This window comes from Mustela nivalis (assembly GCF_964662115.1).
Source record: "Mustela nivalis genome assembly, chromosome: 13".
Taxonomy (NCBI): Eukaryota; Metazoa; Chordata; class Mammalia; order Carnivora; family Mustelidae; genus Mustela; species Mustela nivalis.
The window spans coordinates 62,179,882-62,321,598 of NC_139032.1; the positions used below are offsets into that span (position 1 = coordinate 62,179,882).

General features: G+C 49.3%; 2 protein-coding genes, 2 long non-coding RNA genes and 1 pseudogene across 6 annotated transcripts in view; 2 read left to right on the top strand and 3 right to left on the bottom strand.

Moving 5' to 3' along the window:
* Positions 1-449: 449 nt before the first annotated feature.
* On the bottom strand, positions 450-1,450 carry LOC309845981. The gene is made up of 2 exons (XR_014301658.1): positions 1,229-1,450; positions 450-678 (listed from the first exon to the last, which is right to left on the bottom strand). It is a non-coding gene; the product is annotated as an uncharacterized lncRNA (long non-coding RNA).
* Positions 845-102,657, top strand: COL15A1 (collagen type XV alpha 1 chain). Its single transcript, XM_082694514.1, has 41 exons — positions 845-1,160; positions 1,256-1,341; positions 37,296-37,843; positions 39,005-39,079; positions 40,621-40,701; positions 45,410-45,557; positions 49,625-49,770; positions 51,529-51,684; positions 52,849-52,992; positions 54,403-54,552; positions 55,038-55,181; positions 58,977-59,036; positions 60,197-60,289; positions 61,330-61,455; positions 62,015-62,077; positions 68,178-68,213; positions 68,613-68,753; positions 68,950-69,018; positions 69,801-69,836; positions 69,946-70,029; positions 71,307-71,372; positions 73,273-73,308; positions 75,127-75,189; positions 77,646-77,714; positions 77,824-77,859; positions 80,484-80,537; positions 80,639-80,698; positions 82,006-82,074; positions 82,188-82,229; positions 84,842-84,887; positions 86,939-87,019; positions 87,630-87,679; positions 87,782-87,883; positions 88,783-88,927; positions 92,012-92,076; positions 93,717-93,845; positions 93,995-94,054; positions 94,788-94,841; positions 98,504-98,689; positions 100,296-100,411; positions 101,568-102,657. Exons 1-41 carry the CDS (start codon positions 1,150-1,152, stop codon positions 101,779-101,781), a joined length of 4,140 nt encoding a protein of 1,379 aa, XP_082550640.1. The 5' UTR covers positions 845-1,149; the 3' UTR covers positions 101,782-102,657.
* Positions 65,079-67,528, bottom strand: LOC309847225 (annotated as a pseudogene). The gene is made up of 2 exons: positions 67,479-67,528; positions 65,079-66,001 (listed from the first exon to the last, which is right to left on the bottom strand). The product of its transcript is annotated as an uncharacterized misc_RNA (transcript).
* A 6,526-nt stretch (positions 102,658-109,183) lies between the features above and the next one.
* LOC309845932 lies at positions 109,184-111,094 on the bottom strand. Its single transcript, XR_014301610.1, has 2 exons — positions 110,740-111,094; positions 109,184-109,827 (listed from the first exon to the last, which is right to left on the bottom strand). It is a non-coding gene; the product is annotated as an uncharacterized lncRNA (long non-coding RNA).
* A 21,213-nt stretch (positions 111,095-132,307) lies between these two features.
* Positions 132,308-141,717, top strand: part of TGFBR1 (transforming growth factor beta receptor 1) — a 56,430-nt gene continuing 47,020 nt past the window's right edge. The window contains exon 1 of one of the 2 annotated variants that reach the window (XM_082696763.1): positions 132,308-132,607. In XM_082696763.1, the coding sequence (XP_082552889.1) occupies positions 132,523-132,607 (85 nt within the window). In that variant the 5' untranslated portion in view covers positions 132,308-132,522. The remainder of the gene's footprint in view (positions 132,608-141,717) is intronic. The other variant, XM_082696762.1, reaches the window with a different exon arrangement.

The following is a 141,717-nucleotide window of genomic DNA, read 5'->3' on the forward strand; positions in this document are numbered from 1 at the left end:
CTATTTGGTGCTTCAAGAAGAGAGACCCCTGGGGCTTGCAAGGCTTCAGAACTATGCAGGTCTCCACGGACCTCCATGATGCCTCCTTGTACCCCCAAATCTTGCTCTACTGTGCTCACTGGTAATCATAATAAAAAGCCACCATTTGAGGGTTTAGCCAGTGCCAGACCCTGTGCTAAGCTCTGTTCACCTGGGGCAGTCGCACACACCAGGGATAGATTTTGGAGGTTGAGCCTGGTTCCCCTGTCCCACATCATCACAGTGCCTGGAGTGGTCTCACCTGAGACCCTGCTCCTTCATTCACCCAATGTTTATTGGTATTTCCTACCACCAGGTACTGCTTTAACCAGATAACAAATAGAAATTCTCGCTGTCCTGAAACTTACATTCCCTGGCAGGGGGGTGGAGGGGACAGGCAAGCTGTAGAGAAGAAAACCTTGGAAATTGTCAACATTTAAATTTTTTATTAGGATCATCTTTGCTGCATGAGTTTGTATGTAGCACCGAACCCCTAGAAGCGGGGCCATTTCTGTGGGGTTCATGGGTCAGGCGTTCAGGGCCGGCACAGCTGTCAGAACTCGGTCCCGCTGTGTGATATTGGTTGGACGTTCGCTCCATCTCTCTCAGCCTCAGTTTCTTCGTCTGTCATTGAAGAAAATCACAATGACTCCAGCCTCCCTGGGCGGTGGAGAGAATTCCATTGGCCCATGAAAGGAGAGCGCGTCGCCTGCGGGGCAGCCCCTGCTGGGACAGACGTTAGAGCGGAAGGGAGGCAGAGCCCCGCGTACCCAGAGGAGCGCGGCTGTGGGGCTTTTCTCGAAGGTTACATAAGGCCGTCCCCGTGGCGGCCACGGCCGGGAGCGCGCGTCCGTCGAAGTGGGGAGAGGGGCGTGGGGACGGCGGCGGCGGCGGCGGGGACCCCCGGGGCGTGAGTGCGGCGCCGCTGGCCGAGGTGGGCGCGGCACGGCGCGCGGGGGAGCGCAGGGCGCGGCGGAGTCGGGTTTCAGAGCGCGGGTGACTCAGGGGAGCAACGAGGCTGCCCGCCGCCGCCGCTGCCCAGCGCCGCCTTTGTTCGCCGCAGGAAGGGCGAGCGGCGGCCAGCGCGCAGCCGGGCGCACGGTGCCTTCGGGGGCTCGGCAGGCCTGCGAGATGGCGCCAAGGTAAGACTCGCTTCCCCGCGCCCCGGTCCCTCGGCCCCTCGGCCCCTCGGCCCTCCCACCCGCCTCACCTTCTCGTCCCCCGCCACCTCTTGCAGGAGGAACGCGCGCTGCTGGCGCCTGCTCTTGCTGCTTTCGATCTCCGCGCTTCTCCCCGCTGTCTCCCGGACCCGCTCCGCGACAGGTAAGCGACCCGGCCCGAGGGTGGCACCGTCTGCCTCCGCGCCCTCCGGGGAAGTTGGTTTTGGCGGCGGGCGTGCCTGCGGTGCGCTCTTCATTCCTGGACATAAAAGGGAGTCCTCGCCGCGCGGTGCGCACTGGCGGCCCCGCAGCTTCCCCGGGCGGTGCAGAGGATGCGAGGGGCGAGCGGGAGTCCCTCACCCGCAGGGCGGGTGGCGAGCCGTCCGGCCACTGTGGAGCTAATCGCGGCCCCCCGGATCGTAAGCACAGAGGGACATTGGAAGCACAGTGACAGCGCCAGCGGCTCCGCGGGGACAGTTAGCTCCAGCTCACTCAGCGCCCGCGTGCTGGTCGTGCGTGCTGGCTGGTTCATTGTAAGGGCAGGTCTGGTGCCCTCTCTGGACACAGGTGCGGGAGCGTGACCACCAGCAGGGACACCTGGCACCTTTGCCGCGCAACAAATAACGGGACCAAATTACCTCGATGTTTAACTTAGTCTTGAATTACCTAAGGGAGTCCCCCATCCGTCTCAGGCAGTGGTGCCATGGGTGATGAGAAGAGCTGGGGGTGGAGGTTCGGTTCCCCGAACCTCAGTTTCCCCACCAGAACCCAGAGGCGGGTGGATGACTGGTAGGGTCTGAGTTAAAAGATTTTTTTTGGGGGGGTGCCTGGGTGGCTCAGTGGGTTAAGCCTCTGCCTTTAGCTCAGGTCATGATCCCAGGGTCCTGGGATCGAGCCCCACAGCGGGCTCTCTGCTCAGCAGGGAGCCTGCTCCCCCCCACCCCCTCCTCTCTGCCTACTTGTGATGTGATGTGTGTGCGTGCGTGTGTGTGTGTGTCAGACAAATAAAATCTTTTTTAAAAAAATGTAATACAACAAATAAATAAATAAATAAATAAAATTGATTTTGGTTAAAGTGTGTTTTCAGGCTGTCTGGGCTTGAATTGTGGCTGAGTTAGGTGACCCAGCTCAGGACAATGAATTTCACGTCTCTGTGCCTCCGTTTACAGTAAAGGGCAATAATTAGACCACCTGTCCTCCTAGGGATGCTGCAAAGATTAAAAGAGGTATTAGAAATAATGTGCTTTCCATACTGTGACCCATACTAGGCACAAAGTAAGTGATAGAACTTTTTTGATCCTTGAAACAGTTGTGTGAGCAAGCAATGAAGTCTGAGAGAGGCTTAGAAGTGGCCTGTCCCAAAGGCGGGATTTGTCCCAAAAAGCCCTGGGCTCCGTTCTCCTTGCTGTGTTGTTGCGGAACTATGTTGGCCCAGCGGGAGCCTCCCACCCCTTTTGAATTTAGAAAATCAGTACTTAGCCTCAAGAGAAGAAATGTGTGAGAAGGGGAATCAACCTCCTTCCCTTTGCAGGAAACGGACTATGGAGGGAGGCCTGGGTTAACTCTTTGTGTGCCAGAGGAAGCCTCAGACAGCCTAGACCATTGTCTCCTTGGGAGCAAGACCTAAATTCAAAGACCACTTTTTCCTGCCCGAGCCTCCAGCCTGGCATTTCTTGCAGATCAAAGGGCAGCTGGAGCACGGCTTTGGCTTCTCAGCACCATGGCCCATGTCGAAACATTGCAATTTTCACGTGCTAGAGGATACTGCTGGCTCAGCGGCAGAGGGCAGCTTTATGTTGCGTGGTCTTTGTGAATTTTGCTATAACCCCCACTTCCAAAAAGGAAGGAGATTCTAGGAAAAGAGATTTTGGTGTTTTTATTTCTTCTCCTGTGTTTGGAGGCTGGACTCCTTGATGCCAAGTCTGTTGTTAGAAACAACACAGAGGAAGTCCTGTTCCCATCCATAACGTAAAAAGGAAGTGCCAGGAAACCCTCAGGAGCCAAAAAGGTCAACGAAAGGGCCATGTGCAACTGATGGGTACTAGGTGTCCCTCGGAGCCTCTGCAGAGACTCTTCCCAGACACATGAAATATCCTCCTGCAAACCAGATTTTGCATGCACTTTAATCAGGCCAACACTTAAAACAAACCGCTTTATACTTTCAGGCAGAGGTGTGAGCAGGTCTGAGTTACCTTCATCCAGTCCTCAGAATCACTGCAGAAGGCAGGGACCAGGACTGTTATTATCTTTGTGCTTTAATAAGGAAACCAAGGCCCAAAGTCTCAAGGCTTCCTAGCTCCTGAGGGTTTCCTGGCCTGCCCTGTTTAAAGGGACGCTTGTCAATGGGACCCTGTCCCCCACACCAATCCTTGTGCCCCAAACACATCGTAGCCGAGCCAATAAAGTTACAGTGCCATTGGGATACCTCTCTTTTAGCAGATAGGGAAGTGGTTTGGGGGACAGGGGCAGTGGTTCCATAGGTAATTTGTTCCTGCTAATAAAATCCTGATAGATGCAACTTACTTAGATTTCTTTAAACTGTTTTACCATGAGATTTAACACCCATGCAGGAAAGTGCTCACAGAAAAGATAGCCCAATGATTTATCATAGATCACAAATCCATATAACCCAGGTCAGGAAATAGTATAGGGGGCGCCTGTGTGGCTCAGTGGGTTAAAGCCTCTCCCTTCAGCTCAGGTCATGATCCCAGGGTCCTGGGATTGAGCCCTGAGTCCCACATTGGGCTCTCTGCTCAGCAGGGAGCCTTCTTCCCCACCACCCTTGCCCACCTCTCTGCCTACTTATGATTTCTGTCAAATAAATAAATAAATTCTTAAAAAAAAAAAAAGGGAAAGAAACAAGATAGCCCTAGAAGTTCTCTTGCACCCCTTGGATGTGATTATTCCCTCCCTGCCCTCGAGGTCACCATCACCTTGACTTTTATGGTGATTGCTTCCTTACTTTTTAGAAATAACTGTAGTACCTAAGCATGTATCCCCAAAGTCTGCAGTTCCATTTGACTTGAGTTTGAACTTTATACATGGTATTTTTCACTGAATATTAAGTTTTGAGATTCATTTACGCTGTTGTATGTGGCTGTAGTGAATTCATCTTTGTCGCTGTATCATTTCCCACTGGATTAATATGCTGTACATTATCTGTTCATTTTTCTCCAACAGGCTTTGGGGCATTTTCATGTTGGCAGATAGAGCGATGTGTTTCTGAACATTCTCGTACATGTGTCTTGGTGCACAGGGGCACATATACCTGTTGGTTCTGTGTCTAGGGACCAAGTGCTGGGTAATGGAGTGTGCCGCTGAGGCCGAACAGACAATGCCAGCTCCGAGGTACACGGTCGCCAGCCTGGTGTAAGAGCTCCCACTTTTTCAAATCCCTAACAGCACTTGGTCTTGTCGCTGGGCTGAATTTTGGCCCTTCTAATAAGTACATTGTAGAATCTTACTGTAGTGCTCGCTTCAGCAGCACATATACTAGAATCTTACTGTAGTCTTCTCTTCTTCCTCAAGATTTTATGTATTTATTTGACAGAGAGAGAGAGAGACAGTGAGAGAGGGAACACAAGCAGGGGGAGTGGGAGAGGGAGAAACAGGCTTCCTACTGAGCAGGGAGGCCAATGCAGGGCTCAGTCCTAGGACCCTGGGATCATGACCTGAGCCAAAGGCAGGTGCTTAATGACTGAGCCGCCCAGGGACCCCTAGAATCTTACTGTAGTCTTAATTTATGTTTTCCTGATTATCAAGTTGATTGCCTTTCCATGTATTTTTTTTTTAAAGATTTTATTTATTTATTTGACAGAGAGATCACAAGTCGGCAGAGAGTCAGGCAGAGAGAGAGAGAGAGAGAAGCAGGCTCCCGCTGAGCAAAGAGCCCGATGCGGGGCTCGATCCCAGGACACTGAGATCATGACCTGAGCCGAAGGCAGCGGCCCAATCCACTGAGCCACCCAGGCGCCCCTCCATGTATTTTTTTTTTTTTTTTTTGATCTCTGGTTATCTTCTCTGACTTTTTTTACTAAGGTGAAATTCACATAACATGAAACTAGCCACTTTCGTGTGTACAGTTTGGTGGCAGTCTGTACATTCATATTGTGGTACAGCTTTTTCCTGTCTAGTTGCAAAATGTTTTCATCACTCCAAAGAGTGAAAAGTCTAATTTCTATTAAGTGGTCCCTGGCCATTTTCCCTAGGCTCACCCCACCAGTGCTAAGCAACCACTGATTTGCTTTGTGTCTCTATGGATATGCCCATTCTATTTCATATAAATGGCATCAAATAACTTGGGTCTTTTGTGTCTGGCTTCTTTCACATAACATGATATCATTGAGAGATATCCATGTGTAGCGTGTGTCGGGACTTCATTGCTTTTTATGGCTGCGTAATATTCCACTGAATGGATATACCACTTTCATTTATCCATTCTTCCTTCAATGGGGACATTTGTGTTGTCTCCTCCTTTTAGCTATCATGGATAGTGCTGTTAGAAACATTTGTGTACAAGAATTTGAGTACTTGTTTTAATTATTTTGGGTATATACCTAGTAGAACTGCTGGGTGATGTGGTCATTCCATGCTCGGGTTTTGTAAAGATTCCCAGATCTTTCCACAGTGGCTGCACCATTCCATAGTTCTCCCAGCAGCATACGAGGCTCTGATTTTTCCACATCTTTGCCAACACTTATTTTTTTTCCATTTTTTAATTACGGTTATCTTAGTGGGTGTGAAGTGGCCCCTTCTTGTTGTTTTGATTTGCGTTTCTGTAATGACTAGTGATGCCGAGCATCTTCTCACAGGCTTGTTGGCCATCTGCAGATCTTGGAGGCAAATCTGAATGCTAATCAGAGCCAGTTTGGGATTTTCCTCTAACCACCTCACTCTCACTCATGGCCATCTGATGTGCTTTCTTGAAGGAGAGAGGAGTGGGGAAGGGTCCCACCTGAGATGTCCTGTCCTTGGCCTCCTGCCTCCCCGGGGTCATGGCCTGTAGTGAGCTACTGTTGCTTACACACCACTGGAAGTTGTGATGAAGATAAATGATGGTAGTGTTTTAATTACTGGCTAAACTTTTCGGGTTTATAGAAAGTGGGGAATGCCCCTGGGGGCCTCCTGTGCCGCCTGTGTATTTTTATGACAGACCTCAGATTGAGAACTGGCCGCAGAGCCACTCATAGCTTCCCATGTCATCTTTGGGTTTTATAGTCTCTTTGACTTAGCACAAGATGTGACTTCCTCTCTTTATCTAGAGACTGCCTTGCCCTCTGTTTCTCTCGAAGGCCTAATGCTACTTACCAGTTTACATGGTACCCTGGTAGAGGCATCTTGTCAGATAAGCTTTCTCATCGTGGAAATTCCCCACGACCTTCATCTGTCTCTCCTGGTGCCCTCCACTGGTCCCCCCTGCCCCCGCCAGTGTCAATATGTTTGTCTCCCTTTTCCGTGGGAGCCCTTTGATGGTGTGGGTCATGCCTCCTTTGTCCAGAGTTGGCCACTTGGTCTTCAGCTGTTTTGTCATTATTATGAACAGTGTTGCTGGGACCATCTTCTCATGAATGGCCTTTGTTTTCCTTTTGGATTTTTTTTTTTTTTTTTTTTTTGACTAGATTATCCTAAACAGAAGTGCCCATCAACGAACAGAAGTGGTTGGATAGTTCTTCTGTATTTAGATGGATCGGTCTTAGATACAAATTCAGTCATTCTCCTTTTAACTTTAATTGCTCTCACTGGGTTCTTACAGTACCTCAGAGGGGGTCATGTTCTTTGCTGTAGAGGGCCCTTTGTGGCCTCCCGGTCTCTCCAGTCACACAGAGCCCCTACTGAGTTGGGCTCACACCAAACCACTTCTAGCTGGTGGAATAAGATATGCAATGATTCATCTTTGTGTCTCTGCCCAGGCTGGTTGCTCTTTGAGACTACCTTTCACCTCGTGCTCCTGACAGCCCACCATTCATCCTTTACCCATTCTCTTTGGGAAGCCCTCCTCCACCAAGCAGGTTGGGTGTCGTTCCTCTGGGCTGGCACTATTAACACTATTAACCCATTCCTCAGTCACAGGGCTTCTCAGATGGACGGTGACCACTGATGAAATCACTGATGAAGTCTGCCTTCCCTACTGCACAGGAATCTCCAAGAGGCAGGGACTGGGCCTTTCCAGCTCTGAATCCTAAAACCTAGCCCAGGGTCTGGAATGAGGGTATATTATTGGGACTTTTAGTGTTTTTTCCTTTGGTAACTTTAATAACTAGTTATAAATTTATGCTAATGTCATTTTGCTCTTTATCTTTTTTTCATTATATGTAATTGCATAACAATTTGCTGTCTAGCTTATCCCCATTCATCGTATTCTTATGGCCTCCATTTTGTCAGAAGTTGTACATTTATCTTTTCTTTGCTTGCTAAATATTGAGTTTATTTTCAAGGTTTCTTTGAATGTCTACAGCTTGATCTGCTTAAAATGGACTGTAAATTAGGTTAATCGCATAGATTTTGGAGTGTGTAATCTGAAGTCAGTTTTTTTCCAAAGTGGTACCCAGGATTCCCCAAAATACTAATTAAAATGTGAGTGATTTACCCATCATTGTGTTGCTTCTGGTTGCCATGTGATTTTTTTTTTTTCTTAAATGATAGAATTTTTTTCTCAAATCTCTACTGTTGATCCCTTCTTGTGTGTATGTGTGTGCATGTTTTTAAAATCTCACTTGGTCTTGATAATTACTGCATTATAATATGTTTTAAAATCTGGTAAGGGAAGTCACCCCTGTCTCATTTATTAAGCCATACACTTTTTTAGTGCAGACTGGTGTATCACAGAATTTTCTCATGATATGATGTAGTAGTGGGAATGTAGAAGTGGTGATGGGTGGGTAAGGGTTATGAAAAGGGAGGAAGTCTTACAATAAGATTCAGCCGAAGACATTAATGTGCAATAAGGAGAATGGATGAGCAAATAAGGTTTCAAAGCCAGAGCAGCAGATCATGGGGCCTGAGATACTACTGTTGGCACAGAGCCCAGGGGAGCAGAGATGCATCAGAGATGTTGGGAGGAGCGGGTTTGCTGACTGACCACCTTCTTCTGCCCCACCCCAATTCAAGAGAGAGAAAGTCTAGGGTTAGAGCAGAACCTGGAAGAAGATCCAGACCAATTATTGGGAAAGCTTTAATGAGGGAGATATGAGAATGGGGTTATTTAATGAGTGCATCCCACCTGTTATCCCCATCAGAACTCAACTCAGCCCAACCTAATCTAATACAACCCAACCCAACCCAACCCAACCCAGCCTGACCCAACCCAGCCGACCCAACCCAACCCAACCCTACCCAACCCAAACGAAACCAATTTTATCCAATCCAATTCACTTTGCACTTGTTGCATGACATGGATGACTTGAAGGATTAGACAGGGAAGAAAACTCTTCTAGGGATCTTGGTATCTCCCTCAAATGAGCAGAACACCTGACTTCAGATATTAGGAGAGCCTCTTCCTGGGCTTGAGGGAGCTTGGCTAGAGTCTGATTTGCAGGGGGCAACTTTGCCCTAAACGTCTCCAGGAGTCACCCTTCCATCACTGAAGACTTGCATGAGGCTCAGCTTTAAATCCCCTCTACCGCCAGGAGGGCTTTTTCAACGAGTCTTTCTACAAAGTGAACATCTGTTGAAGTCTTTGAAAAACTGCCATGTTCTGTGTTCATGCTACTATATAGATATATTTGTATCTATATCTATATAATATTTATATGTATAACATTTATATGTAATTATATTTATAGATATATATACAGATATATATTTATAGATATATAGATTTCTCTCTTCTCCCCATATTTCCTAACTGCCTGATCTCACAGAGGCCCTCTGGGATGTGTGATTGGTGTCAAAGAAGATGCACTGGTCCGAGTGATCATATCCTAGAGCGCCTCAGAGCTCAGTAGTAGAGACCAGTGGGCAGCAGCTGACTTAACTGCTAGGGAGCCTATCCTGTGTGTCCTAATGCAGGTGCAGGCGAGCCTCTGCCTTACCAGAGTAGGGATGTCCATTTCCACCAGCAGATGGGGTGGCAGGGAGAGGGAAACGGGTTTTGAAAGCTTTATTTTTTCAATTACACTAAAATATTGATAGTCAAAGTAATAGTCAGTGTAAAGATCTGGAGGATGGAGGAGTTTACAAAGGCCACATATTGTCTCATGACTCAGAGATAAATGCTGCCAACATTTAGTGGACAATTTTTCAAAGTTATTTGCCTTAATGTGCGTATATGTTATAAAGAGAATAGCTCATTCTGTACATTGTGTTTCATTGCTTGGCATTTTTTCCCCTTAATAATCATCTAAACCCTTCCTCTGGAGCATTAAATATTGTCTCTAACATCCTTTGTAATTGAAATGGTATTTCATTGTATGTACGTCCCATAATTACACTAGACCCCTTTTATGCCTTTAGACGGTTTCTGGTTGTTCGCTACTGTAAAAACTATCGTGATGACCCCATTCTTGTAGTTCTGTATTTGACCCTTTCCACAGTTATTCCCTAGCACAAATTCCTGAAGCAAATTGTTGGCTCTAGTGCATGCCCATTTTTAAAGCTTCTGTTGCATTCTTTGGAAAGGCAGTAGTGATTTCTCCTTCTCCCCACAGCAGCACACAAGAGGAGCTCAGCTGGTCTTTATCCGCTGCTGCTACTTCTCTAATCCAAAGGGAGATGGGCGTCTGGGTGGCTCAGTCCATTAAGCCTCTGCCTTCAGCTTAGGTCTCAATCTCAGGGTCCTAGGATCGAGCCCTGTGTGTTAGGCTCCCTGCTCAGCAGGGAGTCTGCCTCTCCTTCTCTGCCCTCTTCCTCTGTCTTCCCCTACCCCCACCCTGTGCTCTCTCTCTCTCTCTCTCTCTCGCTCTCTCTGTCTCAAATAAGTAAATAAAATCTTAAACAAAACAAAACAAAGGAGAAAAGTGACAGCAGGGGGAGGGACAGTGCTGCATGACTGCATGTCTGCCGCATATTTCCCTTAGTTGAATGGGGTCGGCACTCCTTCCTCCTTCCTCCCTTCCTGCTTTGTTCATTCATTTTGCACATGTCCCGTAAGGGCTGGACGAGAAGAGGGTCTTTCTGGAAATTGGAATTCCAGGAATCAGGTCGTTAGGACCTTGGTGGTTCTCAACCTTGGCTGTACCTTAGAATCACGTGGAGATTCAGAACGAACACGATGCCCAGCCTTCCCCCCTTCCAGGATGCTAGACCCATCCAGGGTGAGTTCGAGCCACTGGCAGGTTTTAAAAGCTCCTGGTGTGATTCTGGGGTGCAGCCAGGATTGAGAACAACTGGGGCAGCCCAAAGGCCTCTTTTCTGACGTGGCGATCCCGAGTCCCAGAGAAGAAAGTACCAGCCTGTGGTTGCAACACAGAGGAGGGGCGCGGCTGGCACTGGATCCCAGAGAGAGCTTCAGGGGGCATAGTTCAGGCAGATGAGCTCTGGGAGCCTGGGTCTTGGGTTCAGATCTCAGCTCTGCCGCTTCGCACTGAGTGACCTCTCTCTGCCTTACCTTCCTTAGCTATACATTGGGCTAAGAATTCCTACTCAGAAGAGTAAGGAGGTAAGCATCGGGCCTGTAATTGTTGATCCGTTCAGTACCTCCTTCCTTCCCTGTTCCCACATCACAGCGGGTTCCCCGAAGGCAGGAAACCTATTTTATTTATCCATGTTTCCTCAGCATCTGACATGGCACCAAACGGACACAATGAGCACTTGACTCCATTAATGAATGAATCATTCAAAGCCTGAGACTGTGGAGATCTGAGTGAAAACCCAGCATTATGAACCCTTGACCTTAGCAAAATCTGTGTGTGTCCGCTGCCCTGTTGGGAGACCACCCGCAGCCATCTGCTGTGACAGAGGGAGCGGGGACCAGAGTAGGAGCTGTGGCAGGGACCCGGATAGAACAGATAGGTCAGGATAGAGTACGTGTCACCAGAAGAAAATGAAGGTAGGCTTTTCGGGTGCTGGGAAGTTATAACGATTCTAGACTAGAAGTCCAAAGAGCCTAAACGCTGGCGGACAAACTGAACTTCAATTCATGCCATTTCTACAGCATCACACCCAGAACTCCATTGGGCCCTCTAAGTGCTTCTCCCCTCTCAGCCCTACATCTTAGCAATAGGCTTCTTCCATCTTTATTTTCAGCACATAGGTCTGTCTCCCGCTACCCTTCGGTGTATCCTCCAGCTGTGGTCCACAGGAATCTTCTAGCTTCTCGCGGCTCAGATGTGGTCCCAGGACCAGCCGCAGCAGCAGCAGCAGCAGCATCTCCGGTCCCAGCCACAGACCCAGTAAATCAGAATGTGCATTGTAACAGGCTCCCTGACGATGTGTGTGCACGTTAGAGCTTGAGCAATGCTGTAACACCAACTCTAATCCTGTCACCCCGGCTTCAAACCCTTTGTCATGGGGCGCCTGGGTGGCTCAGTGGGTTAAGCCTCTGCCTTCAGCTCAGGTCATGATCCCAGGATCCTGGAATCGAGTTCCACATCGGGCTCTCTGCTCGGCAGGGAGCCTGCTTCTTCCTCTCTCTCTTTCTGCCTGCCTCTCTGCCTACTTGTGATCTCTGTCTGTCAAATAAATAAATAAAATCTTAAAAAAATAAAAAAGTTAAAAAAAAAAAAAACCAAACCCTCTGTCATCTTCCCATGCTAACCACCCATGGGAGGTGGTCATGGCCCTCCAAAGATGTCCATGTCTTAATCTCCAGAGCCAGTGAATATGTTTGGTTGCATGGTGTAGGAGAAGTAAGGTTGTAGATGGAATTCGGGTTGTTGATTAGCTGACCTTAAAAGAAGTTCCTGGAAAAAAGAGGGTCCTGGAAGATGCTCGTGGGCCCAGCATAATCACAAGAGTCCTTAAGTGTAGAATCAGGGGCAGGAGAGGAGGTCAGTAAGATGCAACATGGGAAGAACTTGACCGGCCTTCTGTGCTGATGCTGATGATGCCGGAAGGGACCATGAGCCAAGGAACACAGGTGGCCTCTAGAAGCTGAAAAGGCAGAAATGGATTTTCCCCTCAAGCTTCTGGAAGAGAGCCCAGTCTGTTGATATCTTACTTTTTTTTTTTTTTTAAGATTTTTATTCATGTGTCAGAGAGAGAGTGTGTGCACACAAGCAGAGGGAGTGGGAGACAGAGGGAGAGGGAGAGGGAGAAGCAGGCTCCCCGCTGAGCAGAGAGCCCGGTGTGGGACTCGATCCCAGGATCCTGGGATCATGACCTGAGCTGAAGGCAGATGCTTAACCAACTGAGCCACCCAGTTGTCCTGAGACCTTACTTTTTATCCAGGTAAGACCTGGGTTGGGCTTCTGACCTAAAGAACTGTAAGATTATAAAATTTTATTTTTCTTTTTTGATATAAGTCACTAAATTTGTGGTGAGTGGTTACAGCAGCTCTAGACAACAATGACAACACTACCTAGCATGGCATTTGAGACCCCTGACATCCCACCAAAGTGCTGTTCTGGCCTTGTGTCCCAGAATATCCCTCCTCACAGCCTGAGCTCCAACTGCATATTGAAAACTGGGGGAGAGCCACCTCGAGCATCTAAACTGGGGACATTTTACATACCCCAGCCCCTAGCACCCTGCCTGGCCCCTGGTAGGTACTCAGGCAATGCTTCTGAAATGAACAACCCGGTAGAAACCTGGTACATTCAGGTGACCAGCAGCCATGGAAGGGCTCCCCTATCTTCAGGAGGCACAGATGGCAATGATGGGGGGAGGTGTGGTAGACACCTGCCCAGAGGCTCAGCTTTGATGTTCCCCTGTTCTTCCTTTGTCCACGTCTTAATCTCCAGAGCCAGTGAATATGTTTGGTTGCATGGTGTAGGAGAAGTAAGGTTGTATGGATCTCTGCTTCTTTGGGGGCCTCAGTTTCCCATCTGAGAAGTGAAGGGATTGGGCAAGGTGAACCCTAAAAGCACTGTTAGCAGGAACATTCTAGCATGCCCGAGTTCAGTCTGCCCAGACACTGTGGCACTCGGGGGGCAGTGACTGAACTCTTAGCTCTTAGCCCTGTCCATCCAGTTGCCAGGCAGATGCCTCACTGCACCCCTGTCCACAAGGCAGGATAGAAAACTGTCCTCGACAACCGTGCATTTGGCACAAAACAGAGACCACAGCTGCCCTCTCCCCCGTCTAGTTAAAATGCCAAATTACTCAGTCTCCCACGGAAAGAAGAAAAAAAGGGGGTGGGTGGGTAGAAACTCTTTCTCATTGCGCAGTTTTTCCATGTGACACATTTTCTAATTTTACTTCAGGTTTAACTGTCTAGAGTAGATGGCTCCGTTTCAGGGTCTCCCCCCGCTTCTTTTAGAATGTAAACTTCCAGTTGAAGAAATGGAATGTTTTTGCTTGTTTCATATTTGCAAGTGCGGGCTGATACCAAATTATAGCTGAATGTCTTCATTTTCTCCGCCGGGGAAATTCTCTGAAATGCCCAGCACTAGCCTAGCCGTCCAGTTCCTCGATGCTGGGCCTGGCTGTGGGAGCTTGACTAAGTCACTGCCACTATGGGACTCAGATGCTGGTGTTAGAGCAAGGCAAGACAAGGCAGCCCTTTGGAGACAGCTCCCCATGGAGACTGCGTGGCTGGACTGGAAGGAGCGGTTGGTGGGCCCCGTTTCTAAGAGTCGTTCTGTTTGGGACTCCTTCGGAACGGTGTGCGCCTGACTTTATGTCCGCTGCTGGCTCTGGCTCTGCATTGTGGCCCCAGTGCTCGGAGGGGCTGAGAAATTGTTAGTACGTGGAAAGAGCACTGCTGCTTTGTTGAAAAGAAATGGGTCTTACCCTTGCAATGTCTGTTGCATCCAATGTCCAGCTTCTGTTCCTCTGCCCACCCACCACCCCAGCGTCAATGCTGTGTCGTGTCCTTCCAATAGACTGTAGTAGCAGTTCCCTTGATGGCGGGACCTCTGTGTCTCTGTTCCCAAACATGCTCTGCAGCTCGTGGAAACACAGGTCCCATCACATCACGCCTTCTCTTAGAACACTTCTATGCTTTCCATTACACCTTAAATTCCACTCTCTGTGGGCCAGAGCTCAAGGCTGCTTGTCGCCTCCCATCCCTCCTTCAGGCCCTGGCTCTAGCCACGCCAAACTGCTTGCTGGGCTCTGACACTGTTCCCTTCACCTGGCCTTCGCTCGTGCGTGCCTCCCTGCAGGCTTGGATACTCTCCCTGCCCTACTGAAATCTTCGTTTGCCTTTCTTCCTCTATAGACTTACTATTCAAACTGGTCCCTGTACCAGCCCATGGGCATCAGCTGGGAGCTTGCTAGAAATGCAGAGTCCCAGGTCAGCATCACCCACGCCCCTTGGGGATGCGGATGTTCGTGCATGACCTTTGTAGCATGGGTGGTTAAGGATCTGAGCTGTGGGGGCTCACAGAACTGGTTCAGTTCCAGGCTCTGCACGTACTGGCTGGTGATTTCGGGTGGCTTACTAATCCTTTTCTATCTCAGTTTCCTCATTTGTAGAATGGGAGATAATAATCGTGCCCATCTCAGAGTTCTTGTGATAAGGCCATGGGCTCACGTCCCCATAGCTCTTAGCACAATGATTTTACCTGCTTCAGTCTATCAGGCTCAGAATTCCTCTGCAGGTCCATCTCGCCAAGGATGAGGAGGACTGGAACAAGGTCATTCAGCTTTGGAATCATTGACCTTCTAGTTGGGGGGAACATAAAAAGCCATACTCTGTTGTGGAAAAAGTGAAATACAGCTAAAGGAGGACTTTGAGGGGCAGGTAGGTGGGGGGGATAGAATTAATCCCAAAGTTTCTGACCTCAGTAGACTTTGCCATCCTGCCCGTCATACCTGGTAGGTCTGTCTTTCTTTAGAGAAAGAAAGAGAGGGGGAGGGTCAGAGAGAGAGAGAGAGAGAGAGAATCCCAAGCAGGTTCCAAGCCCAGCACAGAGCCCAACTCAGGGCTCCATCCCACAAACTTGAGATCATGACCTGAGCCCAAAACAAGAGTTGAACACTTAACCGATGGAGCCACACAGGTGCCTCAGGCTTTTCGTTCATTCACTTGTTCACTCATGGTTACCAAATAAATATTCATTAACTGCCTGCTTGGTACAAGGCAGTGTGGTATGTCTGGGCAGCAAATAATGAACAAGAGAGACATGGTTCCCTCCCTTGAAGGAGTCTACAATCTATGGGGGACATAGACACTAAATAAATAAATAGTTTTTAAAAAAAGAACCTTAAATAATTGTATGTGGTGAGCAAATGTTAGGAAGAGGTACAGGGAGTTCTGAAAGCACAGCCCTGTCCATTTTGATCTGCACTGGGGGGGTCAGAAAAGTCTCCAAGAGGAGTGACATTGAAGGTGAGATGTGAGGAGTGAATCGATTTGGCCAGGAAAGGGGATGGGTCTAGGGGGTTGGAAGAGAAATGGAATTTTCCAGATCAAGGGAGTAGAATAAAGAGAGGGTGGAAACAACAGCGTGTAGGTGTGGGAGGGGAGGCTGCGGGGAGTCTCAGGTCAAAAACAGAACCTCCATCCAGGAGCTGCTTTCCCAAGCCTGGCCCTGGGTAAGCATCCTGGCTTCTTTCTGTCCCATGGGTCCCTTGCAGTGCTCATAGCCCAGAATCCATGGGCTGGGGGCCTCCAGGTCCTTCCTCCCGCCCTGCTTGTGCCTCTACTTGTGAAGAGTGAATTGCTTCAGGGAGAAAGAACAGGGTCTCCGCCTCTGTGTTGCTCAGGAGAAGTGCATTGGAGAGGTAGCAGCAAAATTTTGGTACAAATTTGGTAGTACCAAAAATGGTAGGGGAACAGGGCTCAGTGAGAGCCACCCAGGCCACAGGCCACCCTGTGACCCCTGCATCACCAAGAGGCCATGAATGTCACAGGGGGAAAAGATTCTAAGACTCACACTCTGCAGTGAGACTGTAATTGGTCTTGGCTTTGAAAAGCTTCTTCTTGTCTATGAAACGAAGGGGTTAGACCAGCTCTCAGGCCCATCCAGATCTGAAACTCTTATTTTGACTTTTGTCTCTCTCTGGATCTCAGTATTCAGAAGGTGTGTCCATAAACACAAGGCAGAAATCTCTTGCCAGGGAACAGAAGCAGGATCCTGGGGCTCATAACTCTGGCGGGAAGTTTTTAGATGGGTTTACACAGGAGAACAACTTCTTTAGAAATGGTGGGGTAGGGATGATGCTTTACCTCCTCCCGTCCGGGCCGGCCCTTTGGAGACCTCACCTTGGCTGTGCTCCCGGCTCCTGGCTGGGTGACCGTGGCACACAGAGTCACGTGGTTTATTTCCCGCATCCATGTTCCTCAGAAGCTGGTAACTTGGCTGGGGGTGGGGAGTTCAGTGATGACTGGGGAACAATTAAGAACAGTTTATACTAAAAGGAACAGCACACATATATTACAGAGCAGGATGCAAAAGTTGAGTGCTTTTAGAGTTAAAGCAGGAGGCTTTCGTTAAGTCTCTGAGCTCTCGGGGTTCTTCATCTAGACCCAGATCCTCAGGCACAGGGTCCCCTCTCCCTGATGGTAGGATGCATAAGTGGAGATGATGTTATATATAGATTTGAGGTCCCCAACTTGTAGGAGAGGTTCAGAATCATGGCAATGGATGCCAGAACCCACTCTTGTATAAACATTTTCTCCAGCTGCAGATACCTAATGCGCTTGTGTGTGGAAGGGATTCAGTCTTTGTTGTTGTTGACAAGATGGAGATCATTGCTTTCTATAGCTCTTGTACTAGAACCGTCCATGCCCTACGGGGAGGAACTTGTCTGTCACTGCTGGATCCCCAGCACCTCTAACAGGCAGACAGCAGGTGCTCTGCAAAGGCTGGTTGAGTGAGTAGATGTGTGTGTGTGTGTGTTCATGGCTACAAGAAGCTTTCCCCTCTCAATCTGCATTTACCTTTCCAGGAATGAGCGTGTGGGGCTGCATTAGCATGGCGAGGTTGAGTGGAATGTGAGAAATGCTGCCCATGTGTGTGCAGGCAGAGCACTGGCCAGTCCCACTCAAGTTCAGGGTTTCTAAGAACTGACCTTTGGAGGCAACCTCCTCCCCATGTGGTCCGTGCCACGGTGGCTCCTGTGGGAGAAGGCACAGAACCATTGTTTGTGCACCTTGGAGAGCTGGGGTCCTAGGGCACCCTTTGCAAAGGGCCTGGAGGTCCCCCAAACACTTTGCCTCCATCAAAACCCCCTGGGAACCTTGGGGACCCTGAACATGTGGGGCTTTCAGGATCATCTGTTCTAGTTCTAAATTATAGACAAAAAGATGGGAGCCACATAGCTGAGCTACAAGAAGCCTGGATCTGGGTCTTCTGATGTCCAGGTGGGGGCATTGCCCCCCCCAGAACTCCCCCAGCGCCGCGTGACTGTAAATGCATGGTTGGTCTGTCCCACCCCTGGAGACGTGGGAGGAGAGCCAAGGGCAGGCATTCACAGACGCTGAGGTCCCTTTTGTGTATGGCAGCCTGTGGTTAGAACTGAGCTTTGGAAACATCATTTGGACTTCAAATCCCAGTTCTTTCTTTTCGGAGCGATGTGTCTCAGGCAGATCACTCAGAAGGAGGGATGGTTTCCTCTCCTGGATGTGGGACTGGGGTGGGCAGAGGTCCCACCTCCGCGGCTCTGTGAGGCATTCAGCAAGTGATGCTAGGGGAGTGCTTGGAGAGAGCCAGAAGCAACAGGCCTTCCGTGGATGGATGGGAGGTTTCCCTACACCAGAAACCTCACGCTGCTGCACCAGCGGCATCGCTGGCCTCATCCTTGCATATTCTGACCAGGGTGGCTGCCGGGCATCAGTGTTCAAAAGCCCGCAGTGGTGGTACTGCCAGGGATGCTCCGTCCTAGACCACACAGACCATGAAGACCGGCGCCTCTCCAAGACTAGCAGTGCCAGGCACGTAGTGGTTGGTGCTTGATACTATTTGTGAGTGAGTGAATGGGTGGGCGGATGAATGAGTGAACGAACAGAGGGAGGGTGTGGTTGGCACCTGACGTTGCCCTACGCCACCCCCCAGAGAGCTGGCTCTGGCCATGTGTGTGCCCACATAAGGAAACTCATGCTCAGAAATGTCAGAGGGCTGGCCCAAGGTCGCCGGTTGGTAAGTGGTGGAGCAAAGACTTGCACACAGGTCTGTCTGGCGCTGAATCCCCCATCCTTTCTCCTGCACCCGCGGGGTGACGCTGGCCCTCCTGGGATTCCTTCGATGTCACCCTCAGTTTCAGGGTTCCAGGTAGGGGCATTTCCAGGGTAGTCATCGTGGAAGTTCTGCCCGCCCCCTCCCACCCCCCGCTCTGGTCACCACCCCGCTCTCCCTCCGGCGAACATGTGGGGACTGTTGAGCTGTACTTTCATCTAGATTAAACAAGAGTCAGCCTGTTGCAAAATATGACTTTAGGGTCACCATCTGTTCCAGCTGTTTACTGAGACTCAAATCCCACTGCAGAGCCCAACAGGCTCCAGAGTCCATCAGGGAGCCAGTCTCTGTGCCATTGAGCAGGCCAGTCTGTAGGAAGAAGCAGTGTGTTTGGTGACCGCTATCAGCAGGTGACTTAGGGGTTTTTTCCCCACCTGCCCATCAGCACCCAAGTCATTGCATGTGTGGACCACAGGCCCCCACCACAGGTACGAGGGCATTCATGCCCACATTGGGCCCCTACTGTGTGCCGAGCCCCGGCTGAGGCGCTTTCCCACACCGCACCTTCTCTAGGGTTTCGGGGGATCTGGAGACTAGATGGCCATGGGAACATGCCATCTTGGGTGACTCACATCATCAGTCTGGGCCCTGGTTTTCCCGTCCTGGGGACATGGGACTGGTGTTTCCCCAAGGTCCTCCCCAGCTCTGAAGGCCTCCATTGGGCTTGCTCTGCGTGGGTGAGATTTCACGGGCCTGCCGAAGCCGTGAGCTCACTCTGCCTGGCGGCTTCTCCGCCCTGGCTCAGTTCACACCAGTTCCTCTGCTGGGACGCCCCGGGCTGCTCCCACGGCAGCTTGGTTTGCCCGAGGCAGAGCTACATGCCAAGTGCCCTCCCTGAGAGGCTGCAGGAAAGTATGTCTCCGGCTGTTGCCAGCCTGCCGCCTTCGCTCCGCATTCCAGTTCCCCAGTTCCACCCTCTCCTTGGCAGGGGAAGGAAGGGGACCCGGCTGCCAGGGGCAGCCACTCGGGGTGAGGTGGGGATGCCTCCTAAAATGGTCAGCAGTGGCTTTCCTCAGAAGCCTGCTGAGTCTCCCCGTGGCCTGTTGGATACACTTCGGTCTCCTTGGCTCTCAAGACTTTCTGCGATCTGGTTCCTGTCTCCTATGTGCAAAAGTGGTGCGACTAGAAAGAGCTGGGGAGGGCCTCAGGTGACCCTCTGCGAGTGCCAGCCACCTGCTCACCACCCCTGGGGCTTTCATCTGCAAAATGAGATAGCGGCAGTCCCCACCTGGCCAAATTGTCCTGGGATTAATGAGCTACTGCATACTCAATTCAACACTTCTACGTCTGTATTTCCCCGGATTTGTAATTCTCTCCTTGCTGCTCTAATGCAGGAGGTTATCTAAGGGGCCTGGGTGCCATTCCCCCAGAACCATGCACATAGCCCTCATTTTCCTTATGGTGGGGTCACCTGTGCTCTGCTCACTCTACGACGTTCACCTGTGCAAAGGCTTCCAATTCAGGCCACCAGGAGCGGGGCCCTGCATTGATGTTTTGTCCCCTCTACTAAGATGAGAGCTACTTGGGGACCAGACACTGCATCCTCTCCATCTCCCAGAGTCTACCCCAGAGCCAGGTTTGGGCCAGGTCAGCCATGGGACGTTGGTTGTAGGCAAGGCCGGAACCCTTGACGGGGACCAGGTTAGAGTAAAGGAAAGATCCCTCCGGGATCTGTTCTCCCCTTGTGGCTGCATTGGAGCTGGGGTAATGTAAGTGATGGCTGAATCGAGGCAGGTGATAGCAACTCTTTGAGAGATTTGACTGACCAGGTAGTGTCACCCATGCCAAAAAATTCATGAAACACCCGAGGATATCACTTAGAGAGAGACTTAGACAGCTCCAGAATTGTGAAGGCTTCCAAGCTCCTCCCACCACTTGATGCCTCTCCCCCCCGTTGTTTCTTGGGTGAGGGTGGGGGATGCAGCCAGGAGCAGGAATCTTTCCCTTCTCTCCCTAGGACCTGGAGGGCTGGCCTGTCCCATCCTCTCCCACTTGTCCAGGGGCCCCAGCTCATGTCTGATACCCAGACAACTTCCCCAGGGCCTTCAGCCAAACTTCAGGACTCTAACCCTATGCCAGGGAGAAGGGCAGTTGCTCACATCTTCCTCGTTTCAGGGAGGGGGGACATGGGGGCGGCTGGAATCTAGTCTGAAGTCTGAGAGGCCAGTGTGTTTAAGGGAGGCACTCCCAACTCAGTGGGTGAGAGCCAAGGGCTGGAATTTTGCAGAAGATTGGTCATTCAAAGCCGTCTTGCTTAAGGGTCAGCCAAAAAGGATGGAAGACTGCAGCCCTCACAAAAGTTAACATCAAGCCTTTGTAATATTGTAATAATAATATTCTATTATATCTCGATAGCGGGGATCCGATGAGAGCTGGGCTATTAGGTGCAAATTGAGCTAATGGTGCTGGTGGGATTACAGTGACAACAGTTGACATTCATTAGAATTCTTGTGACTGATGACAATAAATAGGAACTATTAGGGCAGGTCTTCAGTCACTCTTGTCCAGAATCTACCGAGCTCGTTCATTCACTCACATGTGCGTTATTTGTCCGTCCATCCATCTGTCCATCCACCCATGCTCAGTTTTCACTTACCCCAGGCGAGGTCCCACGCTAGAGGGGTGGGTGAAGTTGGAAGATACAGAAATGAAGCCAGAACATGATGTCTGGACCCTGAAAGGCTCATAAACCAGTGGGAGACACAGGCAAGTAAACAGATAATAACAGAGTAGTGAGAAATTGGAGCTTCCTGGGAAACTCACCCAGGGAGGATTTCTTGGCAAGATGGAGTGACTCATTTGCAGTCATCTAGAACAAGTGGGCCCTGAGGCCCAGCTTCCCAGTGTGGCTGAAGTGGACTTCCCTGGATGTCTTCAGGACCCCTAAGCCAAGTGTAGGGCAAGGGCAAGCTGGAGGAGGCAAGGGAAGTAGCTATGGCCATCCCCTCTGGAAGGCTTGGGCTCCTTCTGCTCAAGACAGGCTTTCCTTGGGGAATAGCTCCTTCGGAGGCCATCAGCTTACTCTTGGCTGCAGAACCCTCAGCCGACAAGCTCAGGCCCTTGGGCTGGGGCTCCCAAGCTTCCCTATATCTGCTTATCTCCAGCCTGGGCCCCCTTGGCCACCTCACTACAGGCCCTGAGGCCCTCCTGTTGTCAATCATTGGGATCTAGTCACTCAGGGGACTCAACATTCCATTGTCCTGTCTAGGAAGTCACTAATTTGTAGCTCATCACTGCTGGCTGGATTCCTGCCCAATCCTATGCCTGGGTCCCAGCCGTGCAACAGACTTCTCCATTGCTGGGTATCTGCTCACATCTCCTTCTGCCTGGTTCTCCACCCCTGGCCTCTGTTCTGGCCTTGCGCCACAACCTCAGCCTCCACCAGCACTGTGTATGACAGGTATCACCAACCTGAGGGGGAGTGGTCCCTGGGAAGACTAGTCCAAACACACCTGCTGGCCTTTGCTGCAGAGTTTCTGATTCATTAGGTCTGGAGGAGAGCCTAAGGATTTGTAGCTCTGGGTTCCCAGGTGATGCTGCTGCTGCTGGCCCAGGAACCACACTTTGAGAACCTTTAGGGCCATGGGGGAGCAGATCGGCTGTGGGGCTTGAACCCAGGCTCTCTAGGTTCAGATCTTGTCTCTGTCACTTACCATCTGTGCGAACCCATGCCTCTACACTTCGGTCTCCTCATCTATAGTCCAGGCTACCATGAGCACCGAATGACCCAGTCCAGGTGCCACCTGGCCCACAGTAAGCATTCAGTGAATGTGTTTGTTTCCCTGGCCCGTATACTACAGTTGGGTTGCTTCAAACAACAGAAATTTATTCTTGTAAAGTTCTGGAGGCAAGAAGTCCAAAATCAAAGTGTTGGTAGGGCCACTCCCCATCTGGAGGCCCAAGGGAGGGTCCTTCCTGGCCTCCTCCAGCTTCTGCTGGCTGCTGGCATTCCTTGACTTGTGGCAGCCTCCCTCCAGGCTCTGCCTCCATGGTCACAGTGTCTCCCTTTCGTCTGTCCAACCTTCCCCCGTGTGTCTCTTTTAAGGACACTTGTCATTGGATTTAAGGCACACCTGGATAATCTAGAATGATCTCTTCATCTCAAGATCCTTAAATACATCTGCCAATAAATTTAAATATATCTGCAAAAGACCTTTCTTCCAAATAAGGTCCCATTCACAGGTTTTGGGAACTAGGACGTGGACGAGCGCGTGCAGATATGTCTTTGGAGAGCCATCATTCCACCCACTGCAGTGAACGTGGTCATTATTATTACTATTATTTAGTTGTTTTTTCCAACACCTGCAGTTAGGCCTGACCCCAGCTTCTTGCCCTGGGGTGTGTGGCGTGGGTATTGAGTGGGGTGCTAAGCCAGTTTCCAGGTTCCAGCTCCTCTGTGCTGGCCCATGGTACTCAAGTCGTACCCAGCCCGGGGCAGGGATTCTGCTTCTGAATTGATGCTGGCCGTGTCCATCGGATGGATTCAGAGCTGAGCACTCTCAGCAACCAGTACCTGTTTGGAGCCGTCTGTCCTTATAAATTGTTCCCTGCACCAGAGTAGAAAAAGACAGAGTAGGTTGTGCTTGACAAAACATTTTCCCATTCAGAGCCACCGTGGCCCTCTCTGCAACCTAGGGAAGGAAGCAGTATCGTCCTACCTGCAGGTGAGAAGACTGAGACCCAGAGGAAGGAAAGCTTATGTCATTGATGATAATAGCAATCGCCCCAGCCAATGTGCTCAGCTCAATGTCTGCATTTGCTAGGCCCTCAGCTCAGCATTCTATATCTATTATCTACCTCAGGTCGTTCTCAAAATTCTTTCCTGCAGTAGGTGACATTATTCCTATATTATGGATTCAGAGCCCAAGACTCAGAGAGGGGAAGTGTTTTGTCCAAAGTTGCACAGCTCTTAAATGCAAAGCTGAGATTTGAAGCCAGAGCTATCTTTCTCCCCAACACCGCTCTGCTTGGAACTCCTTCTCGCAGCTCTGAAAATATGTCTGGTCAGCCAAGATAAGAGATGGGCTACCCAGTGGCCAGCGGGACCGGAGTCTCCACCCTCCCGGATCTGCTCAGAAAATGAAGCCCAGGAGAGACTGTCGCTGGCTGGCAGCAAAGCCCTCTTCCTCGTAGCTGGTAGGGAGAGGCTGTGCTGATCCTAAGAGCAATGAGGAGGGGCTGTCAGGGCAATGCGGATAGGAGGCAGATGGGCCCAAGATCCCTGAGGGCTAAAAAGGGGGTGCTCCCTGGAGAGGGGCAGCCTTGGATTAAAGTGACATTCCTGGAAAGGAGGGGGTTGAAGAGACTCAGCTCCTCACATCTGACAGATGAAGGATTAAAGTCGCCAGTTCTGGGACCTGATAGCTGTGTGCCCTTGGGCAAGTGATTTAACTGCTCTGTGCCTCTGTTCCCACATCTCTGTATTGGGAACCATAAGAGTGGGGGTTTTGTGAAGAACTCAGGGGCTGTGTTGGGATACCGGGGTGACTTGGTGAAGTGTCTGAGTCTTGATTTTGGCTCAGATCATGATTTCAGGGTCCTGGGATCGAACCCTACGTCGGCCTCCATGCCCAGTGTGGGGTCTACTTGAGATTCTCTCTCTCCCTCTGTCTTTGCTTCCCCTGCACACACTCACTCTCCCTCTCTCTCAAAGAAATAAAATCTTAAAAACGACAACAACAACAAAAAACAAAGGAACTCAGGGGCTGTGAGTATCACCTCATGCGACTTCAGCAGCCCAGGCCACGCTGGGGCGTCTGAATCAGAATCTGTGGGAGTGAGGCACGGGCCATAGTGTTTTTGGAAATCTCCCCTGTGACTCTGCTCTATAGCGAGAGCTGAGAGCCACCGCCGCGTGGGTGGAGCCCCTGCACCCAGGACACAGTGAGGGCTCAATACACGTGAGCCATCGTTACACACAAATGCACTCATAAGTTCCGGAAACTGGCCTTTGCGGGGCACCTACCTGTGCCAGGCTCTGTGCAGAGCATCACCTGGACGAGTCGGCTGTTCATATTCGTCGATCAACCGTTGCTAGCACCGCTTCTAGGAAAATGAGTCAGTTGGGTTCGATGCTTTGTGAAGACATGCCCCAAACCTGACATTCTGAGAAGGTTTTGCTGACAAGGGGAAAAAGGCAGAAAATATACCCACATGAGAGAAACCGAAACCCTCTGTGTAGGATGTAGGCAAAGATCTCCAAACCCTTCAGGAGGTAGCTGGAGAAGAAAGAGTGGGCTGCCAACTCTCTGTGGGCCCCTTGGCCAGCAGCTTCCCTTGCCGTGCTCCCTTGTGAACATCAGTGACGTCAAAGATTTTTGATGGTGGGCTTTTTTGTTGGTGGGTGGGTTTTTAGCTACTAAACCCCGTCTTCCAATGAAGCCGTGACTGGAACCGAATCCATGAAGCAGGAGTGGAGTCAGAGTTGCTTTGGGGTGAGCGTGCATATGATGGTAGGTGAGTGTGTGTGAATGTATGAGTGTGTGAGCGGACGAGTGCGCCTGTGGCTCCGTGAGTGTGTACAGGGGGCGAGTGTGGGCAAAGGTGCCAGAGTGTGTGTGTGTAGGACTAGAGACGTCTGTGTGTGTGAGGGTGCTTGTGTGTGCACGTGAGCATCCGTGTGGTTGTGTGCGTGTGTGTTAGGGCCCTTGTAGGGCCTTCCCCCCACTTCATCCCCTCCCCTGCACCCCCACCCCACCACTGGCAGCCTCCTCTGTGCACCCCCTCCCCGGAGCTCCACCCCGGCCCTTGGGAATGCCATTTGAAGCCCTCTGGTCCAGATGTCTACACTGACCCCGCCTGGCCTCTGGCTCTTGGTTTCTTGTCTCCATCTGGCGCCGAGCCTGGCAGTGTTCAGGATCTGTGTGTTGCCAGGTGCTTGCTCCTAGCAGGCTGCTGCGTGCTCCCCTCTGTGCCCCTCAGGTGCCCCCAACAGGCCTGGTCCCCTCCATGCTTGTTTTCTGTGAGTTTCCCTCACGGTGCCCTGAGCTGAGCCCTCCAGATCTGCCTGCTGGGACCGATGACTCACTGCAGCTGATGTCATCCTTGGGACCCAAGGCCCTCCTCACACTCAATGAGTCTTTGTTCCCCAAATGGAAAAGGAAGGGCCATGCATCAAGAAGAGTTGACTAGAAAACTCTGCCCAGAGGCTCCCGCCGGCCCACACCTGCCGGCTCTCACGCGCCACCTGGTGCACGTGGCCACTGCGCTGGCTGGGTACCCAGGTTTCTAGAACAAATCCGGGGAATAGCCTCGCTGCAACAAGACATCAGGACCCACCACTGCTTTCTGAGGCCTGCGTAGGGCTCTTGCTCAGGAGCTGACTTCTGCCTGGGCCAAGGGGTTAGAGTATGTGTGTGTGTGTGTGTATGTGTGTGCGTGTGTGTGTGTGTGTGTGTGAGAGAGAGAGAGTCTACAGGAGGTGGTAGTGAGCAGACCCGGGTCACAAAAGGAGGGAGTCCAGGCTAAACTCTTCACTTTCCTTACTTGTTGGGCCTACTTATCTAATGATATTAATTCTTCAATGGCTAAGAGTTGGAGGCTGGCTGGCGAGGATGTGGGAGGGCTGGGCCCAGAGTTGGCCCAGTCCGGTTAGCTAGGACCCACAGTTGGTCCTGAGTTTTCAGACGTGCCAGCCCTCTGCTAGGCACGGCCCCTCATCGTGTCATCCATTCTCACCATGACCCTGTGAGCCAGCTCTGTTGCTGTCCCTCCATACAGCTCAGAGGAGGGAAGTGGCTTTCCCAAGGCCATACATGGGCTAGTGGCCGACTCAGGACTCAAGCCCAGGTCTGCCTGATAGACAAGCCTGGGGTTGGGGGCGGGGGGTAACTCTTACCTGGGCCCGCCCCATGGGGGAGGGCATCACACTTACTCAGGCTAGACCCTGCAAGACACTGGGGTCCCCAGGGCAAGGCAGGAGGGGCAGACCTCTGTCTTTTAGAAAGCTCCCTGGGTGACCGTGATGTGTGGCTAGGACTGGAAACGTCATAACAGGCTGTACCACCCATTCTGATTCGAATCCTGACTTTGATCGTTTATTGATTGTCCTCATGGCCTTAGAGTGGTGATGAACTTCTCCAAGCCTTAGTTTTCTAACCTGTCAAATGGGGATGATAACTTTATCTGCCTCACAGAGAGTCTGTAGAAGATGAAATGATTCATGGGCAGCTCATTGAGCCGTGCCTGTCACGCAGCAAGCCCACGGTGAATCTTAGCTGCTGACATTTTTCTTGCTTGTCTTCATTCATAGGTCATTCTTGCCAGGCTCTGCTGGCACTGGGGACTGAGAGGGATCCCCACAGTCTATGCCCAGAAGCTTATGTGTCGTTGTATCAGAGGGGGAAGGGGATGCATCAGCAGAAGGCAGAGAGATGAGGGTGTTTGGGTGGAGGGATGGGTGGGGACCATGGGGACATAGAGTAGAGGTGTGCAGCTGAACCCGGAGGAGTCCCACAGGCAGCCTGGGAGGGCGTGGCTTGTCATGGGCAGAGGCCCAGCGTCAAGTCTTCAGTGCTGATTCCTGCACTGGGGCTTCCAGTAGGCTGGGGCTCAATTTCATTCTCTTTGAAAGGAGAGAATGATCATGCCTTGCCTCCCCTCCTGGGGTTGCTCAGGTGAGGGGATGCTCTGGTAGCCAGAGAGGGTGCTGGGTGGGGGACAACCTCACCTTCCTGCTGGGTGGGCGCGGCAGACAGGCCACAGTGCCCACACCTGGTCCGTCTCCACCCTCGGCCAGGCACCTTCAAAGCCATCCTTCTCTTGGTTTACGCCAAAGGCCTGAGAGAGCGAGAGAGAGAAAGAGAGGGAGGAGGGCTCACACAGTAACTTCATTGAGCATGAAAATTCCTATGCTATATATGAAAACCGGAAAAGGGAAGGAGGCGTTCTAAGTTTACATGTAGAAAAATGCTCTTCTGTAATTCAGAAAAATGAGGTCTTTGATTGTTGCCAAGCCCAGGTCTCCTTTCTAAGTTGGTCCAGGATTTTTTTCCTCCTGGCAAGAAAATGGTTCTTTTTCTAAGAAATGCATCGGGTGACAGGTTTTTCTAAGAACCTTTTGCATCTTTTTGCTGGGTGCAGATGGATCCCGTGCAGTATGAATTCTGTTGTGTTCCTTTTCCTTGGGAAGGGACTCAGGTGGAGCTGGGAGCCTCTGCGGGCTCCAGACTGGGTGGGGCAATGCTTCCTTATAGGCCGAATTGTGACATTTTCCTGGGCACAGCGCTCCATGCCTCTGGCCAGGCTGTGCTGCCCAAAGATGAGGAAGTCTGTTGGGGAGGGCTGGGTTTGTCCTGCTCCCTGTTGGAGTCATTCCTTCCAGGCCTGAATGCTGTGGGCTGGAGGAACGGACGGTGAAGAGTGGTTAGAGAAACTGGAAAAATAGATGGCAGATGAGAAGGACGCAGGACTGGAGACTTGCAGACCTGGCAGGGGCCTCTGGAAACCATCATCCTGAGGCTCAGAGAAGACAAGGGATTGCTCAAGATCATACATTGAGCTAGTGAGAGTCTGCCTCCCAGGCTGGCCCTTTCCCCCACCCGCTGCTTCTGAGAGGCCATGATGCAAAAAGTCAAGGCTGACTTGTGTGTGGTCCCAGAGTGCGGAGAAGGGCTCAGCCCGGTGGGGTGCAAGCTAAGGGAGATCGCCTCGGTCTATCAGGAGAAAGAGGCCTGAAGACTGAAAACTGTCCAGCAGGGGTCAGGGTTCTCAGGAGAGGGACCTAACTCCCCAACAGTGGACATAGGCACACACAAGCCTTGCACATGGCCTTTTGGTCATTATGTGGTAGAGGAAATTCCTCTTCCAGATGGTGAGCTGTGCTCTTCCCACTTAGAGTCTGTGTCTTGCTGCCCTCCCTGCTTCCTGTCTCTGGGGGGAAGTGAGAGGAAGGGAAGCCATGGGCCAGGAGGTCTGATCTGATAACCCAGAGTCCTCAGGGGCCATGTCCCTATAGGGGTATCCAAAGGGAAGGGAAAGAGCAGTCATGAGAAGATGAAGAATGTCTCTTTCCTAGGCAGGGTGGCCTGAGAAGGAGCAAGAGGCGATACTTGGTTCTCTGAGGCTCCGCAGTTTATGCTGCTGGAGCAAAAGAGGTATTGGGGAACTCCTCTCTCCCCAGAGCCCGAGTGCAGAGGGGCCCTGCTGGGGCTCCCAGGGTAGATACCCCCACTCTACCTGTACTCCCTCAGCCTGTTGGCTCTAGCTCCAGGAACATAGGGTCTTCTGGACCCCTTGAGCCCTGTTTCCAGTGGAATACAGCAACCAGCTTGAAGGAATTCTGGGTTTCATTTAAGCTGATGAAAGTGTCCTATGGGTCTTCACAGCCACAGGTGGGAATGAGAGATGTGGGTGCCACGTTTTGCTTTCCCAGGCAGCCAGAACAAGAAAAGTGAAAAGAATAGGAGGTAGGCATCTAAGTTTTGAGCCTGACTTGGCTGCAGAAACCAGCATGACCTCAAGTCTGCCCTCTGGGGACCCTCCCAGACCTTTGACCCTCCAGACCGTTGGTTGTGTTTTTGCGATCTTCGTCCTCCCAGTTTCTCCAGGCACAGGATATGTCCCTCCCAATTGTATGTAGCCTGGGGAAGCCTTCCTTGGGTTTCACGGAGGCGCAGTTCTGCCTGCGGCCACGAGGGGCCACTGCCTTGCACCGTCCTGGGGTGTCCTCAGCCTCCCTCCTTGTCTGGCTTCTCTGCAGCCCTAGTTGACCTAGAGCCAGAGGAACGCTCCTTAGCTCCTTCCGGCCTTAAATGCTAACAAGCGCGAGCACTGGGCGCAGGTCCCAGATGATCATCTGTGAGATGGAGCTTAGCGAAGCCAAATACAGTTCCCTAGGGGAGGCAAAGCTCCAAAGCCCAGACTAGCCCTAGGCACTGCCTCCTCACCCCACAGATGGAAGGGCTGAACCAGCCCATTACATAGAAGGAGAAACCAAGGTTTGACTGGGGAACAGAGATGCCAGATGTCCTGGAGTCTGTGGCTGCGGAGAGGAGAGGGAAAGGTTCCTATGCTTCACTTCCTCTGGCCAGGTTGCTGTCGCCTCTGTGGAATGAAAACCTGAACCCTGCCCTGTTTGTTTCTTCATCACTAGGAATCTGCCCTGGTTTCCATGGAAACTGGCTTTGGACCCCTGGGAGGAAAGTTGCACCCTGCTGTGACTGTTCAGATTTTCCTCTGCCTGGTCCATCTCTAGAACCATCTGATGCCTCCTCCCTGTGCCCTCGGGAGGGGCCACCCAGAGCTGTGCTCAGGAGCCTGAGCCAAAGACTTGTTCCCTTTCATCAGGCCATGGCACTAAGTGCCTGCTCTGTGCCCAGACCTGATCTGAGTGTTTAGAGGGGGGATTGAAGCCGTGGCTCTGTGTATGGGGTGGGAGGAGAGCTCGGGTGTCTTGGAGTGCCTCTGAGCAAGGGCAGGAAGTGGGAGGGTGGGGCTCTTCTTAGACGGTTCGGCTCTGAGAAGATGGGAATAGAAGGAACAGCTTGAGCAGAGACAGAGATGGGGCTGAGGGGGCAGATGAAGAGATGAAGCAGAAGGTGTCTTCCCTAGAATTTTGACTTGATCCTACAGGCACCAGGGAGCCATGGAATGCTTTAGAGCTTGTAAGTAGCATGAATGGATGACTGCTAACCTAGACACCTAGATCATGAGTTTCTTGAGTGCCTGCATTCTAGATTCAGCATCATATCCCTAGTGGCACACAAGCGGAATGTAGGGACTTTATAAATGTTATCAATTCTTGGATTGAAAAAGTGGGTTGAGAAATCTCCATTGGAGATGAAACTATTGTTATGTATTAAGGAAGTGAGAGAAGAAGACTGAAGTCAGAGTCAGCCCCAGGAGGTATTTGGAAGGCAATGAAGATACCTAGACTATGTTTATATGGTATGGCTCCACGAGTCCATCTCGTCTAACTCCTTGATGTACATGTGGAGAAACTGGGGTCAGGGATGGAGAAAGCTTGCCCAAGGGCACAGATGGAGTCAGTGGCAGAGCTGGGCTCAACTGAGGAGTCCTGCATTCCCTCCCTCACCACACCCCCCTGATCCCTGGCCTCTTTCATGGCCCCATGGCTATGTCCATGCCTGCAGGGCTCCCTGGGCCTGTGGACCTAGCATTGGGGGAATGGGAGGGAGCTTGGATCTCCAGGTGATGGACGAGCATGCAGTGAGGACCTTGTTAGATGTGGAGCCTGAGCCTGATCTCAAGTACCTTCCCTGGGGCCTCAGATTCTGAGCCTGGCACTTCCTGTGTGCTAAGCATTTTAGATAAATAATTTCACTCAAGTTAGACAGCTTCCTCTGAGAATAGATGTTATTATCTGTGGAGAAGTGTGGCCCCTTCCGATGAAGGGCCCCCACGGTTCTTGAGGCCAGAGAGTTCCAGAGTTCCAGGATCAGCCCCCGTCAGACTGCCCCCTCCGATCTAGCCCGCCCCCCACCTCAGGATGGTGGGATGTCTTCCCACCAGCTGTGATCCTCACCCTCCCACTTTCCCCCCAGTGCAGAGCCATCCCAGGACAAGCCTATGGACCAAGTTGCCGGGCCTATTTGTTTTGGCTCCCTGGCTTCTCTCCCCTCCCTGGTGGCCGCCTGAGCAGGTGGCCCTCCTGCAGAAGCCAAGGGGAAATGAGCCAGCAGGCCCAGGCGCAGCCCTGAGCACGGGTCACTCCAGGCCAGGGGTCACTCTCCACCACGCTGTGCCGCCGCGGGATACCGCGTTTGGAGGGAGGTTGGGGTTGCTGAGAGCAGAGCTGGGCTGACCTGGGCTTCCTGCAGATTGCAGCTTGGCTCGCTCTGTGGCCAGCCCAGTGGAAACAAGGCTTGTGGCCAGGCTCCTGCGCACTTGTCTTCCCTCGCACAGCTGGGGCCTCGGCGGCAGGAGGGCAGGGGGGGCTAGGGAGGGTCCTCTTTGCAGACTTTGCTTTTTGCTAAGTTTATACCTTTCAGTCAAGTAGAACACAAGTCACTACCATTTGCTGAGCCTGGGCACTTCCCACCCTTCGTTTCATTGGCTCCCCACACATGAGATGAACCGAATGTCCCCACGTCCCCGCTAAGTCATCCACCCAAAGGCTGCCCACTTGGTAAATGGCGAAGTCTGGATCCCAACCCAGCTCTGCCCAATGCCAAGAATTCTCCTCCGCAGGTGGCTTCCTCTGCCCACTCTCCAGATGGCCAACCCGTCACCAGTGCCCGGAGGGGCTGGGACAGCGGGGCAGAGTCACACCTCCCCTCTGTCCCTCTTTGCCTGCTGCTCAGCTGCTACTTCCTGGCTGTGGCTTTATAGTCACAGAGCTTTATCCCTGGCCATTCATTTTCCTATCTATAAAACCAGGAGGTTGGAGAGATGTGATTTTCTTTTTTTTAAAGCAGGATTCTTTGGGGACTACAGGATTCCCAGAATTGCCACGTGGAAGCCTGGGCTGCACTGGCCATGGCAGCGCTGGCTGAATGAGAGCTTGGCCCATTTACTCCCGTGGAAGGGCACGTTTTTTTCCCAAGCTGGGGCGGCCCTCTTCTTCTCAGGAGGGGGGAGATTGGAACAGGAGGCCGAGCTTCACACTGGATCCGGGAAGAAGAAAGCAGGGCTGTCAGCAGGGTGCTGGTGGTTCTGTTTTGCTTTATCTTTAAACCTGGAGGGGAGAAAAGAAATCCCAGTGGGGTGTCCGTTTCTTTTCTTTTCACTCTTTCTCTCCCCTTTCTTTCCATACAGAGACAGGCCATATCGGAGTGAGGACGAGCAAAGAGAGAGGGTTTTATAATTTCTAAAAGGGAATGGAAGAAGTTAATGTCTTTAAAATATGTAAATGTCTCTTTCACACCATGTATATGGTATAAAAGTTCTAAAAGTACAAAAGAGTATCTAGAGAAAAGAAAGTCTCTTGTCTCAACCCCTTCCCCCACCCCCTCACCGCCACCAGCTCCCTTCCCTGGAGACCATCTCTGGTCCCGGTTTCTGGTTTCTTACGTATCCTTCTAGAGATCTTCTAATATATATTTTAAGATATATCATACATACTTATATCATTTATATATGAAATACATATTAATATATGTATTTCTAGCTCATAGTGATTCTGTTCTACACTTTTTTTTTGGACTGTTTTTACTTAATACATCTTGTTGATTGTTACGTATCAGTACCTAAGGAATTAACTCTTTTTAAAATTATTATTTATTTAAAGCCATTTATTTATTTATTTATTTATTTTACCATTCCCAAAGATGGACAATTAGAAGCATTTTCAACAATGCTGCAGTGAATATTCTCATACATGCTTTAGATTTCACATATGTGACTTTATCTGTTAGAGAATCCGTGGAAGTGTAATTCCTGGATCAAAGAGCCCGTGTACACTTGAAATTTTGATTTATATTGTCAAAGAGCCTCCCACAGACTAGTGCGTGTGGCCCCACCAGCAACCCATGACACAGCGTACTATTTGATGTTCTGATGTGTGCCAGTCTGAGAGGGAAATGGGTGTCTTTTCATTGCCTTAACTTGTATGTCTCTCCTGAGGGAAGTGGAGTATCTTTTCATATATTTAAGAGCCATTTTAATTTTTTTTTTTATAGTGGAAAGAATTTCCCTGTTTTTCTTCCATTTTTCCATGGGGCTGTTGCTTTCCTGTTTTTGTACATAAGGTGACTAGTTTGTCTGTACTAAATGTAGCAAATATTTTTGTCCAGTTTGGGATTCTATTTGACACTAGTTTGGAAATTTTTGTTGCTAGGCAGAACTTGAAGAATTTCGGTGCAGTTAAATTTAACCAGATTTATCAATCTTTTCATGCATGCCTTCTGGGGTTTCTCATACTTAAAATTAATTCCTGTTTTAATGCAAGTTGCAAACTGGAGAGGAAAAGCATTGGATGGAGAATCAGCTCTGAGTTCCTAGCCAGCAGTCTCCTCCCTCTTTTAATCTCACTTTCACCCCTTTGTAAAATGAGGGGGTTGACTTGAGTCCTGCGTTCATTTATTTGTTCGTTCGTTCATTCATTCGTTAGGACTAGGCTGAATACTGGGAACCCAGAGATGAGTGGTGTAGTCCCTGTCCTAGTTTAATGGAGAGAGAGACAAGTGGCCCAGCAGTGACATGCAATGAGCCGAGGGCAATGACGGATGATCCCAGTGTGGGCTGGGAGGGCGTCTAATGCAGCCTCCAGAGGAGAGGAGGGTGGGGGTGCAGGAGGTGAAGCAAATGATTTCACGGGAATCGAGGCCAGGGTTGGGTCTTAAAGGAGATCTTCTGGCAAAGTAACTGGTTGGAATGAGATGGGGTGGGCGACAGAGGGAAGCACACTTGCTGTTTGGTGGGGAGGACCTGCCACAGCGTGGGGCTCTCCCAGACCTGCGTCAGGGCTTGCTGGGGAGCAGGGAGCACAGCTGGGTCTGGACCACCAAGTCTTCTCAAGCCAGGAGGTGGCAGGCATCCCCCAACCCCCATGCTGACTGCAGACCCAGAGCCCTGGGCTAGGCGGCCGGAGACTACTCAGCAGAGCACCGACATGATCAGATTTGCTCTTTTGTTGAAGATGGGTAATTGTTTTTGCTAAAATGTTGTGAAATATTTTCCATGACATGGTTTATAAACAATACTACAATGAATATTTTTACATATTGCTTAGTCTCAGAAATAAACATTATTGCTAGAGTTGAAAAGCCCCACAGACTGCTTCCTTGGTCATCTCCCTACCTCCCCCTGAGTGCTGGTGAGAGTGTGCTGCTGGTGGGCACAGCAGCATCTGAAATGTTCTTACCACCAAAACAGAGGTGATAGTTACTGTGATGTTGATGGAGGTGTTAGCTAAAGCCGGGGGTAATCATATTGCAATACAGCAGTATATCAGATCAACAGGTTGTATATCTTAAACTTATACAATGCTATATATCACTTATGTCCCAATGCAAAAAAAAAAAAAAAAAAAAAAATCAGCACAGGTGCTTCGGAGGCCACTGTAGCAGCATTCAGTGAATTTGCAGATGTCTAGTCCCACAGCATCCAATCATCCCCCCACCCCCACCCCCCACCAGGTAAGCACCAGAAGATGTGGGTAAGAAGTCCACAGTCGTGTTTTGAATAGCGGTGAATACCTCCCTTCCCATCAACAGGAAAGTGAGCCAGTCTGTACGGCTTATGGATGCTGAAGGGGACTGTTGGGATAGTGTAAGATCCAGAGCCAAATGCATCAACAAAGATCAACCTTCAAAATACAGTGTTGGGTGGGGGCTATAAAAGGGTCAGAGGAGTCCACATGGCATACCAAACAGTGCTGCTTGGGTTAGAGACACTAGACACTGGGTTAGAGACATGCGCAGTGGTGGCACAGTCTGTCCCCAGCACGTCTGTGCTCAGGTAGCAAATGGACAAAGGACATGCATGGGAATAGGCATGCCATGGGCTTCAGAGAGGCTGCCTTCGGGGGCATGGCCGGGGAAGAGGACTGGAGAGTGTCTGAGGGCTTCTCCCGGGTCAGTACTGTCTCCAGCAGAGGGGTGGACCCAGATCTGTTCTTCATCAGATTCTTTTGAAATTATTTAAATAATATAGTCTATTTAATTCAGTATTTCCCCAAATTATCATTTTCTTTTATAATCCATATACACATGATTGATGAGATATCTTACATTCTTTTGTCCAAACGAAGTCTTCGAAATCCGGTTCACATGTTACTCTTGCAACCCAGGTCAGTTGGGACGACCCACTGGAGTCACCATCTCTCTCTCCCCCATCCTCCAGGGAAGTTTGAGTTCCTGGGTCACCCAGAATTCAGTTGCATCCTCGTGCTGCTCAAGGGTCATTGGCATGGCATGGCAAGCCGACAAGGTGCAGCTCCCCCCCAAGCCTCTGGGATGGAACCCTTGTCTGAAGAGACTGAGGCAGGGAACCAACCTGAGGTCAGACCAGTCATGGCTTGAAAACTTGTGCCATTTACCGTGTCACCTCAGGGAGTGACTCCATCTTCCCAAGCCCTGGTTCTTCATCTGTAGGATGGGAAAATGGCAGATGACCCCGGGCCTGCAGTGAGGACGAAGGAAAATCACGTATGAAAAACCTGGTTAACTTTATTCTGTATAGGGAGCTCAGGGAACACTGAGGTAGGGTGTCCAGGCCCCCCATCTTGGCCTCCCTCTCCTTGTCAGCACAGTGCAGTTGATGACCCCTGTCCGGCAACCTCTTGGGCTTGTTGAGTAGATGTCATTGAAGGAAAGAGTAGTGGATGGTTATTGTGTCACTGCCGTATTTACCAGGACCACACGGATGGCCTCCTTTAATCAATTTCGTGGGGCCCATATCACAGAAGGACACACAGCCGTGGGGCAGTGAAATGAGTCACCAGCTAATTAGTTGTCTACACAGACGGGCAAGTTGGTAGACTGAAAGGCAGGCTCAGTTTGTCAGATGGGGCTTTACTCACAGTCCTTGAATGGCATGGGTCTTATCTGGACACAAACCCTGCGGTCACTCAGGCTCTCAGGGTCCTCTAGCCTTTGGCTGTAGCCCAGGCAGTCACCAGATGTCTGCTCTGCTCCTTGGTCTCTGAAGAAGTACCCTGCTTGATTCCAACCCTCACTCACTCTAGGCCTCCTCCTTGGGCTGTGTCCTCAGGATCTGGCTTCACTTCTGAGGGCAAGGTGTCCTGTGTGTTCATTGTCCTTTCTGGGGGGGGGGTCCTGTCTGCCAGGGTCCTGGCCACCCGTCCCTAAGACCTGCCTTCCTCTCTCACTGCTGGGACCCTGGCATCTCCTTCGGAATGGGTGCCCATCACTGCAAGTCAGTTCAAAGCCTGCTCCCAGGGCATCAGTGTTGGACAGATTAAGGCTTCCGAGCCTGAGGGCCTTTCCAGACCACCACAGTGGAGCCCTAGGATTTCAGCCAGATAAGAGTTCTGACTCTGGGGTCAGACACTCTGGCTTTGAACCAGAGCAAATTTCTTAACTTTTCCCTGAAGTAGAATGAGGCTAAGGGTACAGAGTTGTTGTGAGGATTAGATGAGCTAAAGTATGTGAAGAGTTTAGAGCTGGGATCTGCACAGAAGAACTCAGGGAATGTCCATCATGATGATGATGTGAATTTCAACTGCCTTAGATCTAGAAACACTTCACCTTGTCCCAGTTTTTCCCCATACCCTGGGGCACTTCAATAGTAGACCTCATTCAAAACAAACAAAACAAACCTACCCAGTTTTACAGAAAGAAATGAGGAACAATCTGTAAATTGATGGGAGAATGTTACATAGTCTGCGAATATTCCAGGACATTGATGGGAGAATGTTCCATAGTCTGCGAATATTCCAGGACATACTTAAAAATGTTTCCCAAACTGCAGGTCAGGACTTCTTAGTGGGTGATGAAATCAATTTAGTGGATTGTTGCCAGCATGCTTTTAAAGATTCTATTCATTTATTTGAGGGGAGTGGACAGAGGGAGAGGGAAGAAATCTCAAGCAGACTCCCCACGGAGCATGGACTCCAACTTGGGACTCGATCTCATGATGTTGAGATCATGACCTGAGCCCAAACCAAGAGTCTGACACTTGACCGACTGAGCCAACCAGGGACCCCTCCAGCATGTTTTTAATAAAATAAAAGAGGCGAAGAACTCCCAAAAGGAAAATATCAGAGTGCCTGATGAGTATTGAAAGTAATAACGTTTTAGGAAACATTGTTTCGGTGTTACAGGTGCATGTTTATCGTAACTTGCGTGTTGGGTTGCAATATAAATGCATTTCTTATGGTGGGTCATTGTTGAAAAAGCTTGAAAACCAGCAATTACGGAACTACAGTGAGGTTTCTGAGGGATCCCCTTTCACTTGGGACTTTCTCTTTCTTCCCCATTTCCAAGTTTAGTAGAATATATATGTGAGCCATGCCCTCTGTTTCGCCCCCCTGCAGAGTTGGCTTCCCAGGGCCACCTGGACCTCACGGAGCTCATCGGTGTCCCGCTGCCCTCATCTGTGTCCTTCGTCACTGGCTACGGTGGCTTCCCAGCCTACAGCTTCGGGCCTGGTGCCAACGTCGGTCGCCCGGCCAGGACCCTCATCCCACCCACCTTCATCAGGGACTTTGCCATCAGTGTCACGGTGAAGCCCAGCAGCGACAATGGCGGCGTGCTCTTTGCCATCACTGATGCCTTCCAGAAGATCATCTACCTGGGCCTGCGGCTCTCAGGCATAGAGGATGGCCGCCAGCGGGTCATCCTCTACTACACGGAGCCAGGCTCCCACGTGTCCCACGAGGCCGCTGCCTTCCCGGTGCCCGTGATGACCCACAGGTGGAACCGCTTTTCCGTGATCGTCCAGGGCGAGGAAGTGGCCCTCCTCATGGACTGCGAGGAACAAGGCCACATCCTCTTCCAGCGGTCTTCCCGGCCGTTGGCTTTTGAGCCCAGTGCGGGAATCTTTGTGGGCAACGCAGGAGCCACAGGGCTGGAGAGATTCACCGTGAGTCCAAGCCCTGCACAGACCGGGGAGGCCCCAGACGCCAACAGAGAACCCAAGCAAACGTTCTTACTGTTTTGTTCTTAAAGCCTCAGAGAGGCATGTGTGTGCGGTGGCAGGAGCGCTAGTCCTGGGACCCCAAACCTAGGTTCCGGTTCTGTTTTCATTTTAGCCTGGTGATGTTAGAGCGTGGATCCTCCAATTCTCTCTGGGTCTTCTTATCTGGGCACGATCATAAGCAAACCTACGCCATGGAGTGGTAGACTCAAGTGGGATGGTCTGAGTAAAAGCTTTTTGTGCATTTTAAGACACGATAAAAAGAGGAAGGTTTATTTATTCAGCAATTTTTTTTGTTGTTGTTACCTTTGGAGAGGAGTGTCATGTACATTTAAGTAATTTCTGTGAAGGTGGAGAAAGCTAGAATGCCAGCAGGAGAGGTAGCTTTTCTCTCTCCATTTGGACAATGTGTTCTGAAAAAAATAAGCAGAAAATTAACTTTCCTGTTTTAAGAATAAGCCATTCTAAAAAAATCTCTAAGTAGTCACGCATCTAGTCAGCACACCTGCTTATTGATTCCTTGGCTGAGTGATACAGGGTGGTACCAGGGGTCAGAGTTTGGGTTTACTTGTAGGACAGTGGGACAGCGGGACAGTAGGACAGCAGGAGACCATCAGGGAGTCTGAAGAAGTGAAAATCCAGTTACAGTTTTTCCACACTCACTTTGGGATTATCATGGACTGTCAGGGGTGGAGAGAGGAGGTGGGGGTGGAGGCCGGGAGGCTGGCTGGCCACTCTTCTTCCCATGAGGCCTGCCCGCCAAGGAGCTTCGACACTTTCTGGAAGAGGGGAGATGGGCATCCCAGGGCTGGGGACCTGGGACCAGGTAGGAGGCTGCTGGGAGTCTGTACCTTGAACACAGTAGCCTTCAGGGGCTTCTCCAGCTAGCAGAGCTCATCTTACATTGGCTCAACCAGGACCCCCGCCCCCAGAGGAGAGTGGGCCAAGAGGTGGCTTGTTCCATTGTCATGGCCCCAAGCAGTGCATTCTCACACCTGTCTTTCACTTGGTGGCCTGGGCTCCGTTGCAAGAACAGTCATGCTTGCCACTCGTGGTCATGCCGTGGACAAACAGATGGTGGCTTCTGACCCTGTGCTCTTCCCCTAGGGCTCCATACAGCAGCTCACCATCCACCCTGACCCCAGGATCCCTGAGGAGCTGTGTGAGTCTGAAGAATCCTCGGTGAGCCCCCATCCTCCCTACCCAGGGAGGGCTGGACGCCCAGGCAATTCCTCTTTCCCAACGTCACCGAGTCTCTAAAATCCCTCAACTTGTCAAGTGCTGCCTCAAGTCCCATTTGGGGCTTTTTGGCTTTATTTTTTTAAAAAAGCTTCAGCCATCTCTTTTGTGGGGAGTGGGGGGTTGGGGGTGGGTTGCCTTTCTTCTAAGGTATTAGGTTCTCCGGTGGCTGTGGCAGTCTGTGGCCTGGTTTCCAGACTTCCTGCCAAGAAAGGGTGTCAGGAGTCTAAAATCGAAGTTAAAACTCTAAGACATGAGTGTAAATTCCTATAAAAATGAGCCTAAATTTAGCCTTTATGCTTGGCAAATGAATCCGTTCCTAAGCTGGGGATGGAGTGGTAGGCAGGGAAAAAGACGGGTCCTTCCGTGGCCCCCTTCCCTTCTGCCTCCCTCCCTTCCCCCAGGATCTACTGAGTCCCTGCTAGGTGACAGTCCTGGGGGATGCCGGAAATAGCGAGATACGCTGGCAGCTGTCTCCGTCCTAAAGCTGCTCACGCACACTTCCGTGCCCAGACGCAGTGACAGAACCGTGGGGTGACCTACGTGGTCCTCAAACCCAAGCTCTCTAGGTTGGGTGGGGGGCACGAAGGTGAAAGAAGAGGGACCAGAGTAGGCAAGGGAGGAGCTGATAACCTGACCAATGACCAGCAAGTATCCTCTGGATGAGAAAGAAAAGGCGTTTCAGGCAGAAGCCTCAGATTGATGCAAAAAGTCAGAAGCGAGCACAGCGTGCCATATTTCTAGAACCTCTGTTTCTCTTTGGGGGGTGCCAACCCCAAAGCAAAGCAGAAGTTGATTTCATTCATTTAGAAAAAAATGCTGCCTTGTGCTCGCTTCGGCAGCACATATACTAGAAAAAAAATGCTGCCCATTTAGTGGGGAAACCCTTCAGAGGTGGAATTTGGCTCTGTAAGAATGTTGGCTCTCCCCGAGGCCATGATCCTGGCCTGACATTCCTGTGAAGCTGGGAGAAGGGAGCCCTTACATATATGCATTCCCTTCTCTCTGCGTTGCTGTTGGTACTGGAAGAGTAGAAGCTGCCCGAGAGTCCAAGAATAGGGTATTCGTTACAAAATGATGGCCTCAGGCTCATCGGCTGACATCAGGCAGCTCATTATGAAGACAAGGTAGCAATGGGAAGACATTCTCCAAATGTCATGGTTCTCCAGTGTAACATTTGTGTGACAGCCATGCAAATGGGAGTCCCTTTGGCAGAGGTTGAAGGGACCTGGACACAATGAAAGGAGGTATATTAGACTGTATATTGACTAGGCTTTTGTCCGTGTGAGCCATAAAATATAGAAGGAACAGCGAAAAGAATAGCGACTATATATGTGCTCGCTCTCAATTCCTCTCTCTGTCCATCTCTTTCTCTCTTTCTCACACGCACACACACAATCACACAAGCATGCATGCACACAGTTTCTCCAAAGGAGTGACCGTCTGTGACTTGCCCTCTGCTGGTATCGTTTGTCTCCACACAGGCGTCAGGAGAGGCCAGCGGGCTTCAGGAGACAGAGGGAGTCGCTGAGATCTTGGAAGCGGTCACCTACACTCAAGCCCCGGTGAGTACTCAAGCCGCACCGTACCTTCTCTGCCAGCTCTTAGGGGCCCAGAGTCAATGGAGCATGCCCAGGCCTGACATCTCTGTTCTCAGATCTGTGGCTTCAATTGCGGGCTTACCTGGGGAGGCCAGGAAAGTCCTGGCCCAGGGTATTTGGCCACAGCCCCAGTGCCCTGGAATGTCCGTATCTCCTGGCCACCATGTGCCATGGCCACAAGAGTACTGTCCAAAGGTAAACGTTGTTCTCTTGGGCCTCCCGGCTCTGTGAGCTGAGGTAGCATACTCAGCTTCTCTGGGCCTCTACGCCTCTTCCATAAAATGCTATTCAGAGTCCCATCTTGAGGACGTGTTAGGAGGGTCAGAGGAAGCAGTGCAGGGTCAGGGCCTGGCGTCAGGCACGAGGGAAGTGGCCCTAAATGGTGGCTGGCATCACATTTGTTCCGGGCTCTGGGCTCTGAGAAAGAAGGCAGGGCCCCCTCTCCTGGGACATGCAGAGCCTTCCCAGGAGCTCCCTTCTGCTCCCATGGGAAAGGCACCGTCCTTGCAGTGACTGGGGCCTCCTCCCTCCCGGGAATGTACTCTGTGGCCCAGATGAGGAAGTGGTTTTGAAAGTACTGAGTCAGACGGTGGGGGCAGTAGGCGCCTATTTTAATGAAAACAGCCAGCAGGGTCTGAGTCATTGAACACAGAAGCCCAGAAATCTCCTTGACCAGGCTGGCACATTCTATAGACTCATCTCTGATAAAAGAAAGCAAGGGAATAAGGCAGAGGCTATAGATTATAGACTTTTGGTGACAGAGGTTTGGGTGGGACAGAATGGAACTGTAGTCCCTTAGTGCAGGGGGTGGTGCATACAGTTCTCCTCTTTCTGTCCCGAGGTATATGGGAGATTGCCCTTTGTACAGATGGGTAGACTGAGGCCCAGACAGGGGATGAGACTGCCCCTTGGGTGTCTGGGCAGAGCTGAGGCTAGAGCATGGGCCCCCTGATGCCCCATCCAGTTCTCAGGCCACAGCCCCGTGCTTCTGGCCCAGGCGGTGTTGTCAAGTTTCATCCCTAGGACTACAGCCGGCCCTAGGGCTGCAAGGGCAGAGGAGGCAAGGGTCCGAGGCGGCCTGCGCGGTGATGGTGATGGTGGCTGCTCTGGGCAAGGTTGTAGCCCTGTGTGCCCCAGCTCTGCCCTCCACCCCACCACTGGTGTGTCCAGGGCACCTGCAGCAGGGCACAGAGCGGTGGTCCCTTGGTCCTTCTAACCAAGGGTTAGAAGGTTGATGCTGTCCCCCAGTGCACCAGGTCACTGCAAGGCTTGAGTTCAGCTCGGGCAAGAATGCCAGTAACACATGGTGGCCTTGCAAGAGGGGCAGGAAAGGGGAGTGAGGTTTGAGAGCATAAGATGATCATGGTGGCAGGAGCGGGTCAGGGAGGACTTTCTGGTGGAGGAGGCATTGACGCTGGGCACTCTGGACAGGGGTGGGAGAAGGGAGGGGATGGAAGAGGACCAGCATTTCTCTGCCTGCTGTGGGCCTTGTGTATATGTGATTTGATTTAATTCTAACAACCACCTTGCACGGGAGCGGAGGGGCCGGGGGAGGTTGGTGGACGGGGAGGTGGAGAGGGAGCAGAGTCAGGTAGCATTGATGTCAGGACCTCAGGCTGCCAGGGCAGGGCAGGTGCACAAGCATGCTGCAACTGAGGGGAGGTAAGAAACATCCCTCCAGGATCCGAAGAAGAGAAAAGTCCACAGAGGGACTCCGTGGCCCCTGCCCGCCTCTCCCCAGGCAACACTTTCCTTCCTAGACTTCCTCACCCCACGGTCCTCAGTGGTGCTGAGATACCGGGGGCGGGGATGAGAGTCCCTGTGGGTGTGGTTCAGCTCCGCCCCTTTCTGGTCCTTGACCAGGAGTCTATCACTTCCCCCACCTCTGCTGAGATGTAACAGACCTCCCCTGCAGCTGCTGCCCCCAGCACCCAGCACATGGCAGCACACACAGCCCTCGGTGTGTGGGGGTGGGTGTCACCCTTGACTGATAAGTGCCCTATCCTCTTGGGGCCCCCTCCTGCCCCCTGCTTCTAGGTTGGCTGGTGACTGGGGGGGTGCTGGGCGTGCCAAACCGCTGTGGTTGCCCTTAGTCCTTAACAGAATTCTCTCTGGATGGTGGGTCCCGGAGCCAACTGGTGTGTTCCTGGGATTAGAGTCCCGTTCCCCCTGGCAAGGGTCCTGCAGAGTGTCCGTTCCCTCCCTTTGCTGTTTGCTGGGGAGTGCTTTTCCATTCATTCCTTAGAGAAGGCCCTGAGGCACAGAGGAGGGAAAACCTTTGTCCCCAGGGCTGCCCAGCCCAGAGGTGGAGAGCTAGGTCTCTAGCTCGGGACTAGGGCTCTGTCAGTGGCGTCACCATCTCCTGGAAGGGCTCCATGGCTCCACTCTGTGGCCACCCCTCCAGGACAGGGAGTTTCCCTCTTCTCTCAGACCTTCCCCTCCCATCTCTGTCTGGCTTCTCTCTTGGAATGAATCTCACTTCCCTGTCCTCACGCCTTCCAGCCTGCCACCCTGCAAGACACAAGCCATGAGCAGCAAACTGAATCATGGGCTGTCTGAGCAGTGAGGGACTTAAAAAGCCAGCCTTCCTCACCTCTTTCCCCATTTAGGGCAGGAGTCCCTGCTACCCCATGCTTCCCCCTAAGTCAGTTTCTCTTGACACCCCTTTCCATTTCTGGAAAGTTCTATCATGCTGAGTTAGAATTAATGCCCTTATGGTTCTGAGTCCTGGCTGTGCATCAGAATTGCGTGTGTGTCTGGGCGGGTGGTGGTGGGGCAGTGGTAGGGGGACACTTGCTTCCCGGCTGCATACCTGGACATTCAGATTCAGGGGGTCTGGAATGAGGTTCAAGGGACTGTACTTATGAAAGCTCTGCCAGTGATTCTGATCCACAGCCAGGACCTCTGCTCTAGCCACACCTAAATGCCCAGTTTTCCCAGGCTCTGTAATTTTTGTAACCCCTTCATCCAGGCCTTGGTCCCGGCCATCCTTCTGCTTGGAGGGCCCTGCCCACACCCCCTACCCTATCTGGCCAATTCCTAACTTCCCCTTCAGGATCCAGTCCCCAGCCCCTTGTCGGAGCCTCCCTCCTGTCCTCAACTCTCCCCTCTGCCCTCACAGGCCACATTCAGCCACACCATGTCTGAGTCTGGGTCTCCCCACAGTCCAACAATGAGAGGGTACACATTCTGTCTTTTTTCTCCATTTCTGTATCCTTGGGGGTCAGCGGAGGACATGGCGCACAGTAGGGCCTCTGGAAATACACATGGAATGAAGAACTATGTTTGCGAATGTGAGAGAGGCTCAGCCAACCTCTGTGCTTTTAACACAAAGTCTTGAGACTCGACAGTCCCATTTGGTAATCGGCCACACCGGTTCCACGTCCAGACGAACCCCTGAAAACCAGCGGACACCTGTTGCACACAGGACCCCTGGTCTGAACCAGGGGCCAGATTCATGCTCTGCCTTGAACAGGGTTTTGTAACAAATGCCTTACAAGTTTGACGAAAGAAGGTTTTGGCAGACAGGCTGGATATACCGACACCCAAAGAAAAGCATTAGTGAGGGGTTATTCTTTCTCAAAAACTTGAAACTCCAGTGACGTGAATAATAGCTACCATATGTGGGTTCATACTATGGGCCTGGCTCTGTCCTGAGCACCTCCACATACTTTCTACCCTGTGAGCAGGCACCATTGTCTCATTTTACAAAGAGGAAGGTTACACGACTTGCCCAACAAAACGTAGCCAGTAAGCAGAGTGCAGAGATTGGACCTAAATTTGATCGTAAGAACTGAACCATTGAATCCCAGGTTATGGTGCCCGTAAGAATCCCCTTTGTTCTAATGGACCAGAGACTTACTCTTTGTATACTAAATTCTGACATAAAGGAACTAATCTTGTTATTAGTCTGGATAGTCAAGTCATGCTGCCATAACAAATCAGCTCTAAAAATCTCAGTGGCTGGGTGGTTTCCTGTTCAGACCACAGGGCCAACGCTGGTCCCTTCCATTCACCACCCGCACCTCCTTGAGCTCAGGAAGAGATGAGACTGTGAACATCCCCAAGCCCTGGGCTTAGGAGCTGCTTCCTGATCCTGGGTCGAGGATCTTTGTGCCCCACCCCCTATCAGGATTTCTGCCGAGATCTTGAAGCCGTGCTGTGTTTCCAACTGTTGGGGGGTGGGTTAAATCTACTTGGTAAAATTCATTAAGACATTGACTGATTTTGGAAAAGCTGCCCAGATCCTGAAGTTTCCTTGGAAGGAACTCACCCCCCTCTTCTATTTCGCAGGTGTGCAGTACACATCTGGCATTGGATTTATATGGTTTTTACTGAGGACACCTGAGTTCCTCTGTTTACTCGTTCATTCCCTCATCTAAGAGATCTCTATTGATCATGTCCTCTGCACTGGCCTTGTGCTTGAACGTCAGCCAAGATGAACCGAGTCTTACTGTAAACAGAACAGAATTTCATGACCCCTAGCATTTACCTTGCTCAGGTCCTGGGAGGTTCAGCAATAGCCTACGTATGTAACAGACAGGTCCAGGCATTTTTTCTGGGTTTGTTCAGCGTGTTATGGACGTTTTATTTCCTCCAGTGAAAATCCCTACTATTTATCCTGCTTTCCTCCCAAGTGAATCCTTTTGGGTCTCCTTTTTCCTCTCTTCAGTCTAAAGAAGCAGAAGTTGAACCCATAAACACACCTCCAACTCCATCGCCTCCTTCTGACGATGCTGAACTTTCTGGTGAGCCTGTACCTAAGGGGACTCCAGAAACCACCAACTTGAGCATCACCGAGCACAGCAGCCTGGAGCAAGGCAAGTCCCCACTGCGCCTTCACTCACGGAGGTCTTCCATGAGGTGACGCCTGTGTGCCCAGCCTGCACAATGTATGCCCCATAGAGTCTCTCATGGAAACTTTCCCTCCGTCCTTCGAGGAGGGAATTAGAACCATTCTCATTTTATAGACAAGATGAGGAAATCAACTCAGAAAAGTTAGGTGACCTAGCTGGGGCTCTTTGGCTTATAAAGGGCAGACCTGCATTTGAACTTGGATACTTGAACATTTTTTTCTTTTAAGAGTTTACTTATTTATTTGAGAGAGAGACTGTGTATGTGTCTGTGTGCTAATGTAGGGGAGGGACAGAGGCGGAGGGAGAAGCAGACTCCCTGCTGAGCAGAGAGCCCCATGCGGGGCTCAATCCCAGGACCCTGAGATCATGACCTGAGCCGAAGGCAGACGCTTAACTGACTGAGCCACCCAAGTGCCCCTGACACTTGAGCTTTTAAACCCCAGACTCTGGAAGGGCTTGAGTTCCAACAGAAAAGCTTGCAGTAATTTGCTGTTAATTAAATACCTGCTTTGTACCAAGTGCTCACATACTTCATCTCCAATCCTGGCGGTCCATGTCCTGGTTGGGATTATTGGCCAGTATTTTATGGGTGGAAAAATGGATGCTTGAAAATGTAAGTGATAAACCCACAGTCATACAGCTACTGAGTGGTGGGACGGACCTTATGCCCAGGCCCGACTCCAGAATCCCCACCCTTCCCAGCTTTGGCCACAAACTCCTGACTCTCAGAGGATAGGATCAGGTCCTCTGAACTCCTGTGGGGTACACAGTGGAAAAAAACTGGTGGCTGGAGAGGGACAGGCAGGCACTCACAGGTCAGCGGCAGGCCGTGGGGGTGCTCTGGCCTCCTGTGTCCCCATCCAGGGCTCTCACCCCTAACTCTTGTTCCCCAGTGTGTGCAGAGGACACTGGTCAAAACCCAACATCTGCTGGGACCCCCAGGCAACAGGGTGACATGTGTCCAAGGCTGAGAGGGGTCTGCACTTCCTGCCCTTTATCAGGGCATATTGGTTTCGGACTGAGATTACCGCCCGCAGCAGAGCACCAACGTGCAGGGCAGAACACACAGACAGAAACCCACTCTGCCCGTGGGAAAGATTGGCTGGGCAAGCTGCCTTTCATGCATGTGTACGGCCTTGATATTGACGATGCAGGAGATGTACGGACCCGGGGACGGACTCGTGCGATACGCCACAAGGAAAGCGGATTTCAGAACTCTGTGTGCTGCAACCCTAACTTTGAGTATATTATTTATATCTATTTATATATAGCCGTGTGTGTGTGTGTGTGTGTGTGTGTGTGAGAGAGAGAGAGAGAGAGAGAGAGTAATAGACAACAAAATGTTCCAAGTCGTTATCTGGGTGGTAGGATTTTGGCAGGCTTTTCTGTCCTTACCTCTGGTTTAACAAGCCTTCTGTAATCCTGTGTATCATTCTTCTTCTCACTTCTGCCATCAGTAAATGCACATTATTTTAATAACTAAATTGGGAAGTCTCTGGGAGAGAGAAGGTATCCAGGACTGAAGAGGAAAAAATTTGTATCATCGTGTAATACCGTCACAGAGTCAGGGTGTTGCCAGGGAAGACTGGGAACAGCAGACAGCTTGGACAGAAGCCCTGCTCAGCCACCTATTTGCTCTCGGGCCTAGGGCACATTGCTTAATATTTCCAAAATTCAGATATTTTCTTTCCTTTTTTTTTTTTTTTTAGATTTTATTTATTTATTTGGAGAGTGAGCGTGAGAGAGCTCAGGGGCAGGGGAGAGGGAGAGGCAGGCTCCCCGCTGAGCAGAGAGCCCAGTGTGGGCTGGATCCCAGGACCCTGGGATCATGACAGCTGAAGGCAGACGCTTAGTGGACTAAGCCACCCAGGCACCCCAAGCTTCAGAGTCTTTACCTGCCCCCTGGGAGTGTTCACGATCCCTGCCTCCCAGGTAGTTTAGAGGGTTGAGTGCAGCCAGGGATGTGCAGGTGGTTTATGGATTGTGGATGCTGTTTTCCTGGGTGGAATTAGGAGCTCTGAGGAGGGGCACGGAGCCGGCAGAGGCTACAGGGCCAGGCTGGAGGCTCTCCTGGACTCGGGGGTGAGTGCCGAGGAGGTGGGAGCCAATGCAGACAGAGACAGGGATCCAGGCACTGGCTCTTCCATTCCCTGGGATCAGCCAGACTCTGTTACTGTCCGACGAGCTTGCTGAATGAAGTGTTCCTGTTCTTCCTGTCGGATTGACAGCCCAGATGGTGAGGAGGAAGGGGCCTGAACCCTGAGCCCTGTCTCCGTCTGGGGAAAGCTACCTAGTAGTTTCAGTCCAAGCTTTCCAGACACCATCTTGGCCCAGGGCACCCTTCCCCCCACGCTCCAATTAACATCCTCCAAGGAGTGGAGACTCAAGAGGTTTGGGGTCTGGCCGGCTGTTTGCACAGCACCCCCTGGTGGCCAGATCTGGGAGGACAAGGGAGAGCGGTGATGCCTGCCGGGATTGGCGGGGTGGGGGATCCTTCAGCACCTTCCTCTGCCCACACTGTTCTCACCGTGGGACCTATGTGCGCACAGCATGCATGGACCTGGCCTGACACGAGGAAAGGCTGACCTGGCTTCAGGGCCCCTTCTAGTCACTTTCTGTGGGGCCCTGTTCCTCCTCAGCAAAATGGGGTTAATCGTAATAAGGTGTTCATGTGTGCATCAGGGCAGCACACACATGCCCTGGGGTTATAGGGAGGAGCCTGGAAACGTGGGATCCCTGTCCTGGCTCTGCTCCTCCAGATGTCAGGTGGTGGGAAGGTCCTTGTGGGTAGGACAGGTGGGCAAGCGGGAGGATTAAATGGGGTACTGCATGGGATATGCTTAGCAGGGGACCCAGCCCATGATAGGTGTACATTCATATTAGTATAATTTCTTTCTCTTTGCTTTAGGATCCCACTTGTTTTAAAATTTTTTTAATTTTCCAATAAAAATTTTAAAAGATTTTATGTATGCGACAGAGACTCAAAGAGAGAGGGAACACAATCAGGGGGAGTGGGAGAGGGAGAAGCAGGCCCCCTGCTGAGCAGGGAGTCCAATGCAAGGCTCGATCCCAGCACCCTGGGATCATAACCTGAGCTGAAGGCAGACACTTAACCAACTGAGCCACCCAGGAGCCCCTCCACTTGTTTTTTAAATTGCAAAGAAATACATGCTACTGGTAACAGTTCAAGCAATGCAGAGTTGTATGAACTCTCCAAAAGAGTAGTTGTGTTACCTGTCCTCTGGAGGAAACCAGTGTTTAGCCTTTTGGGTTAGCCAATGTTGTGTGGATTATCTGCACAACCATATGTTTCCATATATTACATGTATTATTTAATAATCATATTAATTATATAATGATAATTATATATAGATGATGATGATAAAACCTGGATACTCACAGGACGCCTGGGTGGCTTAGTTAGTTAAGCGTCTGCCTTCAGCTCAGGTCATGATCCCAGGGTCCTGGGATCCAGACCTCCCGTCGGGCTCCCTTCGCAGCCGGGAGCCCACTTTCCCCTCTCCCAACCCCCTGCTCATGCTCTCCCTTGCTATCTCTCTCTCTCATAAATAATAAAAAATAAATTCTTAAAAAAAAAAAAACACGTACACTCACATAGTTTTTTTTCCCTTTACACACAGAACCACGCTGACAGTGAACATTTATGAATAGCTAACGAAATTGCTAACTCTATTGAGGGACAGTCCTTAGTGCTTTTTTGTGTGTGTGTTCACTTATTGAATCCTTGTAGCACATAACCTTCTAAACACCCTTGTAAAATAGGAATTATCCTTCCCAATGTATGGATGAGGAACCTGAGGCCCCCGGGTTCCCACCTGCAGGTGGTGCTGGAGCTGATGGAAGCACCGTGTGATACTGCCCTTCAACATCGGTTTTTCTGCAACTTGGTTTTTTTCCCCTCTTAATCCTGTATTATAGACATCTTTTCAAGTTAATAGGTAAAGCGATGCTTCATTCTTTTCCAAGGTTACAAAATACAGTCATCAATTATAGAATGCCTGTTTCCGTAGGGTCTGGTGAGGTCCTGAATGACACGCTGGAGGGAGTTCATACTATGGACAGTGCCCCCGTTACGGACGGTGTCCCCATTACGGATGGTGTCCCTGTTACAGACGTTGGTTCGGGGGGTGGAGCCTTCATTCATGTCACTGAAGAGGTGAGTGAGTGGTAAATTTCATTTGCCAAGTCGGTAGTCAATTTGTTTGCTCGTTGCAGACTTGATGGGAACTTGTACAGGGCATGGTAAAGAATCAAGGGGGTTTTTGCTGAAGATCCTTGTACGGAGGAGAGTAGACCACACACCAGGTCAGGGGGAGGAGATGCAGCACAAGATGGTCCTCACACCTTCCCTGGGGGATGGGTGCCGGGTCTTCCCCACGGTAACCACCTCCCTCCTGCTCATCTATGAAGACACACAGCCTTTTCCTTTGGAGCCCCTTTTAGACAGAACCAGATTGCTTGCACATGTGCGTGTCCACTCCATTGTTGGGTAATTGGCTTTTATACCCGCAAAGCCATTTTTTTTTTAAATGTTAGACACAGTAAAGTACAAAATGAAAGCAAATGTCTTCTTTTCACAACAACCTCTGCCAAAATCCCACAGATTCAGCTCATTCTTTCTGTTCTCAGGGGATGGAACTCAGACACTTCTCATGCTCTCCTGGATGTCACCTGATAATAACCTATTTTCACAGCTTTTTCCAAAGTCTAGTCTAGCATAATATCAAAATTCAGCCCCTTTGTCTCTCAGTTTCCAAGGAGCACATATCCAGCTCACAAATGGTTTGCAGTGGGGAGAAGGGAGGAGAAGGTCCCCGCACACAGATGATTGTCTCCAAAGAAATTCTTTACCTTTTCCTTATAGCCTGAAGGCAGGTGGCCGCTAACCTTGATAGAACTGATTTCCTTTCTTGTGTCTTAGTACATCCCACACAAGTGGTCTGGTCCCTTCTTCTGGCACGGGAAGTGTACTTAATTGTACAATGAATTAATTGTTCTTAATTATACTTTAGCGTAAGGCCTTTGGGACTTCAGCTCAATTTGAAGCAGAGTCTCATTTTAAAAACTGTGACACCACCCTCTCTTTTTTTGTGGGGCGGTGGGGATTAATGCACCGATTCATGTTGTAGGGAAAAAGGTTCTGTGGTCAAATACATTTGGGAAATACTGCACTTTATATCCTCCTTATGATCCTTATAAATCCTGCAGCGAGGAAATCTACCTTGGATCAGCTTCGTGGTTTTAGTATCCAAAAGAGCTACTTTTTGTGAAACAAAACAAAATAAAATGACCCCCACACCCTCCAAATTTAAAAGAAAAAAAAAAACACCTTTGGAAACTGAGATATAACATAGTTTGATGCCACTCGCAGCTAAACTGCTGTGTCCCTTTCATGCATCAGCTTTGTAGCATTTCCCAAGGAAACTGAGTCACAGGGAGAGACGAATCATGGGGGCTCAGTCTGGAGAAGCCTGGGGAGGTCAGAGTTGTTGCCTGCATCTCTCTGAATCTCCATCAGGGGCTAAGGCTTTCAACTTGTTTTTATGGCTCCTGGATGGGCACCTGGGGGAGGTCACAGGGACACAGATGTGTTTAGACGGAAGTGTCTGGAGTTGGAACAGGCTGACCCAGGAGACAGGGATCACCCGGTCACTGGGCATGTGCAAACTGATGCTTGGAATCAAACAGGAGAAACGTTTGCCTTGCAGTCTCTCCTGTCCCTGGGATTCTGGGATTCTGGGACTGTCGTGGTGTGGGGGTGATGTCACAGATAAGAAAGCGCTGTGAGAAAAGGAAGCTACAGAAATACAAGCTGGTGGAGAGGGGTGTGAGCCGTCTGATCCGTCCAGCCACAGGCACACTGGTCAGAACCACGGGCTCAGTGACATGGTCCCTCACGATGCTTTTGTTTCAGAGTGTGCGTGCTGAGGAAGGTTTGGCGGCCACAGCAGCAGTCAGGGAGGCCGAGCTGCCCCCCAGCCCCACTGGGGAAGCAGAGGCCAGCAGTGTGCCCACCGGGGGGCCGGCCCTGTCCTTGTCCACTGAAGACACAGGGGAAGGGGTCACTCTGGTAAGTAGCTCAGAGCTTATGCCATTTCTGGGGGAGGGCGGCCATCTCGGGTAGGGGCAGTCACTGGTCTTCCTTCTCAGTCTGCAGAATGCAGAGTGGGGGTCTTGTGGGATCCAGTCTGAGTGGACACCGATTTGGAGGCTGAGGGCTCTGCTGAGTCAGTCAGCAGCTGTTTGTGGACAGATGTGTTATGCTGGGCACAGGCAAATAGGATAGACCAGTTCCTGGGGACAGAGCTCTAAGAGGTACAATAAGAGAAGCACTGAAAGGGGCCTAGAACCCAGACTTGGGGGTCCTAGAAGCCTTCTTGGAGAAAGGATGCCAAAGGCCAAGATCACGGGGATGCCTGGAAGGAGCCCAGCAGCTGGCAGGCCAGCAGGAACAGAGGCCTGGAGGCATCAACAGGAACATGCAAGGGGCATGTGTGAGCAAGAGGGGCAGGGAATGTGGCCAGAGAGGCCCATGAGACCCGGAGAGCCACGAGTTGGAGCTGGAGTGTGTTCAGAAGTGGCAAGTCACTGAAGGGCTAGTGGCCTCATCAGAGTAGGGCTTAGAAAGTGGAGAAAGGGTAGGAGAAGCAAGCCTGGAGGCTGGGGCCTGGGATCGGAGGCTGTCACGGTCCGGGCAACAGGTGGTATTGGGTTGCTCTTGGTTTGGTCAGTGATGTCATATCCCGCCACGAGTCTCGGTGAGTAAAGGCTTGTAAGGCACCCGTGACGGCTGGTGACTGTGGGGAGGGCAGGGTTAGGCACACGGGAGGTGTCGAAGGAGAGGGAGACGAGCAAGCTGTCAGTGAGGGCAGCCAAGTCCTCTAACAAGAAAGAAGGCTGGGCGTTGCGAGTCCCTGGGTTTTGTCCCAGCACCACGCCTGGGGCATTGGTGAGAGCCCTCCTTCTGGGAGGAGCAGAAGAGAGAAGGCGCGGCACCAAGGGTAACAGCGAGGGACGGAGTGAACCACGTAGGTGGCCTGCTGACCCAGGGCTCATGCCTCGAGTGGTGTGCAAGGCGTGGGTTTCTGTGTGGGTGCCATGTTCAGAGCATTAGCATGAGGTGAGGTCTGGGAGCTGCAGGTGCCTTGAGGGCCAGGAAGTGCCAGCAGGCAGGCACTCACGGGGCCCGGGTGGTCTGCTGCCTCCGGCTCCCTCATGATGTCTTCCTGCTCAGGGTGTAGACGCTGAAGAAGGCTCGGCAGCTACTGCAGCTGGGGAGGCCGGCAGCACCACCGGGGAAGTGGAGGCCAGCAGTGGACCTGCAGGCGGAGTGACCTCGTCCATGCCCATCCAGGACGCCGGGGAAGGGATTACATGGGTAAGGGGTGCGAAGTGCCCCAGCGCTGAGTTCGCAGCTGGGTGGGTCCTGACCTTCTCTGAGGACCCATCTTCATTCTGCTCAGCTCACCTAAAGGAGCCTGAATGGGGCACTTCTCTGAAGGGGAGCTGGCCAAGGCCGGGGTATGCGTGTGCTAGAGTCCAGCTGGCTTGGGGACTTCATGTGCTGACAGCCCCAGCAGGCCGGTGGGGAGCCCGGTTGGGGGGATGTGGAGAGCCAGCGAGTGGGGCAGTCTCAGGGACCCACCACCTCCACCAGTGGTGGGGCAGGAGCCAGGGTGGGGGAGCCTGGATATGTGCAGGACAGGTAATGGTGGGCACAGCCATGGCCGATTTCTGGACACAAGCACAGGCTGGCAGAGGGCAGAGGGGATCAGGGTCAAGGGCAGGGCCAAGTCTCCTCAACCTTCTTCTTAGGCAGCATGGAGATAGTGTTCCCAGCTCGTGAAGGTGGGATGCAAATATCTCAGGACATGTGGCAGGTCTGTCCCTAAAATGTCATTCCAGTGGCAGTCCTGCAAGTTCTTCAGACTCAGACTCAAACCTGGATTCCCTATGTCCACTGTTGTGTCCCCACCTCAAATGATGGGGACCATTGCCTCCTAGTTGGCCAATTAAGAATTCTTTTCCGTCTTCTTTACTCCCCACATCCTGTCAAGCATCAGGTCTTGTTGGTTTTCTATCTAAATCTCCTGGGCACCTGCCTCCTTCTCCCCTTCCCTGGTGCCAGCCTGTGGACTAAGACAGCATGTCCCCAGTCCAGATGACAGCTGAGGCCCCGGGCTCATGTCCTCCATTCTCTCCCCCAGCTCCTCCTGTGGGGGCAGCCCTCTGGTTGGAGCTTCCCATCACCGTTGCTGCAGACCCTGGTCCCCAGCCCCTAACCACAAAGCTTTTCAGTATCTGGCCTGGTCATCCTTGGTGACCACACCTTGGTTCACTGTCTCCCCGGCTGTCAGGGCTCCCACCTGATTGACCTTCCTTCAGTTTCTTGAACATGCCCAGACCTTCTCCTCTCTGCCTTGAACCTCTTCTTCCCTCTGCCCAGCCCTTAATCCTGGCTTAGCCTTCAAAGTGCAGCTCAAATACCACTTTGTCAAGGAAATACCATCCCAGGAGCACCTGGGTGGCTTGTCGGACTTTTAACCAGCCAAAGCACTGGGCAGCGGGGTGCTGTGGAGGTGTCTGGGGGACGAGCGCCCTGACCTGAGAGGTGCACTCCAGCCTGGGGTTCCGGGGCTCTGTGGGCCAAGGTGGGTCTTGCTCGAGCAAAGTTACGGCCACGTGAGTTATCTATCTGGTGGCCTGGCGGCTTCCTGTCCTGCAGCCATACACCTGCTGAAGCAGGGCGGGTAGAAGAAGGGACCTATTCATGCCATCTTTGTTTCAGGGTGCAACCAGGGAGGCAATGTTCACAACGCCGGCAGCTGTGGCGGAAGTGACCCCCAGCACTTCTGAGGAAGAGGAGACTCGCGGGGTCCCCACCGGTGGCCTGGCCCCTCCCACACCCACAGTGGCCCCTGAGCAAGCAGTCGCTTCTGTAAGTGTCTCCTGGCATTTTCTGTCTGGCTCGCAGCAGGGAGAGGGGTCAGCATCCTGGGACAGGAGCTAGTCACTGGCCTTCCCAGCTTTGGGAGAGCCCAGATCAGGGTCGGCGCCCCTGGAGGGAGGCAGGGTGCTTGGAAGGAGCGTGAGAGAGCAGGTCAGGGAATCAGGTTCCCAACCCTGCGACTTCCTAGATTTGTCCAAGAATTTTCTCAGAGTGCTGCCAAGTCGGAAGGGGTCGCTAGGGGTGGGGGTGGGGTGGGCAGAGGAGGTGTGGGAAGAGGAGATGCATGTGTGGGAGGGGAATTTTGAGTCTAGGCTTCTGTGAATGTCGCATGTACTGACGGTTGAAGGTAAGCAAGTGTTGTGAGGTTGGGCAGGCACTGTCGGAATGACAGTCACCCAGACTCACGGGCAGCCTGCCGCGCGCTGCGTCACAGGCCAGGTGAGGTGATGCCTCTTGTTGGTTTTGCTTTTCAGGGTTCTGGTGAAGAGGAGGACCTAGCAGCAGCCGCAACAGGGGAGCCCCTGCCTGGGACTGTGGCAGAAGAGCTGGATGGCAGCCCCCCCGAGGGGCCCCCACTGTCCATACCTACGGTGGCTTCAGAGAGAGGGGTCACTCTGGTGAGTGGCGTAGAGGCACAAAGATTTGGTGTGGCCTGTCTTAGGAGAAAAAGAAAGGCCGGCATCCTGGGAGGGACCTGCCCCTGGCTTGCTTAGAGGAGGGTTTCATTTTGGTTCATGAAGTTCCACATTTGGGCATTTGAGGGGCCTGCGACCTGGGAACACACAAGGAAGCCACAGAACGCAGAGGAAAAAGCAAGAGGTAAAAAGGTAGGGTACCTGGGTTCATGTCCCCAGTTGTCCCCAAGTTCACATGAGAACTTTGTAACAGGCAGAGCGGGCTGAAGACACCAAGACCCTGAGGTCAGGTGAGTCCTATCCCAGATTCGGGGAAGCTTCTCGGACTCAGCAGGGACCCAGAGGTGTGTGGGGGTGACCTCCATGTCCCTTCTCCTACAAGCTTCTGTAATTCTGGGCCTTACCTGCATGACCTCAAGCAAACCTGTTCTTTTCCTAGGCCTCATTCCCTCCTCTTCACGGGAGGGCGGCTGTGAGGCCGAGTCAGAGGATGCAGGTCTGGGAATGTTTGGAAAGCTCTCTACGCATGCCCAGCATTGCCCTCACTTAAGGGCTGTAACTTCGTGCTTTGGAACTAGAGCCCCAGAGCTGATTCCCAGCATGGGCAGCTGTGAATCTGAAGGAAGCTGCTCTTCAGGTGTGAATATTTTTAAGGGACAGTCTGGTGACCAGAGTCACACCCGGTCACCTGCGCTTTCAAAGCCTTGACCCATGTTAACGGCATGTGACCTGTGGGACCCATCACAGCCCTCCAGGACTAACCCCCCTGCGGTGGTCTAGTTAAACCAGCCCCGTTGCTGGCAATGCCCCTGGGCTCACTTACTCATGAGAACCTCTTGGCGAACACATGAAACTACGCAGTGTTGACCCAGAGGCTCCTGTCCTGGGAATCAATGCTAAAGGAGATAGTCTGCTGTGTAAAAAGGCTTGGTTGTAGACACATTTGCTAATCTCCATATTACCCATAATAGAAAAAAGTCAGACACAGTTTAACGAGACAGCCATAGGGAGGTTGATCGAATAAAGTATATTCAAATAACGAAACATTATGCAGCTATTAAAATTACACTTATTAGGAGTATTTAATGGTGGGAGAAATACAACATAACAAATGAACAATGAAATCTGATTATAAGCTCGAGTACATTCTGTGGTCTTCACTATTTAAAAATAAACTCACGCACGAACTCGGGAAGGACACACCCTCCTTGAGTGTTAGCAGTTGTGTCCTCAAAGTGGCAGGACTGGGGAGGCCTGGCAGGTTCCTAATACATTCTAGTGTTTTCACCAGGGGTGTTTATGACTTTTACAGTGGGAATTTGCGAAAGGTCTAAGGAGAGTCCAGGCAGGGGGGACAATGGGGAAAGGGGGAGCCACACCTATTGTAGTTCGCTCTGGCACGTGACTGATGAAGAGAGGTCACCCCTAAGACAGGTCACCGTGCCAGGAATCGGCAGGGAAGGGAAGTGGAAACCTCGGTTCATGAGCAAATGCTTTAAAGGCACAGTAGGGGCAGCGAAGAGTGCACCCACGCCGTCTTTCGGATCCTTGTGAGTCTCAAAGTCACCCAAGGCCGTGGGGGAAAGGGACATCCAAGGCTGGCTCTGCCACAGCTCTGTGACGCATTTCTCATCTCTCTCTCTCTCTCTCTGTTTATGTAACACGGGGTCTCAGCACCTATTTCATGGGTGGTGGTGAGAATCGCATGAGGCAGTACATGGTAGAGCTTACCTAATGCATGGCTGCACCCAGTCAATTACGTATACAGGCCCAGAGAGGGCTGGCAGTTTGCTCAGGGTCACACAGCTCCCAGGAGATGAGTAGGGGTAAAAGCCTTACTGTCTGGACTTTGTCTCTTTGTATTTTGCACTGTCCCCAGCCGTCCATCTTCAGACATGAGCCGGAAGCCTGTCATCAGGGTCCAGGTGGCCCAAATGAGGTCACTCCACTAGTCATTTGGGGAATACTTATCAAGACCCTAGTGTCTGCTGGGTGTGAGGGGCATGGCAGAGGCTAGGTGACCAAACCTCTGTGCAGAGGCTCGCTGCGAGCCCCCAGGCCACACTGAGCTCATGAAAGGGCTCCCATATCAGAGCTGAGCTGCTCTATCATGTCTTTGGGACACGGACCAGGGCTCAATAACATCTTCTTATCTTGGCTCAGAGAGGACACGTGGGAAGGACAGGGCAGGTTGGGCCCCAAGCAGAAAAGGCTGGCACTGTGACCATTCTGGGGAATACATTGGCTCTGGTCAGGTGCCTGGAGCGTGTTATTTGGGGTAAATAGAGTCAGTTCTGATCAAGGAAATAGCAGAAGCAGTAAGAGGACTGAGTCCCAAAGAGACTGAATTGGGAGTCTGGGAGAACCAAAAAAAAAAAAGGTGTTGGGCTCAGGTCTGGCCACCTCTCCTCATTGATCGGTGTCCTTAACCTCTGCAGGCCTCAGTTTCCCCATCTGTAAGGGGAGGGTCCTTCCAATTATGGTGTTCTCCAGCTCGGCTCCCGTCTCTGCCCCTGAGTGTCTTCCTGGGAAAGCCCAGGAGCATGGGGGCTTCAGACACTTGAGTTTGCTTCTTGGGAGTTGTGGGATTTCCAGAGAGGTCTTTGCCACTTCTGTGCTCCAGTTTCTCCATCTGTAAAATGGGGGTGGCGAAGACGACCCCTCGAGGATGTTGTCAGGATGAAATCAGGTGGTGTTGGTGGGAGTGCCTTGTCTGGTGTCTGTCCCCACAGACAGATAACAGACTATTCCAGAAGCAGCAGTGAGGTTGAACTGTCACCGAGGGGCTGTGCCCATGGTAACCGGAGCCAGGGCCCCTGGGAGCCCAGCCTGCTGAGATCCCACCCACGGAGCCTGCTGCCTCTGGGGATCTTTTTGGTCTGCCTGCTGGTCCCGGTCCTCTTGCCTCCCTTCCACCCTCCCCCGGATGGAGGGTGTTCCGGCCCTGTTGGGGTCGGAGGGGCCGCCGGTGGGGATGGAGGGGCGGGAGAACTTGGGGTCTGGGGAGGGTGGTGTCCTCCTTTTAGGCTGGCCTCCTCGGTGGACTTCGGATGCTAGCAGAGTTCCCAGGAGCAGGTCCCACCACACAGGCTCTGTGCAAATGTACTGTTCGTGTTTCCATTCCTTCTGGTGGCTCAGGCCATTGTGTCACCTTTTTTGTCAGAGCAGCCATTTCTCTGCACCCTTTGTGACAGCTGAACGCCCCCTGGGATACTGCATTTTCTTATGTTCTGTTTCCTTTTCCTTTCCAAGTGGGTATTCCTGTCACTCTGAAAGCTTTTCCTGAGTACCCACCAAGGGCCATGTGCCAGGCACTGGGGCCTGGAGGAGATTCGGGTGCCACACCTGCCCTCCAGAAGCCCCCGGTGCCAGGGAGACAGGCCTACAACCCTGTGAACAGGGTGCAGGGCTGGTGGGGGGAGCAGGGTGGCCAGGACTTCAGAGGGAGGCACATGGGCCTGGCTACCTTGTTCTGGCAGCACCTAGACCGGGGTGTGGGGTGGGGGGACCCTAGGTGATGGGATGGGGAGGGTCCCTACTGCCTTCTTCCTTCCATCATTCCCATGCACACTATGCGTGTGATGCAGAGAGGAAGGGCTCCTGGCCCAGGGTGGTTGAGTGTCCCTTGGGCTGGCTTATGAAGAACAAAGCCTTCTCCCTCCCTGCGTAAGCCTCCTCTTAAAGATGAGCGGTTTCTACAGGGAGCTGAGGGGACAGTGTGTGTGTGGAGGGGGTGGGGGGCGGCCAGCACTCCACTGACCATCTTGTTCTCTTTAGGCTGAAGCTGGGGAGGGGCTTCCTGGCCATCCCGAACCTGCCAGGCCGACCGGACCCACGGTGAGACCCCCACCCAGGCTCAGCACACACACAGCGTGCAGGGGCTGGGAAGCCAAGAAATAGGCCCAGCCTAAGGTTCAGGGTGTCTTCCAGTGACACGTGGGGCCTTGACCTCTGTCAGAACCCTCAGTGAGCCCAGGAGCGGAGTCTCTTTACATCCCGTTTATATCCGGTGCTCTGAATGGCCCATATGTCTCTCAACCACATCCTGAACGACTTGTCGCAATGCCCCAGACCTGTTCCTCCCTCAGGATGCCTCCTTTCTGGGAAGTGGTGCTCCACCTTCCTGGATACCAAGACAGAAATCAGGAAGCCTCCTCCAGGGGCCCTCTGCCTCCCACCCCCCATCCAGTCAGTCTCCAAGCCCCGAGTCTAGCTGGTCCCTCAGACGGTGTCAGCAAGCCCCGCAGTCCCCACCTTCCCTCTCCCACACCACTGCTCCCTTCTCAACCCAGCCCGGACCTCCAGCCCAGCTTCTCCTCGGGGCCTTGGAGCGTGTGCACGTTCTGTGATTGAGTTCAGCCTCCCCTGGTTCTTGGGCTCGGGAATTAAGTTCCAGAAAGGGATTTTTAGAAATTCCCTTTTGTTCTTTGGAGGAATTTGATGGCATTCAACAAGTAAGCACCGAGTACCTTCCTGGTACCAGATCTTGTGCCAAGATACTGGACATCCAGCCGTATCTCAGGATGGGCCAACCCTGTAGGGGTCCTAGTCTGGAGGGGCTGACAGACATTCACACAGCTGAGCTTCAAGGCGGGTGGTCCTACCACCAAATCGAGACCTCAGCAGAGGTTGGTGAGGAACACAAGAGTAGGGAGAGATGAATTCCGCCTCCACCTGGAAATGGCGTGGGAGGGCTTCCTGGAAATGGTGACAGTAGAACTAGGCCTTGAAGGATGAGTAGGGGTTTGGAAGGCAGGAAGTGAGGCTGAGAAGATGTGAACGAGCACAGTATGTTCAAGGACGGGCTGCCCGTTGGCTGTGCAGCAGGATGTGGTGGGGGAGGAGGGGAGGGGTAGAAGGGAGCGGGAGGAAAGGCCAGAAGGAAGGTTGGCAGCTGCAGTTACAGGGCTACAGAGTAAGGAAAGACTTCTGGCGACAAGGCTGTCCTGGGGGAGTGGTAGGTGAAACCAAGTGGTGGGAATTTCCTCTCTCTCCAGGTAGGAGCTGAGACCGAGGGCTCTGGCCTGGGCTGGGGCTCGGACGTCGGCTCCGGCTCTGGCGATCTGGTGCGCAGTGAGGAGCTGCTGAGGGTGAGTGTGAAGACGGAACTACCTGGTGTCTGAGATTGCCTTCCCAGTCATCGGGAGGATTATATTTCTCCTCCACGTGTGTCTATGTTTGGCATTTTCCACTTTGATCAGTTTTGTTTCAAGTGAATATGAGCCTTAGTTTCTCTTCAGGACCCCTACTTCACCCCTGCCCCTTTCCCGGGCATCCAGGGCTGTCCCACAGCATATGCCTGTGACCTTCACCTCTTACTTGGCTTTGCCCCTATTCCCTGTACCCACTATAGAGAACCACTGGCCTCTTCTCTAGGTAGTATTTCACACTTGGACTTCCAGACTCTTCTGGAAATCCTTCCTACCCTGAGGCAGCCCCTCCTACCTCTTCAGCCACTCCTTCCTCTTTGGTCTTACCCGCTCAGCCTCCCGCCCAAGGCAGGGTCCCCACTGGTTCCTGGTTCCTGGGCAGCACCTCCCTGCTCCAGCTGCAGCTGGTGGTTTTGTCTTGAGGCCCCCAACCTCACTCAGACCCCCCTGTGCTGATTCCCCACCACTCAGTTGCCTCCCCCACCCCCTGCCCACACCTCAGGGTAGAGCAGGAAGGTTCTGGACTCACTGGGTAAATGGAGTGGGAGCCACATGGCTCTTCCAGGCTGGTGGGATCAGCCAACCCAGCAAGAGGCTAAAGAGTTTTAATAAGGGTTAGCAACAGGAAGTTTTTGACTGCTCTGTCAGGTAATCAGAAAACTAAATTAGAACACCTCTGAAAAGTCTAACTGATTGGACTTTTATTGTACACATATAACTGGGGAGAACACATGATATGAGGGGCTCAGAAAGACCCTGGTTCAAATCCCAGCTCTTCTAATAATTAGCTGTGAGTGTGTGAGCCCAGACCAAGTCACATTATCTCACTGAGCCTCAGTTTCCCCCATCAGCTAAGTGCAAACACCGCTGTCTTCTTGTAGTTTTAGTGCAAGGAACGGGAAGAATGGATGGAACATAAATGCTTGGTATATGTTTATCCCCTCCCCTGCTGTTTCTTAACAGACTTTCTGGGTTTTTAGGGTCCCCCAGGCCCCCCAGGCCCACCTGGCCCACCTGGGATTCCAGGAAAACCAGGAACTGATGTTTTCATGGGACCCCCTGGATCACCTGGAGAGGATGGAGCTGCTGGTGAACCTGGACCCCCGGTGAGCTGCTGGGTCTTCTCCCCCTCTCAGTGGCCATGAGGCTTTCTCTAGCCAGGGAGGCACGTAGAGCCCCCAGACCTCAGCATGAAGGCTCATAACAGAGAGTGAGCAGCTTGCTAATGTTTGTAAGCAAAAAAGGCCTCAGCTGAGTCATTGCTAAGACTCTTAAGAGGCAGAAGCCAAGAAATACACCATCCTACCCCCTCCTTTGCTGCTTTATCTTAGTCATTATAGGAGAGGCAAACTCAGGTGGAATCTTGGAATCCTAGGACATCAGAGTGCTAGGCCTGGAGCACAAGGCCACTAGAGGCCATCTGGTCTGACCCTGCCCTCAGCTCCCCTCCAGAGAGGAAGATGCCATCCAGAGAGTGAAGGACACTCATCCTCGGGGCAAGGTCAGCAGTGACCATGCTGGGGCCAGAGGCCTGTATTCTGCCCTAAACTGACACAAGGCTCCTGGACCCACTGACCTCAGCAGCTCAGTCCTCCTTCTCTAGGAAAGGTTCATTCTTGATTCTTATCAGAGATGCTGTGGCCTGATTGTCATTGTTGTTCCCAGGGCCCCGAGGGACAGCCTGGAGCTGATGGAGCCTCCGGCCTTCCTGGGATGAAGGGAGAGAAGGTAAGGACAGGGTGGGAGGGGTCCAACGTATGGGGGCCACCAGGCCACACTGCCTCTCACTTACCCCTAGGCCTGTCCTTGCCTCTTAGGTGAAGGACCCTTTCTAATCCCCTCTGAATCCTCTCTCTGCTGGATGTCTCCGTCCCAGGGCTCTTGATACCCAAACCTGAGCTCAGCATCTTCCAGCTTCAGTGAATGATGCTGCCTTCTACCCAGTCCCGAGAACGCAAACGCAGAATCTTCTCTAAGTCCTCCTTTATCTCCCTTTCCTGCCCTGCCCCACCATTTCGGGGGCTGGCCCATCTGTCATCCACCTGCCTTGCCTCTCTCCACCCTGATCTGAGGTTCATCTCCCCTCGTCCGCACAGCAGCTTCAGGCTTCTCGCCAGTGTCCCATTCTTCCCACCCACAATCCAGCTTCCCCCCACCTGCCCTACCTGTCCATCCTCCTGCAGTGGCAGGCTCCCTCTGGTCTCTGCTGAGAAGGTGTCAAGCCTTGCTGCTGCCTGAAGGACCAAACGCTGACAGTGCCCAGACCAGCCTTCCCAGCTCCGTCCCCTGCCGCTCCCACACATGGATTCTGGGTCAACCTGCAGCCCTGCTGTGGTGCTCTGGGCCTGCCCTTCCTGGATGGCCCCCTGCCCTTTGCACATGCTTTCTCTCCATCTCAGGTGACTTTCCCTTTCCTCGTTCTCCAAGGGCCGGTTCAGATACATCCTCTGAGAAGCCCTTTCAAACTCCTGATGAGCAGAAAGCAGCTGTCCCTTTTGCACTTCCCATTAGCACAGCATTGATTCTGCCCAGGACCCCTCTGAGCCCGTGTTAGCTTATCTGCAACAAACAGCTCTAGTGCTGTCTATGTGTCCTTCTTTAGAATCTGGCTCAGGCCTCTGTGAGCGTCTGACCAGCAAACGGGCCATTCCCTTCAGTCTCTTCATTCTCTGTAAGCTTGTATTGTCCTCAGTCTGCAAACCCCACATGATGCCGCAGGGGTGGAGGTCCTGCCCTTCCATCGGTCTCCAGCCTCTTTGAGGAGATAAGCCATATCCTGCAAAGGAGAACAATCAAAATGAGGCATACATGCAACTAATGAATGATGGAACTAAAAAAAAAGTAAACCTCCTTGCGGGGATGCAGTTGCGAGTTTCCCTGGGGATCAGAGGAGGGAGGATCCCTCCCAACTGGGATGGGGGGCAAGGCCTTCTGTGGACCCCACTGTATGAAGCTGTGGAAAATGCTAACTCCCCAGACACCGCCATCTTGGCTGAAATGAGTTTCCAGTTTCTATCAGCTCTCAAGGGTGTTTGTTTTAATTGAAACAGTAACTCGATTTCCATGGAAAGCTCATTTCTCAGAAAAAGAAGAAAGAAACTAGTTGTCGAGCTTTATAGGACTCGTTTTTACATGTACCAACTATTTCATAAGAAATTAGATGTTGCAGGAAACATCACAGACCTACACTGTTCCTCCCTGTCCTTCTTTCCAGCTCTCCCCTACCCACCCGCGCACACCCCTCCCATGCTCGTCTGGTATTTAAAAATACCCATAGCCACATCCGCACACACGGACATGGGGCGGGTACTGTCTGCAACGGCCCGAGGCAGCCGGCTCGCCCAGGATCACTGTTGGAGATAAATTACAGTTGTCTCCCCCAAATTTGCATGAGTCCAAATTTGTTGCACCACGTGTAGAAGACACTTTCTGGTCAAGTGAAAGCAGACTCGAGAAGGACTTGGAAATTTAGATCTAGAAAGCTCGGAAGAAACTTTGCAGATGACATTTACCTAAAAAAAATCTCTTAAAGGACAAAAGTAACCCGAGGTCCATAGTAGGGATGTCCAATAACAGAAGGGTGCCTGAGAACATGAGCAGTCTCCGGGTTGTCACACAATGCAGGATCCAGTGACACATCACTTGATCCTTGACTCCCCTGCACGGTATCTGTTCCTCAGCTTGCATACCTCCCGTGACAAGGGCCTCATTTCCTGCCACGCGGTACATGGCCACATAGAAGGGGATCATTCCTCACGCTGCCCAGAAAACAGCCTCTCTTCTCTCTCGCCATGTGTGGAGACCAGTCTGGGCAGTTGTCCAAAGGGCAGGTTTCCCCCAAAGAATAAAGAATTTTCCCCCAAGGAATTATTTGGCTGGCAAAAGAATATTATCCTATATATTCATTATTTTCAAATTGGGATTGTCATCAAAATGTGGATGGTCATTTAGAATTTATGCAATAGATTACTTTATGTTGAGTTCGATGACAGGCGTTCTCAGCTTTTTTTCCCCGAATTAAGAGGAGCTGCAACCCTGAGATCTTTAGCTCATGAAGGAACAGGACAAGAGTAGCCTGCTTTCCCAGCTACAGAATGCTTCTGGAAAGGACGCTTCTGCAATGTGCTAGAGATGGATCTCTGGAACATTCCTTCCTGCTTTGTGGGTGGCACACTGTACCACCTGGATCTTCAGCACACGGGGGTTCGCAATCCCCACTCTTGTCCTCCTTTTACAATCTGAGTCATTCACTGTGTTCTTCAATGTCAAAAGGTGCTGGGACAGCCAGGCAGGAAGGAATTTGTGTTTTGAAGTTTTCTTCAGTGCCCAGAACTGCGAAGGGGCATTGAGCTCCCAGTAATGGGCTTCGAGTGATCCCACTGACCTGCCAAAATGTCGTCGCTGGGCCTCGTATATATAGGAGATTCTGTCTTGCCCATGAGATGAGGGGAAATGCAAGTCAATCATTATCAGCTGCCCTTTCTCTACTGAACCCCACCGGGATTTGAGCAGTTCTCTAAATTTTACACACGGCAGAGCAGGGTGCTCTTGAGAACCTACACGGTGAACCACGCTTAATAAAGGTCCAGTTATGGGTTTGGGGCTGGTAAACAGCTTAGGTCACTTGAACATTTCAGTACTGGCCTGATTTCCCGTTTCATATCTTCTTTGACTGTCAGACGTGTTTGGTACAAAATCAGGATCATAGACCCCCATCAAAGCAAATCGACCATGGTCAGTTCTAATTGTAACAAGTTGAAGTTATCAGTGTAACGAACACCAAGAGCTCAGCTGACAGACATGTATGAGGCAGTAAGTTGTAACATCTCAGATACCACAACAGGAAAAAAAAAAATCAATGTATTTATTAGGTTCTTTGATGTTCTTATACTGTTGAAGTCAAATAAAGTCCTTAGCAAATTTAGTTCCCGTAAGGAGCGGAAGTTTCTAGTGAATTCTGCAGCGTGATTTTGTAGCACTCCTGCACCTCGGTCTTTGGCAGTATTTCCGTTGTGGAACTGGCCTCTCCATACCTCACTGCCACAGCCAACCCCGCAGCTGGGCTGGTTGGAATTCCAGGATCCTCCAGAACCCACTGGACAGTGAAGGACGGCTCTACCCTGTCATTTGGGGAGCAGAGAGTCTTTGCTGACTCTTGTCATTGGGGTTGCCAGTTTCCACTGTATGTGTTCACGTAAATTCCAAGATGAGCTCTTCTGTGCCCCAAGCTGATCCACTCAGGTTCCAAAACGGTGGCCACCGAATCTGTGAGCCAGTGGAATGGGTCCAAGTAGTACCTTTTTGCATGTACAAGCTGGATAAAATCATCTGTTTCTGAGACCAGTTAATCAAGATCCAAAACTTCCAGAACTTCCAGAACTTCCTTTGAAACTGCTACAAGATGGACTCTCAATTTGAAGAGCTGGAAAGGTAACGTGAAAAAGACCGTTTTTCACTCTCCAAACATCATTTTCTTTAACAAGATCAGCTGGGAACACAATAAGGTTTTCGGAGGATGGAGTCCAGGAGTCGAGAGAGGAGCCTCGTTTAATTTCTCTTTCACAATATCCCTGATTGACTGCGATGTGACTTGTGACAAGGTCGGCACTTCCTTCAAGGACAGATGGCGACAGGCCGCAGAGGACGGCTTGGCTGGTCACACCCGAGAAAAGCCGGCCCAGAAACCGCAGCCTCCAGATTAGGAGGAGGAACTGGAATACAATTCTTTTCTGTTTCTGCCCATGGTGAAAAGTCCCATGTAGTTTCTCAGTGGTCAGGTTGGTAGGCAGAGAAGCCTCTGAGCCCGGCCACCACCGCTTCCTTCTCCCGGCAGCCCTTCCCGTCCCGCCACCCACTAATGTCCCCGCTGGAAGGCAGGGGAACTCTACAGCCAGATTCTGTAAGTCTCTTCTCCGTTGCCTCTCTTGTGATTCAGTCGCTGTAGAGCACTTCTTTTTTTTTTTTTTTTTTTAAAGATTTTATTTATTTATTTGACAGAGAGAGATCACAAGTAGGCAGAGACGCAGGCAGAGAGAGAGAGGAGGAAGCAGGCTCCCTGCTGAGCAGAGAGCCGGATGTGGGACTCGATCCCAGGACCCTGAGATCATGACCTGAGCCGAAGGCAGCGGCTTAACCCACTGAGCCACCCAGGCGCCCCTGTAGAGCACTTCTTTCGACGGTTATGTATTTTTATTTTTAAGATCTCGAAGTGATCTGTGCTTATGCCATGATAGGTTGCCCACGTCTCGTGGCTAGAAAGCCCTCCCTTTTCTCCCTGAGAATACGGATTGTATACACTTAGCGTCCCAATTGGCTTGTGTTCTTCCTGCTCCTTCCCTGGGCGTGCATTCCGTCGGCACTGCTGCCTCCCTTACACAGTGTTGTGTTGTCTTCCCTCCGGATGTGTGGTGTTTCTTGCTTGTCTGTTTGCTTTCGGAAATTGGAACCGCTCTTCGGTCTGTTTTCTGCCTCTGTTGGAGAACTGGGCAGCATCTATTTCAGAGACTTGCAGGTTTCGGGGAGAGGATGGGGGCAGTGGGGTGTACCATCAGGCAGGGCCCCTCTGCAGCTGGTCTTATGAGTTTTGGGGTACTCCTGGACCTCCCTGGGTTCCCTTAGCCACTCGAGGCTCGGCCCTATGTCCTGACTCTAGTAAACAACGTTCATTGTTCATGTAGGCGTGAGACCAGGAGGTGAGGGGGAACGGGCACCGCTTGCCAGCATTCCTGCTCCAGAATTTGAACTTATCTGCCCATCAGAGCCACATCCAGCTCCTGGCTTCCGCTGCCTCCGCTCTGCAGGATCCTTTCTCCCCTGTGTTTTCTCTCCACCATTGAAGTCTCTGGCTGCAGCTTCCTGTGTTTTTGCCCTAGCGTTCCTTGCTATTTTCAGTTTCGGTGTCATTTGCCATCTGACTTTTGAGCATATTATTTTGGAACTCTCTGTTCTGTCCTTTCTATGGATTTGATATGAAGGGCCATCCAGCCCAGGGAGAGAGGGATTGGGGAGAATGGCAGAGCCGCAGAAGGCGGGTACATCACAATCAAGTGTCAGGACCTTTTCCTGGCTCCTTCCTTTGTGAATCCTGAGAGGTTCTCCCACTGGGGGGCCCTGTCCACAGTCCCCTGACGTAGGGCCATGTCTCTTGTGGTTGACCGCTCCTGGCCACCAGCCCCCCATTGGTCCTCCCCTCTACTCAGAGCTCATCGCTGGTTCTCATCTATGGAATCTACATCTAAGCCCCCTCTCTCAACCTGTACTGTGGTTCCCATTGGGAATGGACATGCAACCCACTTTAGAGTGATACCCTCCCCCCCCAATCCCATTCCGGGGCCACCCCAACCAGCTTTTGGTCTTTAGATATATCCAGAAGAAAGTCCATCATCATTCCACAAATCTCCAAAAGTCTAGGAAATACATATAAAGTTCTTGAAGCCCCTTTCTTGGCTTCAGGTAGGAGACATATCCCTCTACTTGCATTGTGGGAAGGTGGGAAAAGGGACCAGCCAGTGTACAGATAATTCTCCAAGGGAATTATTCCTCCCCAGTCTCTCCCTGGTTCATCTTTAACTTCTCCTTTTCACTCTTGAGGTAGGCAATGAGCTAACAGTTGAAAAACGAGATTTCTCCAGCTTTCAGTGTAACTTGGCTCGCAAACTGACGCTCGGCTCGGAGACATCAGCCCCTTTTAATATCCTGTTACTTAAGAGTCATTAATTCTGCATTTTTTCTTCTGATTATACCAAATGAGATGTATATTAATTGGTCCCTTTTCTTGTTTTTTGTTTTGTGTGTGTGTGTGTCTTTTGTTTTGTTTTTTCCCCCCCAGGGCGCAAGGGGGCCTAACGGCTCAGTCGGTGAAAAGGTAAAAGAAAAAGAAAAGGAAAATACTTTCTTCTCATTCGTGGCCTTTCTCTGGGTTTGCTCCATTGGGCTGGAGTGCTGAGGGTCTGCGCGTCTGGGAGCAGAGAGAACAGATCCCAGGAAGTGCTTGGGGAAAGCAGAATGGATATCATGTCTGCTCCCCTCCCCCGCCCTCCACCCCAAGGGCCGGATGCACAGAGCGCATCAGTGTGTCTTTACGTAAAATGTCAGTTAAATGTCAGTTAGCAAGACGGAGGTTTCCGTACCTCGAAGCAGTGGCTGTCAGAGAACCCATCAGCCTCATTAAGTACAAAGAATGATTTTCGGACTCAGGTGTGTCTTTTGCTCCTTTCACCGGTGAACCCAGGGCTGCACAATAAACCTGTCGTCTTCCTTACAGGGTGACCCTGGCAACAGAGGCTTACCGGGACCTCCAGGGAAAAATGGACAAGTTGGCTCTCCCGGGGTCATGGGACCCCCAGGGCCTCCTGGACCGCCAGGACCCCCAGGCCCTGGGTGTACAGCGGGACTTGGACTTGAGGTACTTTGCCCCCTTTTTGTGGCTAACGTACAACATGCACTAGGAACTGTGGAGCAAACCAGCTAACAGATGTTGGTCCAATAACAGAGACGGTGGTGACCCTCCACTGAGCCTAGCTTCGGGGCCCAGCTCCCCACCTGGCACCAGTAGCTGCTCGGGAACTGGGTAAGAAATACTCATTCTCTTTCTTTCCCAGGATCCTGAAGGGTCTGGAAGCATCAGGCTGTTACATGAACCTGGACTCTCCGGACCAGTGGCTCCCAGTGTAGGTTGAGTTCGGAAGCCTTCGTCTGGGGGGGGGGGCTGCCATCCGGGCTCTGCTGTTTTCAGTAATTCACCCTCTCTGTGCCTTTGTCTGCCAGCCATGCAATGGGACACTAAGTGCTCTTTATAGCTCGTTTCTTTGAGGAGCGGCACAGACGTTTTGTATAAAACATCATAGGGGAAAACTTGAAAGTCTTCTCTTTGTCCCTTACAATCAAGCATCTCAGCTTCCTTGCCTCCGACCTGCTGCTCCCTTCAGTACTAACACTTTCCTCATCTCAGAACCCTGCGCTCCTGACAGGGGCTCCTTCCGGCTGCCCCTAGCCCCAGGGAGGTATTATCCATCCTCTGCAATGATGCCTGCTCTCAAGAGAACCACCCCTCCCCATCTTTGTCCCATCTGACAAAGATAATGAGTTAAAGACCTCATTATCCTTGTCAGATGGGACCCAGAGCTGAGCATACCAGTCCAGGAGAGAAGCCTCACAGGGGCAGGCGGCATAGCCCCCTCCGCGATTAAATAAGACCCTTCCCTCTCCTGCAGATGCAGAAGGCTCTGGGATTCAGGGTTAAGAGGACACTTGCTCCATGCTGGCGGAGACCTTCTATGGGTGTTCATTCTTTCTGACTCTGGAAGGGGAATTTGCCCATCATCTTTTACCCCCATTATCTGGGGGCAAAATTCATGTGGGTGCTTAGGGAGAGACGGCAAGGCAGGAGGAGAGATGGAGAGGAAGCAAAGTGAAGAGAAGAAAACCCAAGAGTGTCTGTTTGTTTCACCAGGGTCCCAAAGGAGAAAAAGGAGACCAGGGACCCAAGGTGAGGACACAGATCTGAGATGGGGGTGGGGGTTCCCAGCCAGGTTCTAGGAGCGTTATCTCTGTACAATGACTTTTTTTTTTTTTCCCACTATCACTGCTGTATCCAGGGTGAGAGAGGCATGGATGGAGCCAGCATTGTGGGACCCCCTGGACCCAGGGGGCCACCAGGTCGCATCGAAGTCTTGTCCAGTGTAAGTATCATCCAGGTTGGAGAATGACTATTTTGTGCCTTTGCTGAAGGGGAGATAAGGTTGTCCATAGCTTTTGGGGCCTTCAGTGCTGGTGGTTACACAGAGGGCACAGAGCTGGCTTCTGGAATTAGAGTTCCCAGCCACCAGCATACCCCGTGTGTCTGTTCTTACCCCCCAGTACCACCGTTCTCTCACATGGGGCTTCCAGAACACTCCTCTGGTTGGCAGCATTTGCAGTCAAGAGAACGGCTGTAATAGAGCTGTAACAGAGAGGCAGAGGAACCTAAGTGAGGGAGCAAGTACGGAAGATGTTTTGGGTTATGAGAAATTCAGGAAGACTTTCTGGAGGAAGTGTCTTTGAGCAGAGACTTAAGAGCTGAGAGGATCTTCAGGTACGTGTAAAGGACAGGACCTCCAGAATTCCGGTGGCAGGCCCACAGTTCAGAGTATAAATGTGTATCCAAGGCCCAGGGAGCTGATGGCTGTGGACGGGGTGGAGAGAGATGGAAATTTGTAGAGAAGGCTGGGATGTGGTTGGGACCAGAGCAAGGTCCGTTTCATGTTAGGGCCTCACACTGGTGAGAAACTATGGCCCTTTGGAGACACAATGACGTCATACCAGTAGATGACAGAAAGACAAAAATCCCAAATAACTGGAAAAAAGGATGACTAGAGTTTAAAAAGGGGGAGAGAGGGGTATTAAAAATATCCAGCACGGGTAAGGGCATGGTGAAATAATCTCATATGCTGTAGCAACAGTGTGAATTGTATGGCCCTTTAAGACAGCTTTTAGCAATACCTTAAAACTAGAAATGCCCCATATGGTCAGTTCCACATGGAAAGATGGCCATGCTGTGTAGTTAGAGAAAGCAAGTTGAAAAATCATACAGGTAGCCTGATGCCATTTATGTAAAACAGGCCCATGGACACACACCCACACACACCCCGCCAACACTGCAAGCTTACTGTGCGCATATATATATATATGTACATATATATATATATAGCTTAAAAATATAGACACATGTTTAAAATTTTAAAAGAGAGCAGGCATGTACGTATTGTGCAAGTTTAAGGTTAACTGAAAGAAGAAAGTGCTAGGGCAGCTCAGTGCTGTTGTATAAGAAGTGGGGGAGGGGACGGGTGTGTTGGCAGTCAGTTTTGGATGTTATAGTGTCTACCTGTGTTCTGTCACCCTGGGGTGACCTCCGTTAAAGCCTGCCACCAGTGGGATGTGTGCTACCCTCTGTCTCATTGTCTGCTTTCTTTCTTTTCAGTCCTTAACCAACATCACCCACGGATTCATGAATCTCTCAGACGTCCCTGAGCTGGCTGGGCCTCCGGTGCGTATCCACAGCTGCCGCCAGAGTGCGGGTCCTACCCAGAGGCCCCTGCGGAAATGAAGTTGGGTTCGTTTGGAACCCTTTTAGCTCCTGAAGCGTGGAGCTAGAGTGTATCAGGATAGAAGGGAAAAGGAACTTTACATTTCTGAGAAGTTGCCATCACATTAATTTGATTGTCCTGGGAGTTTTGTCCAATGCAGTGGAAGCTTCCAGTCTCATGTACCAGAAGTATGTGTCATGGAAATCAGAGAATCAGAAGTAACAAACCCAGTGACGTCCGTGTGATGGCTTTGGCCTGCTTTTCTTAACACGATCTCATTTCACAGAATGCGAAGAGCCTAGAGAGACCTAACCTTGTGCTCATGGGAAAAGTGGTACACAAGGAGAGAGTGTGACTTGCTTCAGTTCTTCTAGCCCCTGTTAGAGACCAGGAACACTCAGGGAAGCTAGTCCACAGAGTTGGTCTAAGGCATAGCAGGACCTAAGAGGAAGGAAACTCCTTCCTGCAGGCTGTGCCATACATTCCCATCACCCCTCCCAGCATGTGCTGGTGACAGCTGGGGAGAGAGGTCAGCTGAGCCCCTGAGCCTATTCTCTGATAAGACCTCACCAGCCTCTGGGGCAGCTCGTGAGAGGCTAGGGCATGGACCTGCTTTGCCCTCTGTGGAAGCCCACATGGAGACTGAGGCTCATACCTCCACAGTTGGCTTTGGGGGTCATCCCCCAGCAGTCCCCACTGAGGTTGGCCTGGCCCCACCATCCATGTCCAGGGGCCCTCGGTGCCCTCCCCAAGGCTTCTGCAAATATCTGGGAGGTTCCTCTAGAGCCAGTCTCCTGCAGGGTCACCTCTGTTGGTGGGGTCTTCTCCTGTCTCTTCTGCACTACATCCCCTGGGGCTCCCTTCCCTGGATTTCTAGAAAATCACTCAAAACACCCCAGTGATCAACCCCTAAAGCAAACCCACTGTCAAGCCAAAGTCGTCTCACAGAGGCTCTTGGTATTTCCCAAACTATTAGAGGTTTAGGGTATTAGGTGGGTTATTACTAAAGCAATATACAGGCTCAAATGAAATATTTGGCCTCTCCATTCTGAGAGTCCCTGGGCCTTGTCTGCCCCCGCCCCTTCTCCCTCTGCCCACCTCTAGAATCTACCTTCCCTGCCAATCCCTGTGTCCCCCCTGCCCCCACCTTAGCAAATCCAGGTCCTCAGGGGTCCTTTTCAGTCCCAACAAAGGGCCAAGAGTGTCCTCCTCAGAGGACCTTCCCTCCCTGACAGGACTCAAGTCTCAGCCAGCACCCTCGTGCTTCCCCACCCCCCTGTACGCACAGGGCATTGAGAAATGTGTTGCTTTCCAGTTGTCTCTCTCTTTATGTATTGTGTCACACTCACAGACTTTAATGGATATGTGGGTGCCCGGGTCAAGAGACAGAGCCCTGACCAATGTGTAGTGAACCAGACCCTGTTTATTCTTCTCTGAGGGAGAAGAACGCCACCCAAACGCCCCCATTTCCACCCATAAATATCTCAGTATGCTCTCCGGGCCCACTCCTCAGAAATGAGGGGCTTATTCTCAAGAACACAAGTTGAGGTTGATGCTGAGTGATCTCCCAGAGCAGGAGTCAGCGACTTCAAATATAAGGTCCTCCCTGGCGGTAGAGAGGGAGTAGGGCTCCCTCTGGCTCTGTCACTAACTAGCCATGTGACTCTGCATGGTTCCTTCTCCTCCCGGGCCTCGGCATCCTCGTCTAGGAGAGGATCATGGGGTCCTCCACACGGAACATGCTTGGGCCTTTGGGAGGTGCTGGGAGGGGTGGGCCCTGAGGCCCCGCATTCCTGCTGGTCTCCCTCCTGCTGGAAATGCTACTCCTCACCCATCTGCTTGGTTTTTCTTATGTCACAGGGTCCGGAGGGCATACCCGGGCTGCCAGGATTTCCAGTAAGTACCACAGTGGCCCTCCTCCCTCTGTGCTCTGGGGCTGTGTTCATTCTGTTCTTTCCCCGTGGAATGCCACTCTCGTTCTGCATGACCAAGCTCTGGTGCCACCTTGTTCATGTAACCTGTCCTCGTTGGCCCCCACGTGAAGGGATCCTTTCCTCCTCTGAGACCCATAGGCTTTATTTTCAGCTCTTCTGCCCTGAATAACAGTTATTTGTGTCCTTGTCTTTTTTTCCCTCAATTTTACCATGAACAGCTTGTGGAGGTTGGGTCTTATCTCTCTCTTCCACAGTACCAGCGGAAACCAGACCCCGTGGTTGGCTTTCTATGAATGCAAGTGGATGAGTCAAACATTTCAGTCGGTAGATAGATAGATACGGTCGATACAGTTCCAGCAGATCAGTTTCCTAAAGTGAGATGGGGGATGGGGGAAGTGGAATCATAGACCGGAAGTCCAATAGTTCATAGGAAACCCCATTGGGGTTTCCATTGTGGAAGGTGAATATGCATTTCTGTGTAGAAACTGATCAGTTCTGTCTAGAACTTGGAACATGTGCTGAAGCTCAAGGCTCCAGAGTGAAATCTACATGATTTCTCCAAGACACTACAGCTCTGGAACGTCCCATTGCCAGCAGGCCTATACACGGTCTCGGGGAAAATGAAGGGAATTTATCAAAACTGTGACATAAATTGATTCTTCATGGTGGGATGATAAGCAATTTCTTTTTCTGTTTCTTTTTTACTTTTCTGAACTTTTTACGTTTTGTAAAAGGAGCATATCCGAAAATGACACTGAAAATACGTATGAAGTAACCCTTAGACACAGGAGAGAGCGGCAGCCGAGGAGGACACCTCTTTGTTAGGAAAAGAGGCCACACCTCTGAGCCCCGGCGTGGTGGCTTCAAACTGGTGGCATGTTCCAGAATACGTTTTCCTCTAGATGAGTAGTTCTGCGTTCCTGAGGGAGCCTACAGGGCCACTCTAGGGAGGAAAGAGGAGGCCACAAAGGCAGCTTCCAATAAAGCAGCTCTGTTTGACATATTTTATATATTGGGTTTTCATTTAAGTCTTGTTTGAAAAGGGATGGCAGAGAGCTTCATCGCTAAAAAATAGTAATCACAAATATTTGAAAGCCACTGCTCTCATGCATAACTCACCCATTACCCCAGCGGAGAGGACAGGGACTAGTGGAAAGTTTCATGGCAGTAAAGCGTGTGAGCCTTTTTGGGGCAGACATCTGGCTGTGAGTCATCGTCACAGGTATTGAGAGTCTGTTGGAGTTGAGAAGAGGTCAGCTCTGGCTGGGTGTGCAGAACTTAGCTCCTCAAGGGGGTGAACGGGCCTTCCTGCAGGGGGACAGGCGTGGGCGGAGGCCCAGAGGTGAAGGGGAAAGGCTCACCCTGGTGGGGTGACAGGGAGAAGGGGGTGAGGTCTAAGGCTGTCTGGGCTGGGTTTGGGTGTCAGGCTGGGCTGCCTGGATCTCGCCCCATAAGTGGTAGGGAGCCAGAGAAGAAGTAGGAGTCACGGAAGGTGAATGGTGGGTGGAGGCCGGCTACGGGATGGCCTGGAAGGACCCACAGGGCCACCCGAGGCAGCAGGATGAGGCTGTTCCAGTGGCGGCTGTCAGAGGAAGCCTTTGCTCAGTGTTGTCTTCTTTCTGCCAGACCCTGCCAGATCACGGCTTCCTGGCTCATGGGGATTTCTTCCCACCAGCAGAATGACCCTTAATATTCTACTTTTTGAAAAAAAATAATTCCACTTGGCTAAAGTATTTTAATCTTAATAAACCATAAAATAGCCTCTGATGATTCCTTCCAGGGCCCTCGAGGACCAAAAGGGGACACCGGTGTGCCTGGATTTCCAGGACTGAAAGGAGAACAGGTAAGAGGGAGCCGGGTGTTGAGTGACATCACGCTCCAGAATTGGCCAAGTATTTCCCAATGGCTGAAAGTCACTGTTAACTTCTGTAAAATTTCTGAGATATCCTTCACGTACCACAGAAGCTATCCCTTAAAGGATTGTCACCACTATCCAATTCTTGGACATATTCTTTCTTTTTCTTTCTTTATTTCTTTTTAAGATATTATTTATTTATTTGATAGAGATAGAGAGCACAAGTAGACAGAGCAGCACATAGAGGGAGAGGGAGAAGCAGGCTCTCCGCTGAGCAGGGAGCCTGATTCGGGGCTCAAACCCAGGACCCTGGGATCATGACCTGAGCCAAAGGCAGACACTTAACAGACTGAGCCATCCAGGTGCACCCAATTCTTGGACATTTTCATGCCAGGAAGAAACTCTGTGTTTATTAGCCATCAGTCCCCAGCTCTTAACTTTTCTAATCTCCATGGTCCTCCAAGGTATAGGTGGGCCATGGGAGGAGAAATGGATTCTCATCTCGGATTGGGAAAAGATCTCAACACGCCCTTGAGTGTTGTTGTCACAGGTGCTGTGCTTTGTCTAACTCCCTGTTGGGCACCCCTGCATTAGAGTGTGTACTCCCCAAGGGCAGGCCACATGCCAGTTTCTTCTCTATAGTTTCTGTGCTTTGCGTGGGTCCTGATACACAGATGGCAGTCAAGACATTTATTGAATAAAAAATATATAATTAATGAGTACAATGAATGCTGACATTTAGAAATTATAAGCTAGGCATTCTGCATTTGGACGGCAGTCTTGGTCCAAAAGCTTTGGAATAAAAAGCATGTCCTTGGAGCTCCCAGGACAAAGAGTGGACCTTTATACCCTTCCACCTTTGCCTCTTAGAATTAACTCCCCACTTGGTTTTTATAGATAAGGTGGAGAATGACATCCCTACACAGATTGCAAATGACTGGGGACTGGGTCATTAATTCATCTATCCATTTGTGTGCTCATCCGCCGCATTTCTGTTCCCTGGGGTGTGCCAGCCAGTTTCCCATAGTAGGCACTAGGGACACAGAAGTAAGATAGGAGGAACGGACGTGCAACTAGCCGACAGAAAATATGTCCACTGCTGCATCGAAGGTCTGTGCAAAGCCAGTAGGAGCAGCCCTGGAGCCTGCCTTGAGAGTCACAGAGGGTGGTTATTTCTCCAAAAGGAGGGAGCATTAAGCTTCTCTCTTTCTTTCCCCCGCCAACACCCGACCCTGGTCCCCCAACAGAGGCTCTGATGTCTGTTGAACCACAGTCTTGGGGGGAGGGGGAGCAGTGTGCTGGACGAAGGGGGTCTAAGTTTGGCGCCACATGGGGCAATGTCTGGGATGCTTTTCACTGCCTTGGGCCTTTGGCAAGCAGCTGCTCTGGCTTGGGAGGAAGCCTGGTCAAGCAAGAGTGGCTCTTGCCTTACACAGTTTCTAGAGGGATCTACATGCCATGGCCGCCCCTAATCTCCTGCCATCTTGAAAACTGGGAGGGTGCCCAGCCAGCTGCCAGGCCTCACAGCAAACGGGCTTTCTCTCGCTCCGCCTCTAACGCTCTTGTGCTTGTCCTTCTCGCTGCTGCCGTGCTCAGGACTGCCTTCCCTCACCGGCGGAGGGGTAAGAGCTGAACATGAGGTGGGCGCTTAGGGGGACGGAGGGAAGAGGCTGCTCTGCTTGCTTCGGCATCACTGTCCTGGCTGCTTGTGGCCCCGTGGGAGGGAGACTTTAGTGGGGTCCAGCCCAGCCCCTCCCCCCCAGGGGCCAGCGCTGAAGCTTGGAGCCAAAGCCTCAGGGTGGTATCGAGGGTTCCTCCACCAGCTTTTTCTGTGCACCAGTATCTTCTATCCACCAGCCTCCTGGGATAAGGAGACGGCTCTGCTGAGGACAGGATTTGGGGGTGGGATTTGCCACCAGTCTCCCTATCCCCCGAGCTCCCGGCAGCTGAGATAACTTTGCCCGATCAGGTTTGCCCGGGAGCCTGGCACTGGGGACAAAGTTCCACATGGAGACACAAGTCCTCTGTGTTGAGAGAGGCTCCTGGTGTTCTCACCTGTCTCTTTTCCAGTTACAGATGTTTTAACAAGAATAAGAATTGTTAGGAAAGAAAGCCACAAAATAATTGGGAGTCCGAGGTTCTCAGAGGGGTGCTGTGTAGCAAGAGGTTGGGGGGGACCTCGTCAGGCTGGTCCCAGGAGGGTAGGGGATGACAATGCAGATCTGTCAACACTGGGGAGCCCTGGGCAGGGGGAGCTTGCAGGACCCCTGCCTGGTCCTGTGGTGTTTGGAGGCAATAACCCTGAGGAGGCTGCTAGTGGTTCTTTCTCCAGACCCAGGTTATGTTGAAGCGGTGGGGCTGGAGGGGTGGGGCAGGGTGACAGGAATGTGGGGCTCAGGCAGTGAGGAGGAGCCCCATGTCATCAAAGGTTCTCTGAATTGCAGGGCGAGAAGGGAGAGCCAGGTGCCATCCTGACAGGGGACATTCCGCTGGAACGGCTGCAGGGGAAAAAGGTAATTGTGTCACCGACCCTGAAGGCAACCATCTGTGTCAGCATCCCAGGTTTGTTCCCGCCATGGACTGTGGCCCTCTGAATGACAAGTTCATGTCTTCCTGCTTTAGGGTGAACCTGGAGAGCACGGAGCCCCGGGACCAATGGTAAGCCAGTGCGCCCCTCCGCCGGGTCTGGTCTGGGGGCTGAAGGGTTTATCATACATGGGTCCCATTAGACTTAGTTGTCCCCATTGTGAAAATAGAAAGGAGGTGGCCCGATGCGTGTGGATTAGGGTAAGCTAATTGTAAAGCAGTAGAAGTCTCCCCGGTTTAACATGGCAGAGGCGTGTTCCTCACTCCTGCCAAGCCCATGGTGGTGGTTCCTCGGCGGGCCTCTCCCCTTCCCTCCAAGCTGTGACTAGGGGACCCAGGAAGCTTCCATCCTGTGACTCCACCATCTGGTGCTTCAAGACCACACTGGCATCTTCCAACTGGCAGGCTGGGACTAGGGAGAGGAAAGAGGCCATGGAAAGTGATGAACATCACCTCTAGCACATTCTACTGGCCAGAAAGAGCTCAGATGCTTAGGGTGGGATGTGGGGAGGGCGCACTCAGAAATGTGGTCGAGCCACGTGTCCAGGAAGGTGGGGAGGCCAGGATGGTGCTGTGCAGGTACCCCGTGCTCACCAGCATTGCCCTGGGAGCCCCTCCAAGGAATCCCAGAGAGCCTCTCTGCTTTTCGGATTCTAGTTGTGGATCCATGGCTCCTTTGTCATGAGGTCTGGAGCAAGTCCACTTCTCTCTGGGTTTCTGTTTTCCCATCAGTAAGGGAAAGGTAGTGGATTAGTACGAGGTGATATGATAGGGCCCTTCCTGCCTTACTTGCTCTGGGAATCAGTAACCCAGTTGGGCTGCTGAATGGTTTTGGAAACTGCCAGTTCTCTCCAGAAGGAACTACAAGCCTCTCTTGTCATAGTCTCCACCCCCTCCACTAAAGAACAAGAAAATTGAGGTGTAGGGCCCCCCACTGTGGCTCAGACACACCAACACTTCACGCCATCTCATTTCATCCTCAGCACTTGGAAGGGTGACTATCAGAATCCTCATTTTAGAGACCAGGACACTGAAGTCAAAGAGAGTCAGGAGCCTGCCATCTGTCACACAGTTTGTAAATGGTACACTGGGGATCTCGACCAAGCCTGTCAAACTCCATGTTCAGGGTTTTCCCACTGCCTCCAGGAAGCGTTTCTTCAGAAGCCTTTTGGCCTGAAGATTTGCCCCCAGAGTTTCTTCAGTTGAAGCTGGACCTCAGGCTTGGGGATAAAGGACTCAAAGACACATGTCTTCGGTGAATGAATGGGCCATAACCTCCAAGGTGCATCCTTCAAGGCCCTTCTGAGCCCTTTGGTCCTTTAAGTCAGGCAGAATGGATTGCCCTGCAGAGGAGAAACTGTGGGTTAAGGCAGACTGGGGGAGTATTGTGTTCACCACTGGTTAACCACTTATTATCATCTGGTCCCATGGGAAATAGTGGTGGTTAGCAATGGTGGCCAGCAGGCTTCTGGGAATGGCTGCTTTGATGGTTCCTACTGAAGTCTGGTGTGAGCACAGCTTGCCAAGTACAGATTGGAAGGAAGCACCTCCTAATTTGCATAAAGGTCCTAATAGGGCAGCCGTGGCCCTCATGACCTGTACAGCTTACACTTCCTGTACAATTTCCCTCGAGCCATGTTGCTTGTGGCTCATGGATCAGCATATCAGCACCCCTTGGGAGCTTGTTAGAGATGTGAAGCCTTGGGCCTCACCCCAGACCTCCTGGGTCTGCATTTTGACAAGACCTGAGGTGATGCCGGGCACACTGACATTTGAGAAGCTCTGCACTAGAACATACCACCAAGTGGCCTGTGCCCTGTGATTCCTTCTGTTCTTGCTTTTCTTTCATGAGGAGTAATGTGGGCTGGGTCCGTTATGTTCAGAGCGTGTTTCCACTCAGCTTTATTTGCCAGTTTCCAGGGCGTGAACATATATGTTAATGGCAGCAGGAAGAAGGGGCTTAGCTTAAACTAGGCATTCCCTTGGGAGACAGGGCAGACCCACCTACAGAACTAGGGAGGGGCAGACTGGAGGTAGAGCCTGTTCTGGGAAGAGGTCGTATGCATCGTGGATCTCCCAGATGCCAGAAGGCATGAGGGTTCCTGCAGGAGATTGGAACAGGGCTGTGTCTCTAGAAGGATGAAGACATAGAAAGCCAGCGCTGGAATGAATAAGGGTCCACAGGTCAAGGACTCTTCTGGAGAATCGGGGCGCTAGCCCAAGACTCTGGTCCTGAGAGTAGGAGCAAGGCAGAAGCCCAATCCTGGGGCAGGTTCTCAGGCTGGGCGGACATGAGGAATGAGGCAGGATTACATTACTCCAGTTGGAGACATGTCCTGGGACCTAGACCTAGAGCATAGATCCAGCTTCTAAGCTACCTGGGGCTCAAGGCCCTGAGCTCCTGATCTCTTGTTCTTTCCTAAGCTCTAACGGAAAGGGTGGGGTTGGGAGCCTGGGGCGGGGCAGAGCCTACAGGAGCTCCAGGGGAGGTAAGGGGTGGAACAGGTGGTCCCAGAATAGAGCAGAGAGGCTGGGAGAAAGGGGACAGGCAGGTGGCTACTTCATAAGGCTCTTGTCCTCCTTCCTCCCTTCCGTGATTCATCCTCACCCCTGCTCATGAAGGCAGGCCAGTGGCCCCCATCGCCTTGGCTCTTGACTTTCTGTTCTTTCTAATCTGGTAATTGTTTTGCCTCTAGGGGCCCAAAGGACCGCCTGGACACAAAGGAGAGTTTGGCCTTCCCGGACGACCTGTAGGTGTCGGTGTTCCTCCCACTGAACATGAGGGGCAGACGCGTGGGCTGGGCTAGCTGCTGGGGAGTGGGTTAACTAAGGCATGACCTGTGGGTTTCAGGGTCGCCCGGGACTGAATGGCCTCAAGGGCGCCAAAGGAGACAGAGGGATCATGATGCCGGTGAGTGACGTGACCACTGTCCCAGCCTTTCCCCCCACCCCCTGTGGGATAGAGCCCTGAGTTCAGTACCCAAAGGAGGACCGAGAGTGTGCCAGGTCCAGCAAGTGGGGCTTGCAGACAGAATCTTTAGGAGTGTTTTTCTCCTTCCTCCATTGCCTTTCAAAGATCCTTCAACCCCTCCCCATCCTCCAGCTCACCCTCAGGAGGATCCGTGTCCCTGAGAACACCTTAGTGGAACAGAAGCTTCCTTGTTCAGATCCAAGACAGAGATGAGAGAAAGCAATCCAGATGTGGTCAGGAAATCTGGTCTCCAACCCCAGTCTTCTGACCCTGGGGTAATAATCTGTCTTCCCTCCATACCCAGTCCTGGGATTTCGCCCATCTCTAGGGGCTCAGGACGTGTTCGTGAGCTGGTATCGAAGTCACCTTCTTAGGCGGAAGCTCCCAAGAGGGCAGACATGGGGGACAGCAGCAGGCTCCAGGGTCTACAATAAGGAAGTCAATGTTTATTGAGCACCTACTGTGTCCCACACTCTCTGCTAAGTCTCCTTTTGTTGGCGCCACACTGTCTCTCCTTTGAATGTGTGGAAATCAGGAATGTAGTTTTACTAAAGCTTGTGGGGACTGGCTCAAGCTCGTCAAGCCGCTGCCGCTGCTAGGGAAAGCAGGCACTCCTGCCTTCACTTAGGATAATGAGTGTGGCTTCCGAGCAGGCCAGACTCCTCATGCCTGTGGTCAGAACCTCGCCCCTCCTGCTGAGCAGTCCTGCTTCCAATCCACGCTCAAGAAATCTTTGTATGGTGTTAAGGCCGGGCTGACCTGACTTTGAAAATAGCTCTGCTATTGAGGAAGAGTTTTTACATACATTCTCCCCAGTACCGAGTCTGGTGAAGGACCCTCCCCACCCCGCCTGCCCCCCCACCCCATACCAGGGATGTGCTGGTGGAGAGGTGGGGGGTTCTGTTGTTGGCTGAGCCCCGCTCTGGGAGTTAGAACCTGAGTTCCAACTGTGTGGCCTTGAGCAGGTCACTTCCCCTCTCTGGGCCTCTATCTCCATTTGTAAACCAGGGAGACTGTCTGTTCTGCTGCCCACCCCCACCTCCCCCCACCATGGGCTGCTATAAAGATGCCCTGGGAGTCCTGGAGGCAGTCGTGCTCTTTAGAAGTGTCAGGCCTACCTGTGGGAGAGGTGAACTTTAAGAGGACTCTTCTTTTCGCGTCGTGTCCCCAAATCCTGGAGGAAATAACCCACATCACTTGTGCACACAATAACCAGAACTCAGAAAAGACCTTTCTTCTCCCTTCAGGGCCCGCCTGGCTTACCTGGTCCTCCAGGCCCCCCGGGGCCCCCTGGAGCTGTGGTTAACATCAAAGGAGTAAGTTGAGCGGGGCGGTGGAGGGAGACCTTCCGCGGGAATGACCCCGGACTGGCCTAAGCTGGAGTCGGGGGTCCTGATGGCCTCACTTCTGTTGTTCTCATTTTGCACAGGCTGTCTTCCCCATACCAGTCCGGCCACACTGCAAAACGCCGGTAAGTAATGGGGAGTCACTGCCTTACGGGCCAGACTGGGGCATAGAAAGCAACCTAGAGGAGGTGACCAGTCTTTGTCCTGAGCCCTTGCAGTCCAAGGACATCCTCTTCGATATCTCCCATCACCCCGAAGTAACTGGCTGGAAGCTTCTAGAAAACAGACGGTGGCAATGAAACATACTGGGTCTTCTAAAGGTGCATGTGCTGTCAGAGTGTTCCTTGTTTTGGGGTCAGGAAAGCAGTGTCTTGTTACTGTAACCACATCAGCTTCCTGCATGGAACCGCCCAGTAAGAAGGAAGACAAACCCTTTAAAAGTATCGATGGGAAAATATAGCAATTCCAATCAGTGTTCTTTGCATTAGGAGCTGTGGGCTAAGACCTACAACTGAGTTGGGATGTCCCTTCCTAACTGGGGTGCTGCATAGCACACAACCCAGAGAGGCGAGCACTCCCATCCACTTTGTAGCGAGTGAGCAAACTGTGACTCAGACAAGCTCCCTGACTTGTCCAGGTCTGTGGTCCTAACAAGCTGGGGTCGTCCCTCTCGTCCCCTGGCCATCAGGCACCAGGTATAGACACTGTAACTTTCAGGATTCAGGCATGTGCCTGGTCACCCAGCTAGGCAGTGGCACTGTCGCTGAGGACTTCCCTGTTTTGGGAGGGTCCTGTTTCCATGGGGAGGGTCAGGGAGAGAGGGACTGTCCCCATGCACAGGCATTAGTCACAGAACCATGTTTGATCACTTTCTCATTCATTCAACAAGTATTTATTGAGGACTTGCCCAGAGCCGAGTACTCTGCTGGGCCCTGGAGACACAGGGGTGAGCTAGACAGGCGTGGCCTCCCTTCTCAGGAGCTTGCAGATGTCAGTTTACAAAGATTCCTTGCAGTGGGTTCATAATTGATGCTTATTGGGTGTGGTGGTGAGGCTTGGGTCAGAAGCTTTAAAATGACGCAGTCTGGCTGCGTGTTTGCCTGGACATCTGTCTGTGTCAAAACTTTGAGGCACACAAGTCTGCAGCCCAGGGCCTGGGAACTCTGGCTTAGAAGGCCGATGACAGGACCCACTAAGATGACCAAGGGGCCTGCCGCCTCCCAGATCTCCATGAGGACCACAGGAAGCCAAGTCATGTTATGGTGACGGCCTGAAGGGACACCTCCAAGAGACGGCTGCATCCTGCCTCCTTATCATACAGAAGGAGAGCCTGTTTGCTCTAGGGACCCCGTGAGTTTGTGCCCAAAGCCCCTCTCCGCTAACACGGTTGCAGGGGTCAATGGAACAACCATGGGTCAGCACTCGGCAAACTTGGAGATCTTTGTAAATATGCTACTGCTGTCACCACAGCCTGTACTAGAACCTTTTGCCGTAGCCATGGCCCCTGGGGTCATGAGGTCCCTGAAAAGAAACCAGTGATGAGCTCAGAGCATTTTTTGATGAGTTTTTGATTTCACATTGTCTGGCTGGACACCATGGACCTTTCTGGATCAGCTCTCAAAATGGACACTTGGAGGAGAACTGCTCTCTGTCCACAACCATCATGCTATAAGCCCCTTCTGCTTTCAGCCCCTTTCTTTTTTTTTTTTTTTTTTAAGATTTTATTTATTTATTTGACAGAGAGAAATCACAAGTAGGCAGAGAGGCAGGCAGAGAGAGAGAGAGAGAGGAGGAAGCAAGCTCTCTGCTGAGCAGAGAGCCCGATGCGGGACTCGATCCCAGGACCCCGAGATCATGACCTTAGCCAAAGGCAGCGGCTTAACCCACTGAGCCACCCAGGTGCCCCTTTCAGCCCCTTTCTGACACCACAGTGTCTGCCCACGTTGGGAGTGGAGAACCCTATCGGTGTAGCTGCATGGTATCAGCTTCGCACTGCAGCCTTCTTCCCTAGCTCCAAAGTGTTGTTTGTAGGGGTTCCCATCCATGCCCCCTGTTCTTCTCTTGGTGACCTCTGAGCAGCTCGTGACCCTCCATCCAAAAGCAGGAGGATCCCGGTACCAGAGTGGTCACTTTGATTCTACATATCAGCTGGCAAAGGGTGAAGCTGGGTATTAAAAGCAGGGCTGCAGGTAGCTCTATTTTGTAGATGAGAAAATGCAAGAGTCTGGGAATGAACTGCGAAGGAGTGATTATCTAGGATAACTTGGGGGCCGGCCCCTGACTCCAAATATGGAGTCTAAAAGAGCCCTTGAACCAAATGCTAATCCCCCTTATTAATTACCACTCCCATCATCAGCTCCTGTTCGTTATGTCCTTCCTTGATCCTATGCCACAGCAGAGCTCATGGCTGGCTCAGCCTTGTGACCGTGAACATCGCTCACTCAGATGCTTGACCTCTGGCGTGAATCAGTACGAAATCATAAGAAAGGAGGCTAAGGACCCTCATAGTTGGCCACGATTTGTTATCTTGAAGCTTTGTGCCTTCCCTTTGCAGAGTTGTCCAGCCAGTGAGTGTCTCCCAGGCCTCTGGTGCCCACCGCCCCCACCCCCTCCACATTGAAGGCCTGGTTTGGCCTATGCAGTGAGGGCTACTGGGGAGCTGAGCGTTTGGGAGAACCCAAGAAGGGCCTGACTCCATGACAGGGTGCCTTATGACCTTGACTCTCTTCCTCTCCAGGTTGACATCTCACATCCTGGGAATTCAGAACTCATCACCTTTCATGGTACAGTGTCCCTTCTTCACCTTATGGTTCTGTGGGACTTTTCCAGACTCTTGTAGCTCTGTAGAAGGTGGTTTCCACTCCCAGCACTGGACTCATGACTGGGAAGATCTAGCTGCGTGTGGTTGGGAGCAGGGGTCGCGGGGACAGTGCTGTGGGGCTGGGCACCTCTTGTGGTTTTGTCACACATCTGCATGTTCTGTACATCTTGGTGGGACTTCTAGCTAGCGGGAAGTACTCTGTGCATTTGTTAGTTTGTTCGTAAAACATCCACAGAGACCATAACTCATGACAGAACCCCATGCTGTGGGATGGGCTGCGGCAGGGGAATCCTACGCCGTTCCTGCCACCCAGGCCCTTAGACCCCATGCGATGGAACTATTTTAAGAACCATGATAATGCAGTGTGTGAGGAACAAATACAGGGAAGGGCCATGGGAGCTCAGAAGCCCTTTGCTTCTGCGTGTTCTCAGACCAGCAGCAGCAGCACTTCCGGAAAGCACGTTAGAAATGCAGCATCTCTAGCTCCACTGCGGACCTGCTCATCCGAGGCTCCCTTTAAGCTCCTCCTGGAGGTCTGTGCGCAGGAGAGCGTGAGAGGCGCTGGCTCTGGGTGTTTCATTAGTAGATACCCACAGAGGGCATAGGTCAGGAGACAGGAGCCTGCAGGGGAGCAGTCACTCTGCTTCCCTGTCCCCACACCACTTCCCTGCTTGTCCCCCTTTTGATTGGAATCTCTGAACACTTGCTGTTTAAATGGGTAAAGGTCATTTCTCCCCCCAAGACTGACCTCTCTTGTCCATGGCCTGTCAGGCAGCAGTCCCACTGATGATATCTGGCCCCGTGGTTTTTCTGTTGCTTTTGCAAAACCAGACGGCTTTGACCCTCCATGCTCAGGTCCAGTTCAAGGCTCTGCCCCTGCCCCCAGTGCAAGGTGGACATTGGGGAGGCGGCGTGGGCCTGGATTTGCTGTCTCAGATCCCTGGGGGTTCCCTGTCCTCATAGAGCCACTCTGGGAGGCAAGGGGGAGGAAACAGACATTTCTGGACAGGACCTGGTAAGCGTGGGTCCTGCTACTTACTGTGGCTGTCACTTCTGCTCCCTGCGGTGAGCACCCTCATCCGTGGTGGGGAGCTCAGTAGCCCCTTCCTGGGGCTTCACCACTGCATATGATCTCACCATGGGTGGGTGGAGGCGTTCCCACCCTCGCCCTGAGATTGCATCTCCCTGCTGACCCCCGGCCAGGGTGGCGGCATCATGCCTCTGGTACTCACACCCCTTCCCCCATGCTGAGAAGCCTGAGCCCCCAGCCCCATCTCTAGGCTCAAGGGTACTGCTCTGTTTATCTCTCACACCTCTTGGGAACTAGGAATGCAGAGATCTGGTGTCTCCCCCACCCATCAAAGTGGGCACAGGGGATTGCTTCCCTTCCCCAATGCTGAAGTTCCAGAAGGCTCCCTCCCTGTCTCTCCTCCATAGAAAGAGTTGGAGAGACAGGTCGCTTCTCATAAGTCCTAAGAGATGGTGGTGGGGGACACAGCTGGGATCCTTCCAGCTTTGTACATGGAATACTTAGCTCCCTTGGTGTCCTCTGAGGGCACCCCTGAGAGAGTCCTTTCCTCCCCTGCACCACTGTATTGCACAGGCAGAGAGGAGATGGCACTGGAAGCTTGACGGGGTGTTGAGCCTGTGAGGCTTTGTGCATACAGCTGTCCAGGAGAGGGTTACCGGCAGCCTCCGCTGGGCCCCCACCATGCACTACAGCCCCTAAGTTTAGCACTCACTCTGTCCTGCCTTGCGTTATCCTTCATATATCCATCTCCCCAGGCAGACAGAGCTTTGCAAGGTGAGGAATTGTGTCTCATGTATCTACTTCTGCCCTCCCCATCATTTAGCAAAGGATTTCATACCTTCAATAGGCCTTTGTTTATTGAGTGGACTTTGCTAAAGGGGCTCAGTGTGAAAACTTGTCTCAGAAACATTTTATATAGAATGAAGATGATTTTCCATTTTTTTTTTTTAAACAAAACAGAACATATATGTGTTTGATGACAGGTGTTAAAGGAGAAAAAGGATCCTGGGGTCTTCCCGGCTCAAAAGGAGAAAAAGGCGATCAGGGGGCCCAGGGACCACCAGGTATTCCAACTCTTGTTCTGGATCTTGCCTTGGATCTTTGTTCATGAGAAATCCAACCGACTGAGCCAGAAAGTAAGACACATTTTACTACCACACTGACCGCAAGCTCCATGGAGTTCTAGAGAGACCCAGTCATGGGCCACACATACATGTGATGGAACATTGGCAGGAGAGACCAGTTCCAATCATTCATGCTTCCTGTGCAAAACAAGGCCCACAGAGGGCCAGGGACATGCCCAGGATCCCACAGTGTCCGGGTTGTGGGGCCCAGCCTAAGGGCCCAAGTCCAGCGCCTACTCTGTGAGCTAAACCAATGTGAGGTCACCTCCACTAGGGAATAATGATGGTTGCCAACTTGGAGACTTATTTATTTATTTATTTTAAAGATTATTTATTTGAGGGGGGCATGCTAGCAGGGAAAGGAATAGAGAGAGAAGGAAAGCACAGAGTCCAGTGTGAAGCTCGATCTCACAGCCCTGAGATCATAACCTGAGCCGAAATCAAGAACCAGACGCCCAACTGACTGAGCCATCCAGGTGCCCCTTGGAGACTTTTGGTTTTGAATTGCTGAGGTTATACTTGTGAATTTTACACAGCATTTCCTTTTCAGGCCCTCCCGTAGATCCGGCTTACCTGAGACACTTTCTAAACAGCTTGAAGGTGAGTTTTTCTCTACCAGACATTTGGCGGGTGTTTCCGAGTGCTTGGGCTTAGGTCATAGACCGCTTCTTCTTATTCTTACTGAATGTTCTCGGCTTGCAGGGGGAGAATGGAGACCAGGGGATCAAAGGAGAAAAAGGAGACTCTCACAGTGACTTCTCTGTGTCGGGGCCTCCAGGCCTGCCAGGAAGTCCCGGCTTGGTTGTGAGTAGTGACTTCTGCTCGCCATCTGCCTCAGTGAGCCCAGCCTTCCCTGAAGCCCCCCAGAAGGACCAGGCAGTTGGAGAGTCAAGGGTCTGTCACAGCACCACAAGCTGGAGACAGGACTTGGGGATTGGCCTCCCTCCCTTGTATTTCTTTACTGATGGGGAGGTTGGTCAAGATCCATGGAGGAAAGGGAGCAGGCTATGGCCATATGCATTCCAGCAACTTCCAGGTCATTCACCACATTGCCTTGTTCACGTCAATGGTGGAAAATTCACTCAACCCAAGGAGTTACTCATTGTGAACATATCAGATAATGAAGGCGGAAGGGAAGGGGAGGGAGATACTTTAGGAGGGGGGCTCTTTGATTCTTCTGAAATGTCATCAAAGAAGGAAACCCTACATAGGTTCGGTCTTCTTAGGATGCCAAGTTTCTCCAGCTCACAGGAGAGAAATACAGGTTATACCTCCAGTGAGATAATGACCGGATCATGACCCTCAGGAGCCCTAAGCATACTCTGGTTCCAGAGCTCACCATGAGGGTGGACCCCGCAGAGCCAGGAGACCACGGGTCCACTTCCTCCTCTGCTGAGAATTCGCTTGGACACTGAACAAGCCCCATCCTCTCTCTGTGCCTGAGTTTCCCAATCTGTGAAATGCAAATTTGGGGCCCTTCTGACTCCAGGGCTCTGTGGAGTTGGACACGGTGCATAGACATGGACATGGACATGGACATGGAACATGATGACTGGGCTGCTGTCCTCTGGCTCTTCTTTTGCCAGAGCTGTGCCTGGCATGGAGGCTAATTACTGACTTTTAACCAACCTACAGAGACAGCTGGGGCCTCTAGAGAGTGATGCTGCGTTTTCTTTTCTGTTACTGTGCTCTTGCCTTGACAGGGCCAGAAAGGGGAGACTGTCATCGGGCCCCAGGGACCCCCAGGGGCTCCTGGCCTGCCCGGGCCTCCTGGCTTTGGAAGACCTGGACCCCCTGGACCACCAGGACCCCCAGGGCCACCAGGACCCCCAGCGATCCTTGGAGCAGGTTAGTACCGTGCGTCGTGGTCTTTCATGCTTCCCTGCTGTTGTGCTCAGGGTCAGCTGCCCTAGCTGAGTGGCATGTCCGGGCCACACTGAGTGACAGAGAGCTATTTCCTGGACAGGCTTTCCTTTCTTCTCTCTTTTTTTAAACTGGTGTATAATTTATATGGTGTATAATTTATACACCATAACATTTACCCATTCAAAGCGTACAGTTCAGTGGACTTTAATACATTCACAAGGTCGTGTTGCCATATCCTCTCATTCCAGAACGTTTTATCATCCCCAAAAGACACCCTGCACCAATGAGCAGTCATTCTTGCCCTCCTCCCCCCACCCCCCGCCCCGGACCTGGGCACGCGAAAGTGTACTTGCTATTGCTCTGGCTTGGCCTCTCTGGGCCTGTCCTGTCTGAGGGCTCACACCCCACATGGCCTTCTGTGTCTGGCTGTCTCCCCTCCGTGTGATGCCCTCTGGGCTCAACCGTGCTGTAGTGTGCCCTAGCTCCTCCTTCCTCACTCGGGCTGAGTGCCAGTCCGCCGCGTGCACCCGCTACCTCCTGCTGCTGCGCTCCTCGGCTGCTGGACACCGCGTTGTTTCTGCTTCTCGGCTATTGGGAATAATGCTGCTGGGAACATTCGCATACGCATTCTTGGGTGGACATATGTGTTCAAGTCTCCCGGGGGTGTGCTGCTCGGCCTGGCCTTGCCAGGTGCCAGAGACACGTGTTCACTCTGTTTCGCCTTTTGAGGACCTGCTGACCTGCTTTCCAAAGTGGCCACCCTGTTTCTGCAGCCCCTCCAGCAGCGCAGGCCGGCCCCGGTGTCTGCTCACTGCCACCCACCCTTGTTAGTCTTCTACCCGTTTTATTCCAGACAGCGCCCAGCGCCATGAACAGAGAGCTTGCGCTGGTTTTTGTTCGCCTTTCCCTACAGCCTAGAGACATGGAACACCTTATCATGTGTGGGTGGGAACTTCTTGGCTGCTTTGTCAATACCCGGCCCTCAGGGGACTCGAGGACAAGTGTCGATTCAAACCCTCTATAAAACTCTCCCTACCCAGAGGTCTCTCACTCCCTCAAACAACAAACAGGTGAAGTAGAGGAAAATCTCCCTTTCCTGAACGTTCACTAAGCGCCAGCACTCCATTCGTCATTTCATGGAATTCTCACAGAGCCCTTCAAGGAAAGTACTAGCATCTCCATTTCACAGATGAGGAAAGTGAGACCCACAAATGTTTCCAAGGTCACATGGCTAATTAGGGGCACTGATGGGAAGCAGACCTAGATCAGTGTAGCTCCAAAGCCCGTGTTCTGCCTCCCGGCCCATGGTGGAAATTCAGCAGCAGTCAGAGCATGAGTGTGTCACTTTTGTTGTTTGTACCGGCACGAGCCATGTGTGACGAAAGGACCCCTGGGAAGGGAAGTGTCAGGGACATCAGGGAGAACCTTACACAGGAGGTGGCTTTGGGATTGGCTTTTGGGGGGTTTTGGCGGCAGGTGATGGAAATGTAACTCAACCTGGCTTAAGCAGAAGGGAAATTTATTGGATGTGAAGAAGGAGGTGAATCTTTCTTTGTGGGAGGGCCCGGCCTACAGCTTCACCTCAGGCACAGCCTAGAACCGGGGACTCGACCCCTGCAGGGATTCTCTGGCCATCTCCGGTCTCGGCTTCTCTCTGTGTGCTAGCTTCACGTTTCTTCACCACAGACCACATCCCCTGCACGGTGGGAAATATGGTTACTGACAGCTCAGACTTTCCACCGCTCAGCTAGAAATCTTGGCCTTCTTTCTCGGTTTTAGTCTGAAAGGTCCTGGGGTGGAGAAGGCCTAGGGAAGAATTCTGACCAACCTGGCCTGGCCCCGATGCCCAGCTTTGGGCCAGTCACCTGTGGCCAGAAGGTGGGATCACGTGAGAACAGGACGGTGCCTTCTGAATCCAAATGGTGGGGGGTCGTAGGGAAGGAAGATCTCAAGAGAAAGAGGAAGTGAGGATCCTCATCCAAGAAAGAAAGAAGTTGCTGGGCAGATGAAACCAGAGGAGCCAACATAACCTTGGGGGATGCGCAGCAGTGGCGGGAGGAGGGACACTACAGGACGCAGGGAATCTGTTGTTCACAGCCACTCAGGTCTCCTCGCTCCACTGACGAAGGACTGTGTCGCACCTAGGGCACGCCATCCCCGGGTACAAAATGTCCTATCAATTAGCCCACTTAATCTTCGCAGCGACCCTGGAGGGAGAGGGAATGGATATTATTATAAAACTCATTTCATGGATGAAGACACTGAGCCTCAGAGAGGCTAGGAGACTTGTGCAAGGTCACAAATCATCCTAAGGACTTGGCTGAGATCCAAACCCAGGTCCTCCAACCCTCTCTTCACCGGACATTCAGCATCTATGTAATGATTTTCCAGTCCTATGTCAGAACTGCGGACTTCCTTGCCCAGGAGCAATCTCATAGGATAATTTTACTGGGAACTTGCCAAAACATCCTGAACTGCCAAGAGCTTTGCAGATTTGGGGGTGGGAGTGGGGGGCGGGGTTTGGAGAGGTAGAAGGAGAGCACGGGCTCGAGGATTTTTCTAGGGAAGAGGGCTCTGACTCTTCAGACACTGCGAACCTCTGGCGGGATCCTGTGTCGTTTGTGTAAAGCACATCCCTGGTTTCGATCTTTTCTCCGTTCTCACTAGGGGAAGAGGAAAGGCTGGTTTACGTTTCACAGGTGAGGAAGCAGGGGTTCAGGGAGATTGTTGTTTCCTCAAGACATTTTTGGAAACTCCACTCAGACTTGTCCTATATGAACAACAGAAACAATAGGGATGCAGTCACTTGCGAAACTGAGGAAGTCCTAGTGTGGCTTCATGTGGAGTTACTGTCTAGAAGCCCGGCTCTCTCCCAAACCTGTCAGCATGGCGGAGTCCCAGGCTGGGCCCACAGCCCCCCAGCTGCGCTTGCAAGGCTCAGGGCTCCACAGTGCTCTGAATGGGGCTGTGAGGGCTCCCCTCGGTGACCGACCGCCCCCACCGACACCTGAGGTGTTTTGTGGAGAGGGTGCCTTTTTGTAACTTCTCTTTTCTGCTTTGTCTTAGCTGTGGCCCTTCCCGGCCCGCCCGGCCCTCCAGGACAGCCAGGGCTTCCTGGATCCAGAAACCTGGTCAGTATTATTACCACTGCGCATTTCTCCTTCTGCTCTGGCTGGGTTTCCTTAGAATTTCAGCTATGGGGTGTAGGGGCTGGCACACTTTTTAGATAAGAATTAGGTCTCCATGACCATAGAATTGGTACAGTTCCACGTAAAGAGGTTCTTTACGGTGTCTTTAGGTGACTTGCCAGGTAAAAAGAGGAGAGAATACAAAATCATTTATGACTCTGGTTCCACCCTTCTAATCCTTAATTGACTAAACGGTCACAAGAACCAATTCGATTACATCCAACACCAGAAGCATCAGAGTATCAGCAGGCTCAAGGCAGGGCCCCTGCTGGTCAGATTTCCCCTGGGTCCTTGCACCTTCTTGTTCCTTCCCCCGGACATCTCTCGTACATTTGTTCCCCTGCACACCGTGGGCCCAAAGCGTAGCGAGTGCTCAGAGATGATTATCATGCCCAGGAAGAGGGACAAACACCTCGCAAGGATGTCCAGAGTCCTGGGAATGCTCTGAGATCTTGGCTGGATTTTAGCTGAAAAATGTAGCTGTCAAAGGGAAAAAACCACCCAGCAGCTGACAGAATGTTGACATTGGGTGACTTTGGGGCATGTCTAAGCCATTTTGATGCCCAATGTCATGATTTTCAAGACTAGGTGAAAACTAACTTTTTATGCTCTTTCTCACTCAAGATGAAAAAATATAGGCTCTCTTGGCCGATATTTCTCAGAGGTATGATGCCTCTCAGCAGGTTTTGGTCACTTTTGTGGCTGCTCCCAGAGTGGCCAAGATGGACAGCTGATCTTTTCCTAGACGATTTCTAGACGGAGAAATTACAGACCCCCATTGCCTCTCATGTATTTAATATTACAACTTTTTTGTTTAATTTTTTATTTTTATAAAAATAAAATCTAATTTATTTAATTTTTACAATTTTACAATTTATTGTAATTGAAATCTATTTAATTGTACAATCTTTTTTGCCCAACTGGGCAAAAATTTTCCAGACCTAAGTGGAATGGCCCACTGGCTTGCGTTTCTTATTCCAAATGAAAGCAAACTTGAAACTCTTTAAGGACTAGCAGGAGTTGGGGCACCTGGGTGGCTCAGTGGGTTAAAGCCTCTGCCTTCACCTCAGGTCATGATCCCAGGGTCCTGGCATTGAGCCCTGCATCCGGCTCTCTGCTCTGCAGGGAGCCTGCTTCCCCCTCTCTCTCTGCCTGCCTCTCTACCTACTTGTGATCTCTCTCTGTCAAATAAATAAATAAAATCCTAAAAAAAAAAAAAAGGACTAGCAGGAGTTAAACTCATTTAACAACGTCACAGCCACCAAGCCATCATACAGATCCAAGTGGCAAAATGTACCCATGGTTTTGCCGATGCCAAGACCCAAGAAAGATAACCTTCTGTATAGTTTAACTGTCTTTGTGCCCCTAGAATATCATCTTCCTATTTTCCTTTATTCATTACAGTTCCAATTTGTGCTCTGAGCTAATTGGTGTTTTTGTTTCCTCATAAAGAAATGTCCTTTGGCTATTAATGAAGTTACATATGTCTCAAAGGCACAAAGAGCCTTTCACTGCCTGTGAGGGGAATTCTGCCACTACTCTAGTGATAACGGCACTGTTGGGAATGGAAAACTTTCTGACAGGTGACAGCATTTAGCACCATGGATGACATGCTGCAGAAAGCACATCTGGTCATTGAAGGGACCTTCATCTACCTGAGGGACAGCACAGAGTTCTTCATTCGAGTCCGAGATGGTTGGAAGAAATTACAGGTAAATTCTTAAGCTTCCTTTTAACAAGCAGCCTGCAGATACCCTCTAAAAATAATGATCTACCCCCTGGAAATGCCATTTTTCTGTTTTGAAACTAGGCTGACACTCTCCGGTTGATGTTTCATTTTCAACGTATTGTTTTCTTTCAGCTGGGAGAATTGATCCCCATTCCTGCCGACAGCCCGCCACCCCCCGCGCTCTCCAGCAATGTGAGTAGTTGCCCTGCCTTCCTTCTCACGCCTTTGCTCATCAGCATCCACGAAGTCCCCCTCGGTGTCCAGAACCAAGCTTTCCAACCTCTGCCCAGCCAGCTCTGCATGGTTTAGTCCCTGGCGGAAGCCCAGAAATTCCCAAATGCCAACAGAATGCTCTCATGGGAGAGCAGAGCAGGAACCGTACCCAGAGGGTGGAGGCCTGCTATTTCCATGTCGTAGCTAAATCCTCTTGGGCAATGAGGGGTTTCCAACCCCTTTTGGTCTCAGTTTATTCCCCTGTGAAATCGTGGTTGGCATACGTGTTCTAGAAGAGCCCTTTACTTTTTGCACTCTGACTTCTTTGCCTGATAAGACCATCAGGAACTTCCATTGTCCATTTTTTTGGCCCTGCAGCAACCCCCCTGAGGCACGTCTTGCCATCCCCACCTTGCCTTGCGGGGAAACAGAGGCTCTGAGTTGAAGTGAATAAGTTGGTTCTAAGACACGGTCTTCTGCTTCCTCAGTTCTGTGTTCTCTGTAAAAGATTGGAGAATATTCCCTCCCTTCCTGAGGATCCTGTCTTCCTGGTTGGGGAGGGGGGACCCAAGGAGGGGGAGGCATTAAACTCCTAAGAGTGTCCTGGAGACAATAACAGACAATGCAAAGCATCACAGTCGCCCCTTGGTGTGTGCTGAGGATCAGACTGGATGCTTATTCAGGACCATTTGTTTCCTCTTTTATGTGACAGCCACATCCGCCTCCGCTGATGCCGCTCTCAAGTGTCAGTTACGACAGACCTGTTGTAAGTACGGTTCATGCTTTTTCCCCCCTGCAGGTGCTGGGTGTGTGTCCACCAATGTGTACTCCCCCGCCCTGTGCCTGGAGCCCTCCCCCTTCCCCTCAAGATGCATAGAGACTAGCAGGGGGGGCAACCCAAAAACCAGGGAGTTACGATAGTTGGTAAGTCATTGAGGCGAGGCACACACTGGGTGCTGGGGGAACAAGGAACCTCAAAAATTCCTGCCTTCTTTATTAGAGGGAGCCCCTAAACTAAGACCTAAAGGAGAGTTGAGAGCAGGAGAGAGGCAGGGGGGTGGGAGAGAGTGGACATACTCGAGGCAGAGGGGATTTGGAACAGCGGGAGGCAGGGGGAGGTACTGGGCATTCGTGGAACAGCAGGTTTTTTCATCTGGCTGAAGAGGCAGGTTTTAAGGCAGAGAAGGGAGAAGTTTAGTTTGCAGAGGGCAAGGGCCTGTAAGTGAAGCTAAGGGCTTTGACCTATTCCAGAGGGCAATGAAGAGCTACTGAAGGGTCGCAAACAAGAAAAGAGTCTCTAAGATTGGCATTTCAGAGATTACCTTGGTTACGGTGTACACATGGTTCGGAAGGGACAGGCCCAGGAGCCCAAAGACAGTCAGGTGGCTATTGTATTCCTTGAACCAGGATCACAGCGGTGAACACGTAGAAAAATACGATTGGGGAGAAAATAAGAAGGCAGGAGTGACAGATTTGGTCCCTGGTACAGATATGGAGCAGCGGGGATGAGGGCGATCGGGAACGACGCCCGGGTTTCTGCTTGGATCGTCAAGGGTGCTGCTTTTCTTCCGGAGGGTCGTTGTGTTGCCAGAATGACAGTGCTGACCCCTTTTCCTTCATGAGCTTAAGTGAAGGTGTTTAGATCACTGCAGGAACCTCCTGAAACTCAACGGCAGGAAGTACAACTTCCTGGGACTCCTGTGGGACTCCTGCCCCTGCTGTTTGTCCGCGCTGGGACAGGGCGGCTTCTGCAAGGTTCTCTCTTCCTGCCGCCTTTCCACTCCCATCCCAACACGCAGACATAGGTCACATCCACAAGCTCGCATGCCACTTTGGGTTGTCGTGGCACTGACCTTGGTCCCAGCTCCAGGGGGTCTTGCAGCTGGAGAGCCCAGTACACCTGACTCGGTCCAGGGTCTGTGTGGAGAGATCATCTGCAGGGGTCATCTTGGGCTCATTGCCCACTCCCAGCCGAATCGAGTGTAGCCAGGACAATGAGATTGAATGGCCTAAGGCCATGCCTTTTAACGAGGGTTCTGGGATGTTTTCAAAGAACAAGGCCTGGATTCGCAGCAGAAACATGTTTCTTGGGGGTGTTGCCACTCACCAGTCAGGACCCCCTCGGGGGCACAGTGAGTCTGAGCTACCCATAGGATATGTGAATGGAGGCCGCCCAGAAGGAGTCGGATTGGGGGCCTGATCTGGAGGTACTACGGACCTAGGAGACTTCTGCCGAGCTGTGACCTGGGTGAGGAGGGTGGTACGATTCCCAAAAGAGAGTGTGTGCACTGAGCAGGGCTGGAGAGCATAGAGCAAAAGCAGAAAGGAGCCGATGGAAGAATCATGAGAACAAATAGAAGCCATACCCCGAGAGGAGGAAAGAATGCCAAGCAAGGTAGAAGCCAGCAGTGTCAGGAGATGCCAAGAGGTCCATCCGAAGAACAAAACGGTGTCCTCCAAATTTAGAAGCCAGAGATGAGCATATCTGGGTCATGGAGGGGATGCCAATGAGATTCCGAGTGCTTGAGAGGACATAGGAGGTGAGATGAGGAAAGAGAGACGCGTGGGGAAGTCACCCTTCCAAAAGTTCGGCCAGGAAGGGAGAAGTTAGGGCAGCAGCTGAAGGATGTTTTTAAGTAGTATTTTATCCATTCTAAAGTCATGTGTATTTTATAGAAAATCTGGGCAATAAATGAAAATAATGGAGAAGGGAACAGTAAATCCCCAATAACTTTACCAAAACTACAACCACTCCCCAGATCACCCTTTTAACATTTGACTATTGGACTTGTATTGTCTTCATAAAAATGATAGCATGTTCATTATTAAAAATGTCCTGGCTCTTAGATAAATACAGACATGAGAGCACAAAAGCCCCCCGTCTTGCCATTTGGAAACAGCCATCATTCCAGATAGTTCCTTATGCATCTTTGTTTAAAAAAAAAAAAAGGTGGAGATGGATGGGATTAGAGGGATGCTTGCACCTGTGCCCCTTCTTCAGGTATCCCCTGGTGTGGGGACGCTGTCCTCTGGTGACTGCACTTGGGTGTAGCCACAAGAAGCATGCTGGATGGAAGGTTGTGGAACCCTAGGGCCTTGTCCCTCGGGTGCTGGTCCTCAGGTCAGTGGGAAGGAGGAAGACAGAGCCTGTGTGTGAGTCTGGAAGTTCGGTGGCCTGAAAGTGGTCTTGGTGAGCGAGCAGCGGGCTGCAGCTGCCTCCTCATCCTCAGGCTGGTGCTGGGAGGGCTGTGGGGGAAGGCTTGTCTCAGGTAGGGGGCAAAGGGTGTGCTTGACCTGGACCTCTATCCAGCTTGACGATGCAGGCAGAACCAGGGATGGAAAAACAGGAAGAAACTGGGAGGTGTGGCATGCGTGGTCTCTTTTCTTCAAAATGGGGAAGGAAAGGGGTGGCGAAACAGAGAAGAATGTTCCAAGAAGCATAGGGGGGACTGTATGGGATGGTCTAAATGTTGTGGTTCATGGCGGCCAGACCCTTGCTGAGTGGGAGAATGCCAACATGGCGACCCTTGGTGTCGGGCCATGTAGAAGCTTGGTGCTGGGGACGTTCAGCCCGGAGAGGCAGCTCAGGAATGGGGAGAGAAGCGCTGACTACCTCCTGCCTCACCCCACAGGGCTCATTTCGTGTCTTTTGGTTTAAGACCTTGTGAAATATTTTTCTTTTCTGGGGACTTGGGCCAGCCCTCTCCGAGGTGACATCAAAGAGGGAGAGGGTGACTCCTGGACACATGCCACAGAATGTATTCCAGGGGGCACAGCACAAAGGCTGGGAGAGAGGCATGGGTTTGGGGAGAAGAAGTGTGGGAGAAAACAGACTATGGAATGACTTTTATTTTGGCCGCTGCCCAAGGTGGCAGGAATGTGAGGCTTGAGTTACTGTGTGACCCCTAGTTTCTAAAAGGGTCTACCCAGCAGTCTTAGCCAGAAAAGTCCTGACTTTCTCCTTTCAGTGCCTTTCCCTCTGGACCCTCATGATCAGCCCCAACCTACTCGTGGAGTAAAGGAATGGGCAAGGCCAGCCAGCATGGTGGAGTTCTGGGATCCAGTACCAAAGCTGGCTTAAATCCCTCTTGGAAGCTGAACTAGGGCAGACCCAGGAGTCTCCAGCAGATGGCCTGCACCCTGGGTTCAGATCTCTGAAGTGCTTGCTTTTGTTTTGTTTTCTGCTATACGGAGGACATGGTCACCATCTAGAGGGGGTCAGAGAGCTGTAGCCCGCTGCTTGGGCTCCGAGCTCCCTGCCCCAAAGATGGTCAGGCCAGGGCTGGAAAGCCTCCCTCAGGCAGAGGCTGAGGGACACCACCTGTAGCACTTTCCATCCTAGGGAGTCCAGGGTCTTACCAGCAACCTGAGATGGGTATGCGGGTTGGAGTTGGCTTCTAACTTTTAGCTCTCACTTACTTTTCACAGCTGCACTTGGTTGCCCTGAACACGCCGTTTTCTGGGGACTTCCGAGCTGATTTTCAGTGCTTCCAGCAGGCCAGGGCTGCGGGGCTGTTGTCCACCTACCGGGCTTTCCTGTCCTCCCATCTGCAAGACCTCTCCACGGTTGTGAGGAAAGCAGAGAGATACAGCCTTCCAATAGTGAACCTCAGGGTAAGCATAAGTATTCTTCCCAGTGGCTGCTGGAGGCACTGGTTTCACAGAGACCGAGATCGTCAGAGGCATGCTGGTTCCAGACCCTGCCTCTCCCTGACTGGCTGTGTGCCTGGGTGGGTCAGTTGAACCTCTCTGCGCCTTGGCTTCCTGACATATACCATGGTCCTTCCTGCTTAGATTGTATGACTCTCGGAGCAGACAAGTACAAAGTGCTTTCTACCCATCATCTTAATAGACACTTCCAATAAAAAGGAGTTATTCTTTCCTCAAATCATCATATGTGGAAACTGAGGCACAAAGGGAGAGAGGAATTTGCTGAAAATCACTAGAAACCAGAAGTCAGGTCCTTGATGCCCAGTTTGGGATTCCCAGTTCCAGAGAGGAGCTGGTGAGCACTGGTCCCAGAGCAGAGCCCAATTGTCCTGGCCCCTACTTTGGTCCTCTTGGCACATCCAAACTGCCTGAACCTGGCAGGTATTTCTCTGCCCCTTTTTGCTGGCAAGGCGCGGCCTTGTAGGACCCCTGTTCCACCAGGGAAATGGCCGGTTCCTTTAATTCCATGAAGGGACAGCTCTGTTACCGCTCACACGCAGCCTGGACCCTGACCTCTCACTGTATTTCACTTACTCTGAGACCTCCAAGGCCCTGTGACCCGTCGTGCTCCAATTTGGTACCTCCAGATGCCACACCTGGTCCTTTCCTTCTCTTTCCCTGAGGTTCTGTTCTGCCACATTCACCCACTCAGATGACCAGTATTCTTGGAATACAGATAACTGAAGGGCACTAGGCTCCTTCAGGAAAAGGAGTGAGAGGGTCATCTCCATACAGTGCAGTTTGGCACAAGCCCTGGCACAACTCTGAAGTTCAATATATATGTAGAAAATTTTTAAAAAATAAAAATTAGTGAGGCACCTGGGTGGCTCAGTGGATTGGGCCTCTGCCTTTGGCTCAGATCATGGTCTCAGTGTCCTGGGATTGAGCCCCGCATCGGGCTCTCTGCTTGGCGGGGAGCCTGCTTCCCTTCCTCTATCTCTGCCTGCCTCTCTGCCTACTTGTGATCTCTCTCTCTGTGTCAAATAAAAGAAAATAAAATCTTTGAAAAAAAATTAGTAAAGACCTAAAACACAGTTTTGATGGGGGGAGGGAACCTTTATATGCCTATAATAAGAGAGATTACCTCAAGAAATAAACAATAAAAGCAAAAGCGTTCAAGGATGGATTGTAAAATCAAACCACAAACATTTCCTGAGTTCCCAGTCAGTCCAGGTTCTGGGCCTGGGGCTGGTGGCTTTGGCATGGGGTGGCCTCTCAGCTTCAAAGAATGAATAAATAGGGCACCTGGGTGGCACACTTGTTAAGCATCTGCCTTCGGCTCAGGTCATGATCCTAGAGTCCTGGGATCGGGCCCTGCATCGGACTCCCTGCTCTGTGGGAAGTGTGCTTCTCCCTCTCCCACTCTCCCTGCTGTGTTCCCTCTCTTGCTGTCTCTCTCTCTGTCAAATGAATAAATAAAATCTTTTTTTAAAAAATGAATGAATAAATAGCTAGTCCAATAGCAGGCCCATAGCACAGTAACTCCAATGAAGTATTTCTATCTCTACAGGGCCAAGTACTTTTCAACAATTGGGACACAATTTTTTCTGGCCACGGAGGTCAGTTCAATACACATATTCCAATATACTCCTTTGATGGCCGAGATGTGATGACGGATCCTTCCTGGTAAGTTGGGGGTAAGCCCTCAAAGTATACGGAGTGATAGACAGTTTTAGGAGACATTCTAACAATGAGATGCTTTTACCAGCCACCCCTCTGGGCTATTGCTAACACAGAGCCTCAGCCATGCAGCTGAAGGCCATAGAGAGAGCCCTGGTCTTGCAACCGGGAAACCTGAGACCAGTCCCTTAATAAGGGACTTTTCAAGTTTCCTCCACATGATGAGCCTCAGTGGCCTCACTGTGAAATGGACAAGATTATCATATCTATGCCACAGGGTTGCTGTGAGCATAAAATGCTAAGTATGAGAATGTCTAGCATGCTGTAGACACTCAGCAAATGGTAAGGAATGCTGTTCTTCATGATCCTTTAACCCTGTGCTGTGAGCTGTGCTCTAATTCTTTGGAAATGGTGTGTGCTATTAAGATCAAGACAACTTGGTTGGGGTGCCAGGGTGGCTCAGTTGATTGACTCCTGATTTTGGTTCAGGTCTTGATCTCAGGGTCATGAGTTTAAGCCCCTCATTGGGCTCCACACAAGGCATGGAGCCTACTTAAAAAAAAGAAAGAGAGAGATTAGAACAAGTTTGGCAAAGCTTTCCTCAGTGTCTACCCTATGCCAGGCCCAATGCCCACCCAGAAGGCATAGTAATAAACCTTTACAAGGCTCACAGTCTATAGGGGAGGACAGTCACCACATAGCTACAGTTCTAGATGGAACACTGTAATTGTAAAATGGAGTAACAGGTATGATGATGGGAGCACAGAGGAAAGCTTTTTCCTTATAGGGGGCTGACAGTCAAGAATGCTGCCTGTAAGAGAAGGCATTTAGGGGACTTTGAAAGACCAGAAGGAATCCATGGTCTGAAAATGAAAGAGAAGCCACTCCAGACTATGAGACCTTGTGAGCAAAGGTTCAGAGTCACAAAAGAAGAGAGTATGGTCTGAGGACAGGTCCAAGCTGGGTGGGGATAGAATACAGGGTGTTTAGCTAGTTGGAAGGAGTGACGTTCCCCGTGGTGGGGAGAGACTATGATGTGGGGTCAGACCATGAAGAGTTCAAGAGTTGGACTTGATTTGTGACTTAGGCCTATTTGTTCTTCAATGAGGTACGCCACAAAGAAGCAACATCTCGAAAGTAACGTGGCACAATTCCTTTGCAGGCCCCAGAAGGTCATCTGGCACGGCTCCAGCCCCCATGGAGTGCGTCTTGTGGATAACTACTGTGAAGCATGGCGAACGGCTGACATGGCCGTCACGGGACTGGCCTCCCCACTGAGCACGGGGAAGATTCTGGACCAGAAAACATACAGCTGTGCTAATAGGCTCATAGTTCTGTGTATCGAAAACAGTTTCATGACAGATGCCAGGAAGTAATGACCTTCCAATGATTCATAAGGGTTTCCCAGTTTTTCTTATGTGAAGAGTTGACACTGAAATCTAAAAGGTTTAAATGTTGTAAATATTAGTTTATTTTTTATTACACATTCATCACAACAGCAACCAAAGAAAACATACCTCAATACACTCAAAACTGAAGACATAAAGGACTCAGATCAAAAATAAAATCTGATCCATCTATTGGTGCTAGATTTTGCAGGAGGTCCCGTGCGGTGTGGACACGTTCCCACCACGGTTAAGAGCGAGTTGAAAACAAAGGCCCCCTGCATTCTTCAGAAAGGAATTTCTTCCTTTAACCATTGTTGCTGAGTGTAAGATGTCTTTCATGTTTTCTCACAAAGTCAGTGTTTAGACATGTTACCCTTTCTAAGTTATGTGCCGACCGAAGGTCTTATTCTTCACGCATCTGTAATACGTATCCGTCCTTTGCTGTTCGTACAGAGACAGAACTGCTCAAAGGATCCCATTTGTATTTTCTGATATTACCAGACTTTAATGTTTATTTCCTAAACTATTATTGCCATCATGCTTTAGGAGTTTTATATTTTTACACAATCGTATTTTAGTACGGCATCTGTTTATATAACTCTGACTTGCTGGAAAAGTTTAAGCACCAAATGATCTGAAACTACAAAAGAAATTGCGCCTAATGGCTATCTTTCCCTTGGAGGCCCTCCTCCCCACCCCCAGCCCCTGATTGTATGACTTCCTTGGGGCAACACTCGAGAATTTCAACTACCATTGAACCGACAGGTTCATGAAAATGAATTTTCTGAGATGCATATATCTTCGTGCTGTATACTTCGATTTTTTTTTCCATGTAAGTGAACATAAAAACATCTTTTCCAGGCACTTTCTTCTGTTTGACTCTTTGCCCCCCGTTCCTTTATTCTCCACCGCTGATGTGGAAGTGGCCCTGGGCCGAGTTGGGTGACCCTGCCGCTGCCACACAGCCCTCAGGAGATGATCAGAGAGCAGGAGGATTTCCCATCATGCTCCTCCAGGCCTGCCTGTTGTCTCCCCCTTGGTGGGGGCAGCATGGAGTGGGCAGAAGAACCCCAGCCCAGGAAACACGGTGAACTGTGACTGCAGCAACACGTGGCCTTGGGCACGTCTGCTGGGTTCTTTCAAGGAGGTTGGCATAAAAGAGCCCTAATATCAGCCGCCAGTTATTGAACATCAACCTTATTATATGGCCCATTTGCCTTTCTTAATAACCCTGCAAGGTGGATATTTTTAGCTCCACTTTACAAATGGAAAAAAAAAAAAATTTGAGGCTCAGGAAGTCCCTTGTTTCTTGTTCCAGGTGGCCTAGCTGGTGAATGGTGGGGCTGCTTTCAGACTTGGTCTGTGTCAGCTCTTTGCAAGGAATCCCTGCAGGAGGCTGCCTGTCTGCTCTCTCCAGCTCTGAGTCTCTGATGTTCTGGCTCTTGGCTTGACCCTGCAAGAGAAACAGAATCACCAAATCCACCCAAATAGTCCTTGAGGTAGGAAGGAAATTGAGGACAAAAAAAAGCACACAGCTCAGAACCTCCACTTAGGGGCTTCCTAAATGAAAGAGTGATGAAGAATGTCTAATGAGTCACAGAATAAAAGGCAGTTACAGGTTGGAAAGTCCCAGAAGCGGGTTGTTGAGGACTGTCCCACCTACCGAGTGACGGGGGGCTGGGAACTGCCCGGCATGGACGGGAACGGAGAGAGGAGCAGGGCAGGAGGCACCGGAGGTCACGACGTGAAGACGCCATCCATTTTAGTCAGAGCCCACCACGGCCGTGGGTCACAAAGTGGGCAGGGCAAGATGGGCGTTCAGGGAGAGCCAGAGGAGGAGAGACTCCTTCCGCTAACCCCAGGAAGGGAGGGGAGTTTCCTGCCCTGGCTTCTCAGTCCTGCTTGGGCGCTGGACTCAGTATAACCCGCTGGTCCTCCTGGAAGAGGCCCCGAAGCAACCCAAGCCCTTTCAGTCTCTGAGAATGAAGGTCAAAATCCTGGGCATCCAAGACCCTTCCCTGAACAGCAGCTTTCACGTCACTTGCCAAAGGCCACCAGCCTAGTGTCCTCATGGGTCACTTCAGTGAGTCACACAGGCTCCTCTGCCAGGCTGTTGTTCGTGTCCTACCCCATGTCAGGACAGCTGTCACCACCATTTGCGGATAGCCAGTGTAGACTGCTTCTTCCGCAACATTTCCCGGTCCCCTAAACCTGTCTACCTCTTGCCATTCCTCCTCCTCTGAGCACCTGGGGTTCTCGTCGCACCGCTGAAACACAGAAGCTGAAAGGTCTCTAAGCCTTCACTCTAGTCCTGGATGACCTCAGGCCAAGAAGCAGACTGATGCTCTGAGGTACACTAAGGGAAGGAAGTATGCCATGGACAGCTCGTCTTTACAGTGCTGGAGGCCTTTGGGTACTGAATCTGAGTCTGTGTTATAGAGTCACAAGGTCTGAAGCCCACCACGTCCAAGGTCCCCCGTCTAGAAGCAGAACCAGAATGACAGAAGCAGCTGTCGACCTATGCGAGGGGCTGGGCCCCATGAAGAGGCAGACATTGGAGGGCCCAGAGGAGCCGAGAGACGAAGGTATGGGGGATAGTGGAGACAAAGCATGAAGGAGAAGGTCCAGGGTGATACTTTCTGCCAACATGAGCATGACCACGTGCTGGTTTGGAAGGGAAACTGAGGAAACAGGAGGCCGGATCCCAAGAGCCACTCTCACGTGTCCTGCACCTCTGGACTTTGTATGGCGGGTACTAGGGTACTACAGTGTCTGAACCTGTGGAGAGTGCCAGAAGGAGACCGCATGGACTTTAGGGAACTGTCAGCAATCCAGCACAGATGAACACTAGTCAGTAAGGGAGACACAAGCCAAATTCATAAGCCAAAAACACAAAACAGCAAACACACATGAAGGAATGTATTGGTTCTGAAACCAGGAGGAAGGACGGGAAGTACAATAGACTCAAATAATGTGATCACTTACTCTTTTCTGTGTGTGCGTCTGTGTGTGTGTGTGTGTGAGAGAGAGAGAGAAAGACAGAAAGAGAGAGAGAGAGAGGCTGTCTGTCTGGTGTCTTGCTTCTGCTTTTCTCTGTATTTGGTCTTCCTTCCCTCCAGGGAGGAACAAGAGTTCTTCATGTGGTAGGAGTAGTTCACAGACATCCCCAACCTTACATTGCCCCCCATCCCACCCCAGAGGCTGGCCTCAGAGGATAGAGACTTCTTCTCCCTCCTGGGATTCTGTGAATTCCCAGAAAGGACTTGATCCGTCCCACGTGTGTTGTGTGTCTGAAATGGATCAGCAGCTCCACCCAGGATGAACCGTGCAGAAGGAACAGTTCCTTCACCCAAAATGTGAGGGTTACACTGACCAGATAAAGGGGACTCGGGAAGTTGAGAAAACAACAAACTAGCAAATAAAAATTCCAGCACACACAGGGAAGGGCCGAGTGTGGGGGATGTGGCGGGGGTTGAGGTGGGTGAGAGCACACTGGCCTTGAATTCGAGGATGAGGCATTTGAACTTGATCCTGCAATTGGGAGCGCATGTTGGGAAGATTTTAAAAAGGTGAGATATGGGATCAGGAAGGTCTTTGTTGGAGAAAAATCTAGTAGATCTTTTGTTTATTCTTTCAAACATTCGGAAATACTTTGAATGATGAGTTTGCACCCAGGACTAGGTTTGGATTTGGAAGTACAAAGACAGATGATGCTCCCCACTTTTTAAACCCACCAAACGCCTTCTCATACCACCGATTATTGCACACCTCCTGTATATCTCCTTCTCCCTCAAGTCCACAGAGACCTCCCCAGTGGGGGCATGGACATGGGTATAACCTCTGCCTAACCTAGCAGCTGGAGAAGTACTTTTCTGTTTATGCCTTGAGCTCCTGGGTGACTGAGACCCCACTGAGCCCCTCACAGCTCTTTAGTCCCCACTGGCTGACTTTCCCCTTTGTCTCCCACTTTATACTTGGCCTTGCAGGGCAGTCGAGTATAGGCAGGCCTTAGTTTGGGTTTGAATTTGAGCTCTGCCCCCAAAGAGCCTTGGAATCATCCGCAAGTTATGAAACATCGTCCCCTACACTTAACCTTTTCCTGAAGCTGCTTCTTCACCCAGAGAACAGAGATAGCAATGGAAAACCACTCTCTGTTAAGTTGTTGGAAGCTCTAGAAAGGGTTTTCTCACACTGAGTAAGCATCCGTAAGTGCTCGCTGTCTTTGGCCTGATGTTTCTTGGGAAGGAGGAGCTGGGGGTCTGGCCTCGCTCAGTGATGTCTTCTGATCTGCCTGGTTTCAGGCCCAGGGCTTGGGCTCTGATCTGCCTGACATCAGGCCCAGGGCTTGGGCTCCACCTGTAAACCCTAGTACAACTATACCTGTAGTGAAGATCCACTGCCCCAAGCCCCTAAGTGGGTGAGAGGCCCAAGCTTCTGGCTCCCGTCACCCTCTGCTCCTCCTCGTAATCCAACAACTCGTGCTATCATTTGGCTATGCAGGGGCTCCCAGATTCCGCTCTGCCCTGGGACTGGATTCCACCTGATTGACAGGAGCACGTGCTACAGCAACTATGAAATAGTCTGATGAGTCCCCGGCCTGCGCCTGCCCGGCACCCTGAGTTCCAGAAAGTACCCAGAGTGTCCTGTTATCTGATATGTCTGTAGAGGAGATTGTCTGCCTCCCTCCTCCCTCAGACTTGCTCTTTTCCCCCTGGGCCTTCTCTCAGTGAATGGCACTGCGGACCCAGCCAGCAGCCAAGGAGTCATTTATCTCGTCCTCCTCTCATTCATTCAACAAATATGGACGGAATGCTTCCTTAGAAGTAGCAGTAATGACAGCAGCAACAGCAACAATTTAAGAAAAAAAAGTAAAGGTAAATGCTAGGAAGGTCGACAAAGTCTAGATATGTTCACAATGGCTACTTCTAGTCCTCTGAATGCCACCATATTTAACCAGTATCTCAGGGCAACTCTGCTCTGCTGTAGGTGTTGGTCTTTGAGACACAGTGAGGTCTTGACCCCTCTCTTACCTTCTGTGGGACGGCTGCTCGCACCTCCAGGCTGATCTCCTGGCCTCCGGCTTCCCCCTCCAGCTTCTCCTCCACACCAGGAGAGAGAGCTTTCTAAAGAGCCTGCCACACTCTGTCATTTGCGTTCCCCCTTGGATGAGCGTTCATTTGCAAGCAGTTTATGTGGGAGGTGGTCCCGGGACACACCCGACAGGGAAGTGGGGAAGTGAGACAGAGAAGGCAAGGCAGGCTCTAAAGGGGGCATCCGGTCACCACGGTGGATAACGAGATCATGTCTCCTCTCAGGAACTCTGGGAGCCTGTATTCAATGAATAGACCCCCACAGAATTTCCCATCTAAGGGACAAGGGAGCTGTGCTTATGATACACCAGCCATCACTGGAAGGCAGGGGTGCATTAAATTCCAGTACTTCTGAGCAGCTGTGCCCAGGCAGAGTGGGCTCAGGCTGCCAGAGCAAGCCCTTCGGGCAGACTCTGCAAGGACAGGTTGGAGGTCTCTGGGCTGGGCACCGCAAAACCTGCAAAATCAGGGCTCCACCTAATGGGAAGCTGCACGGGTTTTATTCCAAGAACAGCGCCCACCAGGCGGAAACCTCAAGAACTTTTTGGGAGACAGAAACCTGGCATGAGCGGGTATGTGACAAACATGACAAAGGTAACATCTGCCTGGGACTCTGTCTGGCCACTGATTTCCGCAGGACCATGCCAGCAGGGGCTGGAGGCAAATGTGCTCTGGGGGCAGCTAGGAAAGCTCCCACTGACCTGTGTGACTGCTCGCAGCACTCGGAAGACCCATCCCTCCTTTTCAATACAGACTTTCTTATTTACAAATACCGGAGAATGACAAGCATCTGTTAGTCATCCGAGGAGATTAAGTGGCCTCAACATGGAACCAGAAGATCGATCAGAGCCAAAGAAGAAGAATTATACAGAAAGCAGGAGGTAATTTCTAAAACAATTCAAGTGTTTATTTCAGTGAAAAGACAGAGCGCAGAAGAAGCACGGAGTAGAATACTGGGACACCGAGAAACAGTCCTTGGAAATAAAATAATTGTATGCGCCCCCACATCAAATAGAACTACGGCATATACACTATTGAAAACTGACTTAGTGAGTTGTCAGATAAATTCATAAGAATTAACACAATCCCCTCAGAACACAGACAAAAAGATAAACTTATCACATGAAACATAGAGAGGAAGATAGATATAATATTCCATATTTATGTAATAGCAGTGTTAGAATCAGAAAGAATGGATAGAATTTTTTTTTTTTTTTTAGGATTTTTACTTATTTGACAGAGGGAGATACAGCAAGAGAGGAGAACAAGTAGGAGGACTGGGAGAGGGAGAAGCAGGCTTTCCACTGAGGAGGCAGCCTCTTGATCACAGGACCCTGAGATCAGGACCTGAGCCGAAGGCGCTTCATGACTGAGCCACCCAGGCGCCCATTTTTTTTTTTTTAAACTGTCTACACCCAACTGCAATCTCCTATGGGGGACCCAAGCCCAACCACCTTTCTTAGTGTTCACTTCACCCCACCACAAATTCTTCCTTTCTTGCCAGACAGCAGTAGGAGTGTAAGTACCTCCCTTCTGCCCCATTCCCAGCTGGAAACAATGCCAGCCATCCTACCTTTCACAAAAGTCTAAGGGACTTAGACTTAGGGCAGTTTAGAAAATGATAATCAGCTTGGGAACAGCAGGTCTCTCAGGGACCCCCTCTCCATGGCTGACTTCTTGGCGCCTCCCCGGTATTTGGCTTAGGGCGAGGGTTGTTGCTTATTACAAACATTGCTCTCCCCACAAAGCAGAGGATTCTGGCTCTAGCCTACCTTTTTTTTTTTTTTTTTTTTTCCAGTCCCAGTCATCTCATGAAGATTAGAAAGGAGGCCTGGAGGACAGCTGATGGGCACATTCTGACACCTTTCAGTAAACCCCAGCAAGGGAATCTGGTACTCTGGGGTGTGGAGGGGAAGGGGCAGCTCTCTTGAGATGGTGGATGCTTAGAACCTTTTTGTCTTCACCTCTGGGCTTTAGCTGGAATTCCTGGACAATAAAAACCCCACTGAGTATCCTGTTACCTTTGACCATTGGAAAGGGGACAGGCTTGCAAAGATCTGGGGGAAGGGTGTCCCAAGAAAAAGGAACAGTAAAGGTAAGGCCTTGAGATTCAAACTCGGTTGGTATGTATTAGGGGGAGAAAAAAACTGGTAGAGCTGAAGCAGGAGGCAGTGAGGGGGAAGACAGCGCCAGCAGAGGGAGGATAGGAGGAAGCCACAGAGGCTTCTGCCCACTAAGGTAAGGTGTTTGGATTTTATGTGTAGTTGCTCTGAGAAGCGACTGCAGGGTTTTAAGCAGGAGAGGGACACAAACTAGCTTTATTTATGTTTTGGCAGAAGCAAATTATACAACTGAATGCATCATTATGATATTTTCCACTGTCAAAGAACACAAAACCAGCATTGACTCTTCACAGACACCAAGTGAGTCTCACAAACTCGTACTCGCCTCCTGCTAGTAGCATTCATTTTATTACTGACATAGCTACAACTATCTAGATGTTTGCTCTCAGCAGATCTGTTAGGTTTGACAGTGTATGAACTGATATTTTGTTTTGCAAAGACCACTGTGACTTCTGGGTGCTGAATGGACTTGGTGGTGGCGGAGGCAACGTTGGAGGCAAATGGCATGCTCGGAAAACTGTCACAGTGATTTAACCAAGACACCATGTCGTTCTGGGCCCCGGCTAAGCCGAGGACATAGTGAGAAGTGGGCAGATTTGGGCTGGGTTTAGGAGGAGCCTCCTGAAAGGGCTCCATAGTCAGAGAAGGATTCCTGGGATTTGGCCATGGCCAGTTGGCTGGATGGTATCCCCACTTCCTGGTACGGGAATGACTCCCTCAAGTCGTAAATCATGGTTGGTTGGTTGTTTTCTTCCTTGTTGTATCCCCAGGATCTAAGAGATCCAGCAGTTAGTAGGTGCTCAATAAATGTTGTTGAGTAACTGAAAAAGCAACAACTGGGCCAGGTTATAATTAAGAAGCCGAAGAGACCTACTCATCCTCTTGCCATCTATGATTAAATGATGCGTGAACCCTCTCCCTGTACGTTTGCAAAATTGTATTTTTAAAAAATGGAATGGGGAAGCAGTTCCGGTTGTCATTAGCCAACTACCTACACCCTATCCTTCCGGAGAGAGGTGGGAAAAACTCACTTCTCTGGCAGAGGAGCAAATTCCCCTACCCTCCTCTTGGTCCTGCCTCTTGCGGGACTTGGAAGAATTCCACTGAGTAATCCAGACCTCCTAGCAGAGGGCTGTCTTCTCTTGGCCACAGGCCTGGAGGAGTGTCCATTTCCTGGGGGCTCAGCTTCCTGGCCTGAGCTGGCTTGAAGAGCCAAGAGACGAGGAAGATCCATTCAGGCCCTGGGCTGTGCCGCATTCAATACTGCTCCAAGACAAGATGCTTCGTCTTTATTCCCATACTCTCCTTCCCAGCCCCAGACCTCTGCTTTTGCAATTCTTCCAGGAAAAGGATCACACGACTTTGTACCCTTGGCATCTCACCGTGAGGAGAAAGACCTTCTCTTGTATCTGTCTGCTGATCCCTTCCACTTTTAAACAGCCCAAATTTGACGAAAGCATCCTTTTCGGTAGTGCATAGACGGCCCATTCTAGCATCCTGACATCTTTTGATGGAGACTTCTTGGAACTGCTGCTGACAGCTCCAGGCCTGGAAGGCCTACTTCTCCCCCAGCAAAGAGGAATCCCCGAGGCTCTGCACCACCTTGCCCGAGCCAGTCCCCCCTTTTAGGGTCTCTTTCCTCATTACCTACAAATCTCTCGTGCACGCATCAGTTGCTGTATTCGTCACCCTTCTTTGGTCGTGGGACAGAAATCCAGCTAACCCTCACTTACCTAGCGAAGGAGAGTTCCTGGTGCTTGTACCAGGGCGGGGGAGCCCTGGGACTGGGATCACTGCGTCCAAGTAAACAAATTGTACTGTCAAGTTTTTCCACTCTGGACTCTCCACGCCTTTCTCTGCACCACTCATCTTGACTTTTCTGTGTGCTCGGGCCCCATTTTCTCTTACGTGGGATGGCTTCATCCTGGCGAGGATAGGGCACAGGAAGCATGGCCACCCGAAGCTCCTGACCGGTTCCTTAGCTCAGCGAGGCCGAGGCCGTGAGGACGCTGCTCTTTCCTCTGGGCGCTTAACCTGATGTGGGCCCCAGAGGCCGCTCGGGCCAGCGTCCCCCAGTCTCCGCCCCCAGTCTCCAGGCTGCAGGACGAGGTTCTGTGATTGGTCAGGCTTCGGTTGCGTCATCACACGGGAGTGAGGGTGGGGGGAAGGGAGGAGGTGTCCGGAACCTGCGTCCGGCAGCCCGGCCAGAACCCAGCAGATTTTTGAGGGAGGGGAGGTGAGACTGCACTTTCCGCAAAGAAAGTCGGGGAAAGGAGCCGGGCAGGCAGACACAGCAGGAGATCGGACTGAATGCAGTCCGGGGACCGGAGAGAGAGTGCGCGCTCAGGCTGGTGTGGTGTTCGTTGCTCACTTCCACCAGAAATGTGCAGGATGCGGGCGGGAATGGTAGTGAGGAAGTGAGCTCTGCGGTGTCCTTCGCGGAGACGCGTACGAGCGAGGGGTTAGCGGTGAGAGGAGGTCCTGCCCTCGCGCAGCAGCCCGCGGGAGGCCGGGGGAGGCGGGTGGGATCCGCTTCAGGGGATGACTCAGTGCGGTGTATACCGTGCCTTCCTCGGTTCTGCTCTGTCCAATTCTCCAAAGCCAAAAAAATAGGAAGTGTGGCAGACTGGATTCTTTTTAGCAGCAGTACACTTGGGTTTGTTTTCGTGGGCATGAGTCCACTGGAAAGCAATTATTTTCTCTTTGCCTTCTTGCTGCATCAGAGAAATGGAGCAATTTTAAAGAGATTTCAAAGAAACAATTTTGTAGCTTACAAAATGGAATCACAGAGGGACTGCCAAGTTGGCTGTGCTGGTATGTCAGGACTGGTTCTTTAAAAAAAAAAAAAAAAAAGAACTGTGTATATTTAAAGTGTACAACATTTTGACATACATATACATAGTGAAAGGATTACTACAGTTAAGCTAATTAACATATCCATTGCTCCATTTGTTACCATTTGTGTGTATTTATGTGCGAGTGTGTGGTGAGAGCACCTGAGATCTACTCAGCAAATTACCAGTATGCAATACAATATATATATATATATATATATATATATATATATATATATATATATTTAAAGATTTTATTCATGGGACATATTCATGGTGGCTCAGTGGGTTAAGCCTCTGCCTTCTGCTCAAGTCATGATCTCAGGGTCCTGGGATGGAGCCCTGCATCTGGCTCTCTGCTCAGCAGGAAGCCTGCTTCCCCCGCCCCCATATCTGCCTGCCTCTGCCTACTTGTGATCTCTGTCTGTCAAATAAAAATAAAATCTTTTTTTAAAAGATTTTATTCATTTATTTATTTGTCAGAGAGAGGGAGAGCACAAACAGGGGGAGTAGCAGGCAGAGGGAGAAGCAGGCTTCCCACTGAGCAAAGAGCAGGATGTGAGACCCGATCCCAGGAGCCTGGGATCATGACCCATGCAGAAGGCAGATGCTTAACCGACTGAGCCCCACCCAGGTGTCCCTAAATACAATATTATTAACTATAGTTACCGCCCTGTACTTTAGATCTCTAGAACTTATTCATACCACATAAGTGCAACTTTGTGCCCCCTGCCCAACATCTCCCCATTTCCTTGCCCTCCCCACCTCCTGTAATCACCTTTCTATGCTCTGCTTCTAAACTTTTTTTAGATTCTACACGAGTGAGATTGTGTAGGATTTTTCTTTCTGTGTCTGGCTTATTCCACATAACATAACATCCTCTGGGTTCATCCATGTTGTCAGAAATGGCATATCTCCTTTTTAAGCCTGAATAATATTCCAGTGTGTGTGTGTGTGTTTAGGTTTTTTCCATGTTCTGGCTATTATGAATAATGCAGCAATGAACATGGGAACATGGGAGCACAAATAGATCTTCAAGGTACTGATTTCATTCCCTTTGGATACGTACCCAGCAGAGGGGTTGCTGGATCATATGGTAGTTCTAGTTTTAATTTTCCAAGGAGACTCCATACTATTTTACATAATGACTATACTAATTTACATTCCAACCAATAGCATATAGGAGTTCCCTCTTCTCCACATCCTCTCCAATATTAGTAATCTCTTGTCATTTTGGTAATAGGCATCCTAACAGGTGTGAGGTAATATCTCACTGTGGTTTTGAGATACATTTCCCCCATGATGAGTGATATCAAGCATCTTTTTCATGTACCTTTGGCCATGGTGGTTGTCTTCTTTGGGGAAAATGTCCATTCCAGTCCTTAGCTCATTTTCAAAATCAGCGTTCTCTTTTGTGTGTTTATTGTTGTTGAGCTGTATGAATTCTTTATATATTTGGGATAGCAACCCCTTATCAGATATATGGTTTGCAAATATCTTCTCTTCTGTAGGGTGCCCCTTCCTTGTGTTGATGGTTTCCTTTGCTGCAGAAGCTTTTTGGTTTAATGTAGGTCCACTTGTTTGTTTTTGCTTTTGTTGCCTGAGCTTCTGGTTTCCTATCTCAAAAAATCATTGCTACAACCAGTGTGTCAGGACTTGCTCTTGATCATATAGCTTCTGCGAAAGTCACATGCTAGAGTCAGGAAATATCTTACAGATCACAGCCAACCTGTCACACAGCAGAAGAGGAAATTGGGGCCCAGAGAGGGGAAGAGAGTGATTTAAAGGTCCCTTGTGAGTTTGAGGCAAAGTGAAGTCTCACACCAGGTCTTCTGAACTGTTGCTCCTGAATTTTGCCGCTAAGTCACTCATTTGCCGCTAAGTCACTTATTTGCTTCATAAAGTAAATCATGGAGCGTCTCCTACAGCATTGCTTCTAAATGTCCTTGAAGACAGTTGATGGGAAATTTCAACCTGCTGCTGCAAGGGCAATTGCTAAATGAATTTGATTCTTGCATGCCAAAAATATCTCTGCAAAGATGTGCCTCTGTACTTGTTTAAACATGGGACACTTGAATTCAGTCATCAAGGACATGCCTTGGCCTCCCAGGGGCCTTCTAGATCTCTGAATTCCTGTGGTCTGAAGGCGGTGTCCCTGAATCGACTCCTTGACAGTGTTTTTGTCATCTCTGGTACTTTCTGTGTTCCCCCATCCTGACTGTTGTGCCATGATGCTCAGACTGGCCCCCCTTGACCTGACCCCCCCTTTCACAATGAGGCCATGTGGGTCCCTTGCTTTTCCAGACCCACCTGGCTCTGTGCCCTGCACCCTGATCCATCTGGAACACAGCACTGGGTTTTCTTGTGCTTTGGCTCCCAGGTAGGTTAGGCCAACTGGCTAGAGAGGGGAGGGAGGGAGGAGTGTGAGTTCGGGGGATTTCTCTGCCAAGTTTCCTGCTTTGGGGCTATCCAAGCTCTGGCTGCACCCCTCCATAGAAAAGAACACCATTGTCAAGTGGCATCCTGGGCAGGCCTCTCTCCACGTGCCCAGAGCTCCTCCTCCCTGCACCCATTGTTCAAGCTGGGCTAGTGACAACAGCTGCTGTTACCGGTGCCTCAAGGAGCACCGTGGGCTTCTGCGTTCACCAATGCACTTTCCCCATAGCTACCATCCCTTTGAAAACAGTCCTTTTATTAAATGCTCCTTAAATTACCCCGTTTACATGTGTCACCTGTTTGGCTGGGGCTTGGACTGAAAAACTACCTAAAGCCAAACTGGGACTTCGGTCTCCCCTCATCTCTGGGACATACTCTATTCCAAGAGAGACAGTGTTTGAAGTCTTAGTTCAGGAGTCTGTTTGCCTGGAGTAGACTTGAACCTAGACTCCTAAGTCTTGATCATGAATTCTCACTTTATTCCTGAGAACAAACCTCGAGACCTAGGAGGTTTGTTCTCCTCACATGGAGATAGCAAAGAGCCAGAAATCAGGACCTTGAGCAAGGAGCCCATTGAGTTGTGCTGCTGTCTGGCCAGTGCTCCATGTCTCCTATGGTAGAGGGGCAAGGACAGGCCCAGGAATCCAGAAAGACAGCTTACCCTGCAAGCACCAGAGTGCTCCTGCACTTTCTCGGGCTTTGAGGAGCTAGGAGAAGGGATTTGTGTCCATGTTTCGGCCTGAGCATGAAGGATGAGCAGCACCTGCCAGGCCTTGGTGTGACAATGGCAGTGGGGGGTCTTCTAGCTGGACTGAAAGAGCCCCTGGGGAAGGGGAGGCACAGTACTCTCCTCTCTGCACTAACCCTCTGTAGCCCACAAGTTCAAAGTCCTGGTCCCCCTATACTAGTCCCCCCTGGCGTCCCTGAAGCTCCAAGTCTCCGTTTTGGCAATCACGAGCTATTCAGTAGTAGCCCGTGCCGCCTTTATTTCTGTCCCTCATTGTGCTAGACACAAAATATGTGCGATCAAGAATAATTTACAGTCACTTACAACCTGCTTCCTTCAGACTGCCACTTGAGCACAAAACTGTGTGGGATAGCAGATTCACAGAAGAAATAAGCAGTTGCAAAGATGCCCAGAGTGATAATATTATCTCACATGTTTTACAGTTTGTCAGACATTTTCTCATGCAGTACATACCAATTGAGTCTCACAATAAGCCTATTGTATATGTGTGTATCCATCTATCTATCTAGCTTTCTGTCTATGTATCTACCCATCCATGTATGTATCAAATGCATCAGAAGAACCCCAGGCTTCAAGAAATGAAATGACTTACCCAAGGTCTTATAAACAGCCCGAATGAATTCCTTCTTTATATTTCTTGTGATGTCGTTGTGTAATATATTAGTTGTGATTATGTTTGTCTTCTGCTTGAGTCTGTGAGCTCACCAAGCATAGGGCCTGTGGCTTATTATATTTTTTGTAATATAGGCCAATAGGTGTGTGTTTGTGTATGTACATGTGCGTACACTGTATCTTTAACAGTTAATGAATAATAAAACAACCAACCATGTATCTACCACTCAGATTAGGAAATAAATGTCTTACCATCCCTGCTGAAGGCCCTTCTAGTCCTTTCCCTATCTCTCTCTCTCTCTCTCTGTCTCTCAATCTACTAAACTACCATTTTGAATTATTTTATCATATTAATGAAACCTTAAGAATGTCTTCTTTACTTGTGTATGTCATTTAATGTTATGTAAATGGGTACGTGGCCCATTTATCCTCACTGCACCCACACAGCCTCCGCATTGTATACAGACACCTCCCATGTACCATAGCGGCTTGGCCTAGCCTGGATCAGAAAACACCTGTCTACTTGCTATAATCCAGTCACCAAGGGGTTGAAGAAGGCTGGTCAGAGGTTGGAGTTGGGTGCCGGGTGACAAAAATCATGGAACAAAACATCTTGGTGCCCCCAGTTGTATTGCATACCCATACTGCCTCCAGAGAAGCCCGCTGTGGCCACAGATCTGGTCTGTTCCAGGGGACCATCCTGCAGACTGCTTACTGCTTGAATCAGGAGTCCCACTTTGGAGCTCAAAACTCTCTGCTCTCAAGGCCAGTTTTCTGAGTCACAAGTGGCAAGCGCCAACCCTCTATGCTTCATGACCTTGTACTCTCCATTAATTCAGCTTCCACTTCCTTACACACTTCCCTGTTACATTCCTGGAAAATTTATGACCCATTTTAACAACCATTTAAACAATGCAAGTGGTCCATGCAAATCGTAAGGGCAGCATTTTTCAAACTGTGGGCTGTGACCCCCTAAGGAGTTGTGAAACCCATCTAGTCCATGTGGACCAGGGTTTGTAAAAACTAAGGAGATAGTATTGAGTGGTACCTGGTCAAGAAGCCAGGACTACACAGTATCAGCAGGCATTCCCAGCAGCAAGCAAAGGGTAAATACTGGTTTGTGCAAGTTCTGATACAGCACTGCGGGGTCTGGTGGGGGATAGGTACTGGGTCACAGCGTTAAGTGTATTTCTTACTATGGATCATGTACAAAAAGCGTTTGCTAGCTGTTGCTCAGGAGGAAGTTTGCAGAGGACCCTGGTTGCTTCCTCATGTGCCACTGAGCCTCTCTTTCTCTTTCTCGGTGGGATAGCCTTGTGGTCTGGGTGAGCTCTAAGAGTATCCATTGACTGATACAAACCAACAACTGTAATTGCAATCAGTTTCCACCATGATTGGTTCATGGGTGGGCTGTAGTCCTAGACCAAGATATGTCTTAGTCTATGGCCACAGTGAGGGGACACATGACCCAATTAATCCAGGGATTCTGTTTCTTAGGAAATCCAACCAAATCCTTTGATGGGCCTGGAAACGACATATAAATACTTTGGAGATGCCCAGTTCTGGTCTGAAACACAAAAAGGCTATTCATTGTCCACCCCTCCCCCATGCGGGCCAGAACTTGCCAGGGAGGGAGGAGAGACCAAAAAAAGCAAACAAGACGCGGGGTGAGTTCCAAGCTACACCACTGATAACCTACTTCTTAAAGTCCTAAAGTCCTGGTTTTGCTGTCCTAAAGAGAGTGTGGTAGTTGACCAAGGGTCCCTCTTAAGCTCCAGGTTCCCCCTGGGAGGTGTTTACCTGTTAAAAGAACCTGGGCACTCAGCAGCTGAATTCCTGGGGAAACAGGGATTTGGGAAGTCATCCGCATGTCCGTGCCAGAAGAAGGCTGGGGAGCAAGTGAGGTTGTCCCGGAAGAGGTATGAATTGAGTCCAGATGAGTAGACCCGGGACAGACCCTAGGGAGCAGTAGTGCTTGGGGACAGACAGAAGAAAGTGGTAAGACTGCCACCACCGCTGCACCTGTTCCGCTGTACCGCGGGGGCACCACCGCTGCACCTGTTCCGCTGTACCGCGGGGGCACAAACAGCGGCAGTTGTCCCACCTGCCTGCTCTGGCAGCCTGCCAAGACCCGGTGTCCATTTGCCCACCAGAAGCCCAGGACTTTCGCGATAGAGATCTGGGTAGTGGAAGAAGCGGAGGGAGAAGGCTAACTGGGTTGATGTCAGCATGGGCACAGGGCCTGTCCGGAGGGAGGAAGAGGATGGGGTGGCATCGGCAACATTTGGTCTCTTAACTGTAATCTTTCTGGCACCATGACAAATTTCATTTTCAATAAAAATGCAAATGACTTTGTGTGTGTGTGCTTTGGAAAGTCAGACTGTTGTGTCTTTGCTCAAACACAGTGCAGGATCTGGGAGGTGGTCTGGAGATATTGAAGTTAGTTAATTGTATTCAGTTAATTAATATAATTAACAATAAGTTAATTGTATGCAGCCATCTCCTTCACTTACGTGTGAGCTCCTAGAAGGAAAACAAGGGCTGAGCTGAAAGGAGGTGACCTATCTGTGTTTGAGAGAGGAAAGAGGAACAGTTGCATGGAAAGACCTCTTGCTTTAGTCCTGTCCTTCCAGGGCCCCTGCCCTTCCCTGTACAACCCGGCTCCTGAGGGCTGGGAGACAGAAAGCTGTGCATCCAAAAAGCCTGACCCCTTTCCCCTCACACTGGCTTTTTGTTGGGATTGGAAGGAAGGAGCCCATCTCAAATAACATGAAATCATCTGTAAACGGACCTCTCAAGTAGGGCGAGCAGCAGAACCTTCCAGAAACTGAAACACAGAGATTCTATAAGCTTGGTGGTGTACAGCATTTTCTTCTTTCATTTCCTTAAGTCTCATGGTCGAATTCTTTGGAAAGTACCTATTGTCTCCACTGTCTTACCAGAAATGAGGAAAGAGTTTGAATTACCTTCTGGGTCCTGAAGGAGGAGTCGAGACCTGTACTCTGGGGGTCAGAGTTGGTGATGCTAGCATGGTCTGGGCCTACCTGAGTGGAGCTCATCCAACGCTCAGGCTCTTTGAGGTCTCTCCTAAAAGTGTGTCCTGCCCATTGCTCTTGACTTGGGGGAGATGCTTCTCAGAGCCTGGCTTCCACGCCTGCGTGCTGGATCTGCCCGGCTCAGCCTAGACACGGAAACGAGGCAGAAGCCTAGGTGTCTTCCCAGTGGAGGCCGGGTCCCAAAGAGAGAGGCTGGGACTGCTTACCATCCAGGCCTCTGAGAGCAAGACTGGTACAGAGCCATGGTGTGCGGTCTTGGGACTGCTTTCCGGGGTCAGAGAGAAGATGGCTCATGCCTGCTAACCCTCAGCCCGAAATCACAAGAGCCAGGAAGCTGGCATTACTTTATGGTTTTATGACAAGGTAAGGAGGGTGGTAAAGGCCAGAGAATGTATATCTGGGGATACAGGGAAAGCAATGGGGAGAGCTTAATGCACGGCTATGTCTTTGCAGATCAGGCAGTCAAAATTAAGCAAAGATTAACTACCAGGATTAAACCTACACACACAAAAATTCACATATGCCCAAGAGTCTGCTTCTGTTTTCCAGTATTCATGGGGGCGTTTACAAAATTAATAAAAAATTAACAAATAAATAAAGCCCCCAAAGCGAAGAAAGTATCCAGAGGACAAATTCTTTCTCCATAGTGTGTTTAAAAGGAGACATCCATAACAAAAGTCTAAATGAAAACAAAACAATACAAAACACAAAACAAAACATTTTCTTAAAGCAACCCAAGCATTTGGGGAGACCAGCTTGACAGAGGCGAGTGGGATAGACAGCCTGTGAGCATATTTTTAATGTTTGAAAAGCAGCAGAGACAATGGCAGAAGCTGAATCTCTTTTGCACTGTATTGGCAACATAGCTTTTGTTTGAATCCCCTCTGATACTTATAACAGTTAAATCTTCTTATGCTGCAGCAGAAAATTTGATGATGATTTTTTTTTAAGATTTTATTTATTTATTTGACAGACACAGATCACAAGTAGGCAGAGAGAGAGGAGGAAGCAGGCTCTCTGCTGAGCAGAGAGCTTGACACAGGGCTCGATTCCAGGATCCTGGGATCATGACCTGAGCTAAAGGCAGAGGCTTTAACCCACTGAGCCACCCAGGCACCCCTCGGTGATTTTTAAGATGTCTGCGCAATAGGAGGTTAGGCAGTAGGTGTTGCATTCCTGAAAATGGGTGGACTGATCCTCCCATGGGATAAACCTAAAAATGCCTGGGAAATATGGCTTCCTAAATGCCTTTATCAGCTGGCAGGAAAGTAAGAAGATTCTTGGGCCAAAATACTAAGAGAAAGAAGGGACTCACATCATGGTAATGGGAGCACTGTAGCCGGCTGATGCTCTGAGGGCACTTACTGAACCGGATGAACTTGACTTTCTGATGTCTGGTCTCACAGAGTACAGGGAATCACAGAGCACAAAGATCAGGGACCTTTCAAGGACTCCGGACACCTCCTCCATAAACACGAGACCCCGAAGTTCTATAATCCCAGTGAAAAGGTGAACCAGAAATTGCTATTAACCACCAGTGAGTTGCAGGAACATGGGTGCTGAGCACAAAAAAAAAAAAAAAAAAGTCGTCACTGAGAATCTGGAAGCATAGCTGTCCCTCATGTAGTCTGAAGCCCCACATCATATTACTTGTGAGTTCTAAACAATAAACACATTAACCTCCCCCACCCCAATTCAAGCCAATAATTTCTTAAAGTAACCTGAGACTGCTAGCAGTAGATTGCAAGAACAAATGTAAATATTCCTCAGAGGACCCGACTTTTACCTCAGACCTTAAAGAATTTTCGCAACTAAAATCCCAAAGAAGATGCACCACTTCCTTTTTTTTTTTTTTTAAGATTTTATTTATTTATTTGAGAGATGGAGATCACAAGTAGGCAGAGAAGCAGGCAGAGAGAGAGGGAAGCAGGCTCCCCGATGAGCAGAGAGCCCGATGTGGGGCTTGATCCCAGAACCCTGGGATCATGACCTGAGCCGAAGGCAGAGGCTTTAACCCACTGAGCCACCCAGGTGCCCCGAAGATGCACCACTTTCAATAAAAAGGAACAATAAGAATATAGATGCACTGTAAATAAGAAACAACAGACACAGAAATAGACCTGCAAGAGTTCAAATGCTGGAATTATCTATACAAATACAAATATGAAATAACTATGATTGCAATTTTTTTTAACATACCAATGCTTTAAATGCTTAAAAAAAAAAAAAAAGGCCAAACTGAAAAACATATATTGGAAACAAGGAACAATAAAGGAAGACCAAACAGATTTGGAAAAGTTCCAAATACAACTTCTACAAATGAAAAAAAATTAAAATTAAAACTGAATGAAAACGAATACATGGAGGTTAACTGGCATGCTATTGAACAGTGAGTGGATCAACCAAGAAATCAAAGAAGAAATTAAAAAAAAAATACATGGAGACAGATGAAAACAAAAAACAATGGTCCAAAATCTTTGGGATGCAGCAAAAGCTATTTTAAGAAGGAAGATTATAGCAATCCAGGCCTACCTCAAGAAGCAAGAAAAATCTCAAATAAAAAACCTAACCTTCACCTAAAGAATCTAGAAAAAGCAGAACAAACAAAACTCAAAACCAGTAGAAGGAAGGAATTAATAAAGATTAGAGCAGAAATAAATGAAATAGAAGTTTAATAAAACAGATCAATGAAACCAGGAGTTGACCCTTTGAAAAGATCAATAAAGTTGGTCAACCTTTAATCAGATTCACTGAAAGAGAGAGAGAGAGAGAGGACACAAATAAATAAAATAAAAAATGAAAGAGAAAAAATAATAATTATAGTATACAATTGTATAATCCTTATAAAATGTAATTATAAGAGAATATTAGGAAGAATTATATACCAAAAAAATTAGACAACCTGGAAAAAATGAATAAATTCCTAGAAACATATAACCTTCCAAAACTGAATCAGGAATAAATAGAACATTTGAACAGACCAACTGTTAGCAATGAAATTTATCAGTAAGCAAAAAACTCCCAATAAACAGAAGCCCAGGACTAGAGAGTTTCACAAGTGAGTTCTACCAAACATTTAAAGAAAAGCTAATTCCTATTCTTCTCAAATTATTCCAAAAAATAGAAGAAGAAAGAAAGCTTTGAAATTCATTCTATGAGACAAGCATTACCTTGATACAAAGGCCAGATAAAGACACACACACATACACACACATACAAAATTACTGCAGGCCAATATCTCTGATGAACATAGATACAAAAATCATGAATAAAATATTAGCAGACTAAATCCAGCAATATATTAAAAAACCATTCCCCACAATTAAGTGGGATCTACTTCCAGCATGCAAGGTGGTTCAATATTCACAAATCAATCAACCTGATACACCACATTAAAAAGAGAAAGGATAAAAATCAAATGATTGTTTTAATAGATGCATAAAAAGGACTTGACAAAGTACAACATCCATTCATGATACTACAGTTGATCTTAGCCATGATAAAACCCCTCAGCAAAGTAGATTTAGAGGAAACATACTTCAACATAATAACATAACTTCAACATAATAAAAGCCATATATGAAGAACATGCAGTAACATAATACTCAGTGGTGAAAAATTGAGAGGTTTTCCTTTAAGGTCAGGAATAGGACAAGATGTCTACTCTCATCACTTTTATTCAACATAGTATTGGAAACACTAGCCACAGCAATCAGACAAGAAAAATAAGTAAAAGTTATTCAATTTGGCAAGGAAGAAGTAAAACTTTTGCTACTATACATGACATGATATTATACATAGAAAACCCTAAAGGCTCCACCAAAAAAAAGCTATTAGAACTGATAAATAAATTCAGTGAGGTGATAGGATACAAAATCAATATACAGAAATCTATTGCATTTCTATACACTAATAATGAAGTAGCAAAAAGAGAAATTAAGAAAACAATCCCATTTATAATTGCACCAAAAATAATAAGATACCCAAGAATATACTTAACTGAGGAGGTGAAATACCTGTACTCTGAAAACTATAAAACATCAGTGAAAGAGACTGAAGACAACACAAATAAATGGAAAGACAATCCATGCTCATGGACTGGAAGAACAAATACTGTTAAAATGTCCACACTATCCATAGCAATCTACACATTTAATGCACTCCCTATTAAAATACCTATAGTATTTTATACAGAACTAGAACAAATAATTCCAAATTTTGTATGGAACTACAAAAGACCCTGAATAGCCAAAGCAATCTTTAAAATGAACAAAACTGTTTCAAAAATAAAATAATAAAAAGAACAAAACTGAAGGTATCATACTCCCAAGTATCAAAATTTACTACAAAGCTATAATAATCAAAACAATATGGTACTGGAGCAGAAAGAGACACATAGATCAATAGAACAGAATAGAGAGCTTAGAAATAAACCCATGATTATATGGACAATTAATCTTCCACAAAGAAGTCAAAAATATCCAATGGGGAAAAGACAGTCTGTTCATCAAATGTGTTGGGAAAACTGGACAGTCATATGCAAAAGAATGAAACTGGACCACTTTCTCACATCATATACAAAAATAAACTCGAAATGGATGAAGGACCTAACCTGAAACCATAAAAATCCAGAAGAGAGCACAGGCAATAATTTCTCTAACATTGGCTGTAGCAACATTTTTCCAGATATATGTCCTGAGATAGGAAAAACAAAAGCAAAAATAAACTACTGGGACTACATCAAAATAAAGAGCTTCTACACAGCAAAAGAAACAATCAACTAAACTAGAAAACAACTTACAGAACAGGAGAAGATATTTGCAAATCACATATCAGATAAAGGGTTAGTATCCGAAATATTTGAGAACATATTCAACTCAACACCCCAGTAAATAATCCAACTAAAAATGGGCAGACGACATGAACAGACATTTCTCCAAACAAAACAACCAGATGGGGCGCCTGGGTGGCTCAGTGGGTTAAGCTGCTGCCTTTGGCTCAGGTCATGATCTCAGGGTCCTGGGATTGAGTCCCGCATCGGGCTCTCTGCTCAGCAGGGAGCCTGCTTCCCTCTCTCTCTCTCTGCCTACCTCTCTGTCTACTTGTGATCTCTCTCTGTCAAATAAATAAATAAAATCTTTAAAAAAACAAAAACAAAAACAAAAAACAAACAAACAAACAAAACAACCAGATGGTCAACAGACATGTGAGAAAATGCTCAACATCACTTATCATCACGGAAGTGCAAATCAAAACCACAATGAGATATCACCTCACACCTGTCAGAATGGCTAAAAGCAACAATACAAGAAAACAACAGGTGTTGTCGAGGATGTGGTGAAAAGGGAACCCTCATGCACTGTTGGTGGGAATGTAAATTGATGCAGTCACTATGAAAAATAGTGTAGAGGTTCCTCAAAAATCTAAAAATAGAACTCCCCTATGACCTAGTAACTGTACTCCTGGGTATTTAGCTCCAAAATATAAAAACCTTACTTCAAAGAGATACATGTGCCCCCATATTAATTGCAGCATTATTTACAATAGCCAAATTATGCAAGCAACCCAAATGTCCATTTATAAATGAATGGATAAAGAAGACGTGAAAGTGTGTGTGTGTGTGTAATGGACTATTACTCAGTCATAAAAAAAAAATGAAATCTTGCCATTTGTAACAACATAGATGGAGCTTAAAGAGTATAATGCTGGGGCACCTGGGTGGCTCAGTGGGTTAAGGCCTCTGCCTCCAGCTCAAGTCATGATCTCAGGGTCCTGGGATAGAGCCCTGCATCAGGCTCTCTGCTCAGCGGGGAGTCTGCTTCCCCTCTCTCTCTGCCTGCCTCTCTGCCTACTTGTGATCTCTGTCAAATAAATAAATAAAATCTTAAAAAAAAATAAATAAAGACTATAATGTTAAGTGAAATAAGTCAGTCAAAGAAAGACAAGTACCATATGGTTTTACTCCCATGTGGAATTTAATAAACAAAACTAATGAGCAAAGAAAAAAGAGAGAGAGAGAGAAACAAACCAACAAACAGGCTCTTAACCATAGAGAACAAACTAGTCGCCGGAGGGGTGGTGGGGGGATGGGTAAAATAGGTGAAGGGAGATTAAGAGGACATTTATCATGATGAGCACTGAGTAATGTAGAGAATTGTTGCATCACTGTATTGCACAACTGAAACTAATATAACACTGTATATTAACTATACTTGAATTAAAATTAAAAAATTTTAGGAAACTTAATGGAAACAATAATTAAAAATTAAATCTAAAATGAATTATATTTACTGTAACAAAAAAATTTAGCTAGAAATAAATTTAACAAATGTTATGACTTCTACCAATAAGAACTATAAAATATTATTGAGAGAAATTAAAGACCTGAATAGGTGGGGAAAGATGCTATGCATTTAGATCAGAATAATCAATACCATAAAGATGTCAGTTCTCCCCAAATTGATTTATAGATTCAAGGCAATTCCCAATAAAAATTCTAGCAGGCTGTTTTTTTTTGACAGATATTGACAAATTATCATTATAATTTACTTATTAAAATAGGCAAAACAATTTTGAAGAAGAACAAAATTGAGAGGCAAACTCTACATGATCTTAAAAGTTACCATAATGTACCGTAATTAAGACAGTGATACTGGCATTAAGATGAACAATGAGACCAGAAATAAGCCTGCAAACATGCCCTCAAATAATTTTTGGAAAAGTATCAACGTAGTTTCAAAGGGAAAGAAAAGTTTTTTCAGCAAATCATAGTGGAGCAACTGAATGTTAGTACAGAAAAAATTAAGCCTTGAATCCAAGACTTAATTCAAGGTGGCTTAAAGATTTAAATGTAAAAGCTAAAACTTTAAGGTAACAGGAAGAACACATAGAGGACTAGGTCTGGGGTTGAGAGTAAGCAATTTTTTCAAGACAAATCACGACTAGAACTAATTGTAAAGAAAAACAATTAAAACCACTACTCTTTAAAAAATAACATTAATAAAATAACAGAACCAAAACGTTCACCATACATACATTTGGCAATGGACTCATATCCAGATAATAATTTAACTCCTATAAATCATTAATATGGGACTGGAGCAAAAGGCTTGGACATGTCCCAGAAGATGATATGCAAATAAATACCAAACACGGATACTCAGCACTTCCTCTGATTTGAGGAGGTAGAGATCGGTGCTCAGGGAGCCTGCAGCTGCTAGAATGTGCCAGGCCGAGTTCTGGAGAAGAAGGAGTTCTCCAGAGAGCTTGAGAAATCCACATCGGGGCCCTCTGGACTCTTTGGCTGAATACTAATCTATGAATGCAGAGAGTGAACCCCAACAAGACTGGCAAGAACAACTTTGGAGACAAGAAAAAATGCTAAGAAGCTATAAAACAGATTCTCAGAGTTCAGACCAGCTCAGGAATCATTTGTGATCTCTCCAGCCAGAGTGGAGAGATCTTGTGGGCCATACAGAGTATTTAACAGAGATCCCAGAAAGAACATATCTTATAAGTGATGCAGAATTAGTCTTAGAATAATGGTTATTTTGGACTTGTCCCAAAGGAGTTTTAAAATAAGCCTCAAAAGGGTGAAACTAATCTTCAGGTAACTTCACTCACTGTCAGAAAAAGTTTAAGACTCTTCAGGAAAATAAAGCATTCCATACCCTAAAATTTACAATGTCTGGCATCCAATAAAAAGTCACTAGACATAAGAGGCAGCCGGAAAATGTGAGCCTAAAATATCAGTAAACAGAAACAGACCCAGAAATGACAGAGTAGATGGAATTATCCCATGAGTACATTAAAACAGCTATTATAAATATGCTTCATATGTTTAGGGATATAAAGAAAAATGTAGACATAATGAGAGGAGGAAAGAAGATTTTTAAAAGAACCAAACGAAACTTCCAGAGATGAAAAATTCAATAAAATAAAAGCAGCCAGATAGGGAGCAACAGGACTCTCTTTCGCTGCTAGTGGGAATGCAAAATGGTACAGCCGCTTTGGAAGCTAGTTTGGCAGTTTCCTACAAAGCTAAACATACTCTTATCATATGATCCAGCAATCATGCTCCTTGGTATTTACCCAAATGAGTTGAAAACTTATGTCCACACGAAAACCTGCACAGGGATGTTTATAGCATTTCATCCATAATTGCCCAAACTTGGAAGCAACCAAGATATCCTTCAGGGGGTGAATGGATAAAGAAACTCTAGTGAATCTATGTAACGGAATATTATTCAGCGCTAAAAAGAAATGAACCATCAAGCCATGGAAAGATAGAGAGGAAACTTAAATGCATATTACTAAGTGAAAGAAGCCAATCTTAAAAGGCTACAGTATGATTTTGACTATATGACATTCTGGAAAAGGCAAAATCATGGTGACAGCAAAAAAATCGGTGGGTGCCAAGGATTAGGGGGAGAGAGGGGGAGGAGGCTGGGCACAGAGGATTTTTAGGGCAGTGAAACTACTGTGTGATACTGGAGTAGTGGATACACATCATTAAACATTTGTTAAAACCCATAGAATATACAACACAAAGAGTGAAGTCTAAAGTAAGTTATGGATTTTTGGGTAATAACGTGCAGTGCAGGATTCATTGATTATAATAAATGGACCACGCTGATGGGGGATATTTACAGTGGGGCATGCTGTGCCTGGGTAGAGACAGGGAATATATGGGAACTCTATGTAATTTATGCTCAATTTTGCTGTGAAACTAAAAAATGAATATTTTATTTGTTATTTATAACATTTATAAACATTTTTATTTATAAAAAATAAAGTCCATTAAAAAAAAGTAAACAAAAAAGACCAATTACCTACAAAGAAGAAGTGGACTTGATTTCTCATGAACTACAACAGAAACCAGAGACAGTGAAATGGTCGCTTTAGTTGTTGAGAAAAAACAATTGCCAATCTACAATTCTGTAGCCAGTGGAAAAAAACACACTGTCCAAAAATAAGGGTTAAATGTAGTCATCTCTATCAAACAAAAACTAAAATTGTTTGCTACCAGTTAGCTTTCGTTAAGGGGAAATTGAAAGGATGTACTTCAGGCGGAATTAAAGTGATTTGAGATGGAAAGTCTAGGGATAAAAAAAAAAATGGAGATCAGAAAAAGTGGTAAAAAGTGTTTGCAAAAAATGGCCACACTTGCATCTCTCCTGATATCTACACCCCTTTGCAATGTGATTTTGCAGTTCCTTTTATCAAGGGGTGGAATCTATTTCTTTTGAATTTGGGTTTGGCCTAATTCATTCCCAAAGCAATGGGAGGTGGCAGAAATGATGTGCCCATTGTAAACTGCCTTTCATTATCTTGGATCCCTGAACTGTCATGTTAACAAACCCAGGCTAGCCTGTTAGAGAGAGAAAAACCACATAAAGGAGCTGAGCTAGACCATTATAGATCTGCTTGGTTCCCAGATGACCTGCCACCTGATAGCAGACTCATATGTGAGCTCAGCTGAGATCAATTTAAATTGGCCTAGACCAAGAAAAACAGCCCAGCCTACCCACAGTCTCATGAGAAATAATATATGGTTATTATTCTAGGCCACTAAGTTTTGAGGTGATTTGTTATTTAGTTAGGAGCCTAGGGGTTAGCAATAGATAATAATGGTATAAATCAATACTAGCTTGTAGGCTAAAAAATAAGACAGAAATAAAAATATATAATAGATAGCATTGACCAGAATTAAAGTGTTTTAAGGTTAAAAAAAAGGAGACGTTTATTTTTCTCGTATAATATGAACATCAGTGGTAAGCATTTAGAGCTGGTACGGTTGCTCAAGGAATTTATCAAGGACCCAGACTCTCTCCACTCCTAGTTATCTACTCTATTCATTCCTAGTTTTTCTAGGAATGATGGTGTAGATGGTATTATGGACACCATCCTTATGCTCACAAAATGGCTGCTGTACTTCCAGGCGTTGCAGCTTTGTTCCAGATGGAAAGAAGGTGAGAATGTGATGAGTCTTTATAAGGAAAACAGTATGTTCCAGACAAGCTCTTCCTCGTAGACTTCTTATATTTCACTGTCTAGAACTCTGTCGCATGGTCATATCTAGGTGCAGATGCCTGGGAAATTAAGATTTTTAGCTAGGTGAATGGCTTTCCCAAAGGAAATGAGGATTCTGTTCATAAAGTGAATGAATGTAGGAATGAATATAGTTTAGGCAACTAACCGTGTCTGCTCTCCATTTAGGAGAAAACATTTTACCTGAGGGAATAATCCAAAAGGAAAAGAAAACAATGTGCTTGGCATAAGGACTGAGAAGTAGCATTGTGCATAGGACAAAGCACTGGAGGGAGAGTTTCTTAGTCCTGGCTCTGAAGCTGACTTGCTGGGGGCTGGTCCTCAGTTTCTTCTCCATCAAACCAAGACAGAGTAAAAAAGCCTTTTCCAGAGCCATAGAGACTGTGAAAGGAATTCATATTTATGATAGATTTTTCATGTGCATAGCTCATTTATACCTTACAACAAATATACAATTCAGTGTCATTATCCAATTTCACACTGGGGGATGTGAAATCTCAGAGAATTCAAGTGGCATGCATAGATCTTACATCTAGTAAATGGTAGAGCCGAAATTCAGCTAGGCCTCCAAAGCCAGAGGCTTCTTTCCACTGCCCTCCCTTTCTCAAAAGGTAAAATAAGGGGTGCCTGGGTGGCTCAGTGGGTTAAGCCTCTGCCTTCAGCTCAGGTCATGATCTCAGGGTCCTGGGATCGAGCCCTGCATCGGGCTCTCTGCTCGGCAGAGAGCCTGCTTCCTCCTCTCTCTCTGCCTCTCTGCCTACTTGTGATCTCTGTCAAATAAATAAATAAAATAATATTAAAAAAAAAAAAAGGTAAAATAAGTACATGCATTTTTATTTACTGAATTTCAAGGTAACACTTTCTAAACCACTGTCTTTCCAAGTGTGGCCTGGTGACACCAGCCTCAGAATCACCCGGGGCCTCTGTTCCATATGCAAAGTCCTGGACCTCCTTCAGATGAACTGATGCAGACTCTCTAGGGCTCACACCTGGGAATCTGCATTTTTTAAAAAGTTCCCCATTAATTTGGAGACGTTTTAAAGTTTGAGAACTATGATTTTAAACTTATAATTTATTGTTCCATTCCAATGTAGTTTATTTGTGGATCCATGGCTCATGGAAATTTCTTCCTAATATCAGGAAAATAAAATTTAAAAATAGTCTGTTTCTCCTTCCTGTTCTTCAGTGTTCTAACGAAGACACTCAATTCCATGGAAAATGTTAAGGAACTGGAAGTGTGTCATAGAAGATAACCCAACACTGATTAACTGAGGCTCTGTAAGGCAAAGGCACAGGTTAACCGAACATGAATGCTGATTAGAATCAAACAGAGCCTGAAGGGGCTGGGCAAAGGAAATGGCGTTAACTAAATATTTACTATGTTCTTTAAAAAAATGTATTTACTATTTTCTAGACACTGTTCCAGACACATTACGTCATCTAAGGGGTCCAAGACATGTGATTCAATCCCTTTTATTTATAAATGGGGTAAGTACAATATTTCATTTTATTTTTTAATTTTTTTAAAAAATAAAATATTTATTTATTTGACACAGAGAGAGCGAGCACGTGCACAAGCAGGGGGAGCAGCAGAGGGAGAGAGAAGCAGGCTTTCCGCTGAGCAGGGAGCCCGATGGGGGGCTCGATCTCTGGACCCTGGGATCATGACCGGAGTAGAAGGCAGAGGCCCAACTGACTGAGCCATCCAGGGGCCCCTACAATATTTCATTTTAGAGATGAAGAATCTAATAAGAGAATCTGATGAGAGGACAGACACCTCACTTGTCTGAGGAGACTCATTCATTCATTCATTTATTCATTCATTCATTTATACAATAAACATCTCCTGAGCTTTCATGGAAGACACTGAGACTAGAGCAGTGGAAAAACAGTCTACAGACATCAGGTATCCTAAGACCTGTACTTAACCCTCCACATCTCCTCTGAAAAGACTGGAACTGAGAGCGCAGATTGGGACTGGAACCAGCCAGAAGCTGTCTTTCCCTGCTTGGTCGGCCCATGGCAGGGAGCAGGCTGAGAGCTTGCTGCTGATGGCCTCCAGCAACCAAGAGCCCAAGAGAGCAGGCTATGCCATGTTTTTGTTAGTAGCTGCATCCCTAGGTAGGCAGTTCCGTGTACAACCCTCCCCGCCCCCAACCCTTACTCGTCCAGGGAAGAGGATGAAGTGTCTGGAGGAACGACCTAGAAATAGAACTTGAAAGAGGGGTAGAAGAAGCCCCAAATCTTTTATCTTCTCACTGACCTTGGGAGGTAGATACTATTTCCATTTTACAGATGAGGACATGGAGACTCAGAAAGGTTAACGGACTTGTTGAAATAAGAGTCCTACTCAGGAGGGGAATAGGGCAGGTCCCAGATCCCAGCTCCAAAACCCCCACTCTGGACGGAAGTCTTCGCAGGCAGGTCAAGTGCTCACGGAGGAGCCGCGCTGAAGTGATTTGCAAATCGATCCTACAGGGTGACTCTTGATTCCTGCTGCCAAGGTTTATTTAATTCCAAGCTCAAATCACACAGAAAATAAAATTTTCTCCTTAAAAGGTTCTGTGGAAAAATGTTCTCTGTTCTATGTAACAGCCTCCTCGGCTGTGTTTGTGTCTGAAAAGAGGACTAGTCTGACAGGAAGAATTACAAATCTGGAGCTCATTTTGGTGTCCCAGAGGGAAGGTGGGTGGAGCGTCTCACAATAAATTAGGAATTCAGAATGAAAACGTAGCCGAGTTTATTTGGGTTTCTAGTGACACCTCAGAATTATTGTGCAGGCGTGTCAGAGGCAAGTCAAAGTATTGACTGCTCCCCCTCCGCCAAAGGAGGAGTGCTACGAGCTAAGAAGAGGAGTCCTCGTCCTTTGGGGGTGAGGATGGGGTCCTTCCCTTTCCCACCTGGATTAGGAAGAGGTCAGAAGGAAGGAGTGTGATTTGGAGCCCCGTTCTGGGTCTGCTCTTTGTTCCGAAGGAGAGAGGCTATTTGGGGGGCGTGTCGGAGCTCAGGATCTGAATGAAGTCCGAAGCCAGGATTTCAGGACTTTCAGGGCCTGGAATTCGGTTGGGATTAGACACTAACAGCGGGAAGAAACAGAAGACTGAGTCGTATAGGGAAGGCACTGAGGAAAGATTTGGGGGGCATGTTGAAAGTTGAGGCGTGGATCTGGGAAGTGGAAGTTGAAGGCTGCGTGGCGATACCTCGGATCTGAGTGAACGTGTTGGGGATTGGTGGTGCAGGGCTGTGAATGGGGTTCGGGTGGGACTGAGGTCAGTACTAGATCTTACGATCTTGGAGAAGGCTACAAGAAAAGCGCCTAGAGCGGCCACAGCCTTTTTCCAAAAGCGACTCACACCCAGACACACCCCTCGCATAACCCTAGACCTCCGGGGCCCGAGGCTAGGCCATGCCAGGGCGCGCTACACCCTGCCTCTAGCCGGCCTCCTCCGTGCGGGGAGCGGCTCTGGCTGGGGCAGGGGTCTGGCAGCACTGCCCCCGGGGAAGTCTGGGGGCGTGGCCAGAGGCCGGCGCCCGCGGCTGTGGATTGGATGTCCAGTGGGCCTGTAGGCGGGGCTCCGGGCTGGGTCCCGCTCGGCCGCTCGCAGACGGCTGGGAGGCGGGGCCGGCGGGAGCCCGGCAGCCAATGGACGCTCAGCCCCCGAGCAGTTACAAAGGGCCGGAGCGAGGCCGCCGCGGCGGCGGGAGGTGGGGCGAGGCAAGGCTTGCTGAGGCGAGGCGGCGGCCGGGCCGGACCGGGCCACAGGCGGTGGTGGCGGGACCATGGAGGCGGCGGCCGCTGCTCCGCGTCCCCGGCTGCTCCTCCTCGTGCTGGCGGCGGCGGCGACGGTGGTCCCGGGGACGACGGGTGAGCGGCAACGCGGCGGAGCTGGCGGGTGGCTGCGGGGCGCGCGGGCCGGGCCCGGCCTCTGGCTCGCTCCCTCTCTTTCTCAAACATGGCGCGGGGCCGGGGGCGCAGGTGGCGGCGCCGGCCCGGGGCCGGGCTAGCCTGGCCTGGCGGCCGCCACGCAAACCGCGGGCAGGGAGCGCGGGCGGGGCGGGGCGGGGCGGGGCGGGGGCGTGTGTCTGAGCGCGGGTGGATGTGCCCGGCAGCCGGTGGCGGCCCCTGCTCCCCGCTCCCCTGGGGGAGGTGGCGTCGGGTAGAGCGGTCCGAGGACTGGGCTGCCTTCTGGGGAGCGAGGGGGCGCGGACCGAGGGCCAGAGGGTGTGCGGCTGGCCGGGCCTGGCGGAGCCGGGGCGCTGTGTGGCGTTGTCTGGGCACCCCCCCAACCCCGGAGCGGGAGGGTGCCCGGGGCTCCCGGAGCCCGGGGCGGGGTTGGGGGTCGACCGAGGCTTCCCGGGCGGGGTAGGAACTCTGAGCCTGCCGAGCGGTGGGAGGGGGCGACGTGTGATGGAGACCCCCGGGTCACAGGGCCGCCCTAGCTGTGGTCGCCGGCCCGACCCCGCTGAGAGGAGCTGCTTCTCCAGCCAGGGGTGGCTTTGGAAGGGGAGTCGCGAAGCTTTGTGTGAGGAGGAGGAGGCACGAAGATGTGCGGAATGTTTCTTCTTTCGTGCGTCTGGGAAGTGTTGAAGTGAATCCAGTAACCAGAAGGCTACAGATTGTTTTCGTAGTAGAAACTTGAACGTTTGCTCACTCTGCGGGGTTTGGAATGTTTGAATGGAAATGACTCTGTGAATTGATCAAATGCTTTTATTTCCTCGAAGGAATATCGCTAGTGTTCCTTTTCTTGAGTGACAGTGGTTTGAATCAGTAGTCTCTGTGTAGTGGGCTTTCAAGTGAGAATGTTTGCTCCGTTTTCCAAAATACTAAATCAGGATGGGGTACGTGGTCATATCCAATCTCCCTGGAAAGAGCAGTGAAAAACTTTGTTAACATCCAGGTTCAAATACTAGAAACTGAAATATAGATCCTTAGTGTTAGAAACTAAATTACAGTGAAAGTACATTTCTGTCTCTAAAATTGAATACCAAATGTTTTCAAAAACAAAAGCTCAAGAATGAGAGTGCCAGTAGCTGTCTGTTAAGAGCTTACTATGATGTAGACGCGTAAAGTACACCAGAGTACATTATCTAACGCTTATGATAAAACCCTTAGGGTTAGTGGCATTTGGCCCATTTATAGATGAGAAAACTGAATTTGGAACAGGTTAAATACTCAATTGCTAGGGACTAGAGTTAGGATTTGGACCCAGAGTTCAGTGTTTCCAAAACCTACGCGCTTTAATTAAAAACAAAACAAAACAAAAACCAAACTCTGTGTGTGTGTGTGTGTGTGTGTGTGTGTGTGTGTGTGTATACATGCACACACATGACTGGCACAACCCATCTTTCTATTTAGTCCACTAATGAACAATTGGTCTTTATTATCTAATTTTTAATTTTACCCTTAAAATATGTAAATCAGGTTGGCTTCCTTCTGACTCTTAGCACATTCCTGGAGTCTCTTCATATTGGGCCTACATTAGAGGAAACTGGATATTTGACACTGGTCTAAGGAGTGGGGGCAAGGTAAATATGTGGACAGGTGGGAGAATCAATAGTTACCTATTGTCATTAAGTTCACCCTTTTCCACTTAGCCTGGCACATTAAGCGTTCATGTATTCAAGTAACAGTTTTAGACTTAATTGATATAAGGAACATTGCTCAGTCCATGTTTGGGAGAAGCTTATAGACTACACTGGCATGTATACAATACAAAGCTGGTTCAGGTGAGTAATAATTCTTAAGTCTAGACTACCTCAACTGGTCTGCCCATGCTTGTTGGTTATGTTGATGCTGATCTTTCATACATTCTGAAGAAACTCAAATGCACTTTTAAATTTATAATTTGGCTTCCTTTTTAAGACCTTGCAGTTGTTCCTTATTGTCTGGTATCAGTTTTTTATTTCTCTGCCTAGATTCTCCTCTTTCTAACATTGATTTCTCTAGGGAAATTAGTTCCCTGTCCCTAGTACACAGATGAGTACTGTACTATGTCTACATATATATTCCTTGTGAGATATATATGTATATATATACACATATATCCATTTTGAGAATCTGGTTTCCTTTCTGCTGTCATGTGAGTTTTTTCTTTGAAAACATGCCTAGAACCCAACTCTTCTTTTTATCAGTGCCTCTTGAATGTCTCTTCCTTTCTTTGTATGCAGCCATCAGTTTAGTCCTGCCTGTTACTCTTAAATTTAGTTGCTTTCCAGTTTCTCTCATGTAGGCTTTTCTATAGGCTACTGCCAAGCTAATCTTCCTCAGGCATCCTCACAAAGGGCTTACAAGATTTTCCATTTGTATTCAGCACTTAGAGAAGTACTTGTGACTTATGATTAGAGCCATCTCTGAGTATTCAACCAAAGAGCTCACTTCTTGCTACTACTCTAAGCCCTCAATTCCAACCATTTCTGTTTTTCCACTGACTCCTGATTTTTTTTTCTTTTTCTTTTTCCCTTTTAACTACATACTTAATTTTGTCCCTTTTGAGAGTATGAGGTGAGAAGTTCTCAGTTCTGGCTTCATGTACTGGTTTAGTTCCTGAATTCTTTATTTCCCCGAACTGTAGAGCACTTAGGGCTACAGTTTGGTTGTTTATTTCTACCATCTTGTGCTGTTATTTACCTGTAATTGTGAATGTGTTATAGGTCCCCAGAGGGCAAAGGTATGTCTTTTCTTTCCTTTATGCTTTCAGAACCTAGCACTGTGTTTTATATTCTGTTCCATTTACATGCTTGTTGATTAAATGAATTTCATTTGACTGAACATTCTTTGGTATTTATACTGTTTTACATGAGTACAGTTTATGCAATATTAATTGACCATTCTGTGTATATAATAATAGGAAAATTGTGTAATGTGACAAAAGAGCAGTTGGTTATTAGATTTGATTATTAGTCCCAACTTCACCTCCAGTTATGCAGAAAATCTAAATGGTACCCACATTTCCTAATTCATGAGCTCTTGAAGACCAAATGAGAGTTGTTTTGGAGTTTGAGATTGCAATTTTGTATTGACAGTAATAGGTAGGGCTGATGTTCAAGCAGCAATTGCCACCGGGTCACATGTGTTTTGATTGATCAGACATCCTTTCTGATTGGTTGGTACCATTTTGGAACCAGTTGTTAAATATTTTTAATATCACCCCTACAGAAAGGCATCAACAGTCAAAGAGAAAAATGATTAATGTAGGCTGATGTGATTGGGGGAGGCTTCCTGGACACTTAAGGACTTAAATTGACTTTGAAGGGTAGCTAGAATTCTAGTGGGCAGAGAGGGAGATTTGATGAGTGGTAAGCTGTCCTGAGGCCTACTCCAGGGCAGAACCAAAAGTTTTATTGACTGGCTGGCAAGTTCCTCTTTAGAGTTGAGTTCCTTATTCTATACTGTAGGGTTTGGATGTATTAACCACTATTTCTTTCCCCCAGTTCTGAAAACTCTGTAATCTGTGACTGGAAACAAAATAAAAAGGTAATCTAAGTGGGATGAATAAGGGAAAATAATACTATGGGCCACCAACTAGGGGTGAGCATTCAATTGGTGAAGATTCTAAGTCACTTCAGTTTATAAGGGAAGAAAATAACATCAGAGGTTAGGTGAATTTCTCAGGGTCAGGCAGAACTAAGACAAGAATTTAGATTATCTCATTCCTAATCTGTGCTCTTTAAGGTATGAAGGATTTGGAAGGGGGAGGGCAGGATTAATGGAGTGATTTACCTAAGTGAAGTTATCTTGAATTTCACAGAACTTATGAAAAGTGACTTCTGATGGACTGTGGGCGGGGAGGGGTGGTGGTGGTGGTGGTAGTTAAAAAGTCCTCAAGAGGAGGTCAATATCTTTTTTATATTGATGATAAAAAGACCTGGTGTAGAGTTTATTGACTGAGAAGAGTAGGCTTTAGTAGTTTAAAAGATGGTGAAACTGGGGTTTAATTAAAATGGTTGTAATTGCAGTTACATGGTCTAGGTTTAGAATTTTAGATGACCTCCTCTGTTGTTGAAATTAAATAGGAAACTGACATGAACAAAGTAATGGGGAGGGAGATAAATCTGTTACTCTGTGAAGGGCTGCTTATGTGTAGATCTTTGCTGAAAGGTTCTTTTAGGCCTGTTGAAACAGTTTATCTGAACCTCCTCACCATTCAGGTAGTATCTTTGTAGTGTATCAGATATGTTCATTTCTAATGACATGGGTTTTGAAAATGCCATTATTTTATGGATGGCTCTTTTGATGTGAGAACATGTTTCTTCAAACCACAGAGCCCTCTGCACATGTCAACAAACTGTCTGTCTTTTGCTGTTCTTTCTTGGTTGTGGCTTACATAATGCAAGTTCTCTGAACAGATGGACTGTGGTTTATTATCATGTGATTGGGTCACATCTTTGCTTCCTGCTTCTGGAATTGAGCAGATGCTGGCATGTTTCTCAGTGATTTTCATGCTTTGTCCCATAGAACTGGCTTGAGAAAACTTTCTTAAAAATTATGGTTTATCTTGACTGAGCCTAGCTCCAATACTTAAAGTAATTAATGCCTTTCTTAACTGAGTTTTCTCAATATCAAATCCAAACATTATTCATAAACATTAAGTTTGTTGCTACTTTGAAATAGATCCAGTTTTAGCTGTACAGTTTTGGCTCAGATAATGCAGATAGGTTTCTTATGGTTACCTTTTTTGATATGGACTTATGATTGGTTGATTTGTAGGGATTTTGCCTTAAGACCATCACTTTCAAAAACATTATGAAGAGTAAGAATAGAGTAAGTCTGGATTCAGTTTGTATGGGTCCAATTTTATAGATCAGCTCTGGCCTTTTGTAAAACTGCTCTGTTGTTTTGGCATTCCAAGAGAATACACATTAAAAGAATGATTCCTAACTTTAAAAAAAAAAAATATATGACTTGCAGGGGATATAGGTTGCTTTGACATTTCTTGAAGGTTCAGTGGTCCATGTACCATTTTATCAGTCTGGAAAGAACATATAAGAATGTGCCAGGGGAGCTTGGGTGGCTCAGTGGGTTAAACCTCGACTCTTGGTTTGGGTTCACTCAGGTCATGATGTCCTGGTTGTGAGATGGAGCCAGGAGCACCATGTAGGGCTCCATGCTCAGTGCAGAGTCTGCTTGGGATTCTCTCTCCCTCCCTATCTGCACTCGCCCTGCTTCATGCTCTCGCTTCCTCTCAAATAAATAAATCTTAAAAAAAAAAAAGTGGCAGGATTCTATCTGCCTATGTCATTTAATTCTCATAGCCAACCCTGGGTGATAATTGTATAATAGCACAAAATCTTCTTACTTATGTACCAGGTAATTTCCAAGAGAATTTTTATTTTTCATTTATTTGTTTATTTGTTTGTTTGTTTTGTTTATTTATTTGACACAGAGAGAGAGAGAGAAAAAGAGATCATAAGAAGGCAGAGAAGCAGGCAGAGGGGGTGGGGGAAGCAGATGCCCTGCTGAGCAGAGAGCCGGACGCGGGACTTGATTCCAGGACCCTGAGACCATGCATGACCTGAGCCGAAGGCAGGGGCTTAACCCATTGAACCACCCAGGCGCCCCTTCCAAAAGGATTTTTAAAAGATGTATTTATTTTAGAGAGAGAGAGAGAGAGAGAGAGAGCATGTGAGAGAGCACAAGCAGGAGGGGGAGAGGGAGAGAATCCTAAGCTGACTCCTCACTAAGTGCGGAGCCCATCATGGGGCTCCATCTCATGACCTGGGTGGAAATCACAACCTGAACCAAAACTCAGAGTCAGTTCTCAGCTGACTGCATCACCCAGGTGCCCATTCCAAAAGATTTTTCTAACGTCCGTTTGTTACTAAGTCCAGGTGACCAGTGCTCAAGAGGTAACTGTAGGTTTGATGACATTGGTTCCAACCAAAGATTCTTTTCAGCTCTCTTAGATGTTATCCAAAGATATTAATATTCTTTCATCTTTTAATCATAAATATATATATATTTAAAAAGATACTGCTTCAGATAGAATAGAGGTCTGTAGACTAACAATAGTCTAACCACCGAGGTTCAGATGATTGTGCATAACCATTAACTCCATCTGCTTGGGTAGGCAGAATGAACAGGATTTTTGCTCAGATCGGAACTTAGTTTGTATCTATGAAAGTTTGTCAAAATAAGAGGTTCTGAGTTTCCATTTTGCAGACCAGGAAACTGAGGTCATGATGTTAATAAATGGTGGAACCTGCGCTTGAGCATTTTGGATGGTGTACTCTTTCCTGTATATCATGTTGCTTCCATAGACAGTAAAGTCTTTGTTTTGGCACTTGATCAGGAAGGGTTCCTCTTTTTTTTAACCATGGGCCTTTGCTTTGGCTTGTCTTGACTATAGTTTGCCTCTCCACAACTCCAAGTTACTCAGAGGCTTGTGGTCTTAGAATTATAGTTTTAGGTAATTTGAATCTCTCTGATGAGTCTAATGATAGTTCATCACTCATTAGTTGTATTGATTTATGTATTTTCATAGCAAACTCTTTGCTTTTCAGAGTAACATGAGCACAGACCTGAAAGTATCTGAAAATCTGAATTGAGAAAAGAAAGCTGTCACTGTCCACCATGAACACTTTGGCTTGTTCTACCCGTCCATGCTTTTTTTTAATATGACAAAACCATTTTTTAATCATTCTGTCTTTTTCAGTAGTTTATCAAAGCTAATAAAAGTTTGTGTGTTTTTTTTAAAGCAGATATTTATTTATTTGAGAGAGAGCAAGCGAGATGGTGCACAAGTGGCAGGGACGGGCAGAGGGATAGAGAGAGAGAGTGAGAGAGAAGCAGACTCCCCACTGAGCAGGGAGCCCCATGCTCCATCTCCATCCCAGGACCTCAGGATTATGACCAGAGCTGAAGGCACATACTAAACCAACTGAACCACCCAGGTGCACCCTGCTAATAAAAGTGTTTTTAGGGGCGCCTGGATGGCTCAGTTGATTAAGCATCTGCCTTCAGCTCAGGTTATGACCCTGGAGTCCCAGATAGAGTCCGATATTGGATTCCCTGCTTGGTGGAGAACCTGCTTCTCATGGCACATGCTCTCTCTCTCTCCTTCTCTCTTTCTCAAATAAGTAAATAAAATCTTTGAAAAAACATATTTTTAAGTTGGCAAAGAGCTTCAGCTTTGTAGAAGAAATAGCTCATTCAATCTTAACGAATATTTAGTAGAGACCAACACAATGGGAAATATAGAAAGAGGTGAACTTGCTTTCAAGAAATAAGGTGGTTGGGAAATATGATAATTACAGATTCAATAATAGCAACCACAGGCACTGCTTTATAGAAGTGGTAGGAATTGATCTCCTGCCTTGTGGGATGGGTAAAGTTAGAGTGGATGAGGCATTAGGAATGGAGTAGAAGGGTGGTCAAATTTCTTTGACATTTCAAAGAAATCATAGGAGCTGGTAGTGGGGCCTTTGTTTGCATGGCTGTCACTTTGCCTCCATGCTCTTCCCTATGTACCTGCACAGCCTCCTCCCTCACCTCTTGCACATCTTTGCTCAGATGTTAACCTTTTTCTCAATGAGACTTACCCTTACCACCCTTTAAAAAATTGCTGTTATCCGATTCTGCCTTTCTTTTTTTTGGTAAATTTACTACCTCCTGAAATCCTTTATTTACTTACTCATATTTACTTATTTACTATGTCTGTTCTCTCCTTCTTCCTACTAGAATATAAGCTCTGTGATAATGGATATTTTTGTCTTGTTCCCCAGTGTAAAGGACATAGACAGTATGTGGTGTGTTATAGGCTCTCCGTAAGTATTTGTTAAATGGCAGTCGATCTTAGTTGTAGAAAGCTGAAGTACGAAAATTAAGGACTACATGAAATCAAAAAAGAATGACCAGGATTTTTACACCCGCATAATGCCTAACTATGCCTAGCAATGCCTAGTAATGAAATAGCTGAAAGATTGAGGGGAAATGAAATCTGATTTGAACATGTTGAGTTTGAGGTAAAGGTAGCATCATCAATTGGAGTAGGCAGCAAGATGTAAGACTAGAACATGGCTGGTAATGGGAGGGAATCTTAGGCAAAGAAGCAATTACCAACATTTACCTTCCACCTCATTCTCTCTCTTGCTCTCTTTTAATTCCGGTGCCCTAAAAAAGCCACCTTAAGTGAAGTATTTATTTTGACCCTGAACCCCTAGCTTAGATCTGGAGCTTTGCACTGTTCGCTGAGATACCCTTCTCTCCTGGATTGCAGATCTGTGCTTTGTTCCCTTTACCCCCTCCAGTGCCAAAGAAGTATGTACTCAGAATTATTTGTGATCTTTTGATTGTACTGACATTAGCCTTCATGCTCTCTTTGACTTCTTGGAAATCTGCTCTGGTTCCTGGATGAGGTAGAAAAGAGGCCAACATACAGGCTCTCAACCTCCCTAGCATTCATAGCTTTGAGATGAGCACTATTTTGTAACTTTCTTATGTGGGAAAAATTTATTCACTGATCAGCTTGTGTACTCTGGCTGTTTTCCAGAAAAGGATTTAGGAAACTTGAAATAAAAACATATGCAGTAAGACCAGAACTAATGATCAGAAAGATAAGAGCCAATAAATAAAAGGGGAAAAGAAAGAACAATTATCCATAACTTTTAGCTGAGGAAAGCTTTTGTAGCTGAACACAATAGTTAGCTCTGAGTTTTCAAGCAGTGAGAGCAATAAGGGAACCTGATAATTTGCATTTTGTTGCCTATTATTGAGCATTTATGGGAGACTGCCACTTTCCTTAATAATGAGGAACCCCAGGCACAAAGATGCAACACAGGGAGAACCTCTAAGTGGTAAGAGGTTGCTGGACCTCAGCCCTGATTCTCTTTCTCAGAGAATCTCTTCAACATGTATTGAGGAGCATGCTACCATTTTACTTCTTCATACTAAGTCTGTGATCCAAGTATAGACGCACTAGTCTTACCCTAATGCCAGTGGAACAGCTGAGGTAAGACTGTAGCGTTTAAATCAAGCTT

What these genes read in the sequence shown, in the direction of transcription:
- COL15A1 (XM_082694514.1), top strand. An exon ending in ACGGCTCAGTCGGTGAAAAG is followed by an intron (nt 68,214 to 68,612) that starts GTAAAAGAAAAA and finishes TCTTCCTTACAG; the next exon opens with GGTGACCCTGGCAACAGAGG. An exon ending in CAGGACTGAAAGGAGAACAG is followed by an intron (nt 75,190 to 77,645) that starts GTAAGAGGGAGC and finishes TCTGAATTGCAG; the next exon opens with GGCGAGAAGGGAGAGCCAGG.